The sequence below is a fragment of the Castanea sativa genome, chromosome 9 (assembly GCF_040712315.1).
Source record: "Castanea sativa cultivar Marrone di Chiusa Pesio chromosome 9, ASM4071231v1".
NCBI lineage: Eukaryota > Viridiplantae > Streptophyta > Magnoliopsida > Fagales > Fagaceae > Castanea > Castanea sativa.
In genome coordinates this window covers 37,550,149-37,671,159 of record NC_134021.1, presented here as the reverse complement: position 1 = coordinate 37,671,159, position 121,011 = coordinate 37,550,149, and the positions used below count along the sequence as shown (strand labels likewise).

The window sequence follows — 121,011 nt, the reverse complement described above, 5'->3', positions numbered from 1 at the left end:
TATTGGTTTGAATTTTAAAGCACAAATGAAATAGTTTGTGTTGGTTTTGTGCACTGCTCAGGTTTATTAGGTTATAGATTTGCTCTTATTGGTGTTGGTGTTGTTCTAATGCTCAATTGAAATAAAAGTTGTTTGCTCTATGGGTCTAACCTGATTCAAGTAGGTTGAGTTAGACACCTATGGTGGGTTCGGTTAAGTTAGATTTTTTTTTCAACTCGACCATGGTTGGTTGGATTAAAAATACCCTTCAATTGAACCTATGCACACCCCTGGCTGCATTGATGTACGCCTACAGTTCTATACTAAGCAAGTGTCTCCATCACCCAGCAAATTGAAAATTTAAAAATTGGTGAATGTTTGGAAGGTACTACAACCAACAACACAAGCAAGCTGCTACTAGGAGAACCTTCAAGTTGGTAGTTAAAGTTACATATTGATGTGTTCGTGTGAAGAGATCCCTTGTGGAAGAGTTCAAGCGCGTGAAAGTTTCATGGGGTAAGGACAATAAGTTCTACTAGAAGTAGCAATTTAGGATTGGGTAATTCAATATTGTACACCTTTCATTAGTAGATTCTTTAGTTGAGGGTAAATGTTAAGCCTCCAGAGGATTTTTCCTATGAAGGTTTTGCCTTCATAACTATCTTGCCATGTCCTTCATATTTTCTTGTTTATATTGCAATATGGTTTATGTATTGTCATTAATCAAATCTAAATCCAAGATCATAACCAATTAACTAATTGAATTGGATTAATTTGATTAGCATCAATCAACCAGGGTCTAAAATACTAACAATTGGTATCAGAGTAGGTTAACACTAAATTAGGTTTCTTGACTTTGAAATGCATTTGTTTTCTATATAATTTATAAAGTGCTTAAACTTAACCTTAACCAATGCATTTCGACATCATTAATTGAACTCCATAACATATATTGAAAAGAATAATAATTATTTTATTTTTTATTCAACCTCCTCAAACACAAATTTTTAGCTCCGTCATGGGTTAAAGTAATATTTCGTTAAGCACCCAAAAATGATATTGTTTCAAAATTTGGCTAATTTTCTGAATATTTAATTACCAGAAATTATTTCTTATTATTATTAAAAAAATTGAAGAGACATTGACTTAAAAAAAATCAGATACACAAATACACCCCTAAATGTCATTGTCTTTGTACCAAAATCAACGGCCAAAATGGCACAATAGCATTATTTACCGAAATATATATCAATCTACCACTGTTTCGAATATATATAAAGATCTCCTACTTTTTGGATACTCGAGTTTGGGGAATTCAAGTTTTACTTGATACAAGAGTTCCATGGAAAAATTTAGATGTTACTCGAGTTCCATCAAAAAAATTTCAGCAAATTTGAAGGCTATTTTTTCAAAGAACTCGAGTTTACGGAACTTGAGTTACACAGCAAACTCGAATTTCACAAACTTGAGTTTCAAAATGTGATAGATCTCTACATATTTTCAAAACAGTGGTAGATTGATATATATATTTTGGTAAACAGTGGTATTTGGCCATTTTGGCCCCAAAATCAACAATCCCTAACTCGATTGAGCAAGAGAGAGAGACAATGATAGTGATGTAGATCATAGAAAAAACTTGTTCAAATTTAACAACCATGTTGCAAATTTCTTTCACCATTGCACTGAAAACATGAAAAAAAAAAAAAAAAAAAAAAAAAAAAGAGGAGATTTTAGCTGTGGTTGATCCAATTACAAGTCGATCAAGAAAGCTCTCCAATTGCTTTGCCACTTTCAACTTTTCAAGGACAACCTCATATTTCTCAAGATTTGCTTCCTCTACGTAATTCTTTATTTCCTACTTTTCTTCTTTTTCCATTTCTCAATTTCTTCAATTGTGCTTTCAAAATGGCTGATGGGTTCGCTTCCTTTTGTCTTTATAACTCATGCACATTTTTTTTTCTTTTTTTTTAATTTATGAAAACTCATGCACATTTTCTTTACCTTCAATTGCTTTATTAGTTCTGGTTTTGTATACGTATATGGGCGGCTTTTATGGATTATTTGCCTTTCATTTTCAATTGGGTTTAATGGGTGTTTGTTCTTTTTTTGTTTTTTTTCCCTGGTTTTATTTAGTTTTGTTTGAAGTCTCAGCAATGCTTTCCATTTTTTATTCACTATATTTTTTCAAATAATATTAATAAAAAATTTCTGGGTTTTTTTTTTTTTTGAGAAAAAAATAATTTGGGTATTAAATATTCAGAAAATAAGCTAAAAATTGAAACAGAGTCATTTTGGGGTGCTTAGCAGAGCATTACTTACGAAGACAAATAGGAGGTCTTAATTAAAAAAATTGGTAGTTAAAAGACCTAATTGAATAAAAATGATGTTAAAGGCACGAAATAAATTTTTATTAAACTTTGAGAGTGTAATTTATATTTTAAACACAAATAAACATAGAAAAAGAATAAAAGGAAAAATAGATAACAAAAGGAACAACAATAGTGCTGAAGGATTACTGTTGAATTGAGGCTATATTGTCCATTCTCTAATAATAGTGGTGAATGCTTTACAAAAGACAAAAAGAAGAGTAATAAAGGTTGGTTGGATTGTATGCACAAAAAGTACTACAACAGATCGATTAACCATTGCTAACAGAAATTAAATTAGGTTGGTAAAACGTAGAATATTTTTCTTTAGAAAAAACGACTAAAGTTCCAGTAAAAAACTTTAGATTATATTAAAAAGAAAAATATCAGTTAATAATACAGATTCAAAAATCAGTTTTTTTTTTTTTTAAGAATGAATTAAAAATCAGTTAACCAATTGGTTTTTTCACCTTATGACAAAAAACAATCATAATAGACCAGATGTCATAAAGTGAAATTCTATTCTATCTGTCACCCCAAAAAAAAAAAATGACAGTCTAAATTAGGCCACAAGTTTAAGATATTATTTATAGTTCATAGTCCAATTACTGTATTAATTTAGCCACTCTGGACCTTTTTTATTTTTTTGGGTTGGGGGCGGAGGATTTTGAGTGTCTCTCAAAGCACAGATTAAGATAAAAGAGAGGAAGTCAGCAGGTCATGTGTTCCTAATCTATTAGGTTATTTGTAATGCATAGCCTATATTTTAAAATCCAAACAATGACCATCCAAAACTATGAACTTACTACATATAACTCCTAATAATTATCTTGGAAACCAAAAAAATAAATAAATCCTACTTGTTAAAAATTGGTTCAAAATTTGACTTTTTTAACATTTTTCTTTTATATATCAATTGTACAATGGAGGAAGGGAAATTTGAACAATTAATCCTTTTCTAACACTTAGTATTACGTGACTTGTAATAATTTAAAATGTATTAACTTGAATAAAATGACAAAATTTAGATACAAACTTAGTTGTTGTCAATACTCAAAACTCTAAAAAAATAATAATAATAATAACATGACTACATATTTTGAAAATCTAATCGTTAGATTACATGTTCTTTATTTTCTTAACATGAATGTCAAATTTCGTGTTAATCGGATGTTATTTACTATTTGATCCATAAACTTATTTATTTACATATGATTTTATACTACAAAAACTATAAATATAAACATTTGAGGTAACATGTCTATTGATCTTTGATCATCTAGAAATTTTGCAAATATGAAGAATATAAGAAGAAAATATATTCTAATGGTGGATTTTTTGAAATTCATATCAAATAATAAGATATGTAATGGAGTTATAGCCAAACTTTATCCTAACTAAAATGTGTACATTTCTCTCAACAACCACATATTTAAAACATCATATATGTCAATTTTTGAATATTATGAAGCTATTTGCAATCTAGAGTGTAACTTTAGAAGATGATTACTAAATTTTGAAGATTAGAGAGGGTAACAGAAACCATCCTATTGCTTGGGGTTAAAAGGCGAAATTTACTAGATAAAAAAAATAAGAAAAGCCTCCTAGTTGGTTGAGTCATTGACAAATTGAGCATATGTAGCCTTTACTGTGTTCAATCTGACATTTGTGTAATTAAAACTTACAAGGTAATAGTAATAGATACCCATAAAAAAATACACACAGGCATCTATGTCTATATTCTATATATATCTAAAAACTGAAGCATAGTGTTTGATGTTGTTGCGCTCTTGTTGAGCCATATCAGTGTCACATCATTAACCTAATTTCAATATTTTATCTCCTTTTTAATTATTTTTTTCCTCATTAATTTGCCACTTTACAATTCTACCTTCTCTAACATTTACTTACTTTTACCACCGCACACCCTTGGTACGATGGTCACTCCATAAGTATAAATACTTGTGGGGTGTGAGGTGTGGGGGGTAAGAGCCAAGGTTCAAAGCTCTGAGAAGGAGTTTCACACACATATATACTTAAATTAGGCTAGAGTAGAATTCTATCTTGTAAAAAAATATATATATATATATATAAAAAAACATTTACTTACTTTTTCCTTTTTATCTCTCTACTACTCTATATCTTAACCTTACAATTTCTCCATTTCTTCATCTTCCTTTTATTTTGGCTCTTCTTTTCCCCATTTTTTTTACTATAAAATTTTGTTATTTTCTCTTCTATTCAATCCATATTTTGCTCACACAAAAAAGGTGAATACTCTCTCTCTCTCTCTCTCTCTCTCTATATATATATATATTCTTTTTTTGTGGATGTTTAATTCTTCAAATTGATGAATTTTTATGTTTAATTCTACTTAAGGTTGATATGATTTGGTTATATTTAAATTTTTTTAAGGTTGATATGATTTTGTGGATGTTTAATTCTTCAAATTGATGAATTTTTATGTTTAATTCTACTTAAGGTTGATATGATTTGGTTATATTTAAATTTTTTTATCTTTTAAATTTTTTTGTTTGTTTGTTACATATTATCCTATGAAATTACAGAATGATTTAATGTTATTCTATTATATAGCATGACTTAGATAATTTGGTATTTACAACTATACATTTTCTTTTGAATATTCTTCTACTCATCTTCTTTTATATAATTTTGTTATTTGTCTCATTTTCTTTTCCAAAAAAGGTGATGGTTCTCTCTCTCTCTCTCTCTCTCTCTCTCTCTCTCTCTCTCTCTCTTATATTAATTCTTTCTTGCAACTCTATTTTAGATGATGATTTTTTTTTTTTTTTGTCTCTACTTTTAGATAATATACTTTGGTGGTGTGTTTTTTGAGTTATTTATCACATGTACCCTCTATCCCTCTTATAGTTTTTGTTTGAGTTAATTTTTAGTTATTTTAGAAGTAAAATGATTATATATTTGATTGTCTCTATATAAATTATTTAAGTAATATCAATAATAAATTGGTGATAAGGTTTGATTATCATGATAATCTTCTTAAGAGAATGTGAATTTGGAACTTAAAAATTTTAGTTGTAAAAAAAAGAACCATACATAACACACTATACAAAAGTTTGAATAATATAGATCACTTGAAAAAAAAATATATATTTCTATCTTTTATCTCAAAAACAATAATGGAATAATATTAATCAAATGCATCTAAGTTTTTCAAAAAAAAAAACTCAAAATAATAAAATGATATATTTGTAAAGATGACGAGATGATAATAATTTTAGAAATAAAAGCTTCACTAACTTTAAAGAATAAATCATACATTATATCATGTTACAAAATAGTTGTTTATTTTCACACATCACGTGAGTCTGCGACTAGTGATAATAAATGTCAAAGAATAAAAAGTGAAGTATGATAAAGAAAAAGTTAAAGCCAAATAGAGAAAATGAAAATGCAGAGATGAGTATTCCTCATTAACAAGAAAATGTATATTCAATATCTTGGAGACATTTTGTGGTTTCCATCAATTCCACATGTATATAATTGGGCCTCCGTAAGGAATTCCTACAACCAAGCTGTTGTCTAATTGGCACCACCAAGTATTCTCCAATTTTTGATACAATTGAAATAACACTATCCATTTCTTTCCTTTCTTCTTTCCAATTCTCTGCAAGGAAAGATTAAGTTTATTATAAACTTCCAGTTTTATAAAACCGAGTTAGAAGTGATGATTTCGTTAAAGTGGACGTACTAATTAGATAGTTTTCACAAAATGAAATGATTGATTAAGCGTAGAAAAACACAGACAAGTACCTGAATGCCATGCACGGTCAATTAATAATGTTCCCAGCATGCTTGGATTAACAAAAGGACCTGATTGATTGCAGTTTTATGAGTGAAATCAATGTACTGTTGAGGTAATATATGTATTACCACATTCTCTTGCAAGGGAAAAAAAAAATTGTTTAATTGGCAACTCTATAGCAACTTTTTTTCTAGGAAGCACGGACGCGGCACCGGAGGTGCCGCACCCACGTCCGACGCGGCGCGACGCGGCAACGTGCGAGGGACACCGCTGCTCGCGCGTCGGTGCCTCGTCAAGCCGCGTCGGCCACGTGTTTTCGTTTTTTTTCCAGCCGACTCGCGCCGACGCGGCTTGAATCACGCCGACGCGGCGCCGATTCGAGCAGATTCGGGCCAATTCGGCCAGAATCGATCTGTTTCGGCTGTTTCGGCCGTATCGGCCGGCGACCGAAACGGCCGAAACATGCCCGAAACAGGCCGAAAATCATGTTGCAACAGCCGAAATTGGCTCTAAATGAGATCCAAAAACCCTAAATCTATCCTTCCTTAATTTTATTTTGAATATTTGTTGCTTCTTTTGTGTTTTCTTTTTGGTTTTGTGTTGTGTTTTGTGTTTCTTGCTTTTTTTCTTTCTTTGTTTTGTGAATCAAGGCATAGTAAATTAGTAATATGTTTTTTAAGAATATTTTAATAGTAAAAATATATAGAAAATATAAATAAAAATATTTTTAATAATTTTTTAATTGCTGAGTCCTGCCGCACCCGCACCCACCTTTTTCAAAAATTGCCGAGTCCCGCACCCGTACCCGTACCCGCACCCGCACCCGTACCCGTACCCGCACCCGCACCCGCACCCGTGCTTCATAGCTTTTTTGGGGCTAAGTTGTACAGAAGCAATTGAATAATATATCTAATATAACCTCTTTATTATTCAGCCCCCATAATACAGGTTGTAGTTCTAATTAGCATCTTCTTTCTTGAGAGGAAAAAAGTGTACCGGACACTACATGATTTTCTATTTAATGATCTGCGTCTTTCAAAAATATATATATGAAAAAAAAAAAAAAAAAAAAAAATTGTATGCGTTTTTCATTTTTATGCATTTTTGGATTCTGACCAAATATACTAAATTGATATATAAAAAAAGGTAACACGCTCACCTCCTGTATGCCTTGCCCAGCATCACATATCCTTCTCAGATTTAGTGGTTTCGGTTTACACTTGTTGCTACGTCTCTTGATCTACCTGTTTTCCCTGTATGAATAGAAGTATTTATGTGATTTAAGTAATCATAATATTTGCAACTAGAAAAATGAAAGTAACTATGTGCTTACTATTGGTGATGCTATAATTGGTCGTAAGTGAAGAAATTACTGTTTTTCAAAACATTTTTTTGGTATTCGAAAATTGTGTTTTTCCTTTCTTTCCTTTTTCATTTTAATTAAACTGTTGTGTAATTTCTGCTAATTAATTAAACAGAAATATTGGCATATTATATACTTCTATGGTTACACACAAGTGTTAAATTCTTCCATTAGTGAGATAATTGCAGTGAGAATGTGCCATACCTTTCCTTTGAATATGTGCTCTATGGTGGCATTAAGGTCTCCCTTCCACTGACTTGTTCTGAATTCAATGTCTTCATATACTCCTTCCAGCTCAGGTGTCTCTAGATTGGACGGAACAAACATCCTTAAATTGGGACATCTAATTACAATCATTTTCTTTAGGGATGGCCACTCAAAAGCATTGGCTTCATTGCAAAAACACTTCAGATTTGGTAAGTCCCTGAGCAAGATTGAGTTCACTTTGTGGAACAAATTTTTTTCTTTTTTTTCTTCTTCTATAGCTCTTATAAGGATTTCTTCAATTTTTTTACATTTAGTAACTTGTATTTCCTCTAACATCACAAGCAATTTTGCTATGGATGGTGAGAACAAATATGACAGACTGTTACATCCCCATACTACTAACAATCTCAAGTTTCCAAAACCTTTTTCGATCCTTTCTGGACCCTTCTTCCATATGTGCATCAGTTTTGGTAAATTATATAGATTCAATTCTCTTAACTGATCAAGAACTGATGCTACTTCACTTTCCTCAAAATTTAGTTCTTCAAGTTGAAATATAACTTCCAGCAACTGACAATCCTCTAATACAATTGATTCTAGACTCTTTAAGCACCCAATTATATGTGATGGAAAAAGTGACTGTATCTTTGAGGGATTGTCGATATCACTAGCTCTTGGATCCTTCAGCTTAGTCAAAGTACGCTACAAATAAAGAAGAACTGTTAAAAGAAGTATTATAATCAAAATAATCATTTCTTTTAGATCTATCAAAATTATTTGGAGCCATGGGCTTGACAGCAAAGCAGGAATATATCCATCTACGGATGGTATAAACAGAGTGGATACACAAATAAAAAGCAATCAATTTTAGGTGCATAAAGAATAGAAAAATTAAGAAAAGCAATCAATATTAGGTACATGAAGAATAGAGCAGATGAACAAATAGAACAGCATTGCACCATTGGGATATGTGCTTAAATCTAGAACTTTTAATGTTAAGGGAAAGAAATTACTATTATTTAGTCAGATACATACCTCTTTGTTCACTGAGGAGCTTCCTTGGGATTTTTTGGTGGTGCTTCGATCCCCATTGGTTTTCTTCTGCTTTCTTGGGCTCCAAATTTCTGAACCAAATGTTTTCAATTTGGGACAACTTTTCATATCGATCTTCTTCATGGATAACCATGCAAAAGAATAAGCTCCAGTAGAAAGACTCACTAGACTTGGCAGTCCTATTAAGTCGAAGGAAGTAACTTTATGGAACACAGTGATATCTGCTTCCTCTTCCTCTCCATCTCTTTGAGCAATGTTTTCAATTGCAACACACTTATCCACCGTAATGCTTTGAAGTTCCACAAGTAGTTTTGCAACAGAAGATGGGAATAAGTAACTTAGACAGTGACATCTATTTACTATAATAGATGTTAGGTTTTGAAAACCCTGAACACCTCGTGGAACACTGTTCCACACTTCTGTCAACTTAGATAAACTCCATAAGCCTAAAGTTTTCAATTGGGCAAGTACTGCCATTCTTCGGTAGTCATGGTCGACTCCTTTAAGATCAAATATCACTCTTAGTGAATCAGCCTCATTTAATTTTAGATTTTCCAAATTCAATAACCACAGGATTGTCTTGGATGGCAACAATTTATGAGAAATGTTAACTGCAGGATCCCCAGCTGTACAAAAACCAATGAGTTTTGGTAGACAGGATATGCGTATTGATGTTAATTGTGGAAACTTGATCCTATCAAATGCCATTTCATCTTCTTCTCCTTCCTTGAGGAAAATTTCTTCCATGTAATCACACTGTTCTATTTCTAACTTTTGGAGTTTAACCAAACCTCTCGCTATGGACAATGAAAAGACATTTTTCAAACGGCTGCATTTTGATAGCCAAAGAGATTTGAGGTTGCCAAAAAAAGCAAGCTGTGAGTCTGATCTGACATTTTTTAAACTGCTGCGTTTTGATAGCCCATGACATATTTCTTTTAATTCAACCAAATGAGACAGTTCCAGTGACTCCAGGATAGGGAACGCAGATTGTGGAGTCTGATTTGATGTGGTATCAATTACATATTCTACATCCTTACTATGACGAACTCTTAGAACATTCAAGCATTGAAAACCCTTTTGGTCTAACTCATACAGAATATTTTTTAAATTTTTTACTTCCCGCAATTCTAAAATTTCAGATTTCTGTAAGAGTTGATGAAGCATCGAACTCTCTGGAATCTCAAGCATGTCAACTCCCCAAAGTACCAAACTGTTTTCAAACAAATAATCATGTGACTGATATTTGAATTGATCAGTAAGTGGGGGCCTATAAAACCCACCACTTATCAGATTACCAGTAAAAATATGAAATCTTGGCATTTGATTTTTGAAGAGAAAGTCTTTTGGGAATGACTTGGGGTTTGGTATACAAATTTCTAAAGCCATTAAATGATGGGAGAAAGACATTAGTTCAGCAAGGCTTGCATTGGATCCCTTTCCCTCTCTGTTGCCTTCAGTAGGTTCCCATTCCATAAGGACTTCTCCCATATACAACTCTTCTAGTCGAGATAAACTCGATAGGAGACCAGGTGGAATTCGTTGAAGATCAAAGCATTTTGACAGATCTAGCAACTTTAAATGACTTAGGTTTTTGGTTTCTCTCGGCAACTCCCTGATTCTAGAACCAAAAAAGCTAAGCATTTCTAGTTTCTTAAGTGCTCCAATTGCAGATACATCTTCGAACTTACAATAATCCAAATGCAGTGTCCGAAGGTTCTCAAGAACCTGGATTGATTGTGGTAGTGACAGAAAGGACATACCTTGCATAGACAATACCTTCAGTTCCTTCATCCCTTTAAAAAGACTGGCTGGGAACATCTGTGTAGTAAGTTTGCTACATGATAGCTGCAGAAGCTCAAGTTTCGGACACTCTATGTCTTCAGGATGATTTTTCATTTCTCGCGACATTAGGGAAATTGCTTTATAATGGTAATATTTATCTTTCTCTGGCCATTCTTCCATTTTATTATCACTTTCTACCAGAAAACCAAGTTCATCTGCCTTTGATATGGCAAAATCCCTTACAACATCATGCATTTTGACACATTCTCCCTTCTCACTATCCAACAGTGGAAACGATCTTTTAAGATCTTCAACGATTGCATGAACTTTATTTCTCGCTTCTGCCACATTATCAATCCTTTCAAACAACCTTCGTCCCACACCATATCTGACCAAATATTCAATGGGAATATCATGATCTTCTGGAAATAAACAGCATAGCAAAAAGCATGACTTAGCTTCATCACTTCTTAACCAATTGTAGCTGAGCTCCATGCTGGAATAGACCTTTGAATCTAGACCAGAAATATTTTTCGGGGTAGACTTTTTAAGCTGCTGAAGAGCAGCTTTCCACTCTACCTTGCTTTTGTTTTCTAGGGCTTTTCCAACAGTTGTTATAGAAACAGGTAGACCTCCACATTCTTTCGCAACCTCCTTTGCTATTGGACGTAGATTGGGAGTATCAATACAATTACCTGCCTTATCTCTCAAATGACTCCATGCTTCTTCTTCAGTTAAGACTTTGATGGGATAAATCAACTGAGTTTTCATTTGAATGCAGGCTTCTTCACTTCGTGATGTCAACAAGATTTTGCATCTATTGTGCTGTCCTCCATAAGGAATTCCTACTGCCTCTAGATCAAGTACATCCCAAACATCATCCAATATCACAAGGATTCTCTTGTTATCCATTAATCTTTTTTTTAATCTTTCTTTTCTTACAAGTAAATTCTCTTCAACAAGTTTCAAACCTAGCATCTCTGCAATTTGACCTTGAATCTTTCTCAAGTCTTGATTCTGGGACACCACTGCCATTACAACTTCATCAAATAACTTATCTTTTGCTCTTTTCGCTACCTCTTTGGCCATTGTTGTTTTTCCTATCCCCCCCATACCGCATATTGCAATCATGTTGATCTTGTCATCCCTTAGAGCCTCTAAAACTCTTATTGTCAATTTTATTCTTGATTGAAAACCCTCAAAACCTTCTATGGATGATGATTCTAATCCCTGTGGAGCTGCAGAATGGGATACACTATCAAATTCCTTCTGTGGAAGCTTAACAATGGCCTGGGTCATCTTCTTTGCTTTCCTACTCATGGAATAACGGGACTTCAGATTTGGACACCACCCATTCTCGGCTATCCCATTTGCTTCTTCTATGAATCTCGGCAGACCTTCAATGATCTTATCCGCATCTTGTACCCACAACTCAACCAAAGGTGAGATTACCTCTCCATTCCATCTGGCTCTGTCAACCTTTAATTGCACCTCAGCCCTCTCAGCACACAGCATCCGATATTTTTCTTTGAGATTCTCCAAGTTGCTTTTGTGGTGAATCAGAAGCCAAAACTGTTTTCTAAGGGGTGCCACCAAGAATTTTCCAAAGATTTCTAGAATTAGACTAGCAATTTCCATTTCTCTTCTTTGTTCGTTTGGATTCTCTGTAAATAAAGATAATTTTTTAACATGCAGTTATTCAAAACTGAGTTCATAGTGATGATCTCACTTAAGTGGACCTACTGATTAGATAGTTTTGGCTCTGCAATTATCACTATTTTTTTTTTTTTTGGGGAATGTGCTTTGATCAAGACTAATTCAAAACTTGTGATGAGTAAGTTGGTGCTATGAGCATTTAGAATTACTATTAGAAAAGCTGGGTGCAGATTATAACCTTCACAAACAGATTATGATTAAGAAAAGAGCATTAGAAAAGTTGGGTTTGCTAGGGTCTTTGTTGAGGTTGATCTAAAGGCTGAATTTCCGGGTGGGATTGAAGTAGGAATGGGTGATGGAAATCCATTTCTTGTTGGGATTGAATATCCATGGATCCCTGTGAAATGCCAAAAATGTAATTTCTTTGGACATTCTGCTGCCAACTGTGGAAATATTGAAACAGTTGATCCAAGAAGGATGACTCAGAAGATTGGTGCCTATGAAGGCCAAGAAGGATGACTCAGAAGATGGGTGCCTATGAAGGCCAAGAAGGTTGCAGATGAAGTGAAGACTGATTAATTTAGGTGAAAGAAAGCCCAGGTGAATGCTTCTAGTCCTAAGTTAACTCCAAATCCTCTTCTTCCAAGTAATAGATTTGTTGTATTTAATTCTGCCAAACTAAAAAGTAGCAAGGCTGGCAGTAGGAGGAGTCGTAACTTCCCCACCAAAAAGAGCTTCTCCACCCTTACTGTTTAAGAAGTAATTTAAGAAAGTTGGCTGTGATACTAGTAAGCCATCAGTTAGGAGGGCTTTGTCTCCTTCCTTTCTCATCAATTGCTCATGAAGTGGTTAATTTGGAATATCAGGGGTTTGAATTGCCCCTTGAAGCAGAAGTCGAAAAGAAAGCAAGGGAAATGGATCTTAACCTAGTGTGCTTGGTTGAAACAAGAGTAAGGGAGGAGAAAACTAGAGATTATGAATTCCATTTTACCTGGATGGAAATTATGTTATTCTGTCTCTCAACATGACCTAGGTAAAATCTAGGTAGAGGACATTTTTTCTGTTCAAATTTGTCAAGTAATTTCTCAAGCTATTCACTGCAAAATATTTTTCAAGGATAAAACTGCCACTCTTCCTTTATTTATGGGGCTACTGAGGGCATTGAGGGATCAATTTTGTGGGATAAGTTGGATCAGTTTTGCAGTCAAGTGAAGGGTTTTCCATGGATTTTGGCTGGAGATTTCAATGTGATAAAGAGTGTCCGTGAATAGCATGGTGTTTTGGTTGTAACTTGTTATGAAAGTAAATTTAATTCATGTTTAGGCGACCTTGAGTGTGAGATCATGCTGCTGTGTGGTGTTTCTATACATGGAGTAATAGAAGATGAAGACCAGATGAGGACTATATACCACATTTGGCTTCAAAGGAATGCTATAGTCCATGAAGGTAGAATTTAGACTGGAGCAGATTATGAGAAACATCATTAAGGATGTCAAAGCCAGGCTGGGGTTTGAAACAAAATTTGAGAAATCTGTATTAAAAACTACCATTTGCTGTAATTGGGGGATTAATCTAGACAGTCAGTGCTACTGTGCAGTCAGTGTGCTTATGCACCAATTTATTGCTTAGTCTCCTAGTATCCCTTAGTTTGAGTAAAGATGGGAAGATGTTGTTGTTGGTGTATTGTTGCACTGTTGTGCTGGTTTGGCTCGTTTTGTTTTGTTGTAGTGGTTTCTTTCTTTGTAAACTTCTAGTTTGAGTGTAACTGGGAGGCTACCCTAATATGGACCCTCCCTACTCTGTGTTTTGGGAGTTTTTACTTTTTTACTTCTTCTTTTTTTTTTTTAATGAAATCTAAGCTGAATTACCCTAAGCCATCTATCATTGCATAGGGTTGAAAATAATTTATGTTCCCATATTATCAGGGGTGGCTCTATAGATCTTGGGGCTTAAGAGGAAGATTAAAAAGAGGCTTTTTATATTTTAAAATATTTTTAAAAAAAAAATATTTTTTTTACTTAAAATCTATTCTTCTCGCTTTTTTAGATATAAAATCACACATTAAATTTTTGTTTATACATGCATTTGAAAAAGAATCTAACATTTTTATATATTTTAACTCTACTTGATCCTGAATTGCATAAATAAAAATAATAAAACATATTTATTTCATCAGGCAACAAATTAGAATATTGGATTAAACAATATAATAAAATAGTGCAACTAAAAGAAATAACACTAATAAAAAACCAAATACTAGAAAATTATAATGAAATTATATTTTATTTAAATCAAATTTTGATTATAAATTTATTTAGTAGTATTTAATTATATTTATTCAATACTTTCTTTTTCACAAAACTTTTTCTTTTGTTAACAAACGGACAATGGTATATTATATACATGTATCAACTAAACAATTGGTTTTCTTATCTATATCTATATTCTATATATTACTAAAAACTTAAGCGTAACATTTAATGTTACTACGCTCTAGTTGAGCCACCTTATACTTTTTTTTAAAAAAAATCCTTTTTTACTTTATGATTTCTCTCTTTTTTTTATTAAAAAAATTAAATATAGATCATGGGCAAACATGTTGATGCACTCTATTAAGATGACTATTCATCTCCTTCTCAAAAAAAAAAAAAAGATGACTATTCATCTGCTACTAATCTACTACATATACTAAATCATCTCAATTGTTATCCATACAACATGAGTTATTATCTTTAGTTACGACTATTTACATCCTTCCATCCAAAATTGGAATTTGGAAGCAAAACGGTTTCTTGTAACGTAAATACAGAGTTAAGAGTCTTCTATCCAAATCACCCCTCCACTTTCAATAGCTAATCCAAATCTTATATATTCTGCATGTAAGTTCTCTCCACTTTATTCCCCCCCCCCCCCCCCCAAATTTCTGTACTTAGCCAATGCCCAATGAATATGCAAGACAAAGGTATGCAAACTATCAAGAATTCAATTCCACTATTGATTATTGCTTACAATCCCAGAGGAATTTATCGATTCTTTATTGAAATTTTGGGTTCTCGATTTCTTTTACATATCACTCTTGATTTTTGTTTAGGTGTGTTTCACAATGTTGAATTATCACTATATTTGTATCGCAACTTTTGATGACTTTTTGAATGGTTAGTATTTTTTGTTTAACGTTAAGACTAAATGCTAATTTGCTCACAATGTGCATGATGTTATATTTCTAGAAGGTAGCCAACCAATCAATGTAACTCTTTTTTTTTAAAACAATAATAATAATAATTCTGTGTTTTTTCATTTAGTCACAAATACAAATTGTTTTTTTTACCAACCATTGGCACTGGCACCCCTATCAATGTGTTTAGCAATATTCATGAACTCTTCTCTTGGCTATGTATTTTGACTTATTTTCTTTACATATACGAGTTTTGGTCTGTAAAAATGCGTGCCTTTATTATTTTCAAGGTATCTCTCTCTCTCATTACAGTTTTCTTATGCCTATCATGTTTGTATTTATCTATCTAACTTATATATATATATATATATATATATATATATATATATATATATATATATATATACACATACATACATACAATCTTTTGATGCCTTTTTATTTTCTGCCCTTAAGGTTGGCCCTTACAACAAATAGATTTCATACTAAACAAAAACTCAATTATGTTGTCATCATTTTTTGTTTGTTTTTTTTTTTTTTAATTTTTAAGGGATATTGAAGGAGAATAAAAGTGACTTTTAGAGTAGCTTGGAGTTCCAATCTTTCTAGGAAGGCATAAAAGTTTGAACTACTTTATACAAAAATTATTGTGAATAAAATATAAATGTCAATTTTTTTCATCATAAAACTTATCTGCTTGGCATATTTTGCCTATGAAAGCCAAATATAGTCACTTGGCATTTCTTCAATGGCAGAATTTTCTCCCTCTAAAGACTCATATCTTAATGAATTTGAAGCTCTACTTAGTAAGCTTCTATTCTCTCTCTTTCTTAGTCTATTCTCACAATTCAATATTTTATTACAATCACCAAATAAAAAATATCTAGATTGTTATTTTGATTGTTTGGTCTCTTTGTGTTAATGGATTCTCATAATTCTGATCATATTTTATTCATAAGGTAATCTATTAGGGTTTGGAATTATTTTATGTAATGGGATTGTAATTATGGGTTACTTGGATTAAAATAATTCCTTTTGGAATTTTTTCTTACAATGTGTCTCCAAGTAACTAAATTCATGGTTCCCATGCCTAATAAAGATTAAATTGTTTTTATAGTTGTTTGGAATGAAAAAATATCAATATATTTTGTGGGAGATATTTTTGTAACATTAAATTGACTTGATTCTTTTAACATTCACATAGTGATAATCAATTTATAAATTGTTAGATTTTTTTAGAACTCAAAAGTTTTATACATAACTCTTTTTTTTTTTTTTTTTTTTTTTGAGAAACATTTGATACGTAACTTGTATAGAAAATGATATTAGGATTTTTTTTTTTTTCTTTTAAGAAGTGAAATTGAAGTAAACGTGTTCAATAGACTTTGTTTGTTGTTTGAGGACTTAGAATGTGGTGGAGTTGGGACATATTCCAGCTCTATAAATGTGTAATAATCATTGCTTTGATTCATACAAATTTCTATAAATTTGATAATATATATTTTTCACCTCTACGTTTCTTTTTTTGTTACATTCTTTTGTGTGATTATGGTTGGTAATAATTTCTATGCAATATATAGTCTTATTAATTGAATTTTCACCTTTAACATTGTCCTATGTTAGTCATTGTCCTTTGTAAGTGAACTATGTTTGGATGATAAGGTGCTAAGGTGCTATGTGTCATATGTGGATTGACATATGGCAAATTTCAACAGTTAATTTCTCAATAATTGTTGAAATTTGATAATTTTCTTTACAATTCATAATAATTGTAAGTAAATAAGAACCAAATGATTATTTTTGGAAACTGCTCATGTTAATTTCTTTTCAAAAATATACTTACCTTTTCATCTAATTATTTGGAATTTGTTAAAAGAATCTTAAATTTCTATAAAATGCATTTGACAATGCAAAATGTTTGACTATTCAGATACAAATGTTTGACTATTCAGCCACCCAAATTGATGTCAACTTTTCATTTTCTTCTTTCTAATTTCAAGTAATTATTAAAATTGAATAGTTTATTATCTTTTTAGTAGATACAATTAAAGTTTCAAGCAAAATCTACAGCCCAAAGATGAGTTTTGTGTCTCTTCGTTTATCTACAGTTACAATGTTTACTCTTCCAAATTTTCAGTTTTTCACAAACGTATTTCTCTCTCACTCAAACATCAATCATTTTTTATTTAAGCTTTACAATATATCTATCAATGTACATTCTAGATACGATCACCTCATCATTTACAACAACAAAATTAGTTCAACACTATTTGTTCTCCATATTTTTCAATCAAGCTTTAGTTTTCACCATTTTGAGAAGACATCGATTGTTTTTGTCAGAGATTTTCAAAGTTAAGTCAACAATAGGATGACCATTGAGGTGAACAAAACGCACAAATAGAAATGAACTTTTTTTCCCCTTTCTTTTTGGTATTCTTACATTTAGTCTATGTAAAGTGATTTTGTTGTTTTCCTTCCCAAATTTTTTAATGATATTGACTTTTGTTACTCTTAATTGACTTAGAATTGGCAACACAATTTTAGTTTATTTGAGTTTTTTTGATAAGTTTTTACTTTGCTTAGTTGATCATCTTTTAAGCAAAATATCAAAAAAAGAATAAGGCAAAATATAATTTACTCTAGAACATCACTATGATATTAATGTTCTTCTGTATAGATACTTGAGGAACTTGTGATTAATTCTTTTTTAAAATTCCAATTATTCTTTTGTCTAGCCTTCTAGGTTAATTTTTAGGGGTGCAAATGATAGCCTAGAGGTAAATAAATTCTTTGTGGTGTCCCATATTTGTGGTTCAAACCCCACCATCCCCCCTCCACCACCATCTACCTATGAAAAAAATAGAAAAGTTAGTGTTTGTGTTAGTTTGAATAATGTTTTATGTCCCATTATTTGCTTAACTCTTTCATATATGCAAGGCTAGACAAAAGAATAAGGCAAAATATAATTTACTCTAGAACATCACTATGATATTAATGTTCTTCTGTATAGATACTTGAGGAACTTGTGATTAATTCTTTTTTAAAATTCCAATTATTCTTTTGTCTAGCTTCTAGGTTAATTTTTAGGGGTGCAAATGATAGCCTAGAGGTAAATAAATTCTTTGTGGTGTCCCATATTTGTGGTTCAAACCCCACCATCCCCCCTCCACCACTATCTACCTATGAAAAAAATAGAAAAGTTAGTGTTTGTGTTAGTTTGAATAATGTTTTATGTCCCATTATTTGCTTAACTCTTTCATATATGCAAGGCTAGACAAAAGAATAAGGCAAAATATAATTTACTCTAGAACATCACTATGATATTAATGTTCTTCTGTATAGATACTTGAGGAACTTGTGATTAATTCTTTTTTAAAATTCCAATTATTCTTTTGTCTAGCCTTCTAGGTTAATTTTTAGGGGTGCAAATGATAGCCTAGAGGTAAATAAATTCTTTGTGGTGTCCCATATTTGTGGTTCAAACCCCACCATCCCCCCTCCACCACTATCTACCTATGAAAAAAATAGAAAAGTTAGTGTTTGTGTTAGTTTGAATAATGTTTTATGTCCCATTATTTGCTTAACTCTTTCATATATGCAATGCTTAATTCATATAACATTTTTTAATTAATCTTTTGTTTTTTTTCCCCCCCTTTTAGTCTCTTTGTGATTTTGAAATTGCACAAATTCTGTTACATAGAACCAGATTAAGCTTATGTTGTGATAACAACAAAAACAATGCCTAAGGTGCCCCCACTTTTGACAAATTTAGCATTACACCACATAAACTTCTCAATAGGGTTGATTTTTATGATGAAGTCATTGGTATTTGTAATGCAAGCCTTAATAGAGAGTGAACTTTTAAATTCCATAAGTAAGTACAACATATGGAACAGGAAAATGAATTTATTTGTACAAAGTTTTCAATAAAAGTTTTGTATAACTACTCTATAATTGTCATAGTTTAAATTTGTCAATGTCACCTTCATTCTGAAGAGAAACCTTGAAAAACAAAGAGCAAACTAATATCGTTGATAGTTATTAAAAGTTCTTTGATTAATTCCTCTTGGTTGAATGTATACACTCCTTATAAAAAATTATCTTGATATCACTAAGCTGAAGGTAGTATACTATATAATCATTTTGCCAAATTTTTGTATTAAAGTTATAGATTCTATCTTCTAATAGACGTCTGTGTTAAGATTTATATATCTATAATCCGTTATTCAAAGTAAGAATTCTCCATCATATGTTACTCTCTAAAGATCTTATTAGTTATATAGATGTTACTTTTGGATTAATAGACAAGATCAACAAAACATGACTTTTATATAATTATATCTAGACGATACTGCAATGTTATGATGGATAGGTTGGTCTTATTTTACTATATAATCTAAGTAAGCATATGGTTTATGAATTTGAATAGTTATATATTGCGGGATTTATTCAAATGTTCATATGATGAAAATTGTTTTTTGAATTTTATTTTATTTTATATTTTCACTTTATGATATATGATTTATTGATTATGAGAAAGAACGAAATGTTGATCTATGTTTAGGAGAAAAATATACCTATAAGAGTTGATTCACATGTATTTGTATGGTAATTAACAAAGTATATATGGTTACAACTTGGTCTAATAGTTTTCACACTATAAAATAAGAGATAACTTTTTTTATTGCATTGTGTTTCATATTTTTTTCTCGCATCGCACAAGTCTGTGACTAGTTATTTTAAAAAAATGAAAAAGGAAATAAACATTGAATCTCACTAATTTAAGGCAGCCACACATTTTACTTGAATTTTAAATTTTTTTTTTTTAAAAAGTAATAATCATATGGTGATACGTGTAGAGAAGGGGTTGGATCAAGTAAAGTGGTCCACTCTCTATCTCACACACCACCAAAAAAAAAAAAGAGTAAAGGCAATGCATTGTAATTAACCTAAGATGCATGGTAAAGATACGGGTATGGCTGATGGGTGTGATACGGGTAGGAGGATACAACATTTCTTGAAACCCTTAAGGTACAATATGTTGGGGATTAATGTATTAATTACTTGTTAAATATGTTTTATTTATATTTTGTATATATTGTTAAACTTTTTTTTTATTCTTAATCATATATCAATCTTAAAGCAATAATAGATAATCAAATGAATTAATATCCATTAAATGATGTTTAGAATACAAACAAAGATTAAAAAAAAAAAAAGTAAATAAAAGATAACTAGATAAGTGTTCAACATTGAACCCAATATATAAAACATATAAATAAAAAATTTTACAAGTTTGGGCTATCTCTCACTTTTGGGGTTAGGTTATAACGGTATCCAAGTCGTATTACAAGTGTATCCTAGATGTATTGGCACCCCCAAAAAAAAAAAATGGGTATGTAGCTTAGAGGTATCTGGTATGATACAAGTATGATACATATCAGATACGGATATGTGAGCAAAAACAGTGTATCCATGTATCATAGATTGTAACAAGCAGCAACAATGTAGGAAGTTAAAAGCAAACAAGTAGAAAACACAAATTGGAAAGAAACAAATAGACAATAGATTTGAAAGAATATTTCAAGGCAAATCTCATAACTTAAACAACAGGTATACAAAGATTTTAAAAAAAAATTCCAGAGATGTGAATATATATATACACACACATACACGGACGAAGTTGTACTAATTTTAGCAATTTTGTTTAATAAAATTACATTTTGCCCTCTCTTAACAATATCATCAATTCTTTTAAGAGTAATACTATAACCACAAACTTTTCTACAATAACATTTTTTCAAATTATCGAGGTAGCAAATTTTTATTGGTTTGATCACTTGCATTACTTTTTACTTACCAATAACCACTCACCACATTAGTAATTCGTAAAATTTGTAGTTTTAGCATTTTCCACCATTTCAAGTCCATAAAAAATTAATAGATTAAATCTAAAATAAAATATACAAGCTCAAAAAAATTAGCCCAACAACAAAAATTACCAATAATAAAACTAAAACAAATTGAGTCCAATCAACCTATTTTACTCAAAACAAACAACATGACCCTTTAAAAAGTTTTAAACAAAGATTCTTAGTGGTTCATTAGAAGAGTCAAAAGCTAGAGCTGCCGCACACAGCAAGTAGTAGAGCCACCTCCCCTAATTCTAAGTCCTGGCTTTTTTTTTCTTTTTCTTTTTTCTTTTATCTTTGTTAATTTTTCTGGTGTAATTTATTACCAGCCCCTACATTGGGAGAAATTCTTCAGTGCACTTGGAGGACCATGTCAGCAAACTAATAAATCTTCAACCTTCATATTTTAACTTCTATAAAAAGGGTTTGATCTTATTCTCATCTTTTTCTTTTTTTTGAGAAAGAATAAGATCTTATTCCAACACCTAAAGTTTTTCTTCCAACCCTGTGTTACATAATTTCTCTTAATGGCTGAATGTATAATTCTTCAAAATAGTTTTTCCTATATGATTTTTTCTGCCAATAATGTAGGACAATAATTAGTTGGAAAAAAAAAATCCATTGCAAGCATATTTGTCAATATCATATGATACGCTACGTTACTTATCATGTACAAAAAGTTTCGTATCATAAGTACTTATGAATCGTATGATGTAGTGATGCATATTATATGAATCGTATTATCCCATAAAATCATATGTATCACACGATATATAGACATGTGCTTTAAACCAAGTTATTAGACTTGTTTTTAACATAAAATTATTATGTTACTTAATCTAGCCCAATAAAAAAAACATATCCATAAGTTTTTTTTCTATCTTTCTTTTACAAAATTTGGACTAGACATTACACTTCACTTTTATATTTGCAAATTTATTTTCTATACTATGAATAAGGTATTAATTGACAATATATTTATTTTTATTTTTGTCATTATTGTTAAAATCTAAGAAGCTATAATGACATGATGAAATATTTTAAGAAAAATTATTAAAATAAAAGAATAAGAAAAGATACTAAATGTTGATGATAATAAAGTAATTTTCAATGAATTAATAAATTTGCAAAATGATGAACATGATTATAACACTAACTTAGATGGAGTTGATGAGACAAGATAATGAATATGATGACAAAAAATTATTATTTTGGGTTATTTGTCATGTATTACCATATTATGAGTTTAATCTATTTGAATATGTAAATTATAAACTCGTGTTAATTTGATTTATTTAGTTAGCTTTGTAGATATTAAATTAGTCATTAGTTGAATGTGTTATGAATTTATAATGAATATACCTTTTATATAGGATAAAATTTAGATACAGTGCCTTAGGTGTTGTTTCTTAGGTTCCCCTTTTAAGATTCAGCCATGTGACTATTTAACTAAAAAAAACACTTTCATCCCACGAGAAAAAATTCACACAGCAGAATCCTAAAAAGGGAACCTAAAGAACTACAACTAAATACTATACCTAAGTCTTGCTCTTTTATATATGTATATCTATAATTTTTTGTATAAATTTTATTAAGTTTTTGTGTATCTTACAATACATAATACGGAAAAACCAAAAATCAATTCATGATACGTACGATTCACATATGATTGCAAGTATCATTTTTATCCTTAGTTATGAATATTTTTTAACCCAACATAGTCGAACTCTTCCAAATTGTATTCTTTTCCAACAATGATTATCCTTAGCTACGATTACGGATTAAGGAGGTCAACATGAAATTGATATTTTTACTAATTGTGTAAATTGTATCAACCTGCTTTGCCACAAACTAATTTATACTATATACTAATCTACAAAAAAAACTGTGTCGTATGTATGCATCATGTTATCAACAAAAAAAAAAAAACTCAAATATTCAGAATAGGTCTATGCTTGCACTCACATTCGCAACCTTCTTGTTCTTTCTTTTTTTTATAGCTTTTGATGTTTTTATATTTTTCCATGTTTTCTATTCAATGTTCTTTTGGTGAATGTCCACATGAGATGTAGAAACTATAAGTGGACAACCAATAACTGAAAAACAAAAACAAAACAAGCGAAAATAACTGAAGCCAATGTGCAAATCAAAGAAGCATTACCATAGAAAAATGTAGAAGTAACTTGGGGAGGAAAGATGTTGAAGAAACACCAAAAGAAAGGAAAAGTTTCTGGGACTTACCTCTGCCTGCGATCTAAAGCAAAGAAGTGCAACACAGACGAATTTCGCAGTCTGCAGTAGAGAGATTGTAGCCAATAATTCGCAGAAGAATTTTATTCTTAATTGAAGAAGAAAATCGAAAGGGTGATAGAGAACGAGCAAGTGGATGTTATTATATAGAGTGTAAATGCCTTACGTGATGATCTATCTATTATCAGGCATCTAATTCTTGCTTAGCCATTTCAACAACGAATAATTGATGGTTTATTTATTAACAGGAATGAGGAATCCTTACTTTCCTTGAACATCTATCTCAAGGGTATGTCAGCGAAGTCCAGATGCACTTTCTGCAATAGGGCTATATACATTTTTTAACTATCATTTTGTTAAGCTGATTTTTGGGAACAGAGAAAATAAATAAAAAAGCAAAAGACCGATAAACCTGGTAAAGGAATAAAAGGTTTAAAGAGATAACTAACTTGGAGTTTAGGATTACAGTTGAATTGAGGGGGATATTCGCATATTAGCATGATTTTGCCACACAATTTCGTTAGTGGTCACGTTTCCAAAATAACCCAGAAAAGTAGCATCTCGAGTCTCTTAGACTCGAGTTCACTGTAGCAACTCAAGCCTAAAATACTAGAGTTCTATGTGCTGGCAGAGTTAGGGTGGATTTAAAATCCATGTGGAACTCGAGTTTTAGACACTTGAGTTCCATTTCTTCCTCTTCTCTTTTTCCCCTTCATTCTTCTTGTTCTCTTCAGACCACCATGGCCAAATCTCCATGGCTCTCCTTCTCCAACACCACCACTACAAAGTCTCTCATTTAATCAATCTCTCTAACTCTCAAAACCCCAAACTCAACCCAGAAAACAACAAGACCAAGCAACAATACCAAAGAGAAACATCAAAGCCAAGCTGCCCCAGTGCTGAGATCAACAAACCCAAGGTAAGGGAGCCACTTTGGTGCTGAGATCGTGATTTTTGGGTTTGGGTTTTTGCTCTGATGCCAAGATATTATGAATCCGTGGGTTTGGGTTTTTGCTCCAATGCCGAGATATTATGAATAATGGAACTTGAGTGTCTAAAACTCGAGTTCCATGTGTATTTTAAATCCACCTCAACTTTGCCAGCACATAGAACTCGAGTCTTTAAGGCTTGAGTTGTTACAGTGAACTCGAGTGTAAGAGACTTGAAATGCTATTTTTCCGGATTGTTTTCGAAACATGACCACTAACGAAATTATTACAAATTTAAGGCAAAAAAAAAATCTTGAATTGAGCCTATATAGTATATAGTGGTGAATGCTTTACAAAAGGGAAAAAGAAAAGTGTTAAAGGTGGGTTGGAACCGTAAAACTGGTATGCAAAAAAATTTAAATGTTGATAACAATTTTTTTTTTTTTTGAGAAACATGTTGATAAGATATTTAAGTCATGTACTCAACAAATCGATTAATAATGCTAACAGAAATGAAATTGGGCTGGTAAAACTTTTTTTTTTTTTTGAAAACTTCGGCTTAAAATAGTTTTTTTTCTCTCAAAAAACAATAATAGTTTTGTTTTCTTTTTTAAGAAAAAAATAATAATTAGACTGAAGTTTCAGTAAACAATTTAGATCACATTAAAATGAAAAAAAAAATGTTAAGAAGTATAGAATTTTTTTATATATATAAAAAGTGACAGTCATAATTTAGCTGCAATTTAAAATATCATTTTATAAAGAGTAGTCATTTACTAATTAAAAATATTTAGCCATTCTAAAAACTATTTTTGTTTAAACTACAAAATTAGTCTCTATTATACATCATATTTCAATTTAGTCTCACCGTTCTCCTTTAAATGGAAAAAGTTGATCTGTCATAAGAAAAATTATTTTTCATGCCACATTATCTACCAATTATACCACTAAAACCATTAAAAATAAAAACCTAAATTAAATTGAGACACCTCACAACCAACATCCCTAACCCCTAACTCATCTCCATCTCTTTTCCCTCTTTCAGTCTCATCAAGCATTAAGCCTTGGTCGCACCTTCATTTCAACACAAAGAAACGAACTCTCTTTTCTTTTTCTATTTCTCTCTTAATCAAATATCATGAGGGTATTATGTAGACTCAAACTCAAAATATTGCAGTCCATGCATTCTTCTCATCCTTTCACAGACCCACAAAAATGCTCATTTGGCCCATTCACTCAAAAGAGGATCAAAAAGCCAATAATCTCCCTAGAACTTGCTTTGAGGACAGAATCAAAGACCCAAAGCCAAACAAACTAATAACCCACCTCAAAAAACTCAAAACCATACTTGATCTCCACCAACTTATGTCAAACTGAAAACATGGTCCCTTCGTTTCACTACAACTCATGTCCAGGTGCAACTGCAACTCATGTCCAGGTGCAAAAACACTATTGGACTTATGAAAAACTAAATTTGTGATTGAAATGAAGAATTTGTTATTGAATGAAGTGATCTGTACATATATATACTCAAAGACTCAAAACAGAGTTTGTAACTAACTTACCAAAACTTTGCACATGTGAACACAACTAACAAACTTAACTAACAAGCACACGTGAGCCACTAACATATCTATTAGTTATATACAAAACTACAAGTAGCTTACAAACCATTACAAAACCAATACTAACTATACTACATGTGTATTTTGTCGTTTAGATGTACCTGTACACTTCTTGATTTTCTTCAACTGCGAACTACTGGATCCAGCTACCAAACAATCATCCAACTCTTCAATCTTCATATATGTTGCTTTGACACTTGTTGTGATATCATCAGAGTGTCTTGCTTGATCTGATGCACACTGGTGCTGCCCTGTTGCACTACATGCTGCACTGTGTTGCAGCTTGAGCTGCACTAGTGCAGCAGCTGATGCACCTACTGTAGAGCTAGTTTCCACATTACGCCTTTGACACTCCCCATCAAGATGGACTGAGGGAGAGTAAATGTTAATCAGTCCCATCTTGGAAACCAATTCAGAAAATTGCTTAAAACTTAAAGCTTTGGTCAATAAGTCTGCTAATTGGCAATGTGTTCTTACATGATTCAATTTTATTACTTTGGCCAACACTTTATCCCTCACAATGTGACAATCAATCTCTATATGCTTTTTTTTTTCATGAAAAACTGGATTGGATCCTATATGCAAAGCAAATTGACTATCACAGAATAAAAGTGCTTCATTATCATGCTTAACTTTTAAATCCTTTAGCAAATAGAGAATCCATACAATCTCACAAGTGGACACAGCCATTGCCATGTACTCTGCCTCAGCTGAAGATCTTGACACAGTAGCTTGCTTCTTTGATTTCCAAGAAATTAAGGAATCTCCAAGAAAGATGCAGTAGCCTATTACAGATCTTCTTGTGTCTAGACAGGAAGCCCAATCTGCATCACTAAAGCCTTTCACATGAAGTTCTGAGCTAGCAGAAAAGAAAACACCTCTTCCTAGTTCATTCTTGAGATAGTGTAAGACTTTGAGAGCAGCTGCATAATGAGGTTTTCGTGGCCTTGCCATGAACTGACTGAGTTTGTGGACTGCAAAGGTAATATCAGGCCTGGTAATGGTTAAATACAAGAGTCTTCCTACCAGCCTCTTGTATTGACTTGGATCATTGAGCAACTCACCATCAAATTTACTAAGCTTCAAAGTCTGATCCATAGGAACCTTAGGAGGCTTACATCCTAGCAAACCAGCGTCTTCTAATATCTCAAAAGCATATTTCCTTTGGCACAAGGAAATGCCCTTATATGTTCTAGCAACTTCCAAACCAAGAAAGTACCTTAACTCTCCCAAATCCTTCAACTTGAACTTCTGATCTAACAAAGCCTTAAAATCCTCAACACCTTTATGATCATTACTTGCAATTAATACATCATCAACATACACTAACAACACAATGAATGATTCACCTTGTTATCTAGTGAATAAGGAGTAGTCTGCCTTAGACTAAACAAAACCAAACTCAATCAAGGCAGTGAAAAACGTGGAGAACCACATTCTAGATGCTTGTTTAAGACCATATAGAGATTTGTTAAGCTTACATACCAGTTGTGACTACTCCCCCTTACTGCATGGCTCCCCCTTGCTGTGAAAACCTGGTGGAAAGGACATATACACCTCCCCATGCAAGTCTCCATGGAGAAATGCATTATTCACATCAAGTTGGCTGAGAAACCAGCCTTTCACAGCGGTAACAGCAAGCACACACTTCAGAGAGACCATTTTAGCAACGGGTGAGAAATAATCAATGTAATCAAGTCCTTCCTTTTAGGTAAAGCCCTTAGCAACAAGTCTGGCTTTATACCTCTCCACTTAACCATCTAACTTGTATTTGACTCTATACACCCACTTACATCCAATAGGTTTCTTACCAGATGGCAATGAAGTGATGGTCCATGTATTGTTAGCTTCCAATGCATTAATTCAGCATCCATAGCATCCTACCACTTGGGATTACCTACTGCTTGGTGATAAAAAATGGGTTTTGGAATGGATGAAATAGCACAACAAAAGGACTTATAGGAAAGGGAAAGGTTAGCATAAGAGATATAAAAAGGAAGGGGGTGTGAGGTACCTTTACCTGAAATGGAGGAAACTGGAATGGGAGCAGATGAAATCTAATTACAATGGTAAGATGCAAGATAAGAGGGAGGTTTGGTAGGTCTAGTAGACCTCCTAAAAAAAACAGGTGGTTGATTAGATGTGTCAACAACAGTTGGCTGACCAGACTGAACAAATGCATTAGGAAAATCTTGAATGTCCTCATCAAAATCATGATGAATTTGGACAATGGTGTCAACAGAGATAGGCAAGGAAGAATGGGAAGGAGTGGAAGAAGTAAAGTCAGAAAAGACAGAACTGGAGTAGTACTAGAAGAGAAAACAGGCAAAGGAATGAGGTCAAGAGACTGAGAAAGAGGAGAAGAGAAATGAAAAGTAGATTCATGAAAAACAACATCCCTAGAAAGGAAAATAGTATGAGAATCAAGATCTAGAAGCTTATATCCTTTGATATTAAAATGGTCGCCTAGGAAAACACATTTTCTAGCTCTAGGGGTAAACTTATGCTTATGTGGAGTAAGATTAATAGCAAAACATAAGCAACCAAAGGTTCTAAGATGATTATAGGAAGGTGGCTTGTTGAACAAAACCTCAAAAGGTGTTTTATGACCAAGAATTGGAGAAGGAAGCCTATTAATTAAGTAGGCTGCAATGAGAACACAATCACCCCAAAATGACAAAGGAACATTAGATTGAAGTTACAATTCCCTAGCAGTAGCAAAAATATGTTGGTGTTTCCTCTCCACAACTGAATTTTGTTGTGGAGTATAAACACAACTTAATTGATGAATAATTCCATTGGAATTATAAAAATCTGGAATGCTAAATTCTAAGGCATTGTCAAATCTAATAGCTTTAATTTTGGTGCCAAATTGAGTGAGGATCATGTTATAAAAAGAACAATCAGTGGTCTAACATCATATTTAGCTTTTAATAAGAAAATCCAAGTGGCTCTAGAAGCATCATCAACAATGGTAAGGAAGTATTTGTAACCATCAGAAGTTAAAACAGAAAAGGATTCCATTTCCTTTCAATAATAATAAATGTTCTAGAAGCATCATCAACAATGGTAAGGAAGTATTTGTAACCATCAGAAGCTAAAACAGAAAAGGGTCCCCAAACATCCATATGAACAAGATCAAAAGGATTAGAACATTTATTATTATTGAAAGGAAATGGAATCCTTTTCTGTTTTGCCAAAGGACAAACAATACAAGTCTTATTACAACAATTCTTAAGGAAAGGAAACACATGGCTTAAGGACTGAACCTTCATGTCAGAGGGATGTCCGAGCCTTGAATGCCAAAGGGAAAACAAATTGGTGGAAAGATTAGATGAATAAGCAGCAGAAAAAGACTTGAAAGACTGCTTGGAAAGGAAATCAGCAAGAGAATTAGTAGCTTGATCCAAGTTGGAACCTCGTAACAGATACAAATCATCATGCATTTGGCCCATTCCAATCGTGCTCCAACATGTAAGGTCCCGTATAAAGCAAAATTTATACAAAAAAACAAGACACATGGGTTGACTTTTAGTCAAGGCACTGATAGAAAGAAGGTTAAAGGTGAAAAAAGGTACACAATGCACATTAGTAAGGGTAATGTGAGAGGAAAGGTGTATGGTTCCAATATGTGTGACAACAGCAGCCTCCCCATTAGGCAATTCAACCATGGTATGTGAAATTTCAGTATAGGAAGTCATCAATTTCATAGAGCACACTATATGATCACTAGCACTAGTATCAATAACCCATGTATTAGAATTATAAGCTCTCTTATTTATGATCTTAGCTAAGAAGATTGAGTGCTTGAGATTAGTAAAATTACCTGCAACAATATTAGATGTGGAAGTTACTGCATTGGCTACAGGAGATGCCTGACCTGATGTGGGCTGTGAAGTGGAACAAGAACATATCAAAGTTAGGAGCTGCTAATACTGATCATGTGTGAAAACAGGAGCTTGAGAAGTAGGCAAATTTGAGGCAAAATCAGGAACTCCATTGGACTGATTGCCTTGAACCAACTCAAAATTAGAGGAAACCTAATGAGCAGCGGCATTTTTGTTGTTCTTGAACTTGAATCTTGGTGGGAAGCCATGTAGCTTATAGCACTTGTCTACAATATGACCCATTTTGCCACAGTGAGTGCCCACGGGTCTCTCTTTGCCTTTGAAATTATTGCTTGAACTTTTGGTAGCCAAAACAGTTGATTCAACTTTCACAGGGTTAGTCACAAACCTCTGCATTTCTTCTTGGATGAATAAGGAGTGAGCCTTCTTGACAGAAAGCAAGGGATCCATCAACAAGATCTGAGTTCTCACTTGAAAAAAGGCATCATTCAGTCTCATGAGGAATTTCATGGTGGACTCCTTGGCTTGAAGATTCTTCAATCTTTGATGAATCCCACACACACACTGACCACAAGTACACCAAGGAAATGGGCTCAAATTCTGCAATTGATCCCACAAAACCTTGAGCTGAGTGAAGTGATCAGTCAGTGATTGATCTCCCTGATAAATCTTAGCAATCTGTTTTTGGATATTGAAAACTTTGATTCCATTTCCTTGACTGAAAATGTCTCGAAGATCAGTCCAAATCTCTAAAGCAGTATCTTTGTAGATGATGCTAGCTTGGAGCTTTGGTGAGACAGAATTGATGATCCATGTGCCAACCATATTGTCAGCACGAACCCATGCCTGAGCAGCTGTTGGAGAATTCACAAATGGTGAAGAGATGGTTAAAGATCCATCAATAAATCCTAGCTTGTTCTTGGCCATCAGAGATTTTCTCACTAATCTTGCCCAAGCAAGATAGTTTTCTCCCCCAATTAGAGGTTGAGAAGTGAGAATTGCTCCTGGATTTTCTCCAAGATGCAAGAGCAGAGGATCACTAAGATTATATGAATCTTGTGAAGAAGATGAAGCCTCTGTGGTGGAAGCATTAGCTGCTACTGTTTCTACCATGAAAAATTGGAGAACACAACAATGGTGAATGAGAAAAGCTCAAAGTGGATGATAAAAGCTTGAGAAAAACTCGAAGAAGACGATAATGGTGGATGAGAAAATTCCTAAAATTGATCTGAGAAAACCGTAGAATTTAGAAGCATCTAGAGAAAACTTTTGCTCCGATACCATATGAAAAACTAAATTTGTGATTGAAATGAAGAATTTGTTATTGAATGAAGTGATCTATACATATATATGCTCAAAGACTCAAAACAGAGTCTGTAACTAACTTACCAAAACTTTGCACATGTGAACACAACTAACAAACTTAACTAACAAACACACGTGAGCCACTAACCTATCTATTAGTTATATACAAAACTACAAGTAGCTTACAGACCATTACAAAACCAATACTAAATATACTACATGTTTTGTCGTTTAGATGTATCTGTACACTTCTTGATTTTCTTCAACTGTGAAGTACTGGATCCAGCTACCAAACAATCATCCAACTCTTCAATCTTCATATTTGTTGCTTTGACACTTGCTGTGATATCATCAGAGTGTCTTGCTTGATCTGATGCACACTAGTGATGCCTTAATGCACCACTTGCTGCACTATGTTGTAGCTTGAGCTGCACTAGTGCAGCAGCTGATGCACCTACTGCAAAGCTAGTTTCCACATTATGCCTTTGACAAGACTTAAATGTCAACATAGGCAAACATTTATTAACAAATACCCACATAGTTTGAGATGGGTTTGGTTGGTGGTGACTGACAAGAGAGAGGTTGAGAGAGGGAAAAGAGATGGAAATGAGATTTCAGATTTTGGTAGGCAAAAGGAATTAATTTGGGTTTTTCTTTTAAAAAGGAAAAAAAAAAATGTGGCACCACAGTGCAGATGATATGGTATGAAAAATAATTTTTAATGTTTTGTTTGACATATCAACTTTTTTTCATCCAAGTGATAATAGCAGGGACTAAATTGACCCGCACTGAAAAAATTAAGAACCAAATTAATATAATTAAAATGTTTAAAACCAAATTAAAATATGGTATAAAGTATAAGACTTACTCCGTAATTTATCCACTATTTTTTTATTCCTTTCCGGATTTGGTGGAGGATTTTGAGTGCCTCTCAAACCACAACTGAAACTATAAAGATCATTTGTAATGCGTCGCATAAATTTTAAAATCCAAGAATGAACATCTAAAATTATGCAATATAACTTTGGTCAAGCTCCCTATAAATAGTTCTCCTCCTATCTTCCTTTCCCTAATCCCATGCAAGCTCGCACGCACAGACCTTTGATTACAAATCACTAGAGTCCAACTGATTGATCTGCTGGCTCATCACTTATGGCCTTTTTTTAGTTCAAGTGTCAAAGGCTTAATGCGGCTTTTCAGTCTCCTATTTTAGCATTCAAATTTTTTTTGGACGTTTATCGCCATTTATGATTTTTTTTTTTTTTTGACCGACTTTTATATTTCCTATAAAATAGGGACAAAACTAGGATTTTAAGCAAGCAATAGCCAAAATATATAGAAGAAAAAAAAAACTCAAAATAGGCATCCATATAGTATCAAAAAATTATAGATACTTAAAATCGTTATTTCTAAGTACAGTAAGATTCAATCATTTACCAACAAAGACAAACAAAACAAAACAATGTCTTTTTTTAATACTAAGCTGGCTAGGATTTCTTTTCTTTTTTTTTTTTGTTGAAGTTAGAGCATTCACATTGGTGATGCTAAAAATTTTAGCTTTTAGCATCTCAAAAAACTAGTTTATCTATTTTACTACTTCATTTTACAATACACCCAATATCAAATGTTCTATTTTTTTATAACTTCATGTAAAATAACATAAACAATTCATTAAAATAATAAAGGATGCGGGAGAATTTGAGTTTTTTTTTTTGAGTTTTTAATTAAAAGAAGAGATATAATCTTAATAAAATATTGTATTTATTTTTAAAAACTTGTTACGGTCAACTGGTATTTATACCAGTTTACTGTAATTGTAAAAAATTTAGCTTTAACTTCTCCAATAACACATGATTTTCTAGTTCTTTTGTGGTAAAATAGTTTTTTTTGCTAAAATACAATTACCATTGTGAATATATATTTTTTTTATTTAAGTTTTTTGGTTGGACAGTTGTTGTTTAGGAAAGCTAGTTAGACTTATTATGAAAAATATTATAACTAAAAAAAAAAAATTGGACCCGAGGGGCCCGGGCGCCCACCTGGGTCCGTCCCTGCTATAAAAGTGGTGTCAAAATTTTAGTAAAATTGTTTTTTAACAATTAGGGTTAATCGTTATAAAAAAAATAAAAAAAATTTAAAAAAAAAACAATTAGGTTAATTACAACTTACCTACCTGTGGTTTGGCCGAAATTTAAGTTACCTACTCGTGATTTAAAATTTGACACTTTACTCACCTGAGGTTAGCTCAGTTAGAGTTCTGTTACTTATCTCTGTTAAAAATGAGACTAAATATGTATTTTTGCTTTCTTTTATGTCTCTCTCGTCTTAAAACATAAAATAAAAATAAAAATGAAAAAGATAAAAAAAGATAAAAAAGTAAGGTTTTTTAAAAACTAAAAAGAAACATTACCACCATAGAAGTTTCTCGTGTGTGTGTGTGTATACATATATAAAAATAATAAAAAATGTATTTTTTGGGTTTGCCTTCATAGAAGTGCTAACCCAAATTTATCATGCTATAAACAGGAAGGCCGTGAGATTGGGGATGACCCAACAGCGGTACCCAAAGGAGAAGAAATTAATGTTGGAATCAAGGATCATGTATTAGTGACAATTTGATGGATAAAGTTAGTGCCTTTGGTGAACGCCTCCAGATTGGAGGTGAGGTGGGCCGAAAGATGACTATAGGCAGGAGTTCAATGAACTTCAATATGAAGGAGCTTTTCTAAGGCCCAAACCAGACTGATAAGATCTTTGAAGATGCCACCTCGGATAACCTTGATGAGGCTAATTGGGCCAATAATCTTGATATTTGTGATATGATCAATGCTGAAAAGATTAATTGATCCGTGGAATTAGAAGGTCATGTTGAAGAGTCCTAGGATTCAGTACTTGGCTTTAGTGTTTCTTGAAACATGTGTTAAGAATTGTAAGAAGGCTTTCTCGGAGGTAGCAGTTGAGAGAGTTCTTGATGAGATGGTGAAGTTGATTGAAGATCCTCAGACTGTAGTTACTAATCGTAACAAGGATTTGATGCTAATTGAATCATGGGGGGGAATCGACCAATGAGCTCTACTATTTGCCAGTTTATGAAAGAAACATACAAGGTAAAGTTCTTGATGGAAACTTCTATAGTGGTGGTAATATTTGTTCGTAATTTTTATAAAAACTCTTATTTTTTTATCTTATTTTTTTTAATTCTTTATGTTTTTTATGTTCTGAGATGAGAGACATAAAAGAGAATAAAAATATATATTTAATCTAATTTTTAATAGAAGTAGATAACAGAATCCTAACTTGGCTCACCTCAAGTAGGTAGAGTACCAAATTTCAAACTACGGGTAAATAACTTATATTTCGACTAAACTAAACGTAAATAACCTATAATTAACCCTACCAATTACCTTAGTTAATTGACCTTTTATTTTATAGGATCTTGTTAACGTGCGAAAGTTATTAATAAATTATTTTAAAAAAATTTGAAAGACATAAATAACTGTAAAAAAAAAATTACTTTATTTTCATTCCCAAAAACTGATTAAATTAGTGTTACGGTGAAGATAAAGAGCTCTTAAAAAAATCTCTTAAAAAAGAAAAATAAAAATTCATCACCGTCCAAACAAATAGCTTACTTTTACTTTTACTTTTACTTTTTTTTTTTTTTTTTTTTCGTCACCCTAAATATTTCTCTCTCTCACAGTATGAGATTCTCTCCTTCTCAACAAAAAAAAAAAAAATTATGAGTCTCTGTTTCTGAATTTGAAGGGCTCACGGAACACGGCAACTCCCGAACTCTAAAGTGATGTCATCTGCTTAGCAGCAATAAGGAATGCCGAGCCGCCCATGCCGACGTCATCGGCTTCTTTCAATGAGTCGGCTCCGAATTTCTGTTGCTATAAACTTTTATTGGTTTCTTTTTCTAATGCCCTTCTCTTATTTATATCTGTTAAATTCATTAGAAAAGAGAAATTCTAATATGCTCTGCTTTTGGGTTTTAAACTTATGTTGCTTAGAATCGAAAGTATAAGAGATAAAATCAAAGAAATTTATATTTACATTTTTCATTTCGTTATTAATAATAATAAATAAATAAAATTATTACTCATTTAAATGTTGGAAGTTCATTTCTTAATTTGGATATAATAGCGTGTTGAAATGGGGTAATTTAGTCATAAGTAATTATTCAATGCTAAGTTTCAAATGATTTTATGAGGCTGAAATTTATGTTTTGAAAGTTCAATTATGCTTTGAACATATATAGCCTCTTTTTATTTTTTTGGGTAAATTTCAGAAACCTCCCAAGGTTTGGACTAATACCAATAAAGTCCACAACAATTAAAAAGTGACCATTTTGGTCCATATTGCTAAACAGTTTGTAACACCGTTACATACCCTCTGTCCTCTCTTTCACCCCTCTCCTGAGTCTTCTCTCTTTCCTTTCTCTAATTCAGAGAAGAAGAAAAAATTGAAGAACAGAACCCACAAAGCCAGTGACTCGACCCAGCAAAACCCACAAAAAGCCAGTGACCACCAACCACCAGCAAAGCCATCAACAAAACCCACAAACCCAAAACCACCGACCACCAACAAAACCCACAAACCCATTAGCAATACCGACCACCCCAAAACAAACTCAGAACCAAAAACACAAACCAAAACCCACAAAAATCCAACACACACACACAAAAAACCAAATCCTCTATCACCAATCCAAACCAAAACTGATCCACTACAAAACCCACAACCACGGCGCCACCGCAAAGAGGAAGAGAGGAGAAATTGCAAACACACCACCATGGTGCCGGATTTGAGTAGAAGAGATTGAAACGTCGCCGGACGTCACCGAATCTGAACGTAGGAGAGTGAAACATTACCAGTCTAAGCTTAAACATCGCTGGATCTAAGTGAGTTTTTGAAAATATCTTCGAATCTGAACCAAAATAATCGGATCTAAGTAGATCTGAGAAAAATCGTCACCGGAGTTGAGCGAAGGAGGGCTGATCATCGCCGAATTTGAGCGGAGGATGTTTAATCTGAAATGGTGGTGGGTCGGGTCAGGTGGCTGGGTTGCTCGGTTTGGTCATGGACTCAGAGGAGAAGAGAGAGAGAGAGAGAGAGAGAAAGATGATTCTGGAGAGAGGAAAGAACCAGAAGAATGAACAAAAAAAAAAAAGTTAACGGTGTTACAAACCGTTTGGCAATAAGGACCAAAATGGTCACTTTTTAAATGTTGTGGACTTTATTGGTATTAGTCCAAATCTTAGGGGAGGTTTCTGAAATTTACCCTATTTTTTTTTATACAAGATAGAAATTTTACTCTAGTTTAATCTAAATGTATATGTGTGAAACTCCCTCCTAGAGATTTAAATTCCCCTCAAGTACGAGCTTGAAAAACATAATTTTTCAGCAAGTAAAGGAACTACAATCACATAAAGTACCACGTCCCATGGTTTCTGAGAGATCACAACAATATCTTTTGAAGGCCTTACTATCAAATTGTAGGCTGTTATCTGAAATGAGAGTATAAGGGATTTCAAACCTAGTAACAATGTTTTTCCAAACAAACTTCTTCGCATCCACATCCCTAATGTTTGACAATGGCTCAGCTTCAACCCATTTAGTGAAATAATCTGTTTCAACAGGCAAACACTTCCTATTCCCTACTGCCTTTGGGAAAGGTTCTACAATGTCCAAGCTCCTAGTAACAATGTTTTTCCAGACAAATTTCTTCGCATCCACATCCCTAATGTTTGACAATGGCTCAGCTTCAACCCATTTAGTGAAATAATCTGTTTCAACAAGCAAACACCTCCTATTCCCTACTGCCTTTGGGAAAGGTCCTACAATGTCCAAGCTCCATTGAGCAAAAGGCCAAGGACTAGACAAAGGATTAAGGACACTCCCTGGTTGATGGATGTTGGAAGCAAATCTCTGACATTGGTCACACTTTTTTGCATAATCCTGTGCCTCCCTCTGCATATTGGGCCACCAATACTCTTGTGTAAGAGCTCTATGAGACAGAGTCCTTCATCCTCTATGACTTCTGCAAATCCCTTCATGGAACTCTTCTAAAAGTAATTCCGTTGTTTCCAAGTGTATACACAGCAAATACGGTCCTGAAAATAAGTGTTTGTACAACTTCTGATCCTCGGACAACCAGAACCGAGGTGCTTTCCTGCGTACTTTATCTGCTTCAGACTTCTTTTCGGGCAAGATATCATTTTTAAGGAATGATGTTATAGGATCCATCCAACTAGGTCCCACCCTAATTTGATGAATCCGAATGGAATACTATGCTTGCATTGATTAGAAAGAGAGATACAATATATGGGGCTGGATGAGACGGTCAAAGCCAATAACCATTGCTCACGTCACCATATCAGAAATAGAAACAGATTCTATTACAACACTATGACCTCTATTTTTCTTTTTTATAGGTCCCAATCAGTTAACTTAGGCTTCCATTGATATGCATGTCATTTTGGTTATTGTAGTGCTGTATTTGCAACGTCATTTGTTCATTACTGCATATCTCTTTGCATCCCCCTCAAACATAGGGGGAGGTATCAGCGTGAGTTTGGAACGAATAACAATAAACTGAGAAGAAGACGCTTAGCTAATATGTCACCAAGTTGATCCTTTGTAGAGATAAATTGCGCTTGAATATCCTTTGTAGAAGATCTGTAGCATATTTGGTCAGTGTAATGGAAAGGCTAGAGGATGTGAGAGCTAATTGAAGACCCAAGAAATAAGGGTACCAAGGTCTTTGAGTTCAAATTCAAGACTAAGAGAAGTGATGAGAGAGGCAATAGAGAATGGGGAATTGCCTGTGATGACAATGTCATCAACATAAAGGAGAAGATAGATTATTGTAGTGTTATGGAAGTAGAGGAACAAAGAGGGATCTGAAGAGGAGTTGAACGCAAGACGAGCCTTATACCTGGTGATTGTGCCATCACTGTGTCTTTTGATCTTAAAGACCCATTTGGAACCAACAATATTCTTGTTAGATAGTGGAGGCACTGAAGTCCAAGTATGTTGTTATTGGAGTCCCTGAAATTCTTCATCCATTGCCTTACACCGGTTGGGAAACTTACTAGCAATAACAACGGAAGGAGGTTCTGTAATATTATTGTCAACAATAGTTTTATAGCACCACTGTTGATTAGGTTTGGTAATTCCACTCTTAGATCTAGTTTGCATAGGGTGAAGATTAGGAAGAGGAACAAGAGAAGTAATGACTGGAAGAACATTTGGTGTAGGAATAGGAGAAAAGTGAAACTGATTTTGCAGATCAGAAGCTGATTCTGCAGAAGTAGGAGAGACAGATTCTGATGTGGTAGAAGTGGGAAGTGATGGGAGAGCATTATAGGGAGAAGGAGAGTTATAAAGAGTAGAACAACATAAATGCCTGTAAAGGATAGGAGAAATCCATGATTAAGTAGAGAAAGAGGGAGGAGTAGCTGAAGTGGTAGGTGGAGTGAAATGAACTTCATCACATAGAACATGTCTAGATAGGTAAATTTTTTCAGTGGACTCGGATCAAAACAGATGTAACCTTTTGTGTCAGAAGGATAGCCTAAAATAGGCAAGGAGTAGTTCTGAACTGAAGTTTAAGTTTGTTGTAAGGTCTAAGTAGAGGATAGCATGTGCACCCAAAAGTTCTAAGTTGAGAAAGGTCAGGTTTGAAATGAAAAAGGGCTTCGCAAAGTGAGTCAAAATTTAACACCAAGGAGGGTAGCCTGTTAATCAGCTTACTGCATAAGACCAATGAGCGAGAGGTAGATTGTCCTGTGACAACATGCTCAATGCAGACTCTACTCTGTGTCTGTGTTTTCTTTCCACAACACCATTTTCTTGTGGTGTATTGGGACAACTGAAATGATGGGAAATACCATGGGAAGAACAAAATTGAGTAAAAGCCCTGGAGATGTACTACCCACCACAATCAGACTTGAGAACCTTTAGTGCTGTGGAAAATTGAGTTTCAATAAGAGACTTAGTAAACAAAAGTGGGAAGAACTTCAGACTTATGTTTTAACAAAAATAGCCAAGTAAACCTGCTGTAATCATCCGCAAAGAGCAAATAAAAAGAAATTCATTGATAGCAGTAATGGGTGCAGGACCCCAACATCGGTGTGAACTAGATCAAAATGTTTAGCAGATTTAGTTACAAAATGAGGAAAGGATGCATTTCCCTTTCAAACAGTGTTCACATAAAACTTTATTTTCTAGACTAGCATGAACAGAGTTAGGAATCAAATCAGGAAATACAAGTTATAAAGTTTTAGAACAAGGATGGCCTAATATTTGATGCCAAAGTAGCCATTTGTTGGTGATAGATTGTGCAGAAAAAGCAGAGCAGACACAAGACTTATGAGATAGACTTTGAGCATTGGAAATGTTGTCACAGGTCTTGTTAGGATAAATGGGGTATAACCCATTCTCACTCAGGCCCTTGTAAAGAACCCTCCCCGAATGTAAATACTGAATACAAAAATGGTCAGAATCAAATCTACACCTACAATTGTTGTCTTTGCACAATTTATGGATTGAGAGGAGATCGAAAGCTATCCTAGGGACATGTAGAATATTACGAAGATTGAAATTAAAGAGTGGAGTTTTGAGAATGCCATTACCTATATTGTTGATAGGTAGTGCTTGACCATTGCTAACAGTGACATGATCATTTCCTTTGTAAGGTTGTTGCATAGAAAGATTCCCAATATTGGCAGTGAGGTGATCAGTTGCACCTGTACAGAAACCCAAGGATCATTGGACTGAGTATAGTGAGATCCAGTAGCCATTGCAGCTAGTTTAGCAGGTGGATGCCTTCCCTGATGTGAAAAATCCATGTGGTGATAGCAATCCAGTGCTACATGACCAGATTTACCACATATCTAACATGTTGGTCTCCCTTCAGATCTAGTGAATTAATTTTGATACTGTGAATTACTGCCTCGATGAAAAGGATTTTGTGAGGACTGATTAGATCTACCTCTGCCTTGTTGATTAAAGCTATTGTTCACATAGAACTGTGCTTGAGATGAATTTTGGGACTTTTGACCACCAGAGGTAAACATTGCCATAGTAATGGCACTGTTCTTGTTAGATTGTATAGAATCTTGAAGCTGCTTCTCTTCAACATGAAGCAGTGCATGTAACTCATCAAAAGAAAGTTGTTCAGTTCTGGTTCGAATTGCTGAACATAGAGGATGATACTCTCTAGGTAATCCCTTAAGTACAATGTGAAGTAATTCTTCATAGTCCACATTTACTCCAACTGCTCAAAGCTTATCCCTTGCTTCTTTGACATTGTGTAAGAACACATTCACTCAATCATTCTCCTTGATACTGTGAAGTTCAATCTTCAAATTTAGAATATTAGATCAAGAAAAGGAAGTAAACCTCTTCTCTCAGGCCTTTCACACATCAATGGCAGATTCAACTCCCACAACTACAGAAACTACTGCTGGTGAGAGAGTAGAGTTGATCAAAGTGACCAAAGCTTGATCACAAATCTGCCATGATTCAAATTCAGAATTGATCCGTGAAGTAATTTCTCCATTGCTGCCGAAAAGAAATTGATCAGGTATTGGAATTGATTCATCCAGATGCTGAATCAAAGGGTAGGTATTGAGAAGTGAAGTGATATGATGTTTCCAAACTATATGGTTTGATTGATCAAGCTTCACTGACATGAGATTAGCCATGTTTGAGAGTAAAAACAGAGGTGTTTGATTTGCATGATGTTGGATGGAAAAGATGTTAATGGAGGTATAGGTAATGAAGTTGAAGGTATGAAATTCAAGGGAGGTGTGGTGCTGACTGAGATGAAGGCTGTGATGCCATTGATGGCTCTGATTCCATGAAGAAGTTCTAGAACAATAGAGACTAATCTAGCAGAGAAGAAAGGTTGAGGGAAAGAATAATTGGAATTGATAATACTCAGCTTACATTGACCAGAAACAGATATGCAATATATAAGGCTGGTTGAGACGGTCAAAGCCAATACCGTTGCTCACGTCACCATATCAGAAATAGAAACAGATTCTGTTACAACACTATGATCTCTATTATCATTACACTAGTCCCTATCAGTTAACTAAGGCTTCCATTGACAGGCATGTTGTTTTGGTTATGTATTGCTGTATATGCAATGTCGTTTGTTTCATTATTGCATGTCTCCTTACAATTTGTGCAGCCAGTGCTGTTAGCATTTCCTTGCTGAGTGAAACTACTGAAGCTTAAAGCTAGCTTTGGAAGATCTTGGCAATGCTATGGCAACAAACAAAAAAACTAAAATCAGGGCTCTGCATCACTTTTAGTGGGTGGAAGAGCAAACTCCACCAGAAATCAAGAGGCACAAAGCCCAGTACTTCCATATGTACACATCTTGCAACTGAAAGTATCAATAACTTAATGACATTGAAGGACTAAACAATCATCAGACTCTGATATTACACTGAAACATATATTTGTATATGCATAGTCTAAGGTACTTTTACATGTGTATGACCGTAAGGGGACTTTTGAGACGGTCCATATTCAGGATGCCACTGGGCATGAATTCGCAACTCGTTTGGGCAATGTGTTCACTATTGGCAAGGGGACAAAACCATTGGTATCCCTTTCCAAGGGTAAGGGTATTAAGCTAACCATCATTGAAGAGGCCAGGAAGAGGCTTGGAGCCCAAACAGTATCCACAGCATAAGTATTGTGGTAAAAATTGTCATGAAGATTAAATGACTGTTATTTTGTAGTTTGATCCTGGATTTTTTTTATTTTTTTTTGTCATGCTTCTCATACTTTAAAGTTGAACAGCCAATCTTAAACTTCTGTTATTTTGAATTAGATTTTGAATTAAACTTTTGTAAAGAACTGACATAGTTTGGTTTGAAATGTCTTGTTCACTAATCAGGAGGAGAACAAAATCCTGGACAAAATGCATCGGCAGAAGGTTGCAGAGGTTGAAAAGCTAACCCAAATTGTTCGTGAGCTTGAGGAGGCTGTTTTGGCTGGTGGTGCTGCTGCTAATGCTGTGCGTGATTATCAAAGAAAAGTGCAAGAGATGAATGTAATGACTGTTTTCAGTTCTACAAAACAACTGGTAGTCGTTTTGAATGTGTTAGAAATGCTCCAAATTGCTTCTAACCTTCAAGCTTTAATAGGAGGAGAAAAAAACTTTAGAATGGGAAGTAGCTCGTGCGAAGGTTACTGTAAATCGTGTTGCCACTGTAGTTGCAAATGAGTGGAAAGATGCCAATGACAAAGTGATGCCTGTTAAGCAATGGCTTGAGGAAAGAAAATTTTTTCAGGCATGTTTCCCATTCAATGCCTCTTTATCATGTTCTTCAAAGTTCATTTTTTTCAAAGGATACCCTGAATACTGAGCAAGTATTATTGCTGGAAGCCACGCTCTAATGGATGTTTCTGCTACAGATATTCTTGAAACAGTTGGTTCTGCTGTTAGTTTGTACTCAATTAATGTGTTTATTTATACATTCATTGATTGATCAAATAATTCTGGAATAGGAAGTGTTTGAACTAACATCAAAACATAGTCTTCTTGTAGTGTGCTGGGTTTATCATCTAATAACTGTAAGTGAGCTAGGATTGTTTCATGATGCATGGAAGAAAGAGGCATACTACAGTCTATCCTTGTCTGTTATGTTTAATTTTGATTTTTATTGCCAACTATAAAATAGAAACCAGGGTGTTATCAGAATAAGACTGGGTGACATAGTTAGACCAATATGGAGTATAGTGTTTCAAAATACATAGTTGCTATGGAAAGCTGAATAATGTTGTTTTGAAGTACAATAAATTATAAGGTATTGCGAAGACTAAATATAGATTTACATAAATTTTTAGGGAGAAATGCAACAGCTTCGTGATAAACTGGCAGTAGCTGAGCGCACCACAAAGGCAGAAGCGCAGCTTAAAGTGTGTAAGCTAATCTATTAACCTCACTCGCTTCTTTTGTTACTGGCTGAATATTCATTTCTTGATTGTTCATTTATTACTTGATTTCTTAGGAAAAATACCAAAAGCAATTCAAGGTTTTGGAGGAAAGGCTTAAAAGTTAAAACATCTAATGGTAACTCTCGCATTGCCTTAGAAGGGAGAACATAAGCAATGGATCTTCAAGGCGTCAGTCTCTTGGTGGAGCAGAGAATTTCTCAAAGGCATCCTCCAATGGGTATCTATCAAAGAGAACTTCAAATTCACAGTATGGGCTTCTCAGATCAAACGGTGCTAGCACATTATTAAAGCATGGTAATATCTCAACGAGTTCATTTGATGGTGGTAGTAGATCACTGGATAGAGATAAGCTGATACCAGATGCAAGTGGGAAAGATAATGTGCCCACCAATACCTTTGATCAGAACCTAATTAGCGAAACAAATGGTACTCACATGGAGAGTGCAAATGGAACTCCAATTGGAAACACCAAACCAGAACATGAAGATTATGTTCTATGGTCTATTTAGTACCAATTTTTCATATAAATCACACTAAAAATGTAACAGAGACCTCTATGGTCTATTTAGTACCAATTTTCCAGGAGAAAATGGGCTTTTGCCCTTTCTTTTTAAAATATCTAGTAAAATGCCCTATGTCTGAAATTAATTAGGAAAATGTCTTTGTTTTGAAATTCGATTGTCTAAAAATCGAGTTTTAAATGTATAACTCGATTTTTGAAACATCGAGTTATAGCGAACGTGAACTTAGAAAAAAAAATTTTGGAACTCGAGTTCCAGGTAAAGTACTCGAATTCATGGAACTCAAGTTCCACTTGAATTTTTTCAAGGAACTCGAGTTGTATGAACTCGAGTACTTTACATGGAACTTGAGTTGTTTCATGAACTTGAGTTCCAGAAAAAAAATAATAATAATAATATTAATTTTTAATTTGCTATAACTCGATTGTCCAAAAATCAAGTTTCAAAACAATGACATTTCCCTAAATAATTTCAGATATGGGGCACTTTGCTAGATATTTTTTTAAAAAAAAAGGGCAAAAGCCTTCTCCCCAATTTTTCATATAAATCACACTAAAATTTTAGCACGTATTTAATAGAAAATTACGTACTTTTTCCACAATTAAAATGCAACGTGAGTAATTTCATTCAATTAGTGATTTCTCATTCAAACCAAGTCTGATTTTTGCCTATGACCAAGCAAATTACAAGGAATTTCATGGTCTTAAACATAGCACCAAAATTAATCCAATCACATGGTTGGATTTCTACTAAAGCTCAACTAGAATTAGTCAACCGCATAGAAATTGATAAAAATCAACAAAAATATAGGGTTTAATAATTAAAACCATGAAATCATTCAGAGCCGGACAAAACATAGTATCAACAAACCTCTTGATGATGAAGTTTTGAAGAAATTCCAAGAATTTTCCATCCACAAAGCCCAAAGGTGTTGAGTTGTTTACGTCCAACCAACAACAAGAGCATCAATGCGCATAATATTTTCATCAAAGCAAGCGGTAGATATGTGGATTGATCCGGGAGAAGAAGGGCAGCAATCTATTCTAAATTTTCAGAGATAATCCGCTATCAATCCATTCACAAAAAAGAAGGTGCATGCATGTAAGCATCTAAACCTACTTTAATTTATGTTTTAGTTTAATTATAAATTTTGCGCAATATGCTGAATTTTGATGATATTACCTATTAATGTTTAAGCATTTTCTTGAATGAGATTTTAAAATGATGTAAAGAAACATGATGAATTAAGATATGTAATGATTAAATGTGTTAAGCTTTGACTCTGAACATTAGTTTAATCCATATGATGATCCTGAGTTTTTTCATCAACAATTAATGCCGTGATGATGACGTGAAAAGTATATGTTTTGTGCATAACATGAAAGTGCGCATACACACAAGGAAGAGGAGATGGGTTCTAAAAAATTGGCCTGCTCATGTTTAGGTTCATGAAAGAAAGGTTTAAAAGAGGGGGAACATCAGAGAATCATCACAATGGGCTATGTGATAACATCCCCAATAAAAGGTCCACCTGTGATACTCCAAAGCTCATCATATTCATTGAAATTAATGTTTCTATAATATCTACACCTAGAAATACTAAGTGCCAATTTTGTGCTACTTAACCCAGTTTTATTAGAGGCAGTCTTGCATCCAACTCTTGGAAGGGGACAGATTTGAAAATATATATATATATATGTATTCCCACTGTGTAGTCAACTATTACTGTTTAATAATTACCACAAAAAAAAAAAAAAACCTGTTATTGTTTAATATTATAATTAGATTATACAAGAGTAATGAATATAAGAATAAAGGACATCAAATCATCTCTTCATTGACACTTACAAAAATAAAGGACATCAATTTAGATTTAGTTACTAATAAGAGCCTTTGTTTTTTTTTTTGATAAGTACTAATAAGAGCCTTTGTTATAAGAGGTATTCATACTATCAGCACGTCCCATGTGTAAGGAAGAGGAGGAGTCCTCTTCTCACCTTTTCCTCCATTGTACCTTTGCTAGAGCCTGCTGGCATAGATCTACACTGGGCTTACACACCTCTAATCTAAGAGACTCATCTGTGCAGATTTGGATTAGTAATATATTGATAAACTTTAAGAGTTTGGAGCAGGATATGATTATGATGAGAGATATACAGACTATCTTCACCTATCTATGGACTATTTGGAATCATAGGAATCTTGTTACTCATGAAGGTAAGACTCCTAAACCTATTGAAGTTATCTTAACTGCCCAAAGTTTGTCTTGAAGGTTTCAAGAAGCCTATACAATGACAGATAGTGAACAGAGAAGGTCAGTGCAACCTCATTCAACTAACCGGGTATTGAAGGACCTTGGGAGCTGATCATCAAGATATTTGGAGCTAGAAAGAGAAGAATTAGAAGAATTGCCTTTGCTTATGAAGCTATCAACCTTCAAGGTCTGAACATATTCTCGGGTGGAGTAACTTGTGCAGCAGAAACTGCTATTAATGAAGCAACTCAGGAAGCACTCGTAGAAGTAGCAGTAAAAGCTAAGGGACTGGGATTTTGCAGAATTTTGTTTTTGTGCAGTAGCAGAAAATTAGTCCAGTCTTGTAGTCTAAAATGTTCCTCTAGATCGCAGGATAGAACTATGCTTGCAGATATCATTGCTTTACAACAGCAGGGTCTTAACTGTAGAGCACTTTTTGTTAGTAGAACCATTCTAGGTTCGGTTTATGACATTGCTATCCTAGCAACCAATATCCCAGGACATCACAGTTGGACTCATCCAGCTTTTTTGTAATGTTTCTGATTTCTCTATTGGTATAAAAAAAAATTAAAAAAGAATCATTTGTCACCAATAAATTAAATATTGATGTGAAGATGTCTAATATCTTATATCAATAACCATCAGTTCTAAGATTCCCATTGCTACGATTCACGGATACTTCGTTGAGAACTACAATAGGTGAGCAAGGGAGCCGAGAAACCACACCACACCTGGGGCTGACAGCAGGAGCCGAAGCCGGGCATCTTTCCGATGCCAGTGCGGTGATGTAATCAGATAGCAATTCCGAAAACCGAAACCATATATGTATAATATTTAATATATATTAAATTATTATTATACCCCTATAACTTAAGGCTGTGTTTGTTTCACTGGTAAATCAGTTTCAGAAAATATTTTATACATTTGCGTATGTTTGGCAGCAACTGAAAATCACTTACACTTTAACCGTAAAATACCCCTTCTCACCCGTAAAACCATTTCTGTTTCTATTTTACCTTCAATTTATTTCCGCCTCTCACGCACTCTCTCGGGTTCTTACACTCTCCCTCACGCCAATCCAAGCTCAACCCTCTCCCTCACGCCAGTCCAAGCTCCACCCACAATCCGACGAGCGCCTCTACAACAGCCGATTCACACCTTCGACCCACACATCTCCGATCCACACACCTACGACCCATCTATTCAAACCCACCCTCGCCGGAAGTCCCCTCCATCTTCGTCAAGCAATGCCCAAACCACAAGGCCTCGTCTAAACTCCCCTCCAGCTTTGCCGTCCCCTCCATTTTTTCTTGTTCAAACTCAACCTAATTTGGTTGCATCCCACCACACCCATCCTTGAAACCTAGAAAACTCATTTCTCAAACCCATTCCGACGAACCCATTCGTCAAACCCACCACTCTGACGAACCCACCACTCCGCGAGATCGAACCCGGTCGCCTCCACCGTGAGATCAAACCCAGTCCCCACCATCGCAAGATCAAACCCAATCGCACCAGTCTCTCTTCCTTCTTCTCTTAATTTGACCGGATTTGATGAATTTTTTTGTTGGGTTTTGTTTGTTTTGTGTTTATCTATTGAGAAATTATATTATATATTTGTTTGGAAGCTGAGAAAATGTGAGCAACAAGTAAAAAATGTGTTTTCTATAGTATTTTCAAGAACACAACCAAACACCAAAAAATATTTTTTAAAGTATTTTTTAAAATGCAACCAAACACTGGAAAATATTTTCCTTTTCCGAAAATATTTTCACTTGAAAATTATTTTCCACTCGGAAAATATTTTACACTAAAACAAATGCAGCCTAATGAAACATCGCAGTTTTGCATTAGGGTTACGAAATTGAGCAGTATGGTTTAGGATGGGTTTTTCAGTGTGTTTGGACTGTTTTTGGGTGGAGTTTCCCGGTAAGTTTTGATTGATTTTGAGTTGGTTTTTAGTGGGTTTGTCTTGATTTTGAGTTGGGTTTTCTAATTGTTTTTTTGTTGATTTTTGGTTAATTTTCTGTTGATTTTGGGTAAATTTGTGGTGGATTATCAACTATGTACATAATTTGTGTTGGTGGTTGGGTGGTTATTTTCTTCTTCCTTCTTATTATTTTGCATAAATGTTAGGAAAGCTACTGAGTTGTTGTAGACATAAAGGAAGAGAAAGTAGTTTGACAAAAGAGAGAAAAAAAATAATAAAGAATTATTATATAAAATTACAAGTTTATTGTAACAAATATGAAAATTTGCAAAGGTTTACCAACACCGATGTGGAAGTTTTTTTTTTTTTTTGGTATAGTGGGTAAAACTAGTCTCATTTTCTATTTTACAAGGACTGATGCGGGAAAGAGGGGTGTAAAAATCCCAGCTGCTATTTTAGACACCAAACTCAGAAATCACTGTTCATCAGATGTAAAAAAAAATTCTTTTCTTTCTCTCTCCTCTGCGTTTTTTGACCAGTTGGGGGGGTTTTTGACTTTTCCCAACCTAAACCTATGTCGTTTTGGTCCTAAAAATTAACCCTAAAGTCCAAAAACTAACCCTAAAGTCCTCAGTCTCTCATCTCACGAACACACCTCTTCTCAAACTCACTGCCTCACTCTGTGACTCTCTCACTCACCTCAAGCTCTCAACTCAACTCAACTCAAGCTCTTTCTGCCTCGCTCTGTTTTCTGCACACACCTCTCTCTGCCACACGCACAGCGGCTCGCACCTCTCTGCCTGTCAAATTTTTTTTCCCTTCTCACCCTCACGACGTCTGAAGTTCGGTTGGGGTTTTTTTTTTTTTTCTTCTCGGTCTCGCCCTCGCCCTCTGAGCTCTGATCTCTGCTTTTCAGCGTCTGGGTTTTGGGTTTTCTAATTGGGTAATGTTCTTTGATTTTGATTTTGATTTTCTCGGTTCTGGTTTTTTTTTTTTTTTTCATTTCTCTCGGCTTCATCTCAGATTCTCAGTTCATGTTCTCGGCTTCATCTCAGGTTCTCCTTCCGTGACTTCACTGGTAAGTGGTAACTTCTATTGTTAATTCTCCTTTCAATTATTAGTTTACAATAGCATTTTAGTTTATTTGTGATTTATTAGTTTACAATAGCATTTTAGTTTATTTGTGATTTTGTGTATGTTGTGGATTTGATTTACAGCGCATTATTGTTTGTGAAATGTGGTTTACAGAGTATTATGCTATTGTTTGTGAATGTTGTGACTAATGAACTTATTTGCTATTTGCCATTTGGATGTAAATGCAATGACTAATGAACTTATTTATTTGATTTTGTTGAAAGTTTATTATGTTGAGGATGATTGTTTTGTAATGTTATTATTTTAAATTCTTTAAAAAGATGTTATATACTTGTATTTTTTTTTTAAAGGAAACAAATTTATTACTATTGTTTTGTTAGTTTTAGTATATTAAAAAATCATTAATTATTTATATAATTTAAATAAATAATAATTAAATTATTTATGATGTCACTGGTTCGACTATCGGTCGGACTCCAATCCGACCAGAAAACTGGTAATTAGCTCATTTTTGGGTTCTTTTACCGTACCGTTTTTAAAACCTTGGTTTTTAGGGTTTAAAATAGAATTTTTTTGGCATCCCGGATGCTAGTGCTCTAACTCAGAACTCTCTTTCTTGCAGTGTTGACTCTCCAGCCGAAGCTACTGCACAGGTCACCCCTTGCCAGTCGGCCGAAAAATTGCCAGTAAGTTTCATAGTCATTAGTCATTAATCCATTTCTTCTCTATCTATTCACTAAGTCCACGAGTACTGAGCCTACTGCCACTTTTTTTTCAGCAATTTGATTTTGAGGGAGATAGAGTTCTCACTCTTTAATCATTCACCGTGAAAAAGGTAATCTCTGTTCAATAAACAATAATCACTAATGATTCAAAATATTGCTTTGTATTTTTTCAGTATTTTTATTTTTATATTTTTTGACTTGTGGATTTTGAGCTGCTTAGTGGAGCTACTGTGTGGTCGAGGCCAGCCCTAGGTTTAGGGCATGGCCTAAGGCCCCCAAATATTGGGCGGTAAGTTTTTTTTTAATTAAAGAAAAAGTGTGAGTTAGGTGTATATTTTATCCCAATCTTAAGAAGGCCTTAAGTATTAGAGTTATGCTAGTATATTACAATTTTTATTACATAGGCCTTACAAATTGATGATTCACCAATGAAGTAATTCAATACTCATTTATTATTTTGTTGAAGTGCCACCTCATTGTCACATTAGTTTGTAAGCTTTTTGTAGTAAAATTTGTAATAAGTTTAGCATTTTTTCCGCACAAAAAAAAAAAAAAAAGTGTATGAAAAATGCTAAAGCCAATACAAATTTTAGGGAAAAAAATTTACAAACTGATGTGACAGGAATATGATCGGTGTTACTTAAATAATATAATAAAATGAATATTTGAATAACTTTTATTTTATTGGTGATATGCCAATTTGTAAAACCTATATAGTAATTTATCATTAGCTCACTTTGGATGAATTAGTCATGTTAATAAGTAAGAATTAATAATGGATTTGAAATTAAATAAAAATAAATAAATATTATTTAAGTGATATTTAGATGTAAAGAGGCCCCTATAAAATTCTTGCCTTAGCCTCAAACAATCTTGGGCCAGCCCTGCGTGTGGTAGTCGTTTTTTTTTTTTTTTACATGGAAATCGATATCAATTTTATTTGCATTACATTCTGATTTTAGTTGTTTAGGTTCTGCCTGTAATGTATTTTATTTGCATTACATTTTGCTTGAAATCTTGAACAGGTTGCCTATTGATATTAGGCTGGAAAGCCCAATTTTTAAATTAAAAAAAAAATAGTTTTTTTAATATTTCAAACCAACCAAACCGATTAAATCAACTGCAAAAAAATGCACCGCTATAAGTTGGATGACCGACCCCAGGCGATGTGCATCAGTTCCAATTAAGAGAAAATCAATTCATATCGGCTCAATGGTAAATTTGGAAAAAATCAAACCGACCGAACCGCGCACATCCCTTAGGCTACAAGTTGAGACAAAAAATGGCTGCAGAATGTTCTTATAGCATAATAAGAACGATTTTGCTGTCACTATCCATTAGAATTTTGTAACTGACTCTTATCTCATCCCTAAAAATTATTGTTATAAATTAAGTTCAAGAACTATTTTCTTGCTGATTGTCCTACTGGTCTCGCTCTATGTGTTTTACAATTTTTCAAAAAGATTACCCACTCAAAAAAAAAAAAACACTTGTGTAGATGAGCTTCAAGTTAAAAATTACATAGAAGCAACTTACTAGCTTGATCTCACATAAGCTAACCTCAGTTTATGAGGTCCAGAAGAAAACTTAACTAATTTAGATAAGAATGGCTCTCACATAAGCTAACTGCCTGCTTGATTTTAATCAAAACAGCTTGAAAGATGCTCCTGCATCAGAAAAGAACCCATCTCAACACAAAAAGATCAATGCAAAGCTTTTAGATCTCAATATTCATCAGGGACATTAAGCTATACAAATCCACCAAAAAGAGTTCGGAAACTTCAGTAATCTTCAGTTCAATAAATTGTGAATTGAAGAATAACTTATCATAAGAATGTCTTGCCATATAATCTTTACAATGGTCTTGAACATTCCTAAGATAATACATGCAATAGATCTATTGCTTGGTCTCCATAAGTGTTGAAATTGTACATGTTCCCAAGGGGAATTAATTGGAATGTTATTTTTCCAACTCGATACAGTAATGTTTTCAAGTTCATTTTTATATGTTTATACACATAAGAAGTTCGACTAGTATTCACATAATATATCCAAACGTGGTAAGGGTAACTAAATCTTGACTTCCAATGCCACAAAGATGGGTGGTTAACAATAAGTTTCCAATCGTGGAAACTCAAAATTAAATAGGGGAATATCTTGAATATTCTTAAAAAGTTATTTCTTTCTGCTCTCAAATGGATTGGGTATTGATTTTTTATGCTGTAGTTCATGATTAACTATCAGTTTATGTTAAGAACTTGAATTTCTAAAAGTTATCTAAACTTGTTTAGTATTAATACTTGGTGATTGAAAGTTTGGTTTGATCTTTGATGAGGTAGCAGTGACTATTGGGGAAGGAAAATAAACAGAAAAATGGAGAAAGTGGGATAATCAGAATCAACTCCCAAAATTAGACTTAAATGTAGTCATCCTTATGCATCATTTGAATCAAGGGCTTGTGATAATGGATAGAACTGTAATTTGCAGTCGAATGTGCACAGTCATAGCAATCATGTTATTTTCAAACATAAATCCAAAATGGCATTCTGTTCTCAATCATAATATATACGAGATTATGCTTAAACAATGGTTGGAGAAGAGAAAAAAGAAAAAGGAAGATAATTGGGATGATGAATATAGGAAATGAAAGGTAATTTGCCCAGAGGAGGCTAGACAAATTATACAAGGCATACTCCATGTGGTTTGTGAGCTTCACGCTCATGGTTCTTCTCATGGATTTTTGTACCATCCGGAAAATTTTGTAATCTAAGATAAAGATTTAATAATTGGAGGTAATTACAAAAAGAGTATTCTTTATGTGGGAGTCTTCTTGTGATCACCTCCAATCACTAAGTCTTTATCTTGGATTGCAAAATTTTCAGGATGGTACAAAAATCCATGAGAAGAATGATGAGAGTGAAGCTCACAAACTGCATGGAATATGCCTTGTATAATTTGTCTTGCCTCCTCCTCTGGGCGATATACCTTCCATTTTCCATATTCATCATTTTCATTATTTTCCTTTTTCTTTTTCTTTGTTCTCTTCTCCAACCACTATTTACTGTCATCTCGTATTTATTATAATTGAGAATAGTCATTCAGATTTATGTCTGGAAATAACATGATTATTGTGGCTATGCACATTAGATTGCAAATTATAGTTTCATCCATTATCACAAGCCCCTGATTCAAATGATAAAGATGACTACATTTAAGTCTAATCTTGGGAGTTGGTTCTGATTGTCCCATTTTCTCCATATTCTGTTTTTTTCCCTTCCCCAATGGTCACTGCTACCTCATTTAAGATCAAACCAAACTTTCAATTACCAAGCATTAATACTAAACAAGCTCAAATCATTTTTAAAAATTCAAGAACTCATAGTTAATCATAAACTACAACATAAAAAATCAATACCCAATCCATTTGAAAGCATAAATGAATAACTTTTTAAGAATATTAAACCCATTCCCCTATTTAATATTGTCTATTAACAGTAACAACCTAACAAGGAACATTAATTCGATCACATTCATAATAAATGTAAATCAATAACCATCACAATTTGCTCTTTGAAATTCCTCCATATAATTCTGAACCCAAATTGTTGTCTCCTTACCAGTTTTCTTAAGTTGACCTAAAGTTAGAAAGTATACTTTAGTACAAAAATCTTTGAACTTGAAATTTGCACCATTTGATCACTGTTAGAAGCATTGAGGCCAAAAAAATTATTTCTCAACATATCATTACTTTTGTTTGGAATGGTAAATCTTGTGGTACTTTCACTAAATAGGCTTTAGATCGGCAAGAATTCATTTGTACCAAAAAAATTTAGAAAAACCAAATGAATGTTTCTCACACCTACTCTCTACACCACCTCACTCCAATACTAATAGGCTTATCATGAAAGCATTTAATCATCATTATGCAACCTCTATAGGGATTTATGTTGTTTCAAAAGGACATAAATTTTCACAACCTTCTTGACTAGATTTGAGTTCCCATGATTGGAAACTTAATGTTAACCACCCATCTTTGTGGTATTGGAAGTCAAGGTTTAGTTACCCTGAACATGTTTGGATGTATTATGTGAATGCTAGTCGAACTTCTTATGTGTATAAACATATGCAAAATGAACTTGAAAACATTACTGTATCGGGTTGTAGAAATAACATTCCTATTAATTTCCCCTTGGGAGCATGTACAATTTCAACACTTGTGGAGTTCAGCTAGTAGATCTATTGCATTATCTTAGGAATGTTCGAGACCATTATAAAGATCATATGGCAAGACATTCTTATGATAAGGTATTCTTCAATCCACAATTTATTGAATTGAAGATTACTAAAGTTTCCGAACTCTTTTTGATGGACTTGTACAGCTTGATGTCCCTAAAGAATATTGGGATCTAAAGGCTTTGCATTGGCCCTTTTATGTGTTGAGAGTGGTTCTTTTCTGATGCACGAGCATCTTTCAAGCTGTTTTGATTGAGATCAAGTTGGCAATTAGCTTATATGGGAGTCATTCTTATCTAAATTAGTTAAGTTTTCATTTGGACCTCACAAATCGAGGGAGTGCCTACCATTGATCCTTATCTTGTAAACAGGTTGAAGTATGCTCTCACATACCAATCCTTGTTGATGGAAAGGTCAGGATAGATAAAACCTATCCTGCAGTTTTCATGGGTATGGCATCAACTCTTCTTACGTGAATTATTGCTCTAATATTCTGATTTGTGTTTGTTTGCTTATATTCTTATTATGCGTATTATTTTCATTTAAGTTCTCACAAAAGTGGATATTGAATTTACTGATGATAAAAAGGATATTGAATCAATATCCTTGCTAGTTTTGCAAGTCACGGTTAGGCAAAGTTACCATTTAATAGATGGTAAAAGGAAATGCTAAGCAAAATGATATGATTTGGATGGATATAATGGATAACCTCACACATAAAAAATGTTGCTACTGCGACACGAAAAAATAGTTCATGGCAATTAGCAATTCTCTTTTACCAGAATTACAACATTTAGTGGTTTGAGGCAGTAAGGTTCACTTCCTTCCATTTTAGTAGTTAAGTAATATTAGTCGTAATACATATTCCATTGTTCTTATTGGTTCGGTATTTACTTTTTTCTGACAAACGTTGTTTGAATCCCCAAAACAAATGAAATCTTCTATCTCCTCTGTGACACCAAGGGTCAATTCTGTCTCCACTCAATCAGAGATGAAGAGGCAAAGGTAATTCTGTTCAATCCTCTCAAGTATATTTTCTGCTATCTTTCTATAGGAATGATATGATTTAAGTCATTAGAGTAACTTATCAAAAAAAAAAAAAGTCATTAGAGCGAGTAAATTTAGCCTATTCTAATTAAGAATGATTTATTTTAAGGAGTTATCAACGTATGGAAGTGTCATGCCTCGTATGCTTTTATGTGAAGAAATATCATATCATTGTATATGCCTGGTGAAATTAGTAGAAACCGAATCATATTCTCAGTTGTGGTGCCAAATTGTAGGGAATTATTATGTATTTAACCTCCGAACCCTTGCTTTTTTTTTGCTTTTGTAGTGTTTTTGTGCTTGTAGCTTGTAAGGTTTGCAAACACATGGTAAACAATTTTATAGTGACTTGTGGCTATGTATAGTTTGTAGTCCAAAGTCATAGAACAGATAGATTGTTATAACACATTATTACTGTGGAATAATTATTGTTTCCTATTTTTTTGGTCATAAATCCTTTAACCGTACCATTATGACATTTTAATTGTGCTTTTGCAGTTTAAGCTATGCAAAGTTTTCTCTGTGCAGTTTGGGCAAAAAGGTATCCCATACCTGAACACCTTTGATGGACGAACCATCTGCTACCTGGACCTTTAATCAAGGCAAAAGACACAATCAAGCTGGACCTGGAGAGCCAAAAGATCACTGAGTTCATCAAGTTTGATGTTGGGAATGTAGTCATGGTGACAGGGGGAAGGAACAGAGGACGAGTTGGAGACATCAAGAACAGGGAGAAGCATAAGGGGACTTTTGAGACTGTCCATACTCAGGATGCCACTGGGCATGAATTCGCAACTCGTTTGGGCAATGTGTTCACTATTGGCAAGGGGACAAAACCCTGGGTATCCCTTCCCAAAGGTAAGGGTATTAAGCTAACCATCACTGAAGAGGCGAGGAAGAGGCTTGGAGCCCAAACAGTATCCACAGCATAAGATATTATGGTAAAAATTGTCATGAAGTTTAAATGACTGTTATTTTGTAGTTTGATCCTGGATTTTTGTTCCAATTTTGGTCATGTTTCTCATCCTTTAAAGTTGAACAGCCAATCATAAACTTTTGTTATTTTGAATTAAACTTTTGTAAAGAACTGACATAGTTTGGTTTGAAATATCTTGTTCACTAATCAGGAGGAGAACAAAATTCTGGACAAAATGCATTGGCAGAAGGTTGCAGAGGTTGAATAGCTAACCCAAACTGTTTGTGAGCTTGAGGAGGCTGTTTTGGCTGGTGGTGCTGCTGCCAATGCTGTGCGTGATTATCAAAGAAAGGTGCAAGAGATGAATGTAATGACTGTTACCTTTGGAATTTTCAGTTCTACAAAACAACTGGTAGTCGTTTTGAATGTGTTAGAAATCCTCCAAATTGCTTCTAATCTTCAAGCTTGAATAGCAGGAGAGAAAAACTTTAGAACGGGAAGTAGCTCGTGCGAAGTTTACTGCAAATCGTGTTGCCACTGTAGTTGCAAATGAGTGGAAAGATGCCAATGACAAAGTGATGCCTGTCAAGCAATGGCTTGAGGAAAGAAAATTTTTTCAGGCATGTTACCCATTCAATGCCTCTTTATCATGTTCTTCAAAGTTCATTTCTTCAAAGAATACCCTGAATACTGAGCAAGTATAATTGCTGGAAGTCACTCTCTAATGGATGTTTCTGCTACGGATATTCTTGAAACACTTGGTTCTGCTGTTAGTTTGAACTCAATTAATATGTTTATTTATACATTGATTGATTGAACAAATAATCCTGGAATAGGAAGTGTTTGAACTAGCATCAAAACTTAGTCTTCTTGTAGTGTGCTGGGTTTATCATCTAATAACTGTAAGTGAGCTAGGATTGTTTCATGATGCATGGAAGAAAGAGGCATACTACAGTCTATCCTTGTCTTTTATGTTTAATTTTGATTTGTAGTGCCAACTATAAAATAGAAACCAGGATGTTAAACAGGCTGTTATCAGAATAAGACTGGGTGACATGGTTAGACCAATATGGAGTATAGTGTTTCAAAATACATAGTTGCTATGGAAAGCTGAATGTTGTTGTTTTGAAGTACAATAAATAATAAGGTATTGTGAAGACTATATATAGTTTTACATATATTTTTAGGGAGAAATGCAACAGCTTTGTGATAAACTGGCAGTAGCTGAGCGCACCACAAAGGCAGAAGCACAGCTTAAAGTGTGTAAGCTAATCTATTAACTTCATTCCCTGCTTTTGTTACTTGCTGAATATTCATTTCTTGATTGTTCATTTATTACTTGATTTCTTAGGAAAAATACCAAATGCGATTCAAGGTTTTGGAGGAAAGGCTTAAAACATCTAATGGTAACTCTCGCATTGCCTCAGAAGGGAGAACCATAAGCAATGGATCTTCAAGTCGTCAGTCCCTTGGTGGAGCAGAGAATTTCTCAAAGTCATCCTCCAATGGGTATCTATCAAAGAGAACTTCAAATTCACAGTATGGGCTTCTCAGATCAAACAGTGCTAGCACATTATTAAAGCATAATAATATCTCAACGAGATCATTTGATGGTGGTAGTAGATCACTGGATAGAGATAAGCTGATACCAGATGCAAGTGGGAAAGATAATGTGCCCACCAATACCTGTGATCAGAACCTAATTAGCGAAACAAATGGTACTTTCATGGAGAGTGCAAATGGAACTCCAATTGGAAACACCAAACCAGAACACGAAGATTTTGTTTCTGGAATGCTGTATGATATGCTACAGAAAGAGGTTGTGTCTCTGAGAAAAGCTTGCAATGAGAGAGATCAGACACTCAAGACAAGGATGATGCAATTGAGGTTGGACTGCATACTGATTCGATTTTGCAGCCTGTTCTAACCCCCATTTATGCTCCTAATCTAATCTGTTTCTTCTAATGCGAAATTAAGCAGATGTTGGCAAAGAAGCTTGATACACTGAACAAAGCAATGGAAGTTGAGGCTAAAAAGATGCGAGGAGAAGTTGCTGCTAAGGAAAAGGAAGTTGCTGCTATACATGTCAGCAAGGAGCATGATCAGAGGATGTGGCGTATAAGTACTCCTAGGGGGGAAAGACTTAGGTGCTTCGGGAGCAATGCTCCTTCCTCTCACATGAGGGGTGGGCCCCACGCGTGGGTCCCACCATGGGACCCACCCCTCATGTGAGAGGAGGGAGCATTGCTCCTAGAGCATATAAGAATTACCCCTCCTAGGGGGCTGTAAATAGTTCTCATTTGACTTCTGCAAGGTAAAGTTCTTTACCTTGTGTAAATCTGCAGTGACTTTATTGATCTTCTAAATATTAGAGGCTAAATGTTCCTTCTAGGTGCTTCTCTCGTGGATCTCGTGTGATAGGGTTGTGCCCCTTTTTATGCTTTATTAATATATTGCTTATAAACAAAATATATTACGTATAGTAACTTTAAATAAAGCACTTTAGTACGGGCGAGGGCACGAGTCTACTACCAAAATATCCAATGAAGATGAATATTTCACACACACAGCATCTCCTTTTTCTTTTTTAGTTTTAACCAGAATTACAGTAAGACACTTCAAAATCTACAAATGAAGTAAAATACAAATATGGGCAATGTGAAATGTGTGAACGCCATTTTGGTGCTCCATACTGTCGGAGTCTTCTTCAAACCCCCCCCCCCTTCCTCCCTTTTTTATTTATTTTTATATTATCTATACCTAGTAAGAGGAATGATCCTTTGGACAATAGTTTTTTCTTTTGTAGATCCTTTGATTTGAATCATAAAGAGAGAACTTTTACGGTATCATGACTTTAAGCAACTTTTATGGTATCACTCCTTTCAGCATGGCAAGGAATAGGAAATCTGTCTTGTAGACATTAATCTATTTAATGTGAGTAATTATAAAAAATGTTTATCATATGTTATATGAGCTCTATATGGCTATATCTTCTTTCCATGTCTCCTGCACCTGCTTTAGGGATGCGGTTACATTGCATCTTTGTCACACATCCGTGGCTGTGGTAGAGGTTTATGGTCGATAGTTTTAGCCAGGCTACTTTTGTATCATGATTCATGGAGATTATTACAAATTTGTACAACATCCAAGCATTTGCAGTATATAAAAATACAGCCATTTCTCTTATCTAGTAATAATTTTACGTAATATTTCAGGAATGCACGGAACCCATAGGAAACTGAAATTGCTGCAGGTCCGATGTAATTGACCAGACAAAGGCATCTCTTTAATTTATCCTCTCTCAGGTCAATATAAGTATTTGGTTTTGTCTTGGTTTTTTGTCTTCCCTCTTCATATATTTAAACTGTCTCAGCCAGGTAGTCGATTTGTAAAGAACTGACTCTAGGTTTTCCAGGAAATCATCCTGTCATGTATATTTGCTGTACACTTGTGTACTAATGTTATTACCAAAGGTATATCATCAAGTTAAGGGCGCCATAAAACCCCTTAAGATAAAACTACCTCCTTCAAAGTAAAGGAACCTTGAAACTACTATAAAATCACTATGTACAACTGTATATAGGTATGGAAGATCTTATTATTTATCAGTACAGTTTTCGGGATATTGTGCTTTTAAAAATTTTGGCAAATAATTGATGGGTCGTTTGAAAAATGGTAAAAACTTGGATGGTCTTGCTTTGCCTTAGGTAAAAATATGCCTTTACAAGAAACTACCGCCAACTGACTACCTCCATTCAAATGTTGAATTTCTGGGTGGTTTATCGTTTGGATTAATACTGATAAACACCATGTTCTTGATTTTAATGCTTTCATGGCCATTGTTGCTGCCAATTTCTGCTTTGCTTCTGTACCAGGAACATTTACTTGTTATGATCATGATTTCATGTGATTGACAATTGACAACTACCTTGACATTTCAATTTGGGATGTGAGCTTCATCATTTCCACGATTTTGATCGCTTTGGTAGGGTGAAAAGGTGTAAGGATAAAAATCTATGATGGAAAAGTTATAGAATTAAATATTTTTTTATAAAAATAGAAAATTAACTCATCATTTTTCTTAAATAATATATTTTTTTAAAGGGATAGATAATATATTTTTTAGAATAAAACTAAAAAATAAAAATAATAGATCAATGTTTACTTTTCATCTAAACTCATCATTTTCCTTAAATTAAAAAAAGAACATTTTTAATCTTGAGGAATTATGTGAGAAATAGGAAAATTTTGATAATTTTATCTCCCACTTTTGTTAAAAACGATTTAATAACAATTTATTATGAATTTAATAGAAGGTTTCTTTTTTCTTTTTCTTTTCGTTCTGCAATTTGTATCCCTTTTACCAAAGTTGAAAGTTTTGACGAGCTCTTAAATGCTTAAAAGTAGTGAGAAAGTGGTTGCAGATGATAATTTTTGCTCCTGAAAGTACATTATATATGCATTTTCTTTCTGTTTGTTTTCTTGTAGGTTTTTTAGTCTAATTTAATTGGTTCATTAATCTCATAGTAGTCTAAAAAATCAAAAGAAATAAAGCTGTCCTAAAACTCAATCAAGTTGTTACACAAATCACTATGAATTGAATATGTGAGTAGGGTGTGAAACCAGTGCCGTAGACATCGTCTTTGTTTCACTGCCATAGATCCAAGAGTCAGATGGTGGTGAGATCTGGGTTTTGTAAAGTGTTTTAGTTTGAGATTGCAAGTGGAGAGGTTTTGTTTTTAGGTACAAAGCTTTTTGGCTCTGATTTTTGTTTGAGTTTTTAAGATTTCTGGCTTTTGTTTTAGTTTTTGGCTCTACAGGTGGGTGTGTTTGAATTTGTGTAATGAGTAATGACTGATAATTTTGTGAAACATGTGCAAATGCAGCAAATTTTTTTTTTTTTTTTCCTTTTCTTACTTTTTTTTTTTTAGCAATTTCGTTTTCTTACTTGTTTTCTCTTCAATCAGATTAAGATTTAATGGATAAAGATCAAAGGAGTCCAAAGTCCACCCCTTCAACAATTTTGAATATGTACTTCTGTACACATACAATGGTGGAGAACAATTTCAATTTTAAATGAAAAATTTTGAGAAATTAAACTAGAGAGAGAAAGAAAAAAGAATTAACTTGATTAAGAATTGGACTGCCGAAAAACTATTCTTTTAAAAAGTGTGCCACATAAATAAAATTGCTTTTTGTTTCATCCATTTAAATATGATGTGACATTTTTTTAAATGTCAAATAAAATTTTTATTATTATTTTAGTAGCCACATAAATAATAAGTGTGCCAACTAAAAACTTGTTAACCACGTAGGAATTTTTCATTAGCGAGTTAACGGTAGGAATTAAATTGATTGTAAATTAAAAATAATAGAGATTAAATTAACTGTTACCAAAATATAGGGACCAAAATAGTGTTTTTCACACACACACATATACATATATATATATATATATATATGTTTGGTAGATAGTCAAAGATATTGTTCTATTTCTTTTGCAATTTAACTATTTCAAAACATTAATTTCCCAACAACATGGCAAAAGTTCTAAGGGTATGGAAATTATATTAAAAGAATTCGTTTAATGTTCTCAATTGAGAATCTACAAGTGATTAAAGAGACATATGAAGAAAAAATGCATTATATATATATATATATATATATAAAGAGGATTCAGAAAGTTATTTATGGTTTTAAAAAATGTCAAAAATATCCTCAATTTAATTAGATAATCCTTATTCTTAAAAAATAAAAAATATGGTCAAAATTGTAATTCAAAAAAAAAAAATACGAGAGAAACTCTTTTTCTTAAAAATTAGCACACTCTCTATTTAAATATATCTCATGCACATTTGATGCATTTTTTTCCTAAAAACTAGCACGCACTAAACCCAATGATTTACTCATTTTCAAATTCTAAATTTTAGTTTCTTAAAATTTCCTTCCTATGTATCTCACTAACAATAGATAAATTCAAATTGAAAAATTATATTAAACTTTAAAAAAAAAATGATGTGATGAGGCTAGTATATGTGTGTGTGTGTATGTATATATGATGCCTCTTGTTCACTCACGTGCTAAATTAAGCATGGACTCTCGTCCACCATGGCACACGAGTTAATTAGAGTAGAAGAATGTGCATTATCGCTAAGAGCATTTTTAGTAGATTTTTCAAATTTTTTTACTGTATGGAGATTGAATAGTGACGTTTAGCTTTTACCTACTCACTTTTTCAAATACACTTTCTAACAGATTCTCTATCCCATTCTCTATCTCATTTAAATATTATTTTTTCATTCATTGTTTATTCTTTTTTTAATCATCATTTATTCTTTTTTTAACAACTATATTTTTCAATGAGAAGTGTTATGTTCACAACATTTTACACAATACTTTCACAACTAAATTAATGTGGAAAGTTGTTACTAGTTCTAATTTAAACCCACCACTGAAATTATTTTTTTACTCGCTAATATTAACTAATAACAATCTGCTACTTAAAATTTATTGTAAAAATATTATGAAAATATTGTGGTAGTATTTTTCAATTAGGATTTTTTATTTTTTATATTATTTTTCTTTCTTTCATTTCATTTTCATCCATACACGTTTCATTTTTTTTTCTTTTTTCTTTTTCTTGTTTTTCTCCGCCACACAAGTGTCCAATGTTCGCTCCTATCTCTATCCCCCCTTTTTTTATTTTCTTTTTCACCTCAAGAACATTCCAACAACCACGTTTACTTCACATGAGAGAGAGAGAGAGAGAGAGAGAGAGAGAGAGAGAGAGAGAGACTGATGCTCCTCCGCCGGTGGAGATCGAGGTCACCAAAAGGACAAAGCCGGTGGAGATCAGCGTTCACCATGCAACACTACCACGTCCATCGCCCCACCGCCACTCGTCCTCCTCCCCACCACCAAGCTGGGTCAGTTCGACTTTTTCTTTTTTTTTCTTTCTTTCATATTTGCTTGTTCTGATTCAACTTTATTGTAAGAATTGGATTTTGTTTTGTGTTTTGTGTATGGATTATGTGAGAAACGGAGAGAATAAGAGAAAAAAAAAATCCGGAGAGGAGAGAAAGAATAGATATAATAGTAGCTGGTATAATTTTTTAAGTAGAAAAATTGATTTGGAGTTGCTACAGTGTTCTCTAGATTAAGAGAACTACTATAGCAACTCCACAAAAAAAAATTGGAAAAGTTTTGTGTTTAGAGATGCTGTTGGAGCGTGAATAGTGAGCTTTTTTTGAGAAAAAGTAGAGATAGAGCATCTATTGGAGATGCTCTAAGCCCACATTATAGATAAAATAGGATTTGTATGGGCTACACCTATAAAGATTATTATTTACTATCATTGGTGGTTTTGTACGTGTAATATTCAATAGATATGATATGTATTTTAATTTATAGTATTCGCTCTTATATGATCCTTTTTTTTTAATAGGTAGATAGTGAAGAAGGGGAGGTACCATTCTTTATCATTAGGTTAAGATATTTAGTTTCATTTTTGTTATAGATGAGATTCGATCTTAAGCCCTTCATTTAACTATTATTGCCATTTATATGAGATGACAAACATTGCTCCGAAAGTATTGGATAATTTTTGTTTAAACTTTTTGCGATTTACGAAGATGCACTCCTACTTCAAGTGTGTGGCACTTTTGCCTTCAAAAAAAAAAAAAAGTGTGTGGCACTTTCTAATTGATTAAAACTTTCCTCCAAAATAAGAGAAAGTAATACACGGCAAGTTTACCCACCGTCGAAAGTTTGCTTAAATTACAATAAAGCAAATGCTGCTTGCATAACTTTTTTCGCATCAAATTTCACAAATATTTAGTGGTCAACTATGAGTAATAGACATAGTTGATATTTATAGACCCATTTACTCACCGTTGATAATTTATCACTTATGAAATTTATTAAGAAAAAAGTTGTGTTTATAATGTTACTCTTTATAATAATGCCCCATCACCTTTTATATGTGTGTGGCCTCATTTCAATCACATCATATTCTAGTATATTAAATGATTGTTATTCTTTTCACCTATGTTTTATCCTTAACATCCAACTCCAAGCGACAAAAATCTTACTGAGTATCCCCATGATTAAAATTGTAGATAATCATCCCACAGATGCCTGTACGAGTTGCTTTTATATTTATTCTTTGCCCCGTTAGAATTTTGATTTGTGACTTACAAAAAGGCGTTGTGTTCAATTGTGACTTTAATTTAAAAAACCTAGCTTATAATACTTGTTTTATGTTTCAATCTAATAAATAATAGGTTTTACACGTTAATAGTATTGTGGAGATAGTAAATTCAAATAAAATATTTTTTATATTTAAATACATAAATTTGCATGTAAATAAATGAAAATGACATGAAATTAGGGTATAATGAAAATTTTAGAAAGATATGTGGCATGAAATTAAAGTGTAATAAAAAGGATACTTGACACAAAATTAAAATACCGTTAGGAACTATTTTTACAAATATTTTATGAGAAAATGATAAAATAATTAATTTTTATGACAATTTTTTATATTCCTCATAAAAGTAATGTTAAAACTTTTATAATATAATTTATTAACAATTGTCCAAACTATGCACTTTAACATTACCCATATATGATATGGCTTCTTATATATCAGATTGAGTTCAGTCATCAAGTGAGAGTGAACTATTCAGAATTGAGAATATTCTAATTGCTTTTTTGACTTCTTATCCCTGGGTATATAATATAACTAGCTTCTACTTATTGAGAATATCCTAATCGGTGAACTTCCTTATTTCCACTGCACCCTCTAGATTTGCTAATTGTTCAATTTTTTTTTTTTTTGGTTCAAGAATATATAACTAACTTCTGCTTATTGAAATTTAAAGTAGATTTGAAAGTTGAAAAATCACAGAAAATGACAATAGAGGCACAACATTGGCTCGATGATTAATGCAAAATTTCAACCTAATTATGTACAAGGTCAAAATATAACAAAATTATAGATGCGTAAATTTCTAGTGTTATGCAGGTTTTTTTTTCCCCTACTAGTATTTATACAAGCTCTTGAAATCACAACCTAGTACACAATTTTATACTGATATGTTAAAATTGGAAAGTAGAGAAAAGAAACTGAAAGCTAAAAAAAATGATTAACTGAGAGCTTGAGAGAAAAACTTGAAAGCTTACCACTTGAGTTAACAACCAACAAGTAGTGCAATTATGTTATATCTTGAGTCCTTTATATACCTATTACACCACTACTAGTTAGGGCAGCATGGGCAAAGCACGTGCTTGCTGGAAAAAAAAAAAGTAGTGATTAAGGTCTAAATTTTATTTATATCACAAAACAAAAATATAAATCATTCTATTTTTAAAGTATATAGAAATTTACATTAATCAAAAGAGACATTAATTTTAAGAATTTTGATAATTATGTCATAAAAAATTAATCTCATTCATATAATAATTTTAATCAACTACAAAGTTAGGGTAGCTATTTAGTACATAAATATCTATTCTTTATAATAGTTTTTTAGTACCTATGTACTAAAGGCAATATATCCACTGATTAAAAACTTCTAAGAATGATAACGAATATCATCATCTTCCAACAATAAACAACTGAGTTTTGTTAAGAAAATTAAAAAATAAACAAATAAATAAAGATAACAAAAAGGCACGTGTCATCAAATTTTTCATTAGATAAATTATAAGTTTCGAAAATTTAAACCTAGAAAATCAATGTTCTTTAAATAACAAAATAAAATACCTTATATCATCATTCCAACTTTCTAATAGTTACTACTATCTAAAACACAAAATACATGGAAAAAAAAAATTGAGATGTTAAAATTTAGTGGAAGTATTTTAGACATTACATAATAAAATATTTTAAGAATCGTAAGTTTTCATTAGGATTTAACTAAGAGAATAATAATATGACATATTTACTCTTTTCTAAAATATTAAGGAAAAAATTGTTTGATTTTAAAGTTTAAAGATGAATTGTAAATTACCTCAAACATAAAGTGTGAAAAGTGTTTTTATCGTAAGTTTTTGTGTGTAAAATTATGTGTATTTACTTAAAATGGTACACACAAAAAAAAAAAAAGTCAACCCAAGAAAATTGTATTGAAACAGTGAATTTTGGCTCAACAAAGCTAATTAAGCCAACAAAAAATTTCTAAAAACACAACAGAATGGCACAACATTTTCGTAATATTTTTATAATTTTGTTATATTTTATTTTTAAAGTATATAGAAATTTACATTAATCAAAAGAGACATAAATTTTAAGAATTTTGATAATTATGCCATAAAAAATTAATCTCATTCATATAAGAATTTTAATCAACCATAAAGTTAGGGTAGCTATTTAGTATATAAATATCTATTCTTTATAATAGTTTTTTAATACCTATGTACTAAAGGCAATATATCCACTGATTAAAAACTTCTAAGAATGATAACGAATATCATCATCTTCCAACAATAAACAACTAATTTTTGTTAAAAAAATTAAAAAATAAACAAATAAATAAAGATAACAAAAAGGCACGTGTCATCAAATTTTTCATTAGATAAATTATAAGTTTCAAAAATTTAAACCTAGAAAATCAATGTTCTTTAAATAACAAAATAAAATATCTTATATCATCATTCCAACTTTCTCATAATTACTACTGTGAGGACCCGAGGACCTAAGAACCCGAGGACCCGAAGAAAGAAAGGCCAACATTTAAAATGAAAGATGAGGTCTCTCCGGGTGTGCCCGAAGATGAGGTGGCGTGGACGATAACTACATAAGAGACATGTTACAAATATCTGGATGTATTGCAGCCGATTTGAAGGTTGCATTAAATGCTTGGCAACAACCATTCCCGCCGCATTAATTAACAAGCATCACCTCTATCCGTCGCATTAACGTGGATACGATGACAATGCGGGATGCAAAGTGGAATCTTGTTCCATTGCCGACAGACAAGTGTCACAGGAAAAGGACCGCAGATTGCAAGGTGTAAGGCTACGATGAAAACAGAGAATAGTATAAATAGGAATCACGAGACTACGAATAGGGGCTTTTTGTTGTTGAACCCTCTCTACCAAATGTATTGTATGAGAACTCTTAAATGAATAAAGCAGCAGTAACGTTTGGAAGTTGATTTTATGAGTTTTTGGTCCTCACAATTGGCGCCGTCTGTGGGAACAACAACAGCATAGCATATTCCATTTAGAAGTGTATGGCGGGGGTGTATTTAGAAGGGGAAGAATCAGTAAGTTCACGACGCAGAGACGTAGCTGTAAGTCTCCAGCGTGACAAGGGGAAAGGACATACTTCGGGGGTGGTGAAGGAATATGATGGCGGTCAGAGGGATGAGCAACGATCGTTAACTGAGGGGCACATGTCTCGCGACGATGTATTGCGACAGATGCAATCTGAGATAGCGTACTTACGCAAGCGCGTGGATAGTAAGAAGCGGAGACGTAAGGGTAATGCTAGCTCTTCCAGTGATAGTTCGGAAGCAAACCCAGGAGGAAGTCATCCCCCAATGATTGAGCCTACTCGAAGTATGACCCGTGCTAGTGTGTCTTCGGGCGTTAGGGCAAAGCAGCTGAAAGTGACGAGGATGCCCGATACTGAGGGAATATATCGCGAGGACGGGAGTGATGCAATGGGTAAAGCCCTGAGACAAATTGCCAAATCCCCTTTTGTGGCAAGGATAAACAGGGCCAAGCTGCCTCGTAGGTTTTCCCAACCCATCTTTACTGTGTATAACGGAAGGACTGACCCTGTAGAGCATGTTAGTCATTTTAGTCAGAAGATGGCCGTTTATTCGAATAATGAGGCATTGATGTGTAGAGTTTTTCCCGCCGATTGGGGGCCCGTGGCTACGAGGTGGTTTGATGCTTTGCGTAAAGTTCCCCGAGGTCTTTTCGAGGAATTGACTAGGGCATTTGGAGCAAGGTTCATAACTTGTACAAGGATTCCAAAACCTTTGGATGCTCTATTGTTTATGTCTATGAGGGAAGGTGAAACACTCAAAACCTATTCTGACCGATACTGGGAAACGTATAATGAAATTGATGGGGATGTGGAGAGTGTAGCTGTGAGAACTTTCAAGGTGGGTCTTCCCACGGAGTATGGCTTAAGGAAGTCTTTGACAATGAAGGCCGCGACAGACATGCGTCAGCTTATGGACCGGATAGATAAATATAAGCGCGTAAAAGAGGATCAGATGCAAAGCAAAGGCAAAATGAAAGGGTATCTAGAGAGGAAGGATCTTCGGGTAGGGGGGTTTCAAGGTATTCGGCCCAAGCGAGACTTTACAAGCCATCCGAGGATCGCCGAGTCTCCTCTAGTTAACTCACTATTTAAGGAACCTGTACATCACATACTGGAGAAAATTTGGCATGAGCCATATTTTAGGCCACCAAACAAAATGAGTGGAGATGCATCCATGAGGAACCAAAACCTCCACTGCCATTACCACCAGGATAAGGGACATACCACGGAGAAGTGCCGGACGTTGCGTGATCATTTAAATCAATTGATTAGTGACGGAAGATCAATCATTTATTGGCAAAGCCGAACGGAATCGGAACAACTTGGTACTCGGAAATTTTGGGGTCGACCCCTCAACCATCTTTAGGCACTATTAACGTCATCTCGACCCAACCGAGAGGAGACTTTGGGAAACCTTCTCGGGTCATGACCGTTCAAAACAAGTGTGGGAATGAGACGTGGAAGAGAATCATCAAAAAAATAAATGAATCAGATCCTCGGAGTCGCTTACTTTGGGTTTTTCTGATAAGGATAAAGAAGGAACGTTTCAACCCCACGATGATGCATTGGTCGTCAGGTTCGTGCTCTGGGATATGATGTGAAACGAGTCTTGGTGGACGATGGAAGTGGTGCCGAGATTATGTATCCGGACCTATTCAATGGGTTAAAGTTGAAAGAGGAGGACTTGGAAAAATACGACCATCCCTTGGTCGGTTTTGATGGAAACCAGGTGATCCCACGAGGAATGATTAGCTGCCCGTGTGTGAGGGTTCCGGAAGCACAGGTAAACTTCATAGTTGTTATGGCATATTCTCCATACACGGCCATTTTGGCTAGACCGTGGTTGCATGCAATGGAGGCAGCTTTCGTCAACTTTACACGTGATGGTGAAGTACCCTACCTGGGGGAAGCGTGGGAGTGTTACATGGCAATCGACGGTGGCTAGGCAATGTCTAATGTCCGCCACTATTCGCACAAAGCCGAGGTTCGTTGGAAGGGAAGTTCCCGAGACATCATAGCAATTAAAGGAGAGGCTGCTCTGGGAAGTCGGCTTAGTTGAGGATGAAGGATCTCGCCGAGAAGCTAACCAAGGTAATTATTGGGGGAAGATAAAGAGAAGTATTTTCAAGTCGGATCCAAGCCGCCGACAAAGGAAAGAGAAGAGTTGATTCAATTCTTGCGAGATAATATTGATGTTTTTGCATGGACGACTTATGATGTATCAGAATTAATCCAAGTTATCTCTCCACCATTTGAATATTAACCCTCATGCGACGCCTAGACAGCCTCCTCGCGAGCATCTCAAGAGCACGCCGAGGCAAAGAGGAGGTTGGTAAGCTAAAGCAAGCCGGTGCGATCAAGGAGATCTTCTATCCCGAATGGCCGGTCAATACCTCGTAGTAAAAAAAAGAATGGGAAGTGGAGAGTCCGTATTGACTTCGCGTATCCGAATAAGGCATGTCCCAAGGATCCTTTCCCTATTCCTAGAATTGACCAATTGGTGGATGCAACTGGGCACCCCCGAACGAGCTTCTTGGATGCGTTCCAAGGGTATCATCAAATCCCGTTGTCACCGAATGATCAGAGAAGACGGCTTTTCGTGCCCCGAATGGTAACTACCATTACCGAGTAATGCCCTTGGTCTAAAGAATGCGGGGTCCACTTATCAACGAATGGTGACTCGAATGTTTGATGCGGTTGGGACGTAACATGGAAGCTTATATCGATGATATGGTAATCAAAAGTAAGAGGACAAGACCATTCGACAGATTTGCAGGAGACCTTCGGTGTTAAGAAAATATAAGTTACGCTTGAACGCATCAAAGTGTTCTTTCGGAGTGGGCTCGGGAAAATTTTTGGGGTACATGATTACTCATCGGGGCATTGAAGTTAATCCCGACCAAATTAAGGTCGTCTTAGGATTGCATCCCCTCGGAACCCGAAAGAGGTGCAGGTTAGCCGGCATGATCGCAGCCTTGAATGTGTTCATTTCACGGTCCACGGGCAAAAGTCCGCCCATTTTATCGCCTTTTGCACAGGTGGAAAGATTTCCACGTGGTCTAACGAGTGCAATTTGGCTTTTGAGGATTTAAAGCAATACCTATCTAGACCGCCGATATTATCGACGCCCGAGAAGGAAGAAGTGCTATATGCTTATCTAGAAGTTACAAAATCACTCCGTAAGTCTTGTCTTAATACGGAAAGTGATGACAGGTCCAAAAACCAATATACTATGTCAGCAAGTCCTTGCAAGAAGTTGAACAACGATACCTACCGCCGGAAAAAGCGCTTCTAGCCGTGCGCACGCAACAAGGAAATTGCCTCATTACTTCCAAGCTCACACCGTGGTAATACTCACCCGCCTGCCTCTACAAGCTCTCACGCGGAAGTCGGATTATACGGGTCGTGTAGCAAAGTGGGGAACCAAGCTGGGAGCTTATGATATCAAGTATATGCCCCGGACAGCTATCAAAGGGCAAATCCTTGCCGACTTCGTGGCCGAGTTCACGGACGGTCAGGCTCACCCCGAAGATGCCGTGATGACAATAATGTCCATTGGAATGGAAAATATCACTCCATGGGAAGTCTACACGGATGGGGCATCAAATCGAAAGGGAGCCGGGGTAGGAGTTGTGTTGATATCCCCCGAGAAACTAGTCATTGAAAAGTCATTGAGGTTGGGATTCCCAGCAACTAATAATGAGGCCGAGTACGAGGCTCTCTTAGTGGGCACCCAGATGGTTAGGCATTTGGGAGGGAAAGTAGTGAGGGTGTTCTGTGATTCCAGATTGGTGGTCGGGCAAGTTAATGGAGATTTTGAGGCAAAAGATGAGCGGATGAAAAGCTAATGGAAACGAGTCCAGGGGGTGTTGGGTTTGTTTGATAGTTTCAAGATACAGCAAGTCCCAAGGGGACATAATTCTCATGCTGATTCATTAGCAATGTTAGCCACTTCGCTGGGATCGAAGTTACCGCGTATGGTTATGGTGGAGGATTTGTTGTCCTCTAGCTTGACAAGCATCCCGGCAGTACGGGTTCACAGCATTCATGTAGGCCAAAGCTGGATGGACCCAATTATAGCTTTCTTACAGCACGGAATACTACCTGAGGATGGAAAAATGGCCGAGAAGATACGAAGAAGCGCACCCCGTTACTGGCTATCGGAGGAGCAAAAACTTTATAGGCGTTCCTATGCAGGTCCGTACCTCCTTTGCGTACATCCTGAAGCCGTGGAACCTCTGTTGGAAGAATTGCATGAGGGTGTGTGTGGGAGCCACACTGGAGGAAGATCATTAGCTCATAGAGCCATGACCCAAGGGTATTGGTGGCCAAGCATGCAGAGAACCTCTCAAGAGTATGCCAAGAAGTGTGATCAATGTCAAAGGTTTGCGCCCAATGTACATCAACCAGAGGTAACTTAAATCCGTTGTCCAAATTTCATGGCCCTTTGCTAAGTGGGGTTTAGATATCGTCGGGCCGTTTCGGCAACGGGTAATAGGAGATGGCTCATCGTCGGCACGGATTACTTCACGAAATGGGTGGAGGCCGAGCCATTAGCCAACATTAGGGATGTGATGCAAAAAGATTCATCTCGGAAAAATATCATAACTCGCTTCGGGTCCCACACACCTTGATATCTCGATAATGGTCTTCAATTTGATAGCAAGGTTTTCCGCGTATCACGCGCAAAATGGGAATAAGAAATGGATATTCCACACCGTATTATCCCCAAGGAAATGGACAAAGCCGAAGCAACAAATAAAGTCATCTTGGCAGGTTTGAAGAAACGATTGATGACGCTAAAGGAGCGGTAGAAGAATTACCTCATGTATTATGGGCTTATCGACTACACCCCGAAGATCAAATGTAGACCCCTTTTCAATGACGTATGGAATGGAAGCTATAATACCATTAGAGTCAGGTTTTCCCACCCTGAAGTCCGACCAGTATGACGAAGCGAGCAATCATGATCTGATGAATGATTGTTTGAATACTATTGAGGAAAGTAGAGAAATAGCCAATGTGAAGATGGGCAACTATCAGCAGAAGCTCAAGCAGACACATGACAAGGGAGTTAGGACCAGGCCCTTGGTACCAGGAGATTTGGTACTAAGAAAGGTAGTGGGGGTAGCAAAGAATCCCGCCTGGGGAAAATTGGGTCCTAACTGGGAAGGGCCATATAGAATTACCTCAATGGCAGGTGTAGGGGCTTATCGTTTAGAGGATCTGGATGGAGGGGTGATTCCTCGCCCTTGGAATGTAAATAACTTACGATGATATTATTATTAAGAAAAGAATCTCCTTTTGTGTGAGGCTTCTGTTCGTTTCAATTCTGTATCGGCAAAAGCATAAGTGTTAAACTGACCTTAGTGCTTGTTCGACTCCTCGGGCCACAAGTCTAAGAGAAATTAATCACTTGCAAAAGCATAAGTGTTAAACTGACCTTAGTGCTTGTTCGGCTCCTCGGGCCACAAGTCTAAGAGAAATTAATCACTTGCAAAAGCATAAGTGTTAAACTGACCTTAGTGCTTGTTCGGCTCCTCGGGCCACAAGTCTAAGAGAAATTAATCACTTGCAAAAGCATAAGTGTTAAACTGACCTTAGTGCTTGTTCGGCCCCTCGGGCCACAAGTCTAAGAGAAATTAATCACTTGCGAAAACCTAAGTGTTAAACTGACCTTAGTGCTTGCTCGGCTCCTCGGGCCACAAGTCTAAGAGAAATTAGTCACTGGCAAAAACCTAAGTGTTAAAATGACCTTAGTGCTTGTTCGGCTCCTCGGGCTACAAGTCTAAGAGAAATTAATCACTTGCAAAAACCTAAGTGTTAAACTGACCTTAGTGCTTGCTCGGCTCCTCGGGCCACAAGTCTAAGAGAAATTAGTCACTGGCAAAAACCTAAGTGTTAAAATGACCTTAGTGCTTGTTCGGCTCCTCGGGCTACAAGTCTAAGAAAAATTAATCACTTGCAAACCATCACACAGGAATTGTAAGTCCAACAAGTTCACGGCTAAAGAAATCTCAAATATGTAAAGCACTAACATAAAACAAATCATTGAGCCTTGTTGTTCAATAGCATATTGAACCTCAAACTTTCCGTTTCAAACGTCAAAGAAGGCAAGTGGTGAAATTATGGTGCCCAGGTCAAACTTTTTGTGTTTCTTAAAATCACAAGTATAATGAACTACTTCGTAGTGGAATGATGATTGTTAGTTCATGTAAGCTTTTATCTGGACACATACAAAATGACAAATAAATGGCAGCATATTGTAGTGTGACGTGTATATAAAACAGAAGAAAAGAGCTAAGGTATTCATTTCTCAAAGAAATGTTGCATACAAAACCGGGGCAATCATATGGCCCCTTACATCCGAAAAAAAAAAATAAAAAAAAAAAAAACAATAAAGCAAAAAATAAGGCAAAAACTACGAAAGGACTAAGCAACAGATTGCTTGTCTTTTCTTTCTCCGGGTCTTTTTCTTTTCTTCTTTTTGGCTCTTCAGCCAATTCACCTCGAGTACTTCGTCCACTCGGCCGAGCTGGGGAGAAGGGTCCTTTGTGATCGGGGCATCGAAGGAGCAAGAAGGTGGGTAGGCACTACAGATCATTTGTTGGCGCCGGAGAGCAGGGCTAAGCGTAACGCAGGGGATAATAAATGCTGTTTCGGAATACGGAGTACCGCGTCGCATCCACTCCGCAGCGTCCAAAGCGCGGCCCCATACCTCCGAGCGAACGCTTTCCGGCAACTCCTCTAAGTTGGGCGCTAAGCCGCCGAAGCTTTTTTCATCCCAAGCATCATACGCCGCTTGCTCGCAACAAACCGCTCTTGCTCCTTCTTGGCCGCCAGCTTCTTTCGTTTGTTTGAGCTCGACAACAACTGAGGGCAAGCCTCGTCGAGCCCGTTTCGGGCCTCAAGAGCAAGATTTGCTTGCGACTCATAGCTTTGCAGGCCGACTCAAAGATTCTTGTGAGCTTTTTCTATCTCGACAGGCGAGCGAGTGGTCTCTTTTAAGTTCAACCAAGCTTACAGGCCTTCGTTGCCGCTTCGGCATTTTGATCACTTTTCGGCAAGATCTAGTGAATGATCTACCCACCTTCAGGCATGAATGAAGCCTCGGACCGCCTATGATATATTTGAGTTAATAAGGTTAGTCATAATAAGTAATTAAACTCATACTTAGAATGCATAAAAACTTCGAAAGTACCTTGGCTAAGTCCTCGCTTCAAAGACAAGAAAACCTCCCTCGCGGAAGGACCGCAACTCGCTGTCTTCGGGAAGGCATAAAGCCTTCTCTTCGACACTCGGCCACCAAGCTCGAGCTTCCCTTCTTCGGATCCCGCATTGGCGTCATCCAAAACAGCCGCCCGAGCCGAGAGTGAAGTCAGCCGCCAGTTGATGCTTTCCTTGTAGATTCACCACCGGGGTCTTTCGAAGAACCGGTCGAGCAACTTTCTTGGAAAGGGCCTTTGCAGCCCCGGTATCTTTACCGCAGGGGTCAAGGTTTTCCCCTTCTTCGATGTCTATAACATGTTTGCTACTCGACCCCTTTTGCGTTTTTATCTCGTCAACTCCGAGTGGGGTGCCTCGTGTAACAACAGTAACGGACGAGGAGGAACCGACACCGCCGGCGAAGAGCCGCCCGCATGTGCCCGTAGTAGGCCACAGTCGGGCTCTTTTTCTTGGAAACCCATTTGATCGCTGAATGGTCCGGGAACCTGAGGGAGCGTCCTGGCGCAGAACACCTCAAAGTCTTTCTCCGTCACCTCGGAGAGAAGGGAGCTCGGGCGTGGCAGCTCTTACCTCAACGACAGGATTAGCGCCTTGCTCCAAAGGAGGATAGATCACTGGGCGGCAAGTGGGGCAGGGAGTCGCGCGTCCCGAATTCCCCGCAGGGGAGGTACGGCTAATAAGAATCCCGGGCGGCAACGTCAATTCGAGCTAGCCTTAAATCTCTTGCTCTTATCACGTTCTTCGGGCTTTGGAAATGTTTAGTAGGGGGTGTATCCGAGGATGAGGTGGGCTGTTTCGAGTCGTCCGTCCCTATGTACGAATATCTCCGATCGAAGAATCCCGTTCAAATCAAGCACGGTTCACTATGCATTCGGGGCGTATGGTAATCGTCCGCAATAATAAATGAAGGCATTAAAACAAATACGTGGTGTGGTGTAAAGCACGTAAAAGAATATGGTTATTCCTAAGTGCTAGGTTAGTCCTCGGGAACCCTACCCGGTACCCCTTCTCGGGTAGGCAATGCAATCCGTCATGCCAATCGCGCGAGATGACGAGATAATCTTCATCCATCCCTTTGCTCGAATCGGTAAACAGAAATCATCCTACGAAGGGATTCTACACTTCATATAGTATTTAGTCTCCGTCCCCTTTTTGGCGGTTATATACCCAATTTACATCCCGCAGGTCAAGTTGGTTCCTGCCATTTCGAGGGCATCCGCGCATCCTAAAATTCTAAGGACATTTGGAGAGCATTGCGAAGGGGTAAGCCTATAATTTATTAGAAAATCCCTAGTTACTCTACCCATAGGAATCTCCATACCCCCCTCAATAAATGCAATCATCGGAATCAAAATGGATTCAGGTGGCCGAGACACCAGTGGAATATCTTCTTCCTCACAATACGTAATATCTACGTCATTGGGGATCTGATATCGGTCCTTAAAAGCGGCCTTCGCCTCATCTGTATTCACTAACTTAGCGTATCTACCCATTAACCCCCGCTGCAAGAGGAGAAAAGCAAGCAAGAAGAGAAAAAATGAAAGGAAAACGAACACACCTCTGAAGATCGCTTAAGGATGGTCCTCGGGAGCTCACTTTTCTTTCAATCCTTCGAAATGGCAAAATGAGCTTTATCTAGCGTAAGAAGTTGCTTTTATAAGGGTGGGGGAAGTAGAAGTAATGGGGTAAAAGAATAAGAGCGGTAACTTTCCCGCTCATAATTAAGAGCAAAATCTGAACCGTACATTTCTCATCCAACCGTAGAACGTGCGCGGGAAAAGAAGCGTCAGGCGCCATAAATGCCTCATCGTGGGATACGAGGCGCCAGATGCGGATCATGGGGCAGTGAAGAGACATCTGTACGTGTGAAAGCATAAAAAGGATAAGAAGCGTGTATAGGAAGTTAAAACTTAGTTATTAATACATGATTAATAACTCAAGTATTAAAGGGGCTGTTGTGAGGACCTGAGGACCTAAGAACCCGAGGACCCGAAGAAAGAAAGGCCAACATTTAGAATGAAAGATGAGGTCTCTCCGGGTGTGCCCGAAGATGAGGTGGCGTGGACGATAACTACATAAGGGACATGTTACAAATATCTGGATGTATTAGGCTGATTTGGAAGGTTGCATTAAATGCTTGGCAACAACCATTCTGGCCGCATTAATTAACAAGCATCACCTCTATCCGTCGCATTAATGTGGACATGACCTGAACAGTGCGGGATGCAAAGTGGAATCTTGTTCCATTGCCGACGGAAAAGTGTCACGGGAAAAGGACCGCAGATTGCAAGGTGTAAGGCTACGATGAAAACAGAGAATAGTATAAATAGGAATCAAGAGACTACGAATAGGGGCTTTTTGTTGTTGAACCCTCTCTACCAAATGTATTGTATGAGGACTCTTAAATGAATAAAGCAGCAGTAACGTTTGGAAGTTGATTTTATGAGTTTTTGGTCCTCACAACTACCATCTAAAACTCAAAATATATGAAAAAAAAAATTTAAGATGTTAAAATTTAGTGGAAGTATTTTAGACATTACATAATAAAATATTTTAAGAATCGTAAGTTTTCATTAGGATTTAACTAAGAGAATAATAATATGACATATTTACTCTTTTCTAAAATATTAAGGAAAAAATTGTTTGATTTTAAAGTTTAAAGATGAATTGTAAATTACCTCAAACATAAAGTGTGAAAAGTGTTTTTATCGTAAGTTTTTGTGTGTAAAATTATGTGTATTTACTTAAAATGGTACACACACAAAAAAAGTCAACCCAAGAAAATTGTATTGAAACAGTGAATTTTGGCTCAACAAAGCTAATTAAACCAACAAAAAATTTCTAAAAACACAACAAAATGGCACAACATTTTCGTAATATCTTTATAATTTTGTTATATTTTATTTTAACTTATAAAGAATTGATAGCTCAGCAATTTTGAAAATATTGTGACGATAACAAGATGTCTTAACATTTTCACAAAAAAAAAATGTTATGTCTACCACATTTTCACATCAAACCATGAGAAGTAGGTTATTACAGGTTGTCATTAGTGGGCAAAAAAATAGTTTCATTGGTAAACCAATAACAATTTGCTATCTAAAATTTGTTATGGAAAGTATCGTGAAAAATATTATGGATGTAGCACTTTTTTTTTCATAATACCTTTTTTTTTTTTTTAATACAAGATAGAATTTCTACTCTAGCCTAATCTAAGTGTATATGTGTGTGAAACTCCCTCCTAGAGACTTGAACCCCGACCCTTGGCCCCCACACTCTACAAGCATTTATACTTGTAGAGTGACCACCGCACCAAGGGGGAGCGGTAGTTTTTTTCATAATACCTTTATTTTTAATTGTGGTTGGTTCCAGTATAATATTTTATTATTTTACATTGGCTATAAAGAATCAACACTTCAACAATTGTGAAAATATTGTACCAATTTGTTGTGTTAATATTTATTATAATGTGAAATAATGCGAATTGGACAAACTAAAACTAATTTAGCAAATCTACTACAGCGATACAAAGAAAATTGAATAAACTAAAATTACTGCAACGAAGCTACCATAGCTTTTCTTATTCACTCTTTTTATATATAGATTTGACCCATAAAGAATTGACACATACATCACAATATTTTTATGTATTTATTGTACTTACAATATAAATTTATATTGTAAACACATAAAATTGGCAAATTTTGTACACATTTACAAAATTTCTATAATATTTACCTTTTTTTTTTGCAAATGTGCCTAATATTTGCTACTTTTGGTATGCCTACAACATAAACTTACAAAGTAAACACAAAAACATCCTTAAAAGGAGAAAGAAGGAAAAAAAAAAAAAGTTCAAACTAAACTGGGGTACTTGAAGAGAAAAAAAAAATGTAACAAACAAAAACTCCAAATATAATTTAGAAAACAATCCAAACTAGCCACAAGTTGTGGTGGTGGTAGAACTTTATAAGAAGTGAACATGAAATTATTCTTGTTAGATTATTGCCATATCCGAACTAGTGCCATGTGTTGCAAATCCATGACCTTAACAATAACATAATGAACGACAATATTTTGATTTTGAGATTCCAATCATGCACGCTCGTGTGGTGGCACGTTTGGGATTTGGGAAAACAAGTGTATTGATGACAATGATTGATCGAGCTTACTTACAATAATCAAATTTTGAAAAAAAAAATGAAGAAGAGAAAATAATACAGTATATACATCATACAAAGATTTGGGACCCAGCATATGCTTAGATTCACGCTTTGTCATGTGCTTTCCCACGCGCATGTGCCCTTGTCTCTTCAGTCTTGCTTTCTCTCTCCGCATCTCCCTGTTCCCCTGCTACGCCACCACACCATTACTCATCCAGTTGCCTCGTGACGTGGCTAGATCATGTACCTTTATTTTGGAAAAGTTTCCTTTGTTTTTTTTAGGTGAAAATGGAAATTTTTATTAGAGCTTAAATAGTACAAGGTCTATGTTACATAACATGATTAGTTTTATAAACTCAGTCAAATTATATATTTAATTTCACAACTTGTTAACTTGTGTGATTGTGAGTGGTCAACATTTTATGTCTCGTGTGATCCACCATTTTACATTTATCGCTTATAATCGTACAAATCAACAAGTTGTAAAATTAGATGCGAGAATTGTTATATTCGTAGGTGAACTACGTAACATCCCAAATGTTAGCTAAAAACTAGTACAAAATAAAAGAAGGAAGATATGAATACATCACAAAATTATCACAAAGGAGAATTTTCTTCATTTGCTAAAAGTTTCACACAATGACTTCCTCTGCTATAAATGGGATGGATATGAGCTTCATCAAAAAACTGGACATGCAAGAGCACCGTAAAGAGTAAGAGATGTCACTCCATCCTACTAACTTTCATTACTGCTTTTATTTTATATTATAGCAAATAATCATGATTATCCATCTCTAAAAATGAATATATATGTGTGTGTATATATATATATATATATAATTATAATTCTTAAAAAATATTTAACTTTTATACTTCAAAATTAATCATAACTTTTTTTCATGTTTTTTTTAACTTTCATATTTAATTTGTAAAATATGCTTAAAAATCCTTAAATTTCTCCCAATACATATAGATATTGTAAGTGCACAATTGCACCTGGCCCTAAGAACAGTTACGGGCTCAGGCCCAATGAGCCTTAAACAATATGAATTTGTAGAGTGTGGGCTTGAAACCCAGGTTAGAAGTGTCTGAGGATTAAATGACAAACCAAAGATTGCAAACACTTGAAAACAACAAGGAATATTGTAAATCAACCTGCTCGGACGTAAGCCGAGAGCTGTTCTTATATTATCTCTTTCTCTTTTTTCTTTTTCTTTTAGATTACAAAAAAGGGAGCCCCCTCTTCCTGTTCTAGGTTGCTTCTTAAATACTCATCTTTTTGATACTTTGTACACGTGTTGCCCCAACTCCCCCTTAGCCTAGATATTTCTTTTCTCAGTGCCTTTGAATAGTAACCAGAAGTTTCCCTTCCACTGTTCAGGTGTCACTTCCCCATTAATGCGGCCAGGGTGGTAGGTGCAGGGTCTTTAATGTGGAGGTGGCAGCCTTTATCTTTGGTATTTCTCTAACATCGGTGCTTCTAGGACATTCAAGGGTTCACCCCTTTTAACCATTGGTCTTGACCGTGTCATTCCCTAACCTTTACCATGAAGTCCCGGGTTCTCCGGTGTCCGTCCGAAGGGAAATTCACCCTCGGCTGGATCCTCGGATCCTTGGCGTATGGGCCGACCCGTAGTACTAACAAGTTCTAAACTCAAGAGCAGGTCGGCCTTCCTTAGCATGGCCCAAAGGCCCACATCCCCATCAGAGTCTTTTTACTCCCCACAGATATATTAGTCAATTTTACTCATTTTATAAATATAAGATCTATATTTGAGTTTTAATGAATTATTAAAGTAATTATAATATTATAGTGATTCGACCTGAAAAATCTTGAACCTTTTCTTTTACCGGTTCTTTGAACTGTCTCAAGTGGCAGAGCCAAGAATTTATTTTTAAGGGGGCCATCTATAAAAATTTGTGTATGTATGAAATCTAAAATAGTAATGTACAATACTTCATAACTCGATATATGCAATAAACAATAGCGAAATATAAGTTTTTTTTTTTTTGAAGTGCTAAATACATGTAAATATAGTATATTTTAATCAAACTAATCAAGAACATTGAATGTTCAATTAGTGTGTAAAACACCTATGAACGTTTTGACCCCTCAAATTACAAATTACCAACACAAAGTTATCATCAAATAATGTATGTGCAAAATATGAAAATAAGCTAAAACAGAATTGGTAAAACAATCTAAACCGAAATTAATCACAACCACAGCAGTAATCAAAAGGTAAAGATTGAGGGAAGAGAGATGCGAACACAAAGACAACACAACGATGTGTTATCGAAGAAGAAACAGAAGTCTTCGATGAAAAACCTTTCCGCTGCCTTCCAAGCGGTTAATAATCTACTAGAGAATAAAGTTGGGATACATGAATAGCAGAAGACCCTCCAAGCCTAATCTACCCAGTGCACCTAAGCCCTCCAAGCTTCTTGCTCCAATAGGGTTACGTTGAACATTGTCTTCTTTAGCTTACCAGATCCCGCAATAAGCTCATTGCATCAACCAAAATGAATTGGTCCCTTCTGAACTGCTTTCAAGTACCAAAATACCCCTCACAGATATGGGTATGGTGAGATAAGAATTTAGCTAATGTCCCTTTCAAGGATGTAGCAATGGAGAGGGTGAGAGTAGATGAATTTGGAGAATCAAAGGAGGAAGATTATGGATGAGTCAATCTTATTTTTCTCTAGGGTTTCTCTCTTAAAATTCTCTCTGGAAACTCTTTACATTTCGTGGGTATAAGGGTATTTATAGTAGGGTGTGTATGGAATATGAAGAGTTAGTTACGGCCAAATAGGGCATTCTAGTAACTTGAGCTCGCGACTGGAATGAGTCGCGAGTTTGAGTCGCGAGCTAACTGCCTGACCAGATGGAGGTTTTGTCCTGTAGTGCAACAGCTAACGTGACCCTTCAGCTCCCCCTGCATGCTTCACACGTGTGCCACCTTTGGCGACTTGTCAGTCGCGAGATCCAATCACGAGGCTTTTCTTCGAGTATACACTCTTTAGCTTTTCTTCACACTCTCACACACACTACCCTTACATGATTCTCACTTAAATACAAGGTTTCTAAATGGTGAAATACAAGCAAATTTGGCACAGAATAAAACCAACAAAATGATTGAATAAATTCAATCTTCTATACTTTAATAAATTATAATGCCATATGGTATATAATATATTGATTATTATAATAACAAATAATATATTATAAGGAAAATAAAAAAAAGAAAGCAAATGAAAAGTAAAGTAAAGAAATCAAAAGAAAGCAAATGAAAAGTAAAGTAACATAGGAATACTGTACATAATGAGGGCCTTACAGAAGTTTCAAGTTTGTCCTTCACTCTTTATTGTCTAGTTTAGTCACACAGAAAGCAAATCAAAAGAAAGCAAATAAAAGTAAAAATTCTGTAAACATAAAATTGCAGCAGTAGTGGGAAAATGAAAGAATTGAAAAGAAAAAAAAAAGATTTTGGATTGTATTTTTTTTTTTTGAGTAAATGGATTGTATTCTATTTTACAATATTTTACAAAATGTTGATGTGACCAACCTCTTATTAATTTTCATTTAGATCTACCATTAATATCACTTTTTTATTTACCAATAACCACTCACCATATTAATAATTTGTAATATTTTTTGTAAAATAATTTATATTTCTAACATTATTCTTTTATTTAAATAAAAGTTATGCTTATTTTTAAACTTTCTTAAATATCCATGTATATTATCGGCTAAAGGGGGCCAAAATGATAAGATTCTTGTAATGTGGTCCGCCACTTCGGTAGTGTGGTCATGATTGATTGCATCAGAGCCGTAAAATGCATGTTGTATTAATGCATTGTAGTATTAGATTATTGTGTAACGGTAAAATTTGATTGCTGTTAGGTGGGTTTTCCATAATTTTGACCGTTGGTATTAAAGCAAATGGGTATGTGACCGTTGGTTTATGTGAAAACAGAGAGAGGATGGGGCCCGGAGGGCATTGACATGGGGTTCAGCAGAGTAGATCTAACCGAAACTGGGTCCCTCTCTGCCTTGGTCCTGAATGTTACCAAAACGGCAAGACCATCTGATAGGAACTTTGTGACAATTTGATATTTGTCGTATGAATTAAAATTCATATTCATTTTCAGGTAAAAGCCAAAGTCTTTTACGAGATACTAGAAATCAACATTTATGTACCATGATTTCTGTTTTTCAATCTTCTGTTTTTGGTTGAAAAGACAAACATATCATTTAAAGCTTATTGAAACTTTCATCACATGACTCCATCAATCATTGTAAATCTTTGGCTGGGTTTTGCTCATTGTCTTTAACATCAATTGAAAATGCAACCTATAAAGAGAGAGAAGAATGCCATGAGGCCATTAAACCATTGACCTTTAGATAGTCTCTTAAGTACTAAATGTAGGTCTATCTACTCACTTTACGGTTAATAATAAAAGGAGAGGCATAATTGATGTTATATTACAAAAGGCCGAACCTTGTATGATTGGCATTATTTATTTATTTATGTGTTTATCACATTATGGAAAGAAAGAAAAAAGAGCCAATGTATGTCTCAATAAAAAAAAATCATTGTAATTTGCATTTCCTTTATAATAATTTTATTTTTTATTTTTATAATTTGATAAATGAGAGTGAAAAAATTGAACCTTAAATGCTCTTTTGCTAACACGATATCAAGTTGCACTCTTTTAATTTATTAACTTGTTCAAACAATCCCATTGTCAAGTAGCACAAACTTAAGACAAAAATAAAAATATTAATGTAAAGAAGCTAAAACTTTGATGAATCAAATATCAAGTTATCAATATATTTTGTTTTAAACCATCGGTTGATTATTAATAAGTATAGGGACACAATTAAATATCTATTGATTATCAAAATGGTTGACTATAGGTGAAAAAAGTGATCTGTTGATGGTGGATGGAGGATGTTCCTCCACATCTTTTTTCTGTAATTGAAGCCGATTCAGCTTCTGTTTGAATAAAATTGCAGTGTTGTTTTCAAAAAAAAAAAAAAGGCGTAAATGCACTTTTAGTCCCTACATTTTGACCCGATTTCTATTTTGGTCCCTACATTTTATTTTTACCACTTTTAGTCCCTAAACCAATTAACGCGTTCTATTTTAGTCCTTACCGTCAACTAACTAACAGAAAATGCTAACGTGGCTGACGGCACAGTAAAATAATAATTAAAAAAATGTATTTTGGCATTAAAAAATTGCCACGTCAGAATTTAAATTAAAAAAAATTTCTTAATTTTAACTAAATTAAAAACAAAAAATCAAGCCCAGAATGGTTCATGTTCTTTATCTCTTCCCAGAATGGTTCATCTTCTTCCTCAAATAACTTGTTGCCCAAAAAATTATAAAAATCAATATTTTTGTTTCTATTCTTACATTTTCTTAGCAACCAAACATGCAAAACACTCAGCAATCTTCAAATGAGACCAAAACCCAACAATCACAAAAATATTAAAACACATCTCAACCAAAACACTAAAACATCTCTATCGGACCCAACCAATCAAACTCCAAACATCAAAACTCAACCAAACACAACAATAGACCAAGAACATCCTTCGCCGATCCACCACCTTCAAACCCACCAATGGCCAAAAAATCCAGATCTACCCACCACCTGTGAGCCCAGCTGACCACCGCCACCCAAATCTAAAAAATTTCCTTTCACAAACCCATGTTATCCCTTTTCAAATTTATCAAAAATCCAAAAGAAATACAGCAAACTCAACCCAAATAAAGAGAGAGTGAGATGAGAAAGACAAGCACTTGTGGGAGCAAATTTCATCGGAGATGAGAGAAATCGATCACCCACTATGTGCATCGACAACAGCAACATCATCGTCACTGCCTCGCGCGACAAATCCATCAGCCTCTGGAACCTCACCAAGGACGGGCCACTCCCACTTCGTCGAGGACGTGGTTCTCTCCTTCGAAGGCCAGTTCGCTATCTCTGGCTCCCGGGACGGCGAGCTCCACCTTTGGGACCTCCAGGCCAGCGTCTCCGCCCGCTGCTTCGTCGGCCACACCAAAGACGTCCCCTCCGTCGCTTTCTCAATCAACAACTGTCAGATCGTCTCGGCTTCCCGTGACCGCACGATCAAGCTCTGGAACACCAGGACTGGGTCTCGTGCGTTCGTTTCCCTCAGAGAATGCTTCTCTTGCGTTCGTTTTAGCCCTAACAAAACAGATCTAAATCCATCATTTTTTTTGTTTTTAATTATTTTTTAATAATTTTTTTTATATTTTTAGACTGATAAATTTAATTTTTAAAATTAGATGCTGAATGGACGCTGACGTGGATGTCAAAGTAGCATTTTTTTAATATTATTTTAATAGACACGTCAGCATTTACTGTGCAAACAATGCACTCCGTTTGCCACGTTAGCATTTTTTGTTAGTTGGATGACGGTAAGGACCAAAATAGAACGCGTTAATTGGTTTAGGGACTAAAAGTGGTAAAAATAAAATGTAGGGATCAAAATAGAAATCGGGTCAAAATGTAGGGACTAAAAGTGCATTTACGCCAAAAAAAAAAAGTGATAGGTTGATGAACAAGTTATTATCCATTACTCATAATCGACCACTTTAACTAATTATAGAAAAGTACTAAATTCATAATATTTTCACAACAAATTATAAATAGTACGTTGTTATTGGTTCAAATTTAAACTTACCGCTAAAATTATTTTTTTACTTACCAATAACAACCTGCCACATATAATTTGTTGTGAAAGTGTTATGGACATAACATTTCTTCTAATAATATCATCACAAAAGTTATATATGCATATGTTTGATGTATGAGATAATTCATTGTCACCTAATTTCTTGTTCATTTGATTTTCAAGTTTCATGTAGAAAAAACTTAAGTTGAGATGCTTTTAAGTTCCTTTTTTTTAAAATTTTTTTTTAATGAAGAAACTAAAGCTTAAGAAAGCTGAGTTCTTCGCATTGAAACTCGAATTCGACACTGTTGTCTAACAACAATTTTCAGTATTTAAATAACAATAACACTTTTGACACGTATTTTTATAACACTCAAACATGTATTTCTACAATACTAAAAACTGAACAAAAATATTTAAATACTGATACCAAACGGATAGAAACTAGAATTTTAAAAACTTAAGTTCCAAATGAAGCTATTTATCTAACATGCTGTTTGGTAACGTTGTTTGAATAACAATTTTTGTTGTTTAAACAACATAACACGTATTTCTACAATATTTTTTTACTCATATATATTTTCACAACACATAAATAACGTTACTAGAATTACATTACCATGAAATGATACTCTTTTAACAAAATTAATTATATAGAGCATATGAGAATTAAATGGAAAAGAAGTGCGGGTGCATATAGCAAAGGTAGAGAGGCGAAACAGAGTATAAAACTTCTCTCACATCACGTTCAAAACAGCTTTCTAACTAAAAAGTAAATAAATAATCCTAATCCAATTTATGACTATCTAATCAAACTCTCACTCTCTTACTCTCACTCTCACTCTCTCACTGTAGCAAATTTAAACCCGCCTAAACCCCCCTCTTAATCCAACCCCTATTTATACTCCAAAAACAAACAGACAAATACCAAATCCCCCCAATCTCTCTCTCTCTCTCTCTCTCTCTCTCTTTCTCCATTTCTTTCTTTCTTTCAAGGAGCTGTTGAATGATCACGGGAGCACTGGATCTCTGATGTCGTCGATCGTCCACGTCAGCAGCAATGGTGAAGCCGAGCCGTCTCCGAGGCTGACGTCATCGGCTTCGTTGAAGGCTCGGACCAGGAAGCCTAGTAATGCCGCCTTAGCCGGCGGCGGTGGCGGCGGAGGAGGAGGAGGAGTCATAACCAGAGCCGGCTCCGACGTCGATGAGATCATCACTCTCTTGCACGGCTCCGATCCCGTCCGCGTTGAACTCAACCGCCTAGAGAATGATCTCCGAGGTTCGCATTCTCTCTCTCTCTCTCTGTGTTTTTTTTTTTTTTTGCCTGAGAAAGTGTTTTCTCGAGAAAATTTTAGAATGTGTACATTAGGAGTATTGTTCTCGAGCTTAATTAATGGTGGAAAATTGATTTTTTTTTTTTTTTAGTTTTTAAAAAAAATAGCTTTATGAAATTGGAGCTTTCCTCTGATTTACTAAAGGAAATGATTTCCATTGAAATAGTGAAACGAACATTTTTCTTTTTAAGTAATATTCTGTCCAAAATTAGAGAAATTTTTTTTCCCGAATTGTGTAATATTTGTTTATAATTTTCATTTTTATTCGTTATTATTGGCACGATTAAGTTTTTTTAAAAAAATGCATTTGTGATTTTTATTGATAAATGCGTTAAATTGTTCTGAAAAAATTAATTAAAGTTAACATACAGATGATTTTTTTTGTGTGTGCGTGTGTTTTCACAAAAATATGGAATTGTGGTTAAAAGAAATGTTGTTAACCAGAGATTATTGGAATGACATGATTTGGCTACCCAAACTTTTATTTTATTTTTCGAAGATAACTCAATTGATGTTTTATAGTTATGCCAGTTATATTCAACGGTGAAATACTGTTTAAGAGCCAGTTCAGTTATAAATTCTTGACAGTTTAAACTCACAAGAATTTTTATTAATAAGGGTTGATGTTTATGTTGCTAAATATGCTTATAATTTGAGTTTGTATTGTATTTTATAAAATACTTTAATTTTACAATATATATATATATTAATTGTTTAAAATAATGTTATACTTATACCTACTCATTTGGTAACTTTAATGTGACTGTTATGGATTTTTTTAAATGACCCAAATGCCCTTGAACGATGATAACGTTCTTATTTGGGTGAAAAATGAACTCGGTTTTTTGTTAAAACTTAACTTTATTTAGTTAGTTATAGAAAAGGGAAAAAAGTGTAAAGTTAAATTGTCACAAATGTAAGGTATATGAGTTGAAATTTCCTACCTGAAAGGTGAGAGTTGGAATTCTCACTTTTTATGGGAATTGTAGTTCTTGAGAGTTTTGTCAACTAAACAACCCAATCTTCACAAATTCTTGGGAATTCAATTCTCATTCTAAATTCTTGTATAATGAACGCAGCTTAAATGAAAAAAAGGACATTTTTTCCTTCACTTATCAACAAAGTGTAAGAACTATTCCATATCTAAGGGGTTAAGCGAACTATTTCCTTTCAAATTTCAACCTCGCTTTCTACCTATTAAAGAGCATTCATGGGTTATTTGGAGCTTGGATGTACATGTTAACTAAGAACAATGGTTGGTTGACGTTGGAGTTAATATTCATGCTTGTAGTTCTATATAATATTGAGCGTATTATTGAATAAACTGTAGGATTTGACTGCATTTACAGATAAAGATCGGGAATTGGGTGATGCGCTTGCAGAAATCAAGTCTCTGAAGAATTCAGAGCGCCTTAAAGAGAAGGCAGTTGAAGAGGTGCTACTATAGTAATATGAACTGAATTTTTGAACTAATATCGACCTGAAGATGCATATGAGAAGAAAGAGTGTGTTTATATTCTTTCTTTAATCATACAGCTTTAATAATAACACAAATATAATGACAATGAAGGCCAGATTGTTATCTCAACATTGTTTTAATATACATAATTTCAGTGCAATGGAAATATAATAAGACTGTCTTATCAATGTTTATATGTATTACATGTTATCACATATAATAAGATCTAAGTGCCTAAAATGGAAATGCCTGTAAATTGATATTTCCTTGCAAAAAAGATGAGGTTATAATTGTTTGATGCTTCAATTCTGTCCACTTTAGTTACTACTATTATTATTATTTTATATTCTTATAACGGGGTTAATGTATTTTTTTAGTTGATGTTATATCATATATGATAAATTTAAGATATTAACACCAATAAATATTTTGTGATGGGTTTTTTCTATTTATTTATGGTAAAACATCATAATTACATGCACATTATAGTTCAATTTTCACATTGTAGAAGGATTATTGTTAAGGTTTAATATTTCAGGGTTTTTGGTATGACCTTGTCACATCCTCTAGTTGATCCATGTGGACATCAATTATATTTTGATATCTCCATTATGTGACTTCGAATCCTCATTAAAATTTCCTTAAAAATAAACATCCTAATTTTTTTTGCCCATTTGATCCATGGGCTTTGTATTGTAGCCATATTAATGCTCTTTGTCCCAAAAGTAGTGTTCAAGGTTCCCCACCCTCCCACCACCCCCCCCCCCCCCCCCAAAAAAAAAAAAAAAAAAACTCTAGAAAGAAGAAGCATAATAGAAAGTCAAGTCATCTTCATAGAAAAATAGAGAAATGTAGAACTAAAACTTTTCTTACTTCTGGCATGAATTTTAGGGTGCATTTGGATATAACTTTTTGCTGAAAGTTTATTTGCTTATTTGCTGAAATTTGTTAAAGCATAGTTGTACCTAGCAAAAATGAGGCTTTTTAAAGCTTACCAAAGCAAATAAGCTAAAAAACTAAAAGAAAAAAGGCCTTTACAAAATGGACTAGCTGGCCTTTATATGACCAGAGTAATTGGAAAATTTCAATTGTCATTAATATACAAATCTTGTTGTCTCTATATGAACAATGTTAAAATATTTTAACATTTTTTTTATCACTATCGAAAGATTATTGATAGTCAACAGAGAAAGCAATGTATTGGATGATGTTCAATTCTGCTAATATAGAGAGGATTCTGATTATTCTCTCTGGGTTATGATTTCAGCTGACAGATGAGCTAAATAAAGTGGATGAAAAACTTAAAGTGACTGAAGCTCTCTTGGAGAGCAAGGTACTATTTTTCATTGTTGCTTAATTGGAGTAATTATTTTTTATAACCAAAATAGGAAGTCATTTTTATTCTCACAACCACGAGAATGTTATTATCTTCAGAACCTTGAGATCAAGAAGATAAATGATGAGAAAAAAGCTGCTTTGGCTGCACAATTTGCAGCTGAAGCTACACTTCGAAGGGTCCATGCCGCACAGAAGGATGATGAAATGCCTCCCATTGAGGCCATTATTACACCGCTGGAGGCAGAGCTTAAACTGGCCAGGCTGGAGGTATTATTTATATTTTAACCTTGAAATTTTGTGACTTCTTTTTGTTGTTTGTGGTCATACTGTTGTATTTAGAACTGTTAAGTGTCACCCATTCATATAGATCAACCTCAAAGAGTAATGCAGTAAACTTTCTACCTCTGCATGATGTTTTGGTATTTAGGTAGCAAAGTTGCAGGATGACAATAGAGCACTTGATCGGCTTACTAAATCCAAAGAGGCTGCTCTTCTTGAGGCTGAGAGAACTGTTCAGATTGCTTTGGCTAAAGCATCCTTGGTTGATGATCTGCAAAACAAAAACCAGGAGCTAATGAAGCAAATTGAAATATGCCAGGTTTTCCTCTCATTCAAAATTTTCTCCTCCATGATGTCTATGCAAATGAAGGCATGTGCTTAGAGGTATCAATGAGTGACATAGTTTGGTTTGAAATGTCTTGTTCACTAATCAGGAGGAGAACAAAATCATGGACAAAATGCATCGGCAGAAGGTTGCAGAGGTTGAAAAGCTAACCCAAACTGTTCGTGAGCTTGAGGAGGCTGTTTTGGCTGGTGGTGCTGCTGCTAATGCTGTGCGTGATTATCAACGAAAAGTGCAAGAGATGAATGTAATGACTGTTACCTTTGGAATTTTCAGTTCTACAAAACAACTGGTAGTCGTTTTGAATGTGTTAGAAATGCTCCAAATTGCTTCTAATCTTCAAGCTTGAATAGGAGGAGAGAAAAACTTTAGAACGGGAAGTAGCTCGTGCGAAGGTTACTGCAAATCGTGTTGCCACTGTAGTTGCAAATGAGTGGAAAGATGCCAATGACAAAGTGATGCCTGTTAAGCAATGGCTTGAGGAAAGAAAATTTTTTCAGGCATGTTACCCATTCAATGCCTCTTTATCATGTTCTTCAAAGTTCATTTCTTCAAAGAATACCCTGAATACTGAGCAAGTATTATTGCTGGAAGTCACTCTCTAATGGATGTTTCTGCTACGGATATTCTTGAAACACTTGGTTCTGCTGTTAGTTTGTACTCAAATTATATGTTTATTGATAAAATAGGAAGTGTTTGAACTAACATCAAAACCTAGTCTTCTTGTAGTGTGCTGGGTTTATCATCTAATAACTGTAAGTGAGCTAGGATTCTTTCATGATGCATGGAAGAAAGAGGCATACAACAATATATCCTTGTCTGTTATTTTTAATTTTGATTTTTATTGCCAACTATATAATAGAAACCAGGATGTTAAACAGGTTGATATCAGAATAGGACTGGGTGACATATAGTTAGACCATGTGAAACATAGTCATAAATTTTGCTTGTATAAAACACAAAATGGAGTATAGTGTTTCAAAGTACATAGTTGCTATGGAAAGCTGAATATTGCTGTTTTGAAGTACAATAAATTATAAGGTATTGTGAAGACTAAATATAGTTTTACATGTATTTTTAGGGAGAAATGCAACAGCTTCGTGATAAACTGGCAGTAGCTGAGCGCACCGCAAAGGCAGAAGCGCAGCTTAAAGTGTGTAAGCTAATCTATTAACTTCATTCCCTGCTTTTGTTACTTGCTGAATATTCATTTCTTGATTGTTCATTTATTACTTGATTTCTTAGGAAAAATACCAATTGCGATTCAAGGTTTTGGAGGAAAGGCTTAAAATGTCTAATGGTAACTCTCGCATTGCCTCAGAAGGGAGAACCATAAGCAACGGATCTTCAAGGCGTCAGTCTCTTGGTGGAGCAGAGAATTTCTCAAAGTCATCCTCCAATGGGTATCTATCAAAGAGAACTTCAAATTCACAATATGGGCTTCTCAGATCAAACAGTGCTAGCACATTATTAAAGCATGGTAATATCTCGACTAGATCATTTGATGGTGGTAGCAGATCACTGGATAGAGGTAAGCTGATACCAGATGCAAGTGGGAAAGATAATGTGCCCACCAATACCTGTGATCATAACCTAATTAGTGAAACAAATGTTACTCACATGGAGAGTGCAAATGGAACTCCAATTGGAAACACCAAACCAGAACATGAAGACTATGTTTCTGGAATGCTGTATGATATGCTACAAAAAGAGGTTGTATCTCTGAGAAAAGCTTGCAATGAGAGAGATCAGACACTCAAGGACAAGGATGATGCAATTGAGGTTGGACTGCATACTGATCTGATTTTGCAGCCTGTTCTAATCCCCATTTATGCTCTTAATCTAATCTCTTTCTTCTAATGTGAAATTAAGCAGATGTTGGCAAAAAAGGTTGATACATTGAACAAAGCAATGGAAGTTGAAGCTAAAAAGATGCGAAGAGAAGTTGCTGCTAAGGAAAAGGAAGTTGCTGCTATACGTGTCAGCAAGGATCATGATCAGAGGATGCGGCGTATAAGTACTCCTAGGGGGGCTGTAAATAGTTCACATTTGACTTCTGCAAGGTAAAGTTCTTTACTTTGTGTAAAAGTAAATCTGTAGTGACTTTATTGATCTTCTAAATATCAGAGGCTACATTTTCTTTCTAGGTGTTTCTCTTGTGGATCTCATGTGATGGGGTTGTGCCCCTTTCTATGCTTTATTAATATATTGCTTATAAACAAAATATATTACGTATAGTAACTTTAAATAAAGCACTTAGTACAGGCGAGCACACGTTTCTACTACCAAAAGATCCAATGAAGATGAATATTTCACACACACAGCAAGACACTTCAAAATCTACAAATGAAATAAAATACAAATATGGGCAATGTGAAATGTGTGATCGCCATTTTGGTGCTCCATACTGTTGGAGTCTTCTTCCAAACCCCCCCCCCCCCCTTCCTCCCTTTTTATTTATATTTTATTTTATCTATAGCTAGTAAGAGGGATGATCCTTTGGACAATAGTTTTTACTTTTGTAGATCATTTGATTTGAATCATAAAGAGACAACTTTTATGGTATCATGAATTTAAGCAACTTTTATGGTATCACTGATATTCTTTACAGCATGGCAAGGAATAGGAAATGTGTCTTGTAGATGTTAATTTATGTAGGGGCTGTTTGGGATCCGCTTATTTTGTTGAAATTAAAAACTTTTTACTGAAAGTACTGTAAATAAAGATAAAAGTTAGTTGAAATAGGATAGCAGAACTCATGAATAATAGCAAAAATAAGCTGAATAGTAAAGGAAGCTGGCTTTTTAAGCTAGAGTCAAATGCACACGTAATGTGATTAATTAGAAAAAAAAAAATTTATCATATGTTATATTAGCTCTATACGGCTATATCTTCTTTCCATGTCTCCTGCTCCTGCTTTAGGGACGTGGTTACATTGCATCTTTGTCACACATCCATGGTTGTGGTAAAGGTTTATGGTCAATAATTTTAGCAAGGCTACTTTTGTATCATGGAGATTATTACAATTTTGTTCAACATCCAAGCATTTTCAGTATATAAAAATACAGCCATTTCTCTTAACCAGTAATAATTTTTGCTTCATATTTCAGGAATGCACGGAACCCATAGGCAAATGAAATTGCTGCAGGTCCTATGTAATTGACCAGACAAAGGCATCTCTTTAATTTATCCTCTCTCCGGTCTATATAAGTATATGGTTTTGTCTTCCCAGTTCATATATTTAAACTGTCTCAGCCAGGTAGTCGATTTGTAAAGAACTGACTCTAGGTTTTCCAGGAAATCATCCTGTCATGTATATTTGGCGTATACTTGTGTACTAATGTTATTACCAAAGATATATCATCAAGTTAAGGGCGCCATGAAATCCCTTAAGATAAAACTACCTCCTTCAAAGTGAAGGAACCTTGAAAGTTGAAACTACTATAACATTAACATCACTATGTACAACTGTATATAGGTATGGAAGATCTTATCACTTATTAGTACAGTTTTCGGGATATTGTGCTTTTAAAAATTTTGGCAAATAATTGGTGGGTTGTTTGAAAAATGGTAAAAACTTGGATGGTCTTGCTTTGCCTTAAGTTAAAAATATGCCTTTACAAGAAACTACTGCCATGCTAACTTGACTATTTCCATTCAAATGTTAAATTTCCGGGTTGTTGTTCGTTTGGATTGATATGGATAAACGCCATGTTCTTGATTTTATTGCTTTCATGGCCATTGCGTGCATCCAAGTTTTGCTTTGTCTCTGTCCCAAGATTATGAGAAATTATTGTGTACTCTCGGAGTATTATAAATGTGTACTTTTTCTTCTCACATAAATAGTGGGTCTCACTAATTAAATTCATGGTGGGATCCACTATTAATGTGAGATGGGAGAAAATGCATTTATGGTATTCCGGTATTCCGGGAGTACCTAATAATTTTTCCAAGACTATTTACTGGTTACGTTCATGATTTCATGTGATTGACAATTAACAACCACCTTGACATTTCAAATTGGGATGTGAGCTTCATCGTTTCCATGTTTTTAATTGCTTCTGGTAGGGTAGAAAAGTGTAAGGATAAAAATCTATGATGGAAAAGTGAGAGGATTGAAAAAAGGGGGAAAAAAGAGAGAGAAAATAGAAAAGGGATGGATAAATTTTTGTTTTTGTTTAATTTAACTAAAATAATAAATAATAAATAAAGTGAAAGCCGATAAGAGAGTAAGTGAATGAAAAAGAGAAATGTTAATTTTTCATCTAAACTCATTATTTTTCTTAAATAAAAAAAACATTTTTAATCTTGAGGAATTATGTGGGAGATAGGAAAATTTTGATAATTTTATCTCCCACTTTTATTTAAACGATTTAATAACAATATATTATGAATTTAATAGAAGGTGTTTTGTTTTTCTTTCATTTTTGCTCATCCATGGGACCATTCCAGTTTTTTTTTTTTTTTTTTGGATAAGAAGATCTGAATTCATTAGCTAGAGAAATTGAAGTACAACAAAGTAGAGGATAAAAGCTCAAACAGGAGAGTTACATACAATCCGTTTGTACAAGTTGCTGCACTATAGGAGGAGAGACCCCCTTCCAAACCTGTGAAATCTCATTTTGCCTTGCAAATTGAGCAAGGTCGTGTGCTACTCTGTTGTAGTTCCTGTAAGTGCACAATTGCACCTGGACCCAAAGATTATTATGGGCTCAGGCCCAATGAGCCTTAAACAATAAAATTTGTAGAGTGTGGGCTTAAAATCTAGATTAGACGTACTGAGAACTTGATAACAGGCTATGGGGTGCAAACACTTGTAAATAATGAATGGTAATTGCAGATGGACCTCCTCGAACGTGAGCCGAGGACTACTTCTGTATTATTTCTCTTTCTTTCTTAAAGATTACAATTCTTAATTTCTTTCTTGGTTACTGACTGATCCCCCTTTTCTTTGGCCTTCACCCCCTTAAATACTTCCTTTCCTGATGATTTATCCACGTGTTGCTCAAACCCCCTCTCCTTTAGATATTTTTTCTTTTAGTGCCTTTGAATAGTGACTAGAAGTTTCAGTTCTACTGTTCAGGGGTCACTTCTCCATTAATGCGGCCAGGAAGGTAGGTGCAGAGTCTTTAATGTGGAGGTGGCAGCCTTTGTTCTTGATATTTTTCTAACACCGGTGTATCTAGAAGGTTCAGGGTTTCCCTCTTTTAACCAACAGTCTTTCCAGAATTCTGCTTTGACCTTCGTAGTGAATCTCCGAGTTCTCTTGTGTCTGTCCGAGGATAAACTCACACTCGAATGTGTCCTCGGACCCTCGGCGTATGGGCCGATTCGCAGTGCTAACAAATTCTTAGCTCAAGAACAGATCGGCCCTCCTTGCTAGAGTCCAAAGGCCCAAATGCCCGCTTGGGCCCTTTTACTCCCCACAGTTCCTTTTTTCACATGTTTAATATTCCAGCTACTTAAGTAGGAGATGAGTGAAGGTCTTGTAGTGTTTTAGATTTTCATATGAGATTTCGATATGCTACTTTCATAGTGGCCCAAATTTTTGGTTCTGGTGGTTTTGAAGTAATCTCTTTATTTTAGTAATGCTACCGACAATTTTTTTCATAATAAATTTAAAAATTGTTGAATTGGTCGATTGTGAGTAGTGGTCACATAACACAACTGACATTTAATGATCCATAATTATTTCTTCATCGCTCATAGTTGACCACCATAAAAAATAAAAAAAAATTCATTCATAGTCAATCAACTTTGCAATTGTGATTTTTTTTGTTTTTGTTTTTGTTTTGGTTTTTGTGAAAGAAGTTATCTGTAGACTATAGCATTAATACTTTTATTTTGTTAACTAAACATAAATTTAAAGTAAAGAATGATTATATTAGAAGGGATATTGGGATTTTGTCATTATTTTGCAAAAATAACAGCAATATGTCTCCGTTTTGAAACTATTTAGGTTTGTGTTTCTGCTTTTGAAACTCGATTTTTACGAAATTGAGTTAGGTATAAAACTTGATAACCTCAAAATCGAGTTATATGTAAATTTTTAATTGAAACTCGACTTTGCTAAAATTGAATTTCACTTAATTTAAAAAAAAAAAAATTAAGTAGCAAAATATGTATAAAACTTGACATTGCTAAAATTGAGTTTCAAAACATAGACATATTGCTGTTATTTTTGTAAAATAAGAGTAAAAGCTCAATATCCCAAATATTAGACTATCCAAACTAGATACTCATGTATGATATATAGCCTATTGGGCCTTCACATGGATAAGCAGATTAAAATTCAAAATTTTGTTATTATATCTAAAAATGGGCTTCGAAACTTGGTTTGCATTTTTGATATGTGACTTTTACAGTGACCGAAAATTTTGGTCTTCAAAATTGAAAAAAATTGATTACATCAAGTTGATCCAAATTAGATGCCCCCTATAAAAAATGTTAGCAACTCTTAAAAAAGAAAAAAAAAATTCTTATAGTTCAGTCGGTTGGCATCTCTCTTTCCAATAAAAACATCTATAATTTCAATCCACTTTTCCCAGTCATTGAATTATAAAATAATAATAATAACAATAATAAAATCCTGGGCCTATACAGGGGTTTAAATTTCAAAATGTAAGTTCTAAGAAAGGCCCAATAGGGTTTTAAGTTATGTTTGTCAAAATTCTGCAAAGCACTCAAAAAAGAAAAGAAAAAAGCCCTCCATTTATTAACATTTGATGTTAAAAACCAAAAGAAAAGGAAACTGAGATTGTCATGGCGCTTCTTCTTAGGCCTTCATCTTCCTCTTATCTCCTCTCACTTCGTTTCATGGCCTCTCGCTTCCTGGCTTCCTCTTCTCTCCATTCTTCTTCTGTATATCCTCTCTCTTTCTCTCGTCCTTCTCTCATCTTCAAGCCATCCAGGTATACTTCTCTCTGTCTTTTTTCTCTCTCTCTTTTTGCTTAGTTTCTGTTTGGTTCCCTGGAAAACAAAGGAAAATGAGAGAAAACTTTCTTGAATGTGATAAAGTTTTGAATTTTTTAAGTGGGTTTTTAAGGAGGAGTGAAGAACTTAGTCTCAGTTTGAGTTAAAAACATAATTTTGCTTTTTTTTTTTTGGGGGGTTCTTTTCGCCTGAGTGTTACGAGGACATTTTCTTAGCAACCAAACGGAGTTTTAATGTTTTCTGTTCTTTCTGTTTCTGAAAAAAAGATTTTTTTTTTCGTCAGTAAAGTAGAGTTGAAGCCAAATGGGGGGTTTTTGGGGGGTTTTAGATAGTGTTTGTTTTGTTTTGATGACAATTCTGTATTTTTTGTAGTGTCAAGGTGAATTCTCCATTGAAAAGGGTTTCGAATCTTTCTACTCAAAATGCGGTGTCTCCGAGAGCTTTCATGTCAACGAGCACCACCGAGGCTCTACAAGGAAGTGCCAGTTCAAAAGCTTATGGTTCTGATCAAATTCAGGTGTAGTTTTAGTGTATACTAAACATTGTACACTTATATCAGTAATGTATAAATTGTTATTGTGAATTATGCTGTTACTGTATCTGACATTGATTGTATTGGAAGGTGCTTCTTATTGTTGGAAATGGTTTTATTTGAATATCAGCTTTGAGGGGGGTTTAACTTTTCAGGTTGAGAAAGTTCTGGGTTTGGGCTTATACTGGTTGTCTTGATGAAATAGGTACTGCAAGGCTTAGACCCTGTTAGGAAAAGGCCAGGAATGTATATTGGAAGCACGGGACCTCGTGGTTTGCACCATTTGGTATAATCTTCCTCACTTTGGTTTTTGTAGAATTAGTACTATCATTTTGCTGACTTCATCAGAGCCCCTAAAAAAAAGAAGATAAAAGTTTTCTTGTTCATTTGTTGTGCTCGTTTAGGTTTATGAAATATTGGATAATGCTGTGGATGAGGCTCAGGCTGGATTTGCTTCTAAAATAGATGTTGTCTTGCATGCTGACGGTTCTGTGAGCATTACTGACAATGGTCGTGGGGTATGGTTTATCTTCAGTTATTTCAGTCTGGATATATTTATCAGGCTGTAGTATTTTATGTGCATTGTGTTTGTTGGGCTTGTTTTCTACTTGGACATAACTTTGACCAATATCAGTTTGAGCATTTGCTTTTAAGATTTTTGGGCTATGCTTATGTCAAGAGTCTACACATCTCCTGCTGCACATTGCTGAATTTGCTCCTTGATTTGTTATGATGCTGTACAAAATTCAGAGCATTTTGGGTTAAAGAAATTTTCATGAAAAAAAAGTTATTAAGGTTGGCACATTTTGTCATGACATGCTTTTATAAACAATGGTATGTTTTATGCATTTATACGCATCTTGATGCCTGCAGAAATTGTACAGTGTGGAGTACACTAAAGCACCAAGAAGTAAGAACTATCATATTGTTCACTCTGGAATGTTAAGAACCAGTAGTCCTAAACCAGGAATAGATTTACAGGGGGAGCAGGGGAATATGATATATTTTTATATTAATTTAGGCTTTCCAATAATATGCTTAAGAAATATGACCTATTTATGCTAGATTTTAATATGTTTTGTTACTATGTTCACTTGTTTTCTTATTTGACTTGTACAATGCAGATTCCTACTGACTTGCACCCAGCTACCAAGAAATCTTCCCTGGAGACTGTGTTGACGGTATTATTGCATATATTGACAATTTTCATTAGAGCTTTTTTTTTAGGTTAGAATCATCATTTGTCTACCACTTAAAATAAATGAAGATTTATGGTTCCCTGTATTCCTGAATATATAGTTTGATGTGCTTATTGTTGGTATACCTTTCCATGGTATCATCTAGCTTCTCAAACTATGTTTGGGTGATTGGTCAAGCAAATTGTAAAATCCAAATTCCTCATTGTCCATGGAGCACTCTATTTCCACCACTTGCACTAAATCATATGTTAATTGGCATTATTTTTACTATGCACAAAAAAAGGTGATTTTCTGGCCAACAAGAGATGCTTGGTAAATTAAAAGGTTCTCTTTGCATCTACAATTCTGAAAACTAACCTACTATGTCAGACTTTTAAGGAGATGGATAAATTCAATGCGTATAAGTGAACTTTGAATTATAGTGTTTTGATATGTGGCTTGTCCAAAAAAAAGTATTTGGTTTGGGTGATGAAATTTAAATGCACCTGGTTAACTGGAAGTCTACGTCAGCCAATACAATCGGGTGGTTTGGGGATTAGAAGTTTCACTCATTTTAACACTGCTTTATTGGGAAAATGGTTTTGGCATTTTGCTATGGAGACAAATGCTATGTGGAGAACTGTAATAGCTAACAAATATGGCAGTGATGGGGGGTGGTTGGTGTTCTGGAGCTACAAATGAACCCTATGGGGTTTCTTTATGGAAGTACATAAGAGGTAGTTGGGAAAGGTTTTCTCAAAATATCAAATTTGAGGTGGGAAGGGGTCTTTGAATATGTTTTTAGGACAATTTATGGTGTGGAGAATTATCTCTCAAGGAAACTTTTCTAATGTTGTATCGCATAGCAATAAATAAGGATGTGTTTGTGGTGGAGTATTTGTGTTGGCTTAATGGGATTGCGCACTGGGATGTGCTTTTTGTTAGACCGATACAAGATTGGGAACTGGCAAGTTTGGAATCTTACTTTGCTCTTCTTTATTCTTCTAAGGTGGATGGGAATGAGGAAAGATAAAGTTTTATGGGTAACTGCCTGGAGTGGTTCTTTTGAAGTGTGGTCATTCTATTCAATTTTATCTGATAGAAGTAATATCCCCTTCCCTTGGAAAAGTATTTGGAAGGCGAAAGCTCCTGCTAAGGTAGCTTTTTTCACTTGGACAGTGGCGAAGGGGAGGATTCTAACTTTGGATAATTTGAGGAAGAGAAATGTTTGAGTTGTTAACAGGTATTTTGTTTAAAAATGATTGGGAATTGGTGGACAACCTGCTCATTTATTGTCCTTTTGCCTCTGAGTTATGTTCCTTTGTATTTAGCTTGTTTGGTATTTCCTGGGTTATGCCTAAACAAGTGATTGAGTTGCTTGCTTGTATGTTTAGAGGTGTTGGGCAACATAGGTTGGCATCTGTTTAAGAAGTTATCTGTAGTTTATTATGTGGAACATATGGCAAGAATGGAACAACAGAATTTTTGAAGGGGAGGAGTGTTCTATCATTGAGTTGAAGCGCATTTTTCTTCTATCCTTGTTTGAATGGAGGATTGCTTTGATCAGTCTTGACATACCCTCTGTTTTAGATTTTGTAGATTTATGTAATTTTGGGTAGACATTTGCTTTCCTTGTACACATCCTGTGTACCAATGAATTTGCTTCTCCTGTTTTTCTCATTTTTTCCATAAATTATTATTTATAACAATACTGCTTATATTGATAAATATTCATACTTGTCAAAATTTGCAGGTATTACACGCTGGTGGTAAATTTGGTGGCTCCAGTAGTGGATATTCTGTGTCAGGCGGTTTGCATGGTGTGGGTTTGTCTGTTGTTAATGCCTTGTCTGAGGTCTGCATTGTCTCTCTAATCACTTCTTTTTGCTACTTTTCTCCTATGATCATAAAGTATCTACATTTGTGTCTACTTATAAGATTTTTTGAGGACTGTTAATTCCTTTATGGCTATGGATCAAGTTGTGAAATATCTTTTATATGTATTATAAAATTCCCCCCCCCCCCCCCGGGGGGGTTTTTTTTTGGGGGGGGGGGGGAGGTGGGTGGGTTCTATACTAATTATTGCATTTCCATTAAGGTGGTTTAACTTTACTCAGGAAAATAACCTTTATGGGTTTTTATTTTTTATTATTATTATTTTACATAAGGATTGGTTTTTACTTTAATGTAATGTATGAATTTTACTTCGTAATGCATATGTAAAGCATCAGGAATAAAAGGTTTAAACTAAAAGGGAGTTAGATGGCAATCATATTATAACATCTTGACATATCATCATGGTAATAATGAACATTTGAGGATTTTCCTGTAATTGATTTTTCTTCACTTGTTATGTGTTGCATTGTCTATGTTTGGGGTTTGCAGTTCTTGCTTCGCACTATGGAGGCAGATGGGAAATCACATTATAACACCTTGATATAGATTAGCTTTTCTTTAATTGAGTTTTTGTCACTTGTTATGTCTTGCTTTGTCTATATTTGAGGTTTCCAGCGCTGGCTATCATTGTATGGAAGACTCAATTGTGATGTCTTACTTCACAGGCACTAGAAGTTACCATTTGGCGTGATGGAATGGAATATGAGCAAAAATATGCTCGCGGGAACCCTGTGACAACTTTATTAAGTCAAATTCTTCCCCCTGAATTGAAAGATCATCAAGGAACACAAATCAGATTTTGGCCTGACAAAGAAGGTCTTCTGTGACCCTCCAAGCCTCATATACATTTTATGGTTTTTGGATTATGAATTATACCACTTTATATATTGAGAGTCACAGTGATTAATGTATATGCTTTGTTTGATTCTGGGCATGCAGTTTTCACTACTGCTATTCAGTTTGACTACAACACAATAGCTGGACGAATTAGGGAGCTAGCTTTTCTCAATCCTAAGGTAGAATCATAGCTTTTGATTAGGTGAATTGATGTTTCCTCACATACGTTAACTCATGGATTTTTAATAATTATTGATGGAAAGTTATGTTCTTCATGTGGCATGCTGGTGGCAATATGAAATTTCTCTGATTCTTTGTATCGCCTGTGACTTGACCTTTGCAGCTTACTATTGCTCTGAAAAAAGAGGATAGTGATCCGGACAAGGACCAGTATAATGAGTACTTCTACGCTGGGGGATTGATTGAATATGTGACATGGCTAAATGCTGATAAGGTATGCTTGACCTTTAACCATCTTCACTATTTTTGTAGTGCATCTGTAGTTGTTCCGTTCCACTTGGATGTAGGATTCATATCGGTTTGAGATCTGTTATGAACCTCTTTATACACACACACGCACACGTACATGTTCCTTTGTAAGTATTTATATCATGTATAGCAGCGTGTTGTGTATCTTTTTATATGACTAGTAATGCATGGAGGCTTTCAAATGAGTGAAGTGGATAGTGTAAGAATACCAGCAATTCCAGATTTGAGTTGACACTACTAAATTCTAATTTCTATACTTGGCATAATTTAAATATGATTTATCTTAGTGTGCATTCATATTTGCATTTGCATGAACATTCTATATCCATATTCCATAATGTAATGTTACTCTGCTAGTGGGTCTAAGAAATTGAACCTAGCTCATTCTTAATGAGACAGCTGGATACCACTAGGTCACAAACCCTGTGATGAATAGGATGATCTGGTATTTTATTTTATATTTTATGATTCTTGTGATATTTGACCATCTATGGGCTTCTTGGCATTTGCATCTTTTTTTGAAGTTGGTAGACTGACGATTCTTTGATTTAGAAACCGCTTCATGACGTCGTGGGTTTCAGAAAAGAAAAAGAGGGCATTTTAATTGATGTAGCTCTCCAATGGTAAATCATTTAATCCCCTGTTCCTGCGCATGTTTAAATTTTCCTTCTTCATCTTATATGGAATACAAAGAGAAAAGATACAATTTCTTTCAACTTTCATTTTTTGGTGGGAATAGGGGTGTTGTTAAAATAATTTTTTATCCTTTATAAAGTGATGGATCTGTACCTTTCCTATTGGTGCTTGCATCACTCTGTGAGTTGGGATTAACATGGTGTTGTCAAAATTAGGGGATGTATTATATGTCAAGGACATCAGTTCTCAAATTATTGGGATAACATTATTCAAATTGTTGATGATCATTTCTTGTATTTAATGATTTGATTATTAATTCATTTATTCTCTACTAGGTGTTCTGATGCATATTCAGATACAATGCTGGGATATGCTAACAGCATACGTACGGTTGATGGCGGCACCCATATAGATGGTACAAAGGCTGCTTTAACAAGAACTCTGAATAGCCTTGGAAAGAAGTCAAAATCTATCAAGGTGCATTTTTTCTTCCATTTTTCAAGGGGTTTCTCCAACCATACCAACAAACTCTGTTACTTTTTTTTTCCTGGGATTTTAGGGTGGGAGAGGTCTTTGATTAGTAATAAAATCAATCTGAAGCACAAAAGGCAACAAGAAAAAAAAAAAAAAACTGAAAGACAATAAATTATGATCTAAAATTAAAAAGATCACAAATAACTCATGTATATTTTTGGTGGATATTCCCTTCTTCATCCAACTCCTACTGGTTCCAAGGAAATGATTCTTTCATTTCTTTTTTGGATGGACTGTAAGGGGAAGGGGGTTGGTTTCAGATGAGTATGAAACTTAGCTATCACAGCCTTTTTTTTTGGGGGGGGGGGGGAATGAAATGAGTATGGCCCCATCTAAAATGGACCCATTGAGGAGTTGGGTAACTATTATTTCTGCTACAAATGTCAGGTCAGACAATTTTACCATGGCTTTAGACGCATCTTATTGTGAAAATAAGTACTAGGGTAAATCAGATGCGTCTGCATGTCTAGCTGTATGCTTGAAGGACCGCATTATATGTTTCCATTATGAGCTACTAAAGGTTTTTGTCCTGCCTTCCATCTTCTAAATGTCTTTAGTTTCTCTTCATGGTGTGTAAAGGAACAGAAAAACAAAAAATGGTTGAGTTTTTCACCAGAGAACAAGTTACCAAAGTTCTGCTGTACGGGTGTGAGATGTAGTTACCTATAGAAACAGGCTGTTCTGCTTGTATTATTTAAGAAGTGAATGTCCCCATAGTACATCCCCAATGAACTCGGGTTGTCTATTTTTTTTCTTAATAAACTTTTTTCATTACCTATATAAAAAAAAAAAAAGTGAATGCCTCCTAGGCAAGTCTCAGGAATATGTGATTTGAAGATTTACTGCCTTCCATTGATTCTTGTGAGCCATACATTAAACATGAGTAGAAAGTAAAATGAAAGTAGCTCATCTGTATTGTGAAGTTTCATCTGTATTATTCCAGGATAAGGACATTACTTTAAGTGGTGAACATGTAAGGGAGGGATTAACATGTGTTGTCTCAGTCAAGGTTCCAAATCCAGAGTTTGAAGGACAAACAAAGGTATTGCCTATTTTATAATATTCGAAATTGAGAACTGATTTCTTTTGCTCACATGGTTGCTTTGGACACCTTGATGTTTGCATCATTCCTTTATTTTTCCATAATTGCTGTTATCTTATTGTATTGGTTTTTCTGTCTGTTGCCAAAAGACTAGGTTGGGAAATCCGGAGGTACGAAAAGTGGTTGATCAATCTGTTCAAGAATATCTTACTGAATACTTGGAGTTACATCCTGATATTCTTGATTTAGTCCTTTCCAAGTCTTTAAATGCTCTCAAGGTATCTTGTTGTGGCTCAAAACACTACTTTGATTCAGTAGCGATTTTACTAATCAAAACACTCTTGCTTAGTATGTCCACCATCGACATATCTTAAAATTCAGACCTTTCCCTCTTATCTATTGTTTCCCTTTTTAGGCAGCTCTGGCAGCAAAGAGGGCAAGGGAATTGGTGAGACAAAAGAGTGTACTGAGATCATCATCTCTTCCTGGAAAACTAGCTGATTGCTCATCCACAAATCCTGAAGAGTCAGGTATGTTTTGTTTTTTTTTCTTGTGAGAGCTCTCTCTTGTTTTTAATTTCAGCAACATTATGTAGATGTGTATTCTAATGAGAAGTTTATTACTTGATAAATTCCTATGACGTGATGTCTTTATTTACTTCTGAATATTCTGATCTGAACTTCATATCCACAATGTTTCATGATTCCTCTTTGCTCCATCTATTCGGGCTTTCTTTTCCCTTACTTGTTGACTATTTACATGCTAATTATATATTTGCTTCTGTAGAATTTTTTTACAGCGTGTTTTTTTTTCCTTCATATTCTGCTGTTTGTTCTTATCAGAAAACTGTGTTTGTACCTCCATCATTATTTCTTTTTTTCCTGCTTTTTAATTTCTTCTTAGAAATTGAACTTATCAAAAATATCTACATTTATTCCATTTTATTTTCTTCCATACAGTTGTGCAAACACATTGGTTTGTTATGTCTTTTTTCTTGCTCTCTCTATCTCTATAGAAAGCTGCATTTTGCCTTTTTATTTTTATTATATATTTCTTAATAATAAAGAAAAAGAATTGATGTTCCTACTTAATCTTTTATAAGTTAATGTTAGGTTTCAAATTTTGATGCATTTGCATGCTGGAAAACTTTAATGTATTAGTAAATTGTATCTACCATAGTTGTCAAAACGCAAATTGTTTTGTGATCAATGTCATATTTTTTTGGTATTTCTTGTCAATGTTGTCATATTGTATGTGAATCATAAGATACATCAATACTTTTTAAAATTTTTATAAAAAAAAATTAGAGTTCTTTACATATATGTTGGGAAATAATTGTAGTCATTTGTGCAATAATATTTACATATCATTACATAAGACATAAAAATATACGTATTCAAATTAATTTTACTTAAAGATGATAGCATGACTTATTTTGATAATTCTTTTTCTGAACATATTGTTTCAATAATTATATAGTTCCTAATATTTTAATGGGAAAACTATATGATTGAAATGGAACAAAGGAAAAGGGAGCCCCACGTGAACCAACATACATAACAACACAGATCATACTTCATATCTAGTGATAAATTTGCAATGCATCATCCTCCTATAAAGCTCATCACAACACATGGTCCTCAGCATCAAATGTGTCATTTATAAAGGCAGCCACTTATTACCCCGAACTGGAGCTCCTCTTCCCTTTCTTTCTCATCCTCTTTTTCTGCAATGAAGAAGACACAGAAACCTCAAACCTCACCATTGCCTCCTTTAAACAGAGCCCTTTCAAGACCAACCTTTCTGGCTCTCTCTCTCTCTCTCTGTGTGTGACTGTCCCATAAGCCACCCCAGTGCTTTAGGCCAGTAACAAGTAATTGTGCTACTACTTTTCAAATGGATTCTGTATCACTCAGTTTGACAGATTGTTTACAACCTCCCTGGCACCTTGCCTTCTTTCTCAAAGATTCAGCACCAGTTCAGGTACAGAACAATACAAACCCATACATTGATTCATTACAATTTTGATTATCCCCCCATCCAAGACGCGAATCATTGGATACATGAGCCTCCCCATTACAAAAATACAATTCAACATGTTTTACTGATTCGAATTGTATGGGATACGTAGTGTCCGATACTAACATTTGTGGTATACTGTATATGCATAAATGCATATTTATTGTTCGATTTTACTAGTACAAGTAAACTTGTATGCACCTTATCTCACAGCCATTTTACTTCTCCATGAACAGAAAAAATTGAATCAGTGTATCTGTGTTTGATTCAATGGCTCCTTAAGTGGTCATTCTTTCTCTAATTTGCTGGATTTTCTTGATTGTTGTATTTTTAACTGAATTATGATGCACCTCTAGTACACAAGCTGTGTACTTGGAGGCACCTCTTCTTTTGTTTGTTTGTTTGTTTGTTTGTTTGTTTTTTTTTTTTTTTTTTTTTTTTTTTTTTTTTTTTATTCAATAAAATTTACTTATTAAAAAAAAAAAATCTTAGGTTTGAAATTTCACCATGTATCCCATGGTAGAGAAGCTCCACATCCAGGGCATTATAGTTTAAGAAATCTTCTGTAACAAGTTTGTACCATATTTCCTAACCTTAGATTCAATAATGAGTTTATAAGTTCAAGATCCTACAAAGCTTTTCACAATGATTTTGAGATTTATATGTAAGTTGTATATTACATTACAATATGTGTAAAATTCATGACGCATCTAACTATTGTATTGAACTTTACTAAGTCTATTTATAAGATTAAGATTTCGATTGTTATCTATTATTATCATAGTCTAGTGGTCAACTCTTACCATTGAGTTCATTTTGATTGCTACTTGGTATTCAAGAATGGTACCATTTTTTATTATTTATAATTGGATCGCTCCTTTGATAGCAGAAATGACTCAAGCAGTTATTTGTGCTGTTGCTAGGATGCTTGAACTCCATCATCTAATTCAGAGAAATGGAGAAATTTTTATTTATTGCCTTGGTTTGATAAAACCAATTGGATGTATTTATTTATGAGAGTGGTGGCTGTAATAGTTGAATTAAAAGTTGATAGCCAATTCCTAAACTTGGATTTCTCTAGTCTCTTTTGGCCTCAATATTTGTTAAGAACATAAGGAACATTTTCACATGATTAGTTTGAGCATTTAAAATTTGATATTGGTTATTGTACTCTTGCAGAGATCTTTATAGTTGAAGGAGATTCAGCTGGCGGAAGTGCAAAACAAGGTCGTGATAGGCGCTTTCAGGTAAAGTTTAGCTTCTCCCAGTTGGTAGTTTGGCAATATTGATATCTCTCAATCTACTAGAAATTGTGCAAGCTTGTCAAGAGCAATTGCTAGGAAAGTTCATATTCTTTTCCTACTTATCAAAAAAGAGTTCATATTCTTTTCCTAGGAAAGACAAATAATAATGTCACAATTAAGTTCAGTTAATTTCTGTGTTGTCAGTTTGTCACTATAGAACACTTGTATTCAAGTAAAAATTAAGAAAAGAAAAGTTCCTACAGATTGCCATTTTAATCTCTTTTAATGCTAAGAAGCTGAAAGGAAATGGTTATAGTGGAAGCAAACTTTAATTTCCTGGAAAGCAAGCATTTCCATTCCTCCTCAGTATTACTGCCAACACAACTTATTCCTACCAATTCAGCTGCTCTACAATTGCGTTGCCAGTTCGCACCTGTACCATCTACGGCACCTCTAAACTGCCACTTTTTTTCATATCATCACCCTTTTCCCAATGGTGGGGAATAGAAAGTGTTTGCATGGCTATCTCATACTTTTAAAATTGTTCATGAGATAGGTTTTTTGGCAACAAAATCTTTTATATATATAAAAGAAAGTGTTTGACTGGCATCTTAATAATAATTTTCTGATAATAACACAAAAATGTTGGTGCAGGCTATTCTCCCTCTGAGGGGTAAGATATTGAACATTGAAAGAAAGGATGAGGCAGCTATGTACAAAAATGAAGAGATTCAAAATCTCATTCTTGGTCTTGGACTTGGAGTAAAGGTTATATCTTTATTTTCTTTTCTTTGTTCTTACATCTTTTCATTAGTACTTTGTTTAGTTCACATGTCATTATAGAAAATCAAGTGGACTAAATGAAGAGAAATACACAGAGAAAAGAAAATGCAGAGAAAATAAAGAGGAGATTTTAGTATCTTTCTTTCTCTAGGTCTCTCTATTCTGAAGAGAAAATTTTGTTGGGCTTGAGAGGAAAATATGTCAATATATTCCTCACTTTCTTATATTCTGTCCTCTACAAACCAAAATCCGGAAAAGAAGAGAATTCAAAAACTCTCCTTAAGGATCAGCTGAACAGTGTTAAAAAAAATGTTAATTGCTTAGCCATTCATTGTGTATATATGTGTGTGTGTGTGTGTGTGTGTGTGTGTATAATTTCTTTTTTCCGTTTCAGGGGGAGGACTTTAAAAAGGAGGCTCTACGATATCACAAGATTATCATCTTAACAGATGCTGATGTAGATGGTGCTCACATCCGGACATTGTTGCTGACATTTTTCTTTAGATATCAGGTAGAAAATGGAACTAATTGTCTGCAAATTCATTCTATGTAAACAAAGGGAAAAAAACCCTACTCCAAATGCTGAATGAATTCAATCTAAAATAGGAACTTGATGCAGTATTTATTGCTTGCAGAGAGCCCTATTTGATGAAGGTTGCATATACGTTGGTGTTCCACCACTTTACAAGGTTTGCCTTTGGCTATAATGTAACCAGGGGGCATCTATTTTGAATAATGAAGTTAAGTTGCTGTTTTATTATTCTGAAATGAGCAGGTTGAAAGGGGAAAGCAAGCATATTACTGCTATGATGATGCTGAACTTAGAAAGCTTCAGAGTTCTTTCCCTTCAAATGCATCATACAACATTCAGAGGTTTAAAGGTAAGATAAAAACCATATTTTGTTGTGATGAATGCATTGGGAGGTCTTATTCTCACACACTCAGGAACACACATACGTACTCTTTATGCTCCATTTTGTTTGTCTGGTATACAAAATTCAACTTTTTAAGGGAACGTCATTTAATGCTTTGTCTCTTAAAGAAAGATACATAAGTTTTCAAAATTGCTCTTATAAACTTTCAAGAATTTAAACTTGGATAAAATAAAGGGCATGGGATATTGGGAAGTCAATAAATTAAAGACCACTGACTTTTAAAACTGACCAAGAATTTTGGGACAGCCAAAAATGGATACTGAACTAACAAATTAGGGTTGAGAGAGTATGTGTGTGTGCATGTGTGGTTTATGATTTGCTATTACTTATTACCTTTGAACTTGACATGTGCACAAATTTGATGTAATTTAATTATAAAAAGGTCATACTTAGTGCACAAAGCTCTCAGTTTTGCGGGGCTAGGATAGGTGACTGGTAGGTAGCCTAACCCCAATTATTTTATTTTTTTCCCTTGGAGAGGTTGATTCCAAACTCAAACTCAAACTCACGACCTGTTGCTTTTGGTGGAAGGCACTTGTCATGACATCAAGACACAACCTCTATTTGACTTAACCTAATAAAGTGCTTTTTTAATTGACCATCATTTATACAAATACTAGAATTTAATTTTTGGTTACGTCCACATGGCTTCACTTCAGTATGTGTGCTCACCCATTCACTGTAGATGCTTTTGGATCACGACATTAAGTACCTCTTTGTCTATCTCAGCATCAAGAGTAGGTTCTCAAATGTAACTCATGCTCCATTTTCTTGAAAGGGAACTGTGCTTTATAAAATGTGTGTTGGTGACGCTGGTGTCGTGTAATACATGATTGTGATTTTGGAAAGCTGTTATTTTACGATACAATGTAAGGGAGCCACTTTTTGTCAATGGCAAAGATGCATAGTTTGTTGCTTATTAAAATTTGTATTTATTATATGTGTTATCAATGAAGCATAAAACTTCTTGTGTTGAAGATAGTTTCTGTTGGAATCCTATAAAAAATCTGCCTCTATGTAGCACTACATCTCCAATCGCTTTCAATCCCCACAATCAGTATACTCTGTCAACTTCTAGATGTAAATTACAGTGGGCAGACACTAAATCAATGTTGCTTTCATGAATACTCTATGAATTGTGTAATGATTATGCTCTGATATCTCTGCAATCTGCCGTGGTAAATCCAATGTGTGACATATTTATGAGTTTGCAAGCCCTCTTTTTTGTCATGCCCTGTGCTGCGGGGAATTTAAGTGATGACAAACGTTATTCTTAAGTCTGTACTTGTTGGCTTTCCATAGTTTGTTCTATTAGTGGGAGTCAGAGCTAACTATTTAATTCATGGTAGCAATGAGCTATACCTCAAATGGCACTTCATCCTCCTTTATTAATGGGATAGAGGGTAAGGTCGTGGGTGCAAGACCCATGGGTGCAAGACCCATGGGTGCATAACTTACAAATAAAAAAAAATCAGGTTTCTAGTTGGTTTGAGTTATATATACCATAATATCTATATGCATGCAATGCAGGCCTAGGAGAGATGATGCCTACACAATTGTGGGAAACAACAATGGATCCAGAGCAAAGGTTGCTAAAGCAATTAGTGGTTGAAGATGCCGCTGAAGCAAATGTTGTCTTTTCCTCCCTTATGGGTTCCCGGGTAAGTAGATCATGATTCATGATATAGGGGCGTTTTAGTTGTCTTATGATAAAGTGAGCTCTTGGCTAATTGGCTAGCTGCTTACAATTTTTATTATTTTAATAAATTAAGTTGAGATGGTGTTTTCACCTTTTGTAGTTTGGGGATTGTATGATTCTCTTTCTCTCAATTATAAAAAAAAACCGAAGGAATTGAATTCTGTCATCTTATGCACAAATTATAATGTTATTTTTGACAAAATTACATGACTTTCGATTTTGTATCACCTTATACTTTCTAGGTCTTATGTTAAGTTTCTCAACTGCAATGCCAGATGATGGAGTAATATTACTGTTTCCTGGCAATTGTCATTATTTGTAATATTCCAGAATTCTGTCTTGTGATATTTCTGCAGAAGCTAATGGTTCTTGTTCAATCTTAGGTGGATTTTCGGAAGGAGCTCATACAGAATTCTGCAAGCATGATTAACCTTAACCAGTTAGATATTTAAGGGTGCCTTAAGTGTACAAGCATTATGTATACAACCCACAAGACAGACAAGTGAAAAGTGAGAACTTGTTTAAGAGTTATATAGTGGTAGTGCAGGAGCTTCATTGCTGCATCTTCTTATTCATTGTGATTGACGCCATGTACAAAGGCATCCCATTTTCCTGAGCCTTGGGTTAAAATGCATGGAATTGTATTCTTTTTGGGTGTGATAGGAAAATTTAGGATAGTAGATAGGTGCAGATTTTACCGTAGTATACAAGTACTGTTGTAGTGTTGTTACCATGTCATGGTTTTTCTTTGAAGTTGTATTATTTAACATGAGAATATGAGCTCCAATGTTACCAAAGTTTTCAATCCACCCTTGATCATCTAGAGTGTGCAGTTGGTGTATGTGCACTGCTTCACCCTACTTGCTAATACTTTTGGCTGTTCTCCAGATACTATATAAAATTTATGAAATATTCTCATGGCTAATGTATTGTCTTTTACATATTTTTGTGGCAAAATAGATTTTGTTTTAGTTTAATATAAAGTTGTGTGACTCTTTCTCTATTTAGCATGCCATCCTACTAAAAAATTGAAGCTTTTTGACCCACACAATAGTTTTCTAGATCACATCCAGTGTAGGCAATTGGGAGTTTTACACCATGATGAGCTTAAATTCATGGGCTTTCTTGAAGGATTTTGATTTACAAGTTACAGTTAATTTTTGGTTTTTTACACACTTCCACAATATATAATGTTTCCCTTTTAAGCTTGCCAAGGGCTATTGTTGATTTGATTTCTAAAATTTCAATTTTGCCAATGTCAATCCTAACGTTTGAATAGAATCTTGAGGGACTAAATAGAAAAATTAAAATTGACAGCCCTATTGCCAATATGTAATGTACCCTAATGCGTATTATCCGTTTCTTTTTGATTTCGTTCTAATTGATTTGTAACAAAATGACCTCAGGGGTGGCTGTGTAGTAGGAATTTTTGGAACAGAAAGTTACAAGATGATAATGTTTGATAATATGTTCGATAGCAGTCATTACTACACTGACATTTTGCATCAAACCTCAGCAATTACGGTTGTTTCATTGGCAATGCCCCACGTGACCTAATAACTTCAATAGGAGGTTGAGGCTGTTGAGCATTCAGATCAGCTAGTGAAAAACGGTCTATTTTAGCATAAAAACTTATTTTTAAATTTTACATACTCATTTTTTAAAACATCACAAATCAAATTATCTATTTTACACCACATTTCATTAAAATATCAAATTTTCTTGAATTTTGTAATTGTTTCTCTTTTTTGCCCATAAAAACCACTATCTAATTTCTTCCTCCATTCTTGGGATATGTAAAGAAAAAAAAACTAAATATAAAATGAATTATAAGGTTACTGTAACAAATTTATAAATTTACATAATTATATACGAATTAATGTGGGTCGTTTTTGTGCAAAATTATATAAATTTTACACTTTTTAATTTTAATTTTTTTTTATTGTGCTCTGCCGCATGTTAAGTCAGAAAAATATGAGGTGAGTATCTCTTATTCGGACCAATAATGAAATAGCAGAGTGTGATATTATCCGTAATGTAGGAATTTAGTGCGTGCAATGCACAATCTATGAGTACATATAGCATATAACCACATGAATGATAAATTTACAATAATTTTATGATAAAATTTGTAATTATTAAAATTTCTCAAAAGGGATATATGGAGCAAAATCCATTGTTCCACACGGCATAAGTTGTTACATTTATACTTATAAATTAGGATTTGGTTCATATCTTATTTGCTCTTTGGGTGTTGTATAATAGTTAAAAAAATGATAAAACTTATAGATTTATTCAAATGTTGTACCTTCCTAAAAAAAAAAAGTTTTTACCTTAGATTTTCTAATTTAATTTAACTATATGGTTGTATTGACTAATAAATCACATAGTTAAATTTAATTGTCCTTAAAAAGGATAGCACTAGGTTTATTCCATTGGTTAATATAACTATGATATTAAATTTAATTAGATAACTTAATGTACAACATCTAAAAAACTATAATTATGAATTTGTACTACATATATTACAATTTACAAACGAATGTGTCTAATAATAAATTGGCAACCGCAAAACACTAATAGAACTCACATTACACATGATCAATTCGTTGTTGCGTTAATAGTCATATTCAAAGTCCACACACAAACACTATATTCATGATAATTGTTGCTCATAGTTGTGTTAGAACACCCTTTAGTTTTCCTAGAAGTCTTTGGTTGACACCTCCTTCTATTTTCAAAGGCTTCAATTCTCCTCATCCACAATTATTAGATAATAATAAAAAAACACTTTTTATTTATTTTTTATGGGTACTAATAGGGTTCAATCCCAACCTTCTTTATTCGAGGACAGAAACCATTACCAATCTTTACTAGAGAAACATTAATATTACTGTTACATAAAGTTATGTGATATTCTTCTCACCAAAAAAAAAAAAAAGTCATGTACAAATAGGATTAGTTAGCATGACAAATAGGATATCCCACTAAAATATCCGAATCATCTAGGAGAGAGAAAGAATATACATTGGAACATTCCTAAACTATATAACGCCTTGTTTCTATTTTTGGGTATTAGAAAAATATACATATGAAGCTTAGAAACCTGAAAACAATACTAGGTAACTAATACCATCAAACTGTCAATATATCCACAAGCAAAAGCTTCTTTTATGAGTTAAACTCCAGAGTGATCACCAAGCATACTTCAAGATGTAAGCTTATATACTAAACCCCTCAGAACTACCTTTTTCTTTGTTTCCATTTTTTTTTTCTCTAGTGGGTATCTGAAGCTTCCTAGTGTAAATTGTCAAATGCATTGATTCTGTATGTGTATATGAATTCTTGGGTCTAAATTTTGGATGCCCAGACATAAAGTTCTGTCTTTTCTTTTTTATTTTGTTTAATTTTGCTTTGCTTTATTGTTTTTTTCTGGTCTGGATCATCCAACTGTTTGTTTAGAATTTTACTCTATGATTTTGCTGAAATAAATTTCAACTATGTTGAATTATATGGTTGAAAATATTGCGTTAGTTTCTTGCTGTTTTTCTAGTGTTGAATCAGTGTGCATTCCTTAGTTAGCAATGTGTCTGAGTTGGGATCAAGTTAAATTGACTTGTTGATGCAAAAAGGTAGTTTGATGAAGTGTTTGAAAATAGGAATGATACTATTTGATATTTGGGTTTATGGCCATCCTCTTTGATTTATATTGCTTATTTTGATGAGTAATGAAAGACCAGTTTGATTCTGTAGAAAATGAAATCTTGGAAATCACTTCTTCCTCCTTTTTTTTAGAAAAGAGTTTTGGATCATTATAGAGTTTGAAACCGTTGAAAATTAACCAAGTGCTACCAGTGGTTGGGTAGTAGAAGAGGAGGGGTATCTTTAGCCCAAATTCCTATTGTTTCTACTGAATGACATGAAATTGTCCACTAAATCTAAACCCAGGAGAAGGGTGTTATGATTTCAAGCTCACCTCTGGGTCTGTAGATTAAAAGGTTTACAAAAGAGCGGCTTTCATATTGTATCAAAAGAATGTAATGCTTGATGTTGAGTATTGAAATCTAGAACTGAAAATTTGTTGTTGCTCATTATCATTTTTAAAGTAATTTACGCATACTCACTATTCAAGAACCACGACCTCAGGAAAGATACGCCCAGTATGAAATGGAACAGATATGAAATTTGATGTTGTTAAGATGTAAGAATGGACTATGAAGGAATGCACATCCATAAAGACCTAAAACTAGCTCAGGCTGAGATTTTGAATTGAATAGTGTCAAAAGGTATGGTTTTGAGACTTCTGACCTTAATTGAGATTACAATGGCTTAATTTTGCTTCAAAACTATATACTTTGGATAACTTTTGTCCAAAATGTGATCAATTTAGGAATACAGTCTCGCACTTGGCAAAAGGAGATCATGCCAACAAGATTTGTCTTACTTGGATCCAGGAATCAGTCTACCAGACACACGACTGTTTTGCTTCTTGGGAATTATATTTGGAAAGGTTGGTTGCAAACCTTCCTCTTATATGGTAATATTCTTTTTATTTGCTGTAATTGATGAAATAATTGATTGATTAAAAAATTCAAAAATCATTAAACTGTCCTCTTTGAGGACTGATATCTTAAAGAATCTCTAAATCTCTAAGGTTTTTTACAAAGGTTTCTCCAATAATGGAACCAGCCTTTACAAATACAGCTGGATAACCAATTGGAGCTTCTACCCAAGCTTCACAACCTTGTTCTGTAAATAGCTTCCCTGTCCAGATATGTTGCCAATTGGAACTTTCTCCCACTGGAAAATAGGCCTTAACATTCTTCTTTCCTTTGTCTAGGACAGGCACCACTAGGATCTCAGTGCCAAGCAAGAACTGCTGGTAACTTAAGTGATGCACATATTCATCTTCTGGGTAGTGGAGAAATAGGTGGCGGCAAACTGGGAGGCCTTTTTGAGCAGCTTCCTGTTTTCAAATAAATTTACAATGAGAGAAGGGGGAGAAAGTTGGGAGGGGGGGGGGGGGGGGGGCCCCATCGCTCACTTCACCAAGTTTGAAAATAAATTAGTATCCAGAGTTCTAGGAATACCTTTACAAGTTGAATTCTGTAAAACTTCCATGCTTTGTACACTTTAGCAAGGCGAGCAAATTGTGATAAAGTTTGGTGGTTTGAGTAGAATTGGCTATTGCTGGATGGCTTGTTCCCCTGCATGGAAAAGACAGGTAAATTCAGTTTCTAATGAGCTCATACATCTTATGGTCTTCAGGTGAAGGAATCATAACGTGTTGGTTAGCAAATGAAAATTTGAAAGGACTATTTTTTAAGGTTGAATGAATTTAGTCCTCCTTTAGATGTAAATGCCTGGCTAAATTTTCATCATTGACACAACCAACATTATTTTTGTCCTTTTTTCCCTTTTCTCTTTTTCTTTATGATCTTTTTTATGCTGGAAAGAGATTCTAATGATGTTGATAATAACAATAATAATGCATGTTATTTTTTCTCATGGTAGGTTTTTTAACTTACTTCATGGGTCCGGAAGACAGTGGTGAAAGCATTTAGCTCCATCCAACGCAAAAGCAACTCTTCACTTCTTGTATAGTTTATAAAAGGTAAGTTTACTGCACAGTAGCCTCCAATATCACTGTGGTTAAAAGCATACCCTGAAAGTCCACTGCTAAGGAGGCCAGTGACCGCACTCTTTATCCCATCATTAGCCTGCCAACTTACCATTTGGTCTCCTTCCCAAAATAGCATCCCCCATTTAGGACTATTTCTGAAACCAGCTCTCATGAAGAAAACTAAGGCCTCTTCTGGGTCTTCTTTCACCTTGCCCACACATTTACTTTTCCATTCTTCCACAAACTCTCTGTTTATTTGGGCCCATAGTTCAGGGTATCTATTATGTGCAGATATAGGATCTTCACCTAAAATGGCAAGTATCCTGATTAGTAGTATATCTGAATTCATAAAGAATAATCAAGTGAGGAATAATACAAAGATTATGTGGCTATTATCACTTAAACCATGGGTACCAATAGACCTATATAGTTTCCTTCTGGCTTGGGATACTTGTGTCTTTTCTTATTCATATGTTTCATTCTTTATAGTTTCTTATTCTTTTGTTCTTTAAATTTTTGTTCTTTTGGGGGCCCAGAAGGCTGGCAGCTTAGGAAATATGATGGTTGGATTTTGCTAATGTGTGCCCTTAGGGCACACAATAAGTATTCATTTTTGGACAAAAATTTCTCGGGAATTGAAAAAGTATTGACAGCTTTTTCAATTCTTGAGAAAATTTTACCATAAATAGATGGCTTAATGTGTGCCTTAACTGGACCCTAAAAATATTAATAAAAAAAGACTGGAAAAGCCTACTGAGTTGGCTTGCCTTGAAAATCTCACACAATAATATGATGATTGTTACATCACTAGAGGTAGTATATTACTTTGTCAAGTTCGTGTACAAAAAGGCATAGGTATGGGAGACGTGAAGAAGTGATGAATAATTATGGTGATGCTTACAGTCAACCCTTATGACAGAACATGACATATTGTTGGTATTGGGAAATATGTTATACTAATTCCTACGACATTTCTTGCGGAAAAATCAGTTGTGGAAGAATGTCTATTTTGGAGTGTTTCTAAAAAGTACCTCTGGATTTGAGAAACACATTAACAAAACCTAGACACCCCCACCTAAAAGAGATGAAAAAAAAGTCATGAAAATGGGGTTTACATTGAACCTGCAAAGAGGATTCTACTTCATTAATTTGTTATCTCACTTTGGCATCACAAGAGACCCACGAGTTAGGAAGGTTACTCTGACCCTCATGTTGACTTTCAATTATAAGTTAAGATTTAAAACCTGAATAGAGAGTGGCATCCACAGGCAGGCCTTCACCAAAATCAGCCATCCATCCTCTGACTCCATCATCCACCATTTCTTGTAAAATCTGTTTGAACCAACTAGCAGTATTTGGGTGTGTCAAATCCAACATTCCAACATCAAAAGCTGTATTAGGAACCATGTATGGTTGTCCATGCCTGTCTTTCACTAAGATGTCCAACTTTATTGCCTCCTCAAAGAGGTTTCTCCTTCTGTTTGGCTTCTCATGAGCCTGTCAAAGCAAGTGAAAACTAATCTTAAAGTGATAACCTCTCGAACTATCACAAGTTGCAACACAACATTTTGTACATGGGGTATTGCCATTGTTTCACTTACAAGATAAAAATATGATTAATGATATATAAAAAAATCATATTGGCCTTTTAAATGGTATTAGCCTTCTTAGTTCTTACAAGGATGCAGTGCACTGTTATTAATGGCAGGTTAGTAGTTGCAGGAATTCTACTAGAATTTATAATGGAGAGCATAAGTCAGGGACAAGATGTTTACTGGAGCTAGACAAGGATTGCAGTATGTCATCACTTTGATATGCTGAGAGTTTAGATCTTGAACTAATTGTTGCCATCCGCCGTACCTTTTTGTATCCACTTCCCAATTCCACCACAATTGTGATCCAATCAATGTCTCCCTTTGGCCCACCCAATCCTGTTCAACAATCACTACACAATATAAATGAATGCACATAGAGGCATGTAACTAGAACCGCATGTTGTAATTTCAAATCTTTTTGAAAATAATGAAAATTGTCTATGGATGGAAAAAAGTCATACTTCAGAAGTTTCAAAAGTTCTGAAGTGGTCATCATTGACACGGGTGTCAAGATTTGTAGAATAATTGTTGAAACAAAATAAAAACTATACAGTTTTGACAGGTTTAAGTATGTCATGCATTACCTGCAACCAAAATGCTGAAACGGGAACTTTATAAGTCCTTAGCTTATCCCAAGTATCGCGTACGGTGTCTGTGCCTCCTTGCATTCCAACCACAGCACCAGATATTATCCACTCAGGAAGCACGGGAGGCCTCCCAATGGTTTCTGTAAAATGTTCAACGAGCTCAGAAGGTGAGTTCCCATGCAATATCCGTCCTTGAACTGAGGTCCCATGTATCTGCAAGCTCCAGCATACAGAAAATAGGAAACTGCATGTTGAGGGGTCGTTTGGTAACGTTTTTGTATTTTTTGAAATACATGTGGGTGAAAAAATATGTAAAAATGCCTGTAATATTGTTTTAAAACTGAAGACGTATTTAAATACATGTACCAAACGAGCTCTTAAGATCTCGAATGAGCCCATTATTTATAAAAAGGAATTATGGGCTTTTCCCTTTTAAATTCTTATTTATGTTTTTGCGAAAGTCCCCCTAGTTGATTGCTATTCACACCATGTGAGCTTATCCTTTCTTTCTTTTTTGGGTATTATATAAGAATATGAAATTCATTACCAATTATTAATCCAAATAGTTCTTCTATAACATCATGAAAAGTATTCATCTTCTTTAACAACATGCATTGCTGGAAACCAAAAAAAAAAAAATGCATTGCTTCTTCCAATCCAAAGTTCAATTTCTGCTAATAATCTAGTTGCTTCAGCGAGCAAGATTCCCTTTTAAAATCTTTTACAACATTCTCCTTATTAGTATCTGAATTACTTATCTGAAACAATTATATACTTATAAATTGTCATTATGGCTGAAAGATCCAATAGTTATCAGAAAGTACCTGAATCTGAACTCTATCATGTCTGGTCAAATCGAATACTGAATATTCATAACCTTCAAGATAAAGAGATCGCATCTTCGATGTCATATAGAATGGAGAAGGAGCATACGTTGTACTCCAATCACCCCCAGCTCTGTAATGAGGAAAAGAATGATTCAACTTCAAATTTACAATACTAGTCATTAAAGAGCATTAGGTGGTGTAAGAGCTATATTCTTTTTCATTTACCTGTAGCTAACCAAGTTAGCTGCAAAAGTTATAGGTTGATCTCCTCTTCCTATGCCTTGCTCCTGAACAAAAATAGGCACCCTTATGCCTTTGAAATCCATGTGTGAGAATTGCTCCCCAAAACCATAAAATCTCTCTTTAGCTTCACTTGAATAGGTCAAGCAGACCCTGTTGAATTTCGTGGACTCTGCAACTTTCATCTCTTGTATTTCCTCCTCTGCTGAGGAAACTGTCACATACCCTCTTGGCCTTGAAAGGTACCGAAAGAAACCAAGCTTCCTTTTCCTTAACTGCCCCAGCCTCCGCCTAAAGCCTCGGTATCTTCCTGTAGGTGTTGGGGAGGTTTTGTGGCTTTGCTTAAAGCTTGGTTCCCCAAGCATCACTTGGAAACCAATCTGATTACTGGTTTTCTGATCAAACAGGAGCCAATACCTTGCAGAAGTAGAAGTCTCCTTTGTCTCAAATTGTATATCTGCAGAAATGCCATCTTTTTGAAACAGCTTTTTCTTTTTTTTCATGCTGAAAATCCAACCAGATATTAGCAAAATAGGGTATTGGGAACTATTCAAATCATTTTTCTGCTCAAACCCATATTGAGAATCTTGATTTATTGCCTCTAATGAATGATCCAACTCATTGATTACCCTTATTTCCTCAATGGTTTGGTGATTACAAACCAAATGAACATCTCCATCTTTCACAACAAAGGATCCTCTGCTTTCTTCCACCTCTGTTTCAGCCAATGCAGCAGACACAAAGGCTTGGCCTGGAATGGTAGACCATATGAGTTTAGATGGATTTGATTGATGTGAAATGGAGAGATAGCCACCATTGTTTGAGCACCAAAGAAGCTGGAAATCCTTCCCAATTGAGAATTTTTTGTGTGAAGGCACTCTTTGGGAATTGAAAAACAGAGTTCCTTGAATGAAAGGGTGGGAAGTTTGAGTTGATGGGAAAGGGTTATTAAGATGTTTGTGGTGCTTTTTGGTGATTTTGAGGTTTGACATGCTGGGAATAAAGAGAGAGATGGTCCATCCAATCCTATTTATAGATTCCAAAAGCAAAACTTTAATACAATGTAAAATATTTTCAAGATTCCTATCAACTTTTCTGGCCGCTTTTCAAAGTTCAAGATGGAGAAAAGTCTTATGGTTTTTTTTACACTCTTTTTTGTTGTTGACGTTTGTAATTTTTGGATTGATATTTCCCTTGTGAACTTTTGTCAAAAAATATTTGAGAGGTTCTTTGCTTTCTTTGGGATTGAAAACTAACTTCAGTTTTTATCTACTTTTGGTGGCTAAATTAAAATTGTAAA

General features: G+C 34.7%; 8 protein-coding genes, 1 long non-coding RNA gene and 2 pseudogenes across 12 annotated transcripts; 8 read left to right on the top strand and 3 right to left on the bottom strand.

The window, feature by feature from the left end:
- Nucleotides 1-8,725: 8,725 nt before the first annotated feature.
- LOC142609161 (uncharacterized) lies at nt 8,726-29,542 on the bottom strand. The gene is made up of 4 exons (XM_075780778.1): nt 29,357-29,542; nt 28,252-28,396; nt 26,189-27,412; nt 8,726-12,204 (listed from the first exon to the last, which is right to left on the bottom strand). Exons 1-4 carry the CDS (start codon nt 29,540-29,542, stop codon nt 8,726-8,728), a joined length of 5,034 nt encoding a protein of 1,677 aa, XP_075636893.1.
- A 585-nt stretch (nt 29,543-30,127) lies between these two features.
- Nucleotides 30,128-31,048, bottom strand: LOC142609160 (uncharacterized). Its single transcript, XM_075780777.1, has one exon. It carries the CDS (start codon nt 31,046-31,048, stop codon nt 30,128-30,130), a length of 921 nt encoding a protein of 306 aa, XP_075636892.1.
- An 85-nt stretch (nt 31,049-31,133) lies between these two features.
- LOC142609159 (TOM1-like protein 1) lies at nt 31,134-34,397 on the top strand (annotated as a pseudogene).
- Nucleotides 34,398-37,030: 2,633 nt separating this feature from the next.
- Nucleotides 37,031-46,493, top strand: LOC142609725 (microtubule-associated protein 70-1-like). 4 transcript variants are annotated; one of them, XM_075781430.1, is made up of 6 exons: nt 37,031-41,962; nt 42,162-42,317; nt 42,412-42,558; nt 43,115-43,186; nt 43,279-44,847; nt 46,019-46,493. In XM_075781430.1, the coding sequence occupies exons 2-5, from the start codon at nt 42,186-42,188 to the stop codon at nt 43,327-43,329; spliced, it is 402 nt and encodes a 133-aa protein (XP_075637545.1). In that variant the 5' UTR covers nt 37,031-41,962; nt 42,162-42,185; the 3' UTR covers nt 43,330-44,847; nt 46,019-46,493. The 4 variants fall into 4 exon arrangements, with proteins under 4 accessions (XP_075637545.1, XP_075637543.1, XP_075637544.1 ...); XM_075781428.1 differs by having other exon boundaries at nt 37,031-42,317; XM_075781429.1 differs by having other exon boundaries at nt 37,031-42,317; nt 46,007-46,493.
- Nucleotides 46,494-48,562: 2,069 nt separating this feature from the next.
- Nucleotides 48,563-59,555, top strand: LOC142610238 (microtubule-associated protein 70-1-like; annotated as a pseudogene).
- Nucleotides 54,915-55,962, top strand: LOC142609158 (small ribosomal subunit protein eS4-like). Its single transcript, XM_075780775.1, has 3 exons — nt 54,915-54,988; nt 55,529-55,571; nt 55,633-55,962. The coding sequence occupies exons 1-3, from the start codon at nt 54,915-54,917 to the stop codon at nt 55,960-55,962; spliced, it is 447 nt and encodes a 148-aa protein (XP_075636890.1).
- An 11,124-nt stretch (nt 59,556-70,679) lies between the features above and the next one.
- Nucleotides 70,680-71,075, top strand: LOC142609157 (uncharacterized). Its single transcript, XM_075780774.1, has one exon. The coding sequence runs from the start codon at nt 70,680-70,682 to the stop codon at nt 71,073-71,075; it is 396 nt and encodes a 131-aa protein (XP_075636889.1).
- A 15,185-nt stretch (nt 71,076-86,260) lies between these two features.
- Nucleotides 86,261-93,482, top strand: LOC142610887 (microtubule-associated protein 70-1-like). Its single transcript, XM_075782860.1, has 11 exons — nt 86,261-86,608; nt 88,013-88,098; nt 89,390-89,455; nt 89,557-89,727; nt 89,888-90,058; nt 90,174-90,329; nt 90,436-90,582; nt 91,164-91,235; nt 91,328-91,864; nt 91,958-92,145; nt 93,193-93,482. Exons 1-11 carry the CDS (start codon nt 86,362-86,364, stop codon nt 93,209-93,211), a joined length of 1,860 nt encoding a protein of 619 aa, XP_075638975.1. The 5' UTR covers nt 86,261-86,361; the 3' UTR covers nt 93,212-93,482.
- Nucleotides 93,483-96,792: 3,310 nt separating this feature from the next.
- LOC142611051 (DNA gyrase subunit B, chloroplastic/mitochondrial-like) lies at nt 96,793-111,764 on the top strand. Its single transcript, XM_075783064.1, has 21 exons — nt 96,793-96,993; nt 97,388-97,532; nt 97,753-97,833; nt 97,952-98,065; nt 98,672-98,728; nt 100,479-100,580; nt 101,287-101,437; nt 101,561-101,637; nt 101,802-101,912; nt 102,500-102,570; nt 102,919-103,060; nt 104,061-104,159; nt 104,309-104,437; nt 104,575-104,689; nt 107,358-107,425; nt 108,077-108,190; nt 108,600-108,716; nt 108,841-108,894; nt 108,981-109,086; nt 110,671-110,801; nt 111,223-111,764. The coding sequence occupies exons 1-21, from the start codon at nt 96,845-96,847 to the stop codon at nt 111,289-111,291; spliced, it is 2,202 nt and encodes a 733-aa protein (XP_075639179.1). The 5' UTR covers nt 96,793-96,844; the 3' UTR covers nt 111,292-111,764.
- A 2,151-nt stretch (nt 111,765-113,915) lies between these two features.
- On the top strand, nt 113,916-116,471 carry LOC142611179 (uncharacterized). The gene is made up of 4 exons (XR_012839971.1): nt 113,916-114,054; nt 114,986-115,125; nt 115,230-115,349; nt 116,354-116,471. It is a non-coding gene; the product is annotated as an uncharacterized LOC142611179 (long non-coding RNA).
- LOC142611177 (uncharacterized) lies at nt 115,374-120,768 on the bottom strand. The gene is made up of 8 exons (XM_075783225.1): nt 119,697-120,768; nt 119,469-119,601; nt 118,642-118,857; nt 118,238-118,393; nt 117,707-117,959; nt 116,368-116,768; nt 115,930-116,046; nt 115,374-115,805 (listed from the first exon to the last, which is right to left on the bottom strand). Exons 1-8 carry the CDS (start codon nt 120,701-120,703, stop codon nt 115,470-115,472), a joined length of 2,619 nt encoding a protein of 872 aa, XP_075639340.1. The 5' UTR covers nt 120,704-120,768; the 3' UTR covers nt 115,374-115,469.
- Nucleotides 120,769-121,011: the final 243 nt, after the last annotated feature.

Excerpts from the sequence above, each read along its gene's own strand:
- LOC142609161 (XM_075780778.1), bottom strand. The coding sequence starts at position 29,542 with ATGGGCCAAATGCATGATGATTTGTATCTGTTACGAGGTTCCAACTTG. Across the intron at positions 28,397-29,356 it reads GACATCCCTCTGACATGAAG|TACTACTCCAGTTCTGTCTT; the intron begins GTTCAGTCCTTA and ends TTTCTCTTCTAG. Across the intron at positions 12,205-26,188 it reads GAAAATCAAGAAGTGTACAG|AGAATCCAAACGAACAAAGA; the intron begins GTACATCTAAAC and ends CTTTATTTACAG.
- LOC142609160 (XM_075780777.1), bottom strand. The coding sequence starts at position 31,048 with ATGGTAGAAACAGTAGCAGCTAATGCTTCCACCACAGAGGCTTCATCT.
- LOC142609725 (XM_075781430.1), top strand. The coding sequence starts at position 42,186 with ATGCATCGGCAGAAGGTTGCAGAGGTTGAAAAGCTAACCCAAATTGTT. Across the intron at positions 42,318-42,411 it reads GAAAAGTGCAAGAGATGAAT|GAGGAGAAAAAAACTTTAGA; the intron begins GTAATGACTGTT and ends AAGCTTTAATAG. Across the intron at positions 43,187-43,278 it reads AGGCAGAAGCGCAGCTTAAA|GAAAAATACCAAAAGCAATT; the intron begins GTGTGTAAGCTA and ends TTGATTTCTTAG.
- LOC142609158 (XM_075780775.1), top strand. The coding sequence starts at position 54,915 with ATGAAATCTTCTATCTCCTCTGTGACACCAAGGGTCAATTCTGTCTCC. Across the intron at positions 54,989-55,528 it reads TCAGAGATGAAGAGGCAAAG|TTTAAGCTATGCAAAGTTTT; the intron begins GTAATTCTGTTC and ends GTGCTTTTGCAG. Across the intron at positions 55,572-55,632 it reads TGTGCAGTTTGGGCAAAAAG|GCAAAAGACACAATCAAGCT; the intron begins GTATCCCATACC and ends CCTTTAATCAAG.
- LOC142609157 (XM_075780774.1), top strand. The coding sequence starts at position 70,680 with ATGCCCCGGACAGCTATCAAAGGGCAAATCCTTGCCGACTTCGTGGCC.
- LOC142610887 (XM_075782860.1), top strand. The coding sequence starts at position 86,362 with ATGTCGTCGATCGTCCACGTCAGCAGCAATGGTGAAGCCGAGCCGTCT. Across the intron at positions 88,099-89,389 it reads AAGAGAAGGCAGTTGAAGAG|CTGACAGATGAGCTAAATAA; the intron begins GTGCTACTATAG and ends TTATGATTTCAG. Across the intron at positions 91,236-91,327 it reads AGGCAGAAGCGCAGCTTAAA|GAAAAATACCAATTGCGATT; the intron begins GTGTGTAAGCTA and ends TTGATTTCTTAG.
- LOC142611051 (XM_075783064.1), top strand. The coding sequence starts at position 96,845 with ATGGCGCTTCTTCTTAGGCCTTCATCTTCCTCTTATCTCCTCTCACTT. Across the intron at positions 96,994-97,387 it reads CTCATCTTCAAGCCATCCAG|TGTCAAGGTGAATTCTCCAT; the intron begins GTATACTTCTCT and ends TATTTTTTGTAG. Across the intron at positions 104,160-104,308 it reads AGTTTGAAGGACAAACAAAG|ACTAGGTTGGGAAATCCGGA; the intron begins GTATTGCCTATT and ends TGTTGCCAAAAG.
- LOC142611177 (XM_075783225.1), bottom strand. The coding sequence starts at position 120,703 with ATGTCAAACCTCAAAATCACCAAAAAGCACCACAAACATCTTAATAAC. Across the intron at positions 118,858-119,468 it reads ATGATAGAGTTCAGATTCAG|ATACATGGGACCTCAGTTCA; the intron begins GTACTTTCTGAT and ends TGGAGCTTGCAG. Across the intron at positions 116,047-116,367 it reads CTGTCTTCCGGACCCATGAA|GGGAACAAGCCATCCAGCAA; the intron begins GTAAGTTAAAAA and ends TTTTCCATGCAG.